Source organism: Somniosus microcephalus, chromosome 30 (assembly GCF_052327205.1).
Source record: "Somniosus microcephalus isolate GS21.2 chromosome 30, FLI_Smic_1.0, whole genome shotgun sequence".
NCBI classification, from domain to species: Eukaryota; Metazoa; Chordata; class Chondrichthyes; order Squaliformes; family Somniosidae; genus Somniosus; species Somniosus microcephalus.
In genome coordinates, this window is record NC_141016.1 from 4,753,351 (window position 1) to 4,860,787 (window position 107,437).

Below are 107,437 nucleotides of genomic sequence, written 5' to 3' on the forward strand. Positions count from 1 at the left end.
TAAGTGGGAGAGATTGGGACAGGAAGCGAAACTGAGCAAGAGAATAGCAGGAGGTGCGCTCGATGCTGTCATTAGCACAGCAACACTGATCGTGACTTCACTGCCTTCGAAACAAGCCCCACTCTGCTCTCCTCCCCCCGCACCGCTGGTAATTTCTCGATGGTTCTGATTTTTTGAATCGCCCTTTCAACGTTGTGCAGGTTGAGCCAAGGAAATAGAGGTCGACCCACATCTGTGTCTGCTGACCTGCACCGCCACCTTGTGGTTACAGATACAGCTACAGGAACGTGGTGGCCGAGAGGCTTCTGAGCAAGGTCTCTAAGCAAAGGGCTTAAAGTCTCTTAAACTCGGTCGGGTTCCTTCACGGGCGCGTTTGCTCTGACCCGCTTCGTTTTCTGGATAGTCACCTTTTTTTTTATTCGTTCATAGGATGTGGGCGTCGCTGGCAAGGCCAGCATTTATTGCCCATGCCCTAATTGCCGTTGAGAAGCTGGTGGTGAGCCGCCTTCTTGAACCGCTGCAGTCCGTGTGGTGAAGGTGCTCCCACAGTGCTGTTAGGGAGGGAGTTCCAGGATTTTGACCCAGCGACGATGAAGGATCGCCGATATAATCCCAAGTCAGGATGGTGTGAGACTCGGAGGGGAACTTGGAGGTGGTGGTGTTCCCATGCGCCTGCTGCCCTTGTCCTTCTAGGTGGTGGAGATCGCGGGTTTGGGAGGTGCTCCCTGGCAATCCAGTGGTGAGGGTTTGGGATTTCTCGCCCCCCCCCCCCCCCCGCATTTAAATACTTTGGGCCGGACTGATATACCTATCAATTCATCCAATGAAAAGCAACGAGTTAAGACAGTAACTATAGGTTTTTATTGGCTAAATAACAGAACCCACCCTCGTGGGTGATCGGATCCAACAAGGAGGAATACCAGCCAGTCGACCACCTTTATACCTGGGCAAGTAGGTGGAGCCATGGGCGGAGTCAGCAGTGGTCAGCCCAGGTATAACAGCGTGACAAGAGGCGACCTCGTGTAGTGATACAACAGTGTAAACAGTGATAACCATAGTGTAACGATATAACAGTGATAACCATAGTGTAACAATAGTGAACGATAAAAGTGGTTTACCACACGGACCTTGCTGAAATTATTATTGATGTGCCTATCGGCCAGCAATTTCAGGGGATGAAGAGATGCGCCGTGAGTTGCCAATCTCCAGAACTTCCTGGTCCATTTACACCGCTCCCACCATTTGCTTCACACAATTGGAATCTTGCCCTCCGCCTCCCCGTTATTTTGATGAACTTGCTGGATTTGCATATTAATCGTCCATTTAACTCGCCGCAGAAAGTTAAATCTGGTAATTAATAGCGCAAGTACCCTTTTAACGATGTGATAATCGTTGATGAAATGCCAATCAACCTTCTGCCCAGAATGGGAACAAATGTGGAGTCTCATTCCTTCAGGTAATGAATTATTCCCAGAGATTTTAAAAATGTCCAATTTTCATTTTAACAATTTATTCTTACTTTTACTTTCTGTCTCCTTTCTCTCTTTCTGAATCAAATCTTTCTTTCCCTCTCTTTATTTCTCTTTCTATACCTGACACCAGCCAAAAACACAGCGTCAGTTTCCACGTGTACGCTGACGACACCCAGCTCTACCTCACCACCTCTTCTCTCGACCCCTCCACGGTCTCTAAATTCTCAGACTGCTTGTCCGACATCCAGTTCTGGACGAGCAAACATTTTCTCCAATTAAATATTGGGAAGACCGAAGCCATTGTTTTCGGCCCCGCCACAAACTCCGTTCCCTAGCCACTGACTCCATCCCCCTCCCTAACATCTGTCTGAGGCTGAACCACACTGTTCGCAACCTTGGGGTCGTATTTGACCCTGAAATGAGCTTCCGATCACATATCCGCAGCATAACTAAGACCGCCTACTTCCACCTCCGTAACATCGCCCGTCTCCGCCCTTGCCTCAGCTCATCCGCTGCTGAAACCCTCATCCATGCCTTTGTTACCTCTAGACTTGACTATTCCAACGCACTCCTGGCCGGCCTCCCTCATTCTACCCTACATGAACTTGAGGTCATCCAAAACTCAGCTGCCCGTGTCCTAACTCGCACCAAGTGCCGTTCGCCCATCTCCCCCGTGCTCGCTGACCTACATTGGCACCCAGTTAAGCAGCGCCTCGATTTCAAAATTCTCATCCTTGTTTTCAAATCCCTCCATGGCCTCGCCCCTCCCTATCTCTGTAATCTCCTTCAGCCCCACAACCCCCCCCCCCCCCGCCCCCGAGATATCTGCGCTCCTCTAATTCTGCGCTCTTGAGCATCCCTGATTATAATCGCTCCACCATTGGCGGCTGTGCCTTCTGTTGCCTGGGCCCCAAGCTCTGGAATTCCCTCCCTAAACCTCTCCGCCTCTCTCTCCTCCTATAAGACGCTCCTTAAAACCTACCTCTTTGGCCAAGCTTTTGCCCTAATTTATCCTTATGTGGATCGGTGTCAAATTTTTTGTCTTAAAATAGTCGTGTGCAGCGCCTTGGGACGTTTTGCTACGTTAAAGGTGCTATATAAATACAAATTGTTGTTGTTGATTTGACTTGAATTCATCAGACTTTCTTCTCCCTTGTTCCTCTGTTTCTTCAATCTCACTGGTTACGGAGTTGGATTGTCCGTCGTGTCGTTCAGATACCCCTTTGCCCTCGCCATTACCAGCCCGCACTTCCAGCAAGATACGGCATTGAGCTGAAAGGGTGCGGGAAAATGTCTAACTGGGTACCCTGGGAGATGCCCTGCTATCTGCCCGTTTAGGGGATCGGCTCCAGTCTGTTTCCTATGAACAACACGGTCGAATCTGAATCGTAAACTTCAATTGCTTTATGTATTTAGGTCCAAACGATACAATTAAATCAAACTGGAACATGATTTTTAAAATGGCCATTTTATCTTCTTACACATGTGGAAAGTAAGTACATAAATTAAAAGAGAAAACATCTTGAATACACACAAAATCTGTTTTAATTTGCACAGCGACCGTTCAAATCCCCTCCCCGTGCTCGGTTTGACACGTCCAACAGTCCCCCAATAGACTTGGTTTACTCCTTATCTGTTTTTATGATTCATTATCTTCAGGACTTGACACCACGGCCTCGTGGATACAGTGGGCCAAGTAGGTGAGGTTCTGACTGTTCACCTCGCTGATGTTGATTTGCCCGCTGGACGAGAGGTAAATATGTTTCTTCTTCCTCAAGTAGTCAATCTGGGAATCTGTTGAAGTCGCACATGTTTCAGTTGAGTGCAGCGGTGGCCAGTTAGATATTTGAGAGTCAACAGGAAAAGAATGAACGACTTGCGCCTTCAGGACGTTTCAAAGTGCTTTACAATCAACGAAATACTTTTGAAGTGTAGTCACTGTTGTAATGTAGGAAATGCGGCAGCCAATTTGTGCACAGCAAGCTCCCACAAACAGCAATGTGATAATGACCAGATCATCTGTATTTAGTGATGTTGATTGAGGGATAAATATTGGCCAGGACACCGGGGAGAACTCCCCTGCTCTTCTTCGAAATAGTGCCGCGGGATCTTTTACGTCCACCTGAGAGAGCAGACGGGGCCTCGGTTTAACGTCTCATCCGAAAGACGGCACCTCCGACAGTGCGGCACTCCCTCAGCACTGCACTGGGAGTGTCAGCCTGGATTTTTGTGCTCAAGTCTCTGGAGTGGGGCTTGAACCCACGACCTTCTGACTTGGAGGCGAGGGCGGTAACACCAAGAGAATTATTTAGATATTGGAGGGTCGATGGGAGAATTGTTCCAAAATCCACCTTCTACCTCAGAGAGAAGAGGTAAAGATGTAATTTCTCTACGAGAGCGGGGGAGGCGTGAGTGTATGTAGCGCTCAAACAATCCCTTGAGCCTTTTAATCCCAGGAACGGAAGGGCTGAACTCGCCACATTCCAACTTCCTGTATCAATCCGAAACCATTACATGGAATGTCGGCGAAGTTCCGGGCAGACCCTCTGCCGGGCAGACCCTCCACTGGGCAGACTCTCCGCCAGACGGCGCTGGCGGTCTCTTGCATGCAGAGGTTTAAACTAAGGGATGATACTACTCTGGCACTCCCAACGGGGAATAGCCAGCCGGGAACCAGTGTGCGCCAACAGTTTTCCGGCAAGCACGCTCAACCGGGAGCACCGGATTGCGAAGTCAAGTTAACTTGCGGAATCCAGATTGCTGGAGCTCGTAATAAGCTACGGGAAACATGACTGGGTTGTAATGACCACCGTGACGGAGACATCTGTCCTTGTTACACTTGCCCCAGCTCCCGCTTGTTCCTTTGCACGCTGAAACGGGTTTGCTCACTTACCGGTGAATCCAGGGTAAATGTACATGCCGATCTGCTTGGTGAGGTGCTCCCAAGGTCCCGGCGTTCCCAGTATCCGCAGCTCTTCCTTTAGCTTCTCCTTGGTGAGCATCAGGCGCTCGGCCATTCCCTTCAGATTCTCTTGCCTACGGACCCAAGAGCAAGGAGGTCCTTGAGAAAATGTTCTTTCCTACGAAGCTGCCCCTGGAATGAGCCGGCCCGCTGCCCCTTTACATCGAGGCCTCCTGAGCTCGTGAGGTCAACTGCTTTACGCAGGGGGCGGTGACTGGACTGGACTGGTAATTGGGTTGGATTGGAATAGATTATAATTGAAAGGATGGAATGGAATGGATTGTGATTGGATTGGATTGTGATTGGAATGGGACAGATTATAATTGAAGGGATGGAATGGAATGGATTGGATTGGAATGGAATAGATTATAATTGCAAGGATTGGATTGGATTAGATTAGATTGGATTGGATGAGAATAGAATGGATTGGCAAAGGGAAAGATTGGAGCCTGAGTATATCAACAAATTCAAGGGAGAGTTGGGTAAGTACCTGGGGAATATTTGGTATAGTGTGAGCTGTGTTGAGGGCTGTGACTGGGATTAACCCAGGGACACCAAATGCTCTTTCCTGGTCCTGTACATTGCTATGATCCATAGCATTCATTGGCGCCATTTGCTGATTCCTAAGTTGGCTGTTAGATTTGACTTTGTTCCTGTTGACACATCACCTAATTTCCTGAAAGAGACGGTCTGGGAGTTCACTCTGCGATAAATACCATGTAACCCTGGTAATGTGTTTCTTTTAAGCCCTTGTAGAAATTGAGGACTTCGGTTTCACTTATACTAAAGTTGTTAATTTTACTTTGGTGAACTATGTTTGGAGAATGCATGTTATTCAGATCTTCCCTTGTGAATATACAATAATGTAATATACTGGCATGGATTGAAAATTGGTTAACAGAGAGTAGGAATAAATGGGTCTTTTTTGGGGTGGCAGGCGGTGACTAATGGGGTACCGCAGGGATCAGTGCTTGGGCCCCAGCTATTCACAATATATATCAATGATTTGGATGAGGGAACTAAATGTAATATTTCCAAGTTTGCTGACGACACAAAACTAGGTGGGATTGTGAGTTGTGAGGAGGGTGCAAAGAGGTTTCAAGGCGATTTGGACAACTTGAGTGAGTGGGCAAATACATGGCAGATGCAGTATAACGTGGATAAATGTGAAGTTATCCACTTCGGTAGGAAAAACAGAAAGGCAGAGTATTATTTAAATGGTGATAGATTGGGAAATGTTGATGTACAAAGGGACCTGGGTTTCCTTGTACACCAGTCACTGAAAGCAAACATGCAGGTGCAGCAAGCAGTTAGGAAGGCAAATGGTATGTTGGCCTTCATTGCAAGAGGATTTGAGTACAGGAGCAAGGATGTCTTACTACAGTTATCCAAGGCCTTGGTGAGACCACACCTGTGGGATCTTTCACATCCACCTCGGTTTAACGTCTCCTCCAAAAGACGGCACCTCTGACAGTGTAGCACACCCTCCGCACCGCACTGGGAGTGTCAGCCTAGATTTTTGCGCTCAAGTCTCTGGAGAGGGACTCGAATACACAACATTCTGACTCAGAGGTGAGAGTGCTGCCCGCTGAACCAAGTCAACACTTAAATGTTTAAGATTGAAGATTATTAATGGTTACAGAATTCCACAGCACAGAAGGAGGCCATTCGGCCCGTCGTGCCTGTACTGGCTCTTTGAACGAGCTCTCCAATCAGTCCCACTCCCCTGCTTTTTCCACATAACCCTACAAATTAATCCTCAAGTCATCTTTGGTATAATAAGGAAGCACACTGCTGGCCCACTGACTGCCAATTTTGCCCAATAGTGAAAGGCAACATCTGAAGCAGCAATGGGAGAGGTAGAGATGACGGTGTACCGAATCTTTTTGCTTCACAATTCTCGTACATCAGCCTAAAATAAAAATCACCAGCAACTTTATCACAATATACACTTGAATTCCTCATCTCTCGTAAATAGGATGGACCCTCACCACTCGGCGAAGAAGGATAGGTTATTAAGCACCGTTGCTACGACCCGGGCGCCATAACATGGAGGATTCGACCATGCGCATCGTGCTGCCATCTCCATCTGAGATCGGATTCTGATGAGGGTGTAATTATCCCTGGATACGATTGTCAGGCTCCCAACCCTTTCATCTAGGAAAGGGGGAAAATGACCAGATGAATATTGGCTGGCCCAATTTTATAAAGGATCACATCTTTCTATTGTGCCTCCTTCCTAAAGGTTCAATATGATCAGCACCAACGGATACTCTGCGCCATTGCTCTCTTGCTGACCTCGGTATCGCCTATCGCAAAAAGGGGAAGATTTTCTTCTTCATCGAGTGGGCGGGAATCTGGGGGAGCGGATCAGCCGCCTGTTCTAGAACTTGCCTGATCCCAACGCTCTCCTGGCCGGCCTCCCAAATTCCACCCTCCATAAACTTCAGCTCATCCAAAACCCAGCTGCGCCATGTCCTAACTCACACCAAGTCCTGTTCACCCATCACCCGCTGTGCTCGCTGACCTACACCGGCTCCCGCTCCGGCAACACCTTGATTTTTCTTTTTAAATGTCTTCCTCGTGTTCAAATCTGTCCATGGCCTCGCCCCTCCCTATCTCCTGTAACCTCATCGAGCCCTCCGCGATCTCTGCACTCCTCCAATTCTGGCCTCTTGCGCATCCCCCACGTCCTTCGCTCCACCATTGGCTGCCTTGCCTTCAGCCGTCTGGGCCCTAAGCTCTGGGATTCTCTCCCTAAACCTCTCCGCCCTTCTCTCCTCCTTTGGCGCTCCTTTAAACCTCCCTCTCCCCTGTCCTAATATCTCCTCCTTTGGCTCAGTGTCAATTTTTGTCTGATTACTCTCCTGTGAAGCGCCTTGGGATGTTTTACTACATTAAAGCCGCTATATAATTGCAACTAGTTTTGGATTTTCATTCCATCGAGGATAGTGAGGACTAAAGGCTACCCAAATTTAAACAACAGATGTTTAGGACATCTCCAGTTGTATTTTAATTAAGACCGAATATTTTGGCTCTGTGTCACGGGGGAATTAGGCATTGCATTTTCCAATATGAATCGAGTCGGTTGTAATGGGCTGTGTTTCTGCACTTGCTCCCTTCCTCGACATTCGCTCGCTCGCTCTCTCCTCTGCACCTCTCCATCTGTCTGTATCTCCGCCTCTTCCTCTAACGTTACCTCCAACTCTACCCCTAACTTTTTATCTCTGCCTTTATACCTCTTTCTCTATCTTCTACCGCTACACCTCTCGTGTACGAGGTTGATTCCGGAGATGAGGGGGTTGATTTATGAAGAAAGGTTGAGCAGGTTGGGCCTATACTCATTGGAGTTTAGAAGAATGAGAGGTGATCTTATTGAAACATATAAGATTCTGAGGGGGCTCGACAAGGTAGATGCAGAGAGGATGTTTCCCCTCGTGGGGAAATCTAGAAATAATTTCAGAATAAAGGGTCGCCCTTTTAGAACTGAGATGAGGAGGAATTTCTTCTCTCAGAGGGTTGTAAATCTGTGGAATTCTCTGCCCCAGAGAGCCGTGGAGGCTGGGTCATTAAATACATTTAAGGTGGAGGTGGACAGATTTTTGAACGATAAAGGGGTCGAGAGTTATGGGGAGCGGGCAGGGAAATGGAGCTAAGCCCAAGATCAGATCAGCCATGATCTTATTGAATGGCAGAGCAGGCTCGAGGGGCCAAATGGCCGACTCCTGCTCCTATTTCTTATGTTCTGATGTACCTGTATGGAAAGCGGCAAGCATTGTAATCCTGGCAGGCCAACAGCGCCCTGGAACTGGTGCTCTGGGTGACAGTTCAATCAATGTTGTCACAATGGGTGACACTCACTTCAATCTGGAAGCAATTCCCAAGGGGAAGAGACTGGCGCTGTTAAATCTTAGCTCTTGATATTAAATACTGAGGGCGACCTACTGTACAAGCCAAAGTTCTTGGAAAAAGACTGAGCACAAAACAGCTCAAAGCGCTCGGTGACAAAGTGTCGCACGGGCCAGGCATCCCTGTTCAAGTCTCCCGTGGCAAGACCCTGGGCGGTCACGTAGAAGAAAGGAAAATGCTTCTTTCTCTGAAAATGAAAAAGAGAAAATTAATCAGGTCCGAGGCAAATTTCGCTTCAAGTAGACAATCTGATTCAATAGCAAAGTCCTTTTACCCAACAACAGGACAAAAAATACCAGCAGAAGTCAAACTTTTCCGTGGCGCAAGGAGGATGATAGATAACGCCAAGATCTGTGTCTCTACTAGGAACAGAAGTTGCCAACTCTGTTCGGACCTATTGCTGGAGGTTTTAACTGCAGGATCTCGCGACTCCGACCGCTCCGCCCAGTCAAACAGCCTTTATCCCCACCTCCACTACTTTTATCGCCTTTTACTGGTCACTTTTAAATAGCGCTGTGCATTTTGTAAGGTAGGAAGAAGCTCCAACAACACTAAAGAAGCTCGACACCATCCAGGACAAAGCAGTCCGTTTGATTGGCACCCCATCCACCACCTTAAACATTCACTCCCTCCACCACCGGCGCACCGTGGCTGCAGTGTGTACCATCTACATGATGCACTGCAGCAACTCGCCAAGGCTTCTTTGGCAGCACCTCCCAAACCCGCAATCTCTTCCACCTAGAAGGACAAGGGCAGCAGGCGCATGGGAACTCCACCACCTCCAAGTTACCCTCCAAGTCACACACCATCCTGACTTAGAAGTATATCGGCCGATCCTTTATCGTCGCTGGGTCAAAATCTTGGAACTCCCTCCCTAACAGCACTGTGGGAGCACCTTCACCACACGGACTGCAGCGGTTCAAGAAGGCGGCTCACCACCACTTTCTCAAGGGCAACTAGGGATGGGCAATAAATGCTGGCTTTGCCAGCGACGCCCAGATCCCATAAGCGAATTTTTTTTTTTTTTTTTTTAAAACGTCAGATTTAAAAAAAAAAAAAAATCAAATCTGTGAATTGCTGGAAATCAGAAATAAATGGCCAGAAATACACAACAGCATCTGAAAAGAGAAAACTCAGTGTAACATTTTGGGTGGGATCTTCGACAGAACTGCTGCGTATTTCTATTCAGGAGGAACTGTTTGTTTTATAACTTAATTCTAGCTATGGAACAATAAACTAAGCTGATTTTAGTACCTGCTGATAGTGATATCAAGTCATGGATTCCACAGTCATAATTCTGTGGTTACATTTAAAAGTCGACATTCATTCCTCAGATGTCAGCAACACAGATTTTTCATGTGTTATGTGCAGTCTAAATATAACTGAAGGCAGTGTATGTGAGCCTGCGACAATTTTTTTACAATCTTTTCCCCCCAGTATTCTGCGGATGGGGTGAGATGAAGAGGGGTGGGAGGAGGCTCGTGTGGAGCAGAAACACCGACACGGACCAGTGGGGCCGAATGGCCTGTTTCTGTGCTGTACATTCTATGTAATCATAGACTGATACAGCACAGAAGGAGGCCATTCAGCCCATCGTGCCTGTGCCGGCTCTTTGAAACAGCTCTCCAATTAATCCTACTCCCCTGCTCTTTCCCCATAGCCCTGTAAATTTTATCCCTTCAAGTATTTATCCAATTCCCTTTTTGAAAGTTACGATTGAATCTGCTTCCACCGCCCTTTCAGGCAGCGCGTTCCAGATCACAACAACTCGCTGTGGGAAAAAAAAAAAAAAGTTCTCTCATGTCACCTCTGGTTCTTTTGCCAATTATCTTAAATCTGTGACCCTTCTGCCACTAGAATCAGTTTCTCCTTATTTACCCTATCAAAAACCCCTCATGATTTTGAACACCTCTATCAAATCACCTCTTAACCTTCTTTGCTCCAAGGAGAACAACCCCAGCTTCTCCAGTCTTTTCACAAAACTGAAGTCTTTCAGCCCGAGTACCGCTCTGGTAAATCTCCTCCGCACCCTCTCTAAGGTCTTGACATCCTTCATAAAGTGTGGTGCCCAGAATTGAACACAATATTCCAGCTGGGACCTAACCAATGATTTATAAGGGGTTTAGCAATTACTTCCTTGCTATTATACTCTAGCCCTCTATTAATAAAGCCAAGGATTTTGAATTTTTTTAACAGCCTTCTCAACCTGTCCTGCCACCTTCAAAGATTTGTGTTCAGATCTCTCTGTTCCTGCACTCCCTTTAAAATTGTACCACTTAGTTCAGATTGCCTCTCCTCATAACCTTTTATTACTAATAAACAAAAAAGCGTTCAAAAAAAATGAATGAAACACCCAAATTGTTTAAATGCCCCTGTGGGCTGCCTGCAACAATGCCCAGAAGATTGATTATTAATTCCTGGCGACTCCAGGAAAATCCTGGGGGGTTGGCAACTGTAATCGGGCAACATCCTGGTCTAAGAAGGTCACACTGATGGGGCGAGATGAAGGGGGTGGTGGGAGGAGGCTCTTGCGGAGCTTAAACAGCAGCATGGACTGAATGGCCTGTTTCTGTGATGTAAATACTGAGCAAGAGGTCCTCCTGTGGCCTGACCACCGCAGTGTCTCTCGCACACCTTCCCCAGGCAGGTATCTTGGTCAGCTCCCCGCTCACATACACACAGGTTATCGGCCCTAACACCCCCCCCCCCTCTATCAGCACACAAGGCTGTGTGGGGGGGGGGGGTCTGGCCTCAGTGGACGGACTAGAGGTGAAAGCGCCGTACGGAGAGTGGTCACTGTAGACGTTTCCAACCCTTCCAATGGTCATGTGAAGGGCGAATGTCACCACCTTGAAAGTCCAAGTACAAAGAATTCTGACAAATGTTCACGTTGTCCGGTGCCGGCTGTTTGGAATGTGGCCACACTGCGAGTGAAGGATTTGCTGAGAGTTACTGACCCCGAACTGTTTTGAATAAACTCCATTAGCACTCGTGATTGAAGCTGCTCCACCTCGGGTTCATTATTGAAACTCTGCTGATAATTCTGTTTCCTCACATTGTTCAACTCCGTTTGATGGCCTAATCGGCCCCCTCGTGTAAACACAATTATATATATATTTTTAAACATGGTCTGTACTCCGCACGGTGGGAGAGGCAGCTTGTGGTCTTATCCCAGCACCCACTGGCCTCTGTTCTCCAATCTGCCGAGTGGCAATGGCTGGGCGCGGCTCCAAACCACCGCACTGCTTTGAACCGGTTCCATTATTCGAACTGAAGGCTTTCCACTTGTTTTTGAATGGGTTTCGCGATCTCTATCACCCCTGCCACCCGCCATGGTGGCGACTCTGGTTCTCAGGAAGATGGTGAATGGTAGAGAGAAAGAGACAGAAAGGGAGAGAGCGAAACAGAGACAGACTGGAGGGAGAGAGGGAAAGAGACAGGCTGGAGGGAGAAACAGAGACAGACTGGAGGGAGAGAGGGAAAGAGACAGGCTGGAGGGAGAAACAGAGACAGACTGGAGGGAGAGAGGGAAAGAGACAGGCTGGAGGGAGAAACAGAGACAGACTGGAGGGAGAGAGGGAAAGAGACAGGCTGGAGGGAGAAACAGAGACAGACTGGAGGGAGAGGGAGAAAGAGAGACAGGCTGGAGGGAGAGGGAGAAAGAGAGACAGGCTGGAGGGAGAGGGAGAAAGAGAGACAGGCTGGAGGGAGAGGGAGAAAGAGAGACAGGCTGGAGGGAGAGAGGGAAAGAGACAGACAGAGAGGGAGAGAGAAAGAGACACAGACAGACAGAGAGAGAAAGAGACACAGACAGACAGAGAGAGAGAAAGAGACACAGACAGAGAGAGAGAGAGAAAGAGAAAGAGACGGGGAGAGATGGAGAGAGAGAAAGAGACACACAGAGACGGAGACTCGGGCCATATTACACATTTCCCAGTGGTTAGTTACAGAACAGGCCGTTCGATTGGCAATCTGTATGTAAACAGTTGCAGTCTCTGGCCAGTCGGTGTTGCAATGGACCGAGTTTCTGAAGCCTATCTTCCAGCGCTGTTGCCATCTTGTCGAATAGCAATTAGTTTTTATCAGCTGCCTGTGGACAAGGCCACGGGTAATTACTGGTAACCTGTTCAAAGTTTGACACATATAAACGCACATTTCCTGCAAGTGTCACACTTAGTTCCTGTAACACGATTCCCCCGAAATCACCGTGGGAAACTTTGTGGGAGATCTGCGAGTAGTTTAAAAAAAATCAAACCCGGCAACAAGGGGGGTGAGCCGGAGAAGTCAGTGAACAGCAAACTCCCTTCGTATTGGGGAGGAACTCGGTGAGATATACTCCACCCTTGAATAACTTGGGGCCGTCTCCTCACCTTCATGACCTCGGCAATCTGCCTCCACACCGCTGGGGTTGGATCTGTCGCGGTTGGGTGATGGGCTGCAATATGTAACAACACAATGGAGCATTCCGGGGCATTCTGGTGAAGGTAGAAACGGGACATTTAATCTCCAATTCATTCCTCTCCCAGTATAACCAAAAGTACTCCCCAAACGTTTTCATAACTGTCAAATTGACCTACATCTTACTCAAAATGCTGGGTCAGAATTTGCTAACAAAATAAGAGTTTAATACGCACGCTGTTATTAGTATCTTTTTTTAAAAAACCCCAGCAATTTGTGGCGAGGAAGCGAGTTGTGAATCGCCAGAGGTTGCTCGATGATTTGCCAGGGGCCGCTGGCCTCCCCGTGGGTTTCAAGAACTTGCTGGGTGGATTTGTGCATTCATTGCCCAAACTCGCTGCAGAAAGTTAGGGCTGGTACTCAACAGGGTAAGGACCTTTTAATAACGAGATCTGAGTTCCTGCAATACCATTCAACCTATCCAGCCCAGAAAGATCAATAGAAAAATAGGAGCAGGAGTGGGCCCTTCGAGCCTGCTCCACCATTCAATATGATCATGGCTGATCCTCTCTCTCAATACCATATTCCTGCTCTCTCCCCATACCCCTTGATGCCTTTTGTGTCTAGAAATCTATCTATCTCCTTCTTCAATATATTCAGTGACTTGGCCTCCACAGCCTTCTGTGGTAGAGAATTCCACAGGTTCACCACCCTCTGAGTGAAGAAATTTCTCCTCATCTCAGTCCTAAATGTCCTACCCCGTATCCTGAGACTGTGACCCATTGTTCTCGACCCCCCCCAGCCAGGGGAAACATCCTCCCTGCATCCAGTCTGTCTAGCCCTGTCAGAATTTTATACCTTTCAATGAGATCCCCTCTCATTCTTCTAAACTCTAGTGAATACAGGCCTAGTCGACCCAATCTCTCCTCATACGACAGTCCTGCCATCCCAGGAATCAGTCTGGTGAACCTTCACTGCACTCCCTCTATGGCAAATATATCCTTTCTTAGGTAAGGAGACCAAAACTGCACACAGTACTCCAGGTGTGGTCTCACCAAGGCCTTGTATAACTGCAGTAAGACATCCTTGCTCCTGTACTCAAATCCTCTTGCAATGAAGGCCAACATACCATTTGCCTTCCTAAATGCTTGCTGCACCTGCATGTTTGCTTTCAGTGACTGGTGTACAAGGACACCCAGGTCCCTTTGTACATCAACATTTCCCAATCTATCACCATTTAAATAATACTCTGCCTTTCTGTTTTCCCTACTGAAGTGGATAACTTCACATTTATCCATGTTCTACTACATCTGCCACTCACTCAACTTGTCTAAATCGCCTTGAGGCCTCTTTGCATCCTCCTCACAACTCACAATCCCACCTAGTTTCATGTCATCAGCAAACTTGGAAATATTACATTTGGTTCCCTCATCTAAATCATTGATATATATTGTGAATAGCTGGGGCCCAAGCACTGATCCCTGCGCTACCCCACTAGTCTCCGCCTGCCACCCCGAAAAAGACCCATTTATTCCTACTCTCTGTTTCCTGTCTGTTAACCAATTTTCAATCCATGCCAGTATATTACCCCCACTCCCATGTGCTTTAATTTTGCACACTAACCTCTTATGTGGGACTTTATCAAAGGCCTTCTGAAAATCCAAATACACCACATCCACTGGTTCTCCCTTATCTATTCTACCAGTTACATCCTCAAAAAACTCCAGTAGGTTTCTCAAACACGATTTCCCTTTCATAAATCCATGTTGACTTTGTCTAATCCCGTTGGTATTTTCGAAGTGTCCTGTTATCACATCCTTTATAACAGACTCTAGCATTTTCCCTACTACTGAAGTTAGGCTAACCGGCCTGTAGTTCCCTGTTTTCTCTCTCCCTCTTTTTTAAATGCAGGAAACTCTCTTTTAACCGGCACCTAAATAACCAGAAATCTCTGTTAACCGGCAAAATTCAGGAGTAGGTTCAGGTAAGTTTTACTTCATATTAGTGGCCGTTCCTGGATCTGTGGCTGTGTAACTGGGGTTTGTGCACTTGTTGCTAAGCAACAGGGACGCTTGGTCTGTGGCTGGAGTTCCTGCACCTGTTGCTAAGCAACAGGGAAGCCTGGATTTGTTGCTGTGTACGGAGCTCTCGTACCTTTTAACTATGCCTCTCTGTAATCCGGACTTTTTGATAAACCGGCACCACGCCGGTCCCGTTGGTGCCGGATAATAAAGAGTTTCCTGTAATGGGGTTACATTTGCCACCCTCCAATCTGCAGGAACTGTTCCATAATCTATAGAATTTTGGAAGATGACAACCAATGCATCCACTATTTCCATGGCTACCTCTTTTAGTACTCTGGGATGCAGATTATCAGGCCCTGGGGATTTATCGGCTTTCAGTCCCATTAATTTCTCCAGCACTTTTTTTACTAATACTAATTTCCTTTAATTCCTCCTTCTCACTAGACCCTTGGTTCCTTAGCATTTCTGGGAAGTTACTTGTGTCCTCTTCCGTGAAGACAGAACCAAAGTATTTGTTTAATTGCTCTGCCATTTCCTTGTTCCCCCCCATTATAAATTTTCCCTTTTCTGACTGTAAGGGACCTACATTTGTCTTTACTAATCTTTTTCTTTTTACATACTTGTGGAAGCTTTTACAATCCACTTTTATGTTCCTTGCAAGTTTACTCTCATACTCTATTTTTCCCCTCTTAATCTCTTGGTCCTTTTTTGCTGAACTCTAAACTGCTCCCAATCCTCAGGCTTGCTACTTTTTCTGGCAACTTTATATGACTCCTCTTTGGATCTAATACTATCCTTAATTTCTTTTGTTAGCCATGGTTGGGCCGCTTTTCCTTGTGTGTTTTTGTGCCAGAAAGGAATGTATAACTGTTGCAATTCATGCATTCGTTCCTTAAATGTTAGCCATTGCCTATCCACCGTCATGCCTTTTAATGAAGCTCCCCAATCAATCATAGCCAACTCAATGTGGAGTCTCATTCCTGCAGCTAGTAAATTGTTCCTAGGCAACTTCAAAATTTAAAATTTGTTTTCTTACTTTTCCTTTCAGTCTCTTTTTTCTCTCTCTTCAAATCCAATCTTTCCCTCTCTCTCTTTGTTTCTCTTTCTGCACCTAACTTGACTCTAATTCACCCAATTTCCTTCTCTGTCGTTCCCGTTTCTTTCTCAACTCTTAAATCTCATTGGTTAAGGAGATAGACTGTTGGTCCTGCCATTCACCGAGGTCCCAGATGCCCCCGTTGCCCTCGTTACCGTTATCAGCTCGCACGTCCGGAAATTAGCCCCGCAAATATATTTCGAACCGAATGGTGAGGGGGGAAAAGGTCTAACTAACGGGGTTTGTCGTGACGTGCCCTGCTCCAGCAAATTCTGGGCCCGTTGTATCTTGTCTACAAAACTTTATTTCCTGTTCTTGTGAAATGCCACATCCTCAGGCTCACTGTGAGCAATGCCACAGGAGGTCTGCTTGTAAAGAACCAAAATGGCCGACGCAGTGTCTTTCTTTCCATATACAGCCCGCCCTGTAACGCTGTTACCCGGTTTTATGTACCTCGAGGTCCTCCAGCCATTGCTGCATGGCCAAGCCCAGCTTAACGCTGTCCCAGTAACGATACCCAAAGATGTCCTTAAATCCAGCTTCAGCAAAGGCATTCGCGTGATTCTCTTTATAAAAAAAAAAAAAAAAGTCAAATAAAGCTTATTCCCAACTCGGAAATCTTTGAAGCAGTTCCAGAGGTTTCTCTGGCAATAGTTGGGCGGATTTAGCGAGGGCCCCATCGCCCACCCCACCCCTCACCCAACTGGATTGGCTTGGCCCAGAATCGGGAACCGAGGTCACTGCGACCAATTCAAGATGTTCCTCGTACAGGAAACACGGAATGTCAGCATGCAGGTACAGCAAGCAATGAGGAAGGCAAATGGCATGTTGGCCTTTAGTGCAAGGGGGTTGGAGTATAAGGGTAAGGAAGTCTTGCTACAATTGTACAGGGCTTTGGTGAGACCACACCTGGAGTACTGGGCACAGTTTTGGTCTCCTTATCTGTGCAAAGACATACTTGCCTTAGAGCGGGTGCAACGAAGGTTCACTGGATTGAACCCTGGGATGAGAGTGTTGTTCTATGAAGAGGGATTGAGTAAATTGGGCCGATACTCTCTGGAGTTCACAAGAATGAGAGGTGATCTCATTGAAACATACAAGATTCTGAGGGGGATTGACAGGGTAGATGCTGAGAGGTTGTTTCCCCTGGCTGGAGAGTCTAGAACCAGGGGGCATAGTCTCAGGATAAGGGGTCAGCCATTTAAGACTGAGGTGAGGAGGAATTTCTTCACTGAGGGTTGTGAATCTTTGGAATTCTCTACCCCAGAGGGCTGTGGATGCTGAATCATTGAGTATATTCAAGGCTGAGATCGATAGATTTTTGGACTTGAGGGAATCAAGGGATTTGGGGATCGGGCGGGAAAGTGGAGTTGAGGTCGAAGATCAGCCATTATCTTATTGAATGGGGGAGCAGGCTCAAGGGGCCGAATGGCCTACTGCTCCTCCTAATTCTTATGTTCCGTGTGTGTCTCAAATTGGCCTTGCTCCCATCCAATGACTGGCCGGCCGGAGCCTCGCATCCTTTACCCTTAACACAACTGCACATGAGCGTTACGCCTTTACATCTTTACATGAATTTAGAGAGACAAACCTTGAAGCAAACAGGCAGAAAAAACATTTTTCTAAACTTGCATTTATATAGCGCCTTTTTTGAAAACATTTTTACACAGCAAGTCGTTGTGATCAGGAATGCGCTGCCTGAAAGGGCGGTGGAAGCAGATTCAATAGTAACTTTCAAAAGGGAATTGGTTGAACACTTGAAGGGCTATGGAGAAAGGGCGGAGGAGTGGATTAGCTCTTTCAAAGAGCCGGCACAGGCACAATGGGCCGAATGGCCTCCTCCTGTGCTGTATCAGTCTATGATTCTTTCACCACCTCACTTACTTTTGAAGTGTAGTCATTCTTGTAATGTAGGAAACACAGCAATGTGCACAGCAGGATCCCACAAATAGCAATGTGATAATGACCAGATAATCTGTTTTAATGATCTTGGTTGAGGTTGGTAAATATTGGTCAGGACACTGGGGAGAATTGCCCAGCACCTCTTCCAATTAGCGTTGTGGGATCTTTTACGTCCACCCGAGGGTCCTTGGTTTAACGCCTTCTCTGAAAGACGGCAGCTCCGACAGTGCAGCACTCTCTCGGTACTGGGACTGTCGGCCTGCATCATGTGTTAAGTTCCTGGAGCGGGACTTGAACCCACGACCTTCTGACTCCGAGGCGAGGGTGCTACCACGCTGAGCCACAGGCGACACTTGCGATCACGTCACGAAGAGCAAGCTTTCCGAAGATCTTTCGCATTTCACAACTTCAAATGGTTCGAGAAGGGCAAAATAGAAACCATTTGAAAGTGTGACCCTTACAAATACAGATCAATAAAACATTTCGAATCGTGAAGAATTTAATCATTTATACTGTAAATGACCAAGGCACAACAAAAATGCAAAGTTCAGTACAAATTCCAATTCTCTAATGACAGAAAGACTCACCCCAGGAAGGGAGGGAGAGATAGACTGTTGCTGTCTCGGGATGAGTTATGGTGTACCACTTTCTGAGAAATTGTGCTCCTATGAACAAGGCACCGCCGCCTCCAGGTACCTGCAAACTGTCAGCCTGAGAGAGGGCGGTAGTTGATGAAGACATGGTTAGAATTCTCAGAATTGCCTTCTTGTCTAAACACTAGTTCGGCCACCGCCAGAGTACTGCGCGCAGTTCTGGTCACCACATTACAGGAAAGATGTGATCGCACTGGAGAGAGTGCAGAGGAGATCTTCGAGGATGTGGCCAGGACTGGAGAGTTTTAGTGATGAGGAAAGATTGGAAAGGCTGGGGTTGTTTTCTTTGGAACAGAGGAGGCTGAGGGGAGATTTAATCGAGGTGTATAAAATGATGAGGGGCCTAGATAGGGTGGATGGGAAGGACCCATTTCCCTTAGCAGAGGGGTCAATAACCAGGGGGCAGAGATTTAAAGTAATTGGTAGAAGGATTAGAGGGGAGTTGAGGAGAACCTTTCTCACCCAGAGGGTGGTGGGGGTCTGGAACTCACTGCCTGAAAGGGTGGGAGAGGCAGAGACCCTGATCACATTTAAAAAGTACTTGGATATGCACCTGAAGTGCTGTAATCTACAGGGCTACGGACCAAGAGCTGGAAAGTGGGATTAGGCTGGGTAGCTCTTTTTCGGCCAGCACAGACACGATGGGCCGCATGGCCTCCTTCTGTGCTGTAACTTTCTATGATTCTACTGTCTTTACCCTCTTCTAGGCAGCTCTTGCTATGCGTCAGTTACCAGCCAACAATATCATCAGGCGACCCAATCCCTAAGAATGGTGTGATGCGCCATCAATTACTCAAAAGACTGAGGTTAAGCGAGTAACAACCAGGCTTTTATTAACTAAAGAATGAAGGTCTTGTCTCGAGTGGTCGACCCGTCCAGAATACTAAGGGACTGGGAGGTAGTCACTTATATACCTGGAATAGTGGGAGGAGTCAGCCGAGGCATGTCCAGACCTGTACCTAGTGGAATACACATTACACATACAGACAGGTATAACAGTGGTTTACCACATTCAACCCTTGTTTAAAAATGAGTCCGGCGGGGTGAAGTGTATTTAAAAGTTCATGTATTGGAGTCTCTCCGGAGGTCTTGTCTGCCGCTGTGATCGATGTGGCGACGGCAGGGGTGGTGGAGCTTCCGGCGTCGCGTCCCGTGTAGGCTGGGGCACTGGAGTGTAGTCCTCGTGGGTGACGGTCCAAGGCGAGCCGGCTGCTGGGGTTGGATCGTGGGGGGGGTGGTAATGGGTAGTGGGTTACAGCGGTCCCCGAGGGTGTCGTGGGGGGGGGTGGTAATGGGTAGTGGGTTACAGCGGTCCCCGAGGGTGCGAGGTCTCGTATGGAGACTGTGTCCTCCCGCCCGTCCGGGTACGCAATGTAAGCGTACTGGGGGTTGGCGTGGAGGAGGTCGACCCTCTCGACCAGGGGGTCCGTTTTATTGGTCCTCACGTGTCTTCTCAGTAGTACCGGCCCTGGGGACGTCAGCCATGGCGGTAACGCTGTCCCCGATGTGGACTTCCTTGGGAAGACAAACATTTTCTCGTGAGGGGTGGCATTGGTGGCAGTGCAGAGCAGTGACCGAATCGAGTGGAGCGCATCGGGGAGCACCTCCTGCCAGCGGGAGGTCGGAAGGCCCCTAGACTTTAAGGCTAGTAGGGCGGCCTTCCAAACTGTTGCATTCTCTCTTTCCACCTGTCCGTTCCCCCGGGGGTTGTAACTGGTGGTCCTGCTTGTGGCTATACCCCTGGCGAGCAGGTACTGGCGGAGTTCGTCGCTCATAAACGATGAGCCCCGGTCGCTATGGATATAGCTGGGGAAACCGAACAGGGTGAAGAGGCTGTTCAGACATTTAATGACCGTGGCACTGGTCATGTCCGGGCAGGGGATAGTGAACGGGAAACGGGAGTACTCGTCAATGATGTTGAGGAAGTACACATTGCGGTCGGAGGAGGGGAGAGGCCCTTTAAAATCGACGCTCAGGCGTTCGAAAGGGCGAGTGGCTTTTATCAGGTGGGCTCTGTCTGGTCTATAAAAGTGCGGTTTGCACTCAGCGCAGACTTGGCAGTTCTTGGTCATGGTCCTGACCTCCTCAATGGAGTAAGGCAGGTTGCGGGCCTTGATGAAGTGGAAGAACCTGGTGACCCCCGGGTGGCAGAGGTCATTGTGGAGGGCCCTCAGCCTATCGATCTGCGCGCTGGCGCAGGTGCCACACGATAGGGCATCTGGGGGCTCATTGAGCTTCCCAGGCCGGTACAAGATCTCGTAATTGCAGGTGGAAAGTTCGATTCTCCACCTCAAGATCTTGTCATTTTTGATTTTGCCCCTCTGTTTGTTGTTGAACATAAAAGCAACTGAACGCTGGTCAGTGAGCAGGGTAAATCGTTTTCCGGCCAGGTAGTGCCTCCAATGACGCACAGCCTCCACAATAGCCTGGGCCTCCTTCTCGACCGCGGAGTGTCTGGTCTCCGGGCCCTGGAGGGTTCGTGAGAAGAATGCCACAGGTCTCCCCGCCTGATTAAGGGTGGCGGCCAGAGCGAAGTCGGACGCATCGCTTTCCACCTGGAAGGGGATGGACTCGTCCACTGCGTGCATGGTGGCTTTGGCAATGTCCTCCTTGATACGGTGGAAGGCCGAGCGGGCCTCTGCCATCAGGGGAAAAGAGGTGGATTTGATCAGCGGACGGGCTTTGTCTGCATAGTAGGGGACCCACTGGGCGTAGTAGGAAAAAAACCCTAGGCACCTCTTCAGGGCTTTTAGGCAGTGGGGCAGTGGGAGTTCCATAAGGGGACGCATCCGGTCCGGGTCGGGACCGATGACCCCGTGTTCCACAACACAGCCAAGGATGGCGAGGCGGTCTGTGCGGAATATGCACTTCTCCGTGTTATATGTCAGGTTCAGGAGTTGGGCGGTGCGGAGGAATTTCTCGAGGTTTGCGTCATGGTCCTGCAAGTCATGGCCGCAGATGGTCACATTGTCTAGGTAAGGGAAAGTGGCCTGCAGTGCGTTTTGATCGACCATCCGGTCCATCTCCCTTTGGAAGACGGAGACCCCGTTGGTAACGCCAAAGGGAACCCTAAGGAAGTGATAGAGGCGGCCGTTTGCCTCAAAAGCAGTATACTGGCGGTCTTCGGGGCGGATGGGGAGCTGGTGGTACGCTGATTTCAGGTCAATGGTCGAAAAGACGCGCTACTGCGCAATCTGGTTGACCATGTCAGCTATGCGGGGGAGTGGGTGGGCGTCCAGCAGGGTGTAGCGGTTTATTGTTTGGCTGTAGTTGATGACCAGGCGTTGTTTCTCGCCGGTCTTAACGACCACAACCTGGGCTCGCCAGGGGCTGGAGCTGCCCTCAATAATCCCCTCCTTCAGGAGCCGCTCCACTTCGGTTTTGATGAAAACCCTGTCCCCGGCACTGTATCGCCTGCTCTTTGTGGCGATGGGCTTACAGTCGGGGGTGAGGTTAGCAAACAGTGGGGGGGTGGGACTCTGAGTGTGGAGAGGTTGCATCTGGTGCGCGGCGGGCAATTTGGAGGCTGCTGGCTGCGGACTGTGAGTGGGGGGAGGGGGCCACCGTACGCCATCGTAACGCTTTTGAGGTGGCACTGGAAATCCAACCCCAGTAGAACGGCAGCGCAAAGTTGGGGCAGGACCAGGAGTTTAAAATTATTGAACACAGTCCCGTCTACTACTAGTGTCACCACGCAGTAGCCGCCAATGTCCGCTGACTGGGACTCGGCGGCCATAGAAATCCGCTGGTGCGCAGGCAGGACTGGGAGAGAGCAATGCCGCACCGTGTCGGGGTGGATGAAGCTCTCTGTGCTCCCGGAGTCAAAAAGGCAGTTTATTGCATGGCCGTTTACCTTAACGTCCATTTTGGACTGAGCTAGTTGGTGCAGTCTCGTTTGGTCCAGCGTAACAGAGGCCAGCGTAGGGGTCGGTGTGTCGCTGCGGGTATCAGATGGGGGGGGGGTTGGCGGCCTGCTGCGTCCCGGCTGGTGTCCAAGATGGCGGCGTCCATGATTCCCATGTGGCTGGAGTCGTCCAAGATGGCTGCTGCTGCGGTGGTTCGCACATGGCTGGGGAGGCCCAAGATGGCGGCCCGCATGGCCCACACGCGGCGCTGTTGGGGGCCCAAGATGGCGGCTCGCACGGCCCACATGCGGCGCTGCTGGCGTTCGGGGTGGCTTTGGCCTTGCAGACGCTAGCGTAGTGTCCCTTTTTCCCGCAGCCCGAGCAGGTCGCACTCTTCGCCGGGCAGCGCGCTCTGGGGTGTTTGGCCTGGCCACAGAAGTAGCATTTCTGGCCTTGGGATACTGCTGTCTGGCTTTGGGATACTGCTGTCTGGCTTTGGGACACTGCTGTGGTGGTTGGGCCGTTGTTGGGCTGTGGCTGGGGTGGCACGGTGCTATGGGGCTGTCCTACCGTGTCCCAGGTTGTCGTTCCCCGCGGCGTCCACGGTGCAGAGGAGTAGGCATCCATGCCCCGGTAGGCTGCGTCCAGCGTTAGTGCGATTTCGGAGGCTTTGTCGAGGGTGAGGTCACTCTGCTCCAGCAGTCGCTGTCGGGTGTAGTTGGACCTGTGGACCGCTACGAAGGCATCCCAGATCAGTTCCTCCGTGTACTTAGTGGGCGTTACCGCCTTACACCCACAGGCCCGGCCAAGCACGGACAGTGCTTGGAGGTATTCCTCAGTCGATTCCCCAGGTTGTTGCTTGCGACTCCCCAGGAGGTGCCTGGCGTAAACTTCGTTCACAGGGCGCATGTACTGGGTCTTGAGGAGCTGGAGGGCGGCTGTGTACGAGGTCGCGTCCCGGATGACTGAGTACACTCGGTGGTTCACCTTGGAGATCAGGACAGACAGTTTGTTCGCGTCCATTACGACCGCAGTGGAGGCAGTCAGGAATGCCTCGAAGCACATGAGCCAGTGAGCAAACTTGGTGGAAGCGTCCACTTCCCGACTGTCCAGGTCCAGGCATGCTGGTGTGAGGATCTTCTCCATTGTAAAAAATTTAGTTAATAAAATTGATGCGCCATCAATTACTCAAAAGACTGAGGTTAAGCGAGTAACAACCAGGCTTTTATTAACTAAAGAATGAAGGTCTAGTCTCGAGTGGTCGACCCGTCCAGAATACTAAGGGACTGGGAGGTAGTCACTTATATACCTGGAATAGTGGGAGGAGTCAGCCGAGGCATGTCCAGACCTGTACCTAGTGGAATACACATACACATACAGACAGGTATAACAGTGGTTTACCACATGGTGCTTTTCCACCCAGCAGTAGGAAGCACCATGTACAATGCACCCTCCTCCTTTCCCCTCCTTTCCTTTAGTTTGACCTTGCTCTTGGCTACCGCCCCGCGACAACATAGAGACAATCAGCGGTGCACAGCGAACTTGTGTCCTATGTTCAACCGCTTGCATGGCTATTGTGTCTTTAAACGTCCCAAGGCGCTTCACAGAGGCGTAATCAGGCAAAAAATGAACGCTAAGGCAAAGGAGACACTAGGAGGGGTGGCCAATAGCTTGGTCAAAGTGAGGCGTTTTAAGGAGGGTCTTCAAAGGAGGACCGGGAGGCGGAGAGGGTTAGGGTGGCCATTCCAGAACCTGGGGCCAAAATGGCTGAAGACACGGCCGCCAATGCAGAAACTCAACACTCGCCATTCTCAACTTGGGTGGCGATTTTCTTTAAAGGTTATCGGTAAAGAATTTCTATTCCTTACAGAGTGAAATGTGAAGATAAGTTGATCAGGCTGTTTAACAAAAAAAAACTTTTGGGTTTCTATAAATATAAAATATGGGTTGAATTTTCTTGAGTTCTCCCACTTGGTGTTACTCTGAGATTATTGAGGATCTTCCACCTTCCAATACAGTGGAACCTATATTACAAAATGGATACAGAGGCACTGGAGAGGGTGCAAACAAGATTTACAAGGATGATACCAGAACTAACAGGTTGTAACTATTTGGAAAGACTGAACAGGCTGGGGCTCTTATCGCTAGAACAGAGAAGATTGAGGGGCGACTTGATAGAGGTCTTTAAAGTTATGGATTATAAAGTAAGAAAGGAAAAAAAAGACTAACATTTCTGTAGCGCCTTTCACAACCTCAGGATGTCCCAAAGCGCTTTACAGCCAATGAAGTACTTTTTGAAGTGTAGTCACTGTTGTAATGTGGGAAACGCGGCAGCCAATTTGAGCACAGCAAGCTCCCACAAACAGCAATGTGATAATGACCAGATCATCTGCTTTTAGATGTTGATTGAGGGATAAATATTGGCCCAGGACACCGGGGAGAACTCCACTGCTCTTCTTCAAAATAGTGCCGTGGGATCTTTTATGTCCACCTGAGAGGGCAGACGGGGCCTCGGTTTAACATCTCATCCGAAAGACGGCACCTCCGACAGTGCAGCATTCCCTCAGCACTGAACTGGAGTGTCAGCCTAGATTTTGGTGCTCAAGTCTCTGGAATGGGACTTTAACCCACAACCTTCTGACTCCGAGGTGAGAGTGCTGCCCACTGAGCCACGGCTGACACTATTCTGTTCGATAGGGTAGACGTAGAGATGTTTCCTCTTGTGGGGAAGACAAAAACTAGGAGCCATAAATGTAAGACAGTCACTAATAAATTCAATAGGGAAATCAGGATGTAGGTTAGAATGTGGAACATAAGAAATAGGAGCAGGAGTCGGCCATTTGGCCCTTCGAGCCTGCTCCGCCATTCAATAAGATCATGGCTGATCTTCTACCTCATCTCCACTTTCCTGAACTATCCCCATATCCCTTGATTCCCTTAATATCCAAAAATCTATCGATCTCTGTCTTGAATATACTCAAAGACTGAGCCTCCACAGCCCTCTGGGGCAGAGAATTCCAAAGATTCACCACCCTCTGAGTGAAGAAATTCCTCCTCATCTCAGTCCTAAATGGCCGACCCCTTATTCTGAGACTGTGAGCCCTGGTTCTAGACTCCCCAGCCAGGGGGAAACATCCTCCCTGCATCTACCCTGTCAAGCCCTGTAAGAATTTTGTATGTTTCAATAAGATCACCTCTCATTCTTCTAAACTCTAGAGAATATAGGCCTAGTCTACTCAATCTCACCTCATAGGACAATCCCCCCAGCCCAGTAATCAGTCTGGTGAACCTTCGTTGCACTCCCTCTATGGCAAGTATATTCTTCCTTAGGTAAGGAGACCAAAACTGTACACAATACTCCAGGTGTGGTCTCACCAGGGCCCTATATAATTGCAGTAAGACGTCTTTACTCTTATACTCAAATCCTCTTGTAATAAAGGCCAACATACCATTTGCTTTCCTAATTGCTTGCTGTACCTGCATGTTAACTTTCAGTGATTCGTGTACAAGGACACCCAGGTCCCTCTGAACACCAACATTTCCCAATCTCTCACCCTTTAAAAAATACTCTGCTTTTCTATTTTTCGTACCAAAGTGGATAACTTCACATTTCTCCACATTATATTCTATTTGCCATGTTCTTGCCCACTCACTTAGCCTGTCTATATCCCCTTGAAGCCTCTTTGCATCCTCCTCACAACTTCCATTCCCACCCAAGTTCCCTTTAATATTTTTTGGCTGCGCGGCCCATTCACATTTCCGCACTGTGGTAAACCACTGTTTGTATTCCTGTTTGTCCTTTTTGTATTCCACTGTGTACATGCCTGGACATGCCTCGGCTGACTCCTCCCACAGGTCCTAGTATAAAGGTGACTGCTCCCCAGCCCTTGGTATCCTGGACCGGTCGACCACTCGAGGCAGACCTCCATTCTGTTGTTAATAAAAGCCTTTGGTTACTCTTCTAACTCTCAGTCTTTTATGAGTAATTGATAGCGCATCACGCACATACGTGTTTTTTTCGATTTCAAAAGCCGGTGAGCCGGCTGAGCGGGACTGGCAGATCGCTGCGGGGTACCATCCTTACAAATCTTCTCCAGTGCCTCTATATCCTTTTCAGTAACATGGAGACCATTGAACAAGTTCTGACAGGACAGCAGCTAATGAAAATAAAGTGTGAGGTGACAGATGAGAAAGAAGTGATTGTGCTGACACTCAAACCAGGAACGCTTCCCCTGGGTAAGTAGCATAACAGCAGCAGGTTTAATGACAATTACATGTTGAAACTGAAATTCCCAAAGAATTACTTACCCTCTTTTCGACTATAGCGATGCTGTTTTTGCCTAATATTAAGGCGGTTGTTGCCCTGTTGAACTCCGGGAGTCCCAGTACAGGTAGATACTCGTGGCTCAATGTCGGATCGCTAACTATTTGCTGCTGAACCTTCCTCACGACTGGGAGAGCCCAGGACCGTCCGTCGTCCATACAGTACTCTGCAAACACCAACCACTCCATTTAGTAAACAGTCCCTGGTGTGTCCAATCCGCCCTTCACTCCACCATTGGCGGTCATGCCTTCAGACATTGAGGTCCCATTTCCTGCAATTTCCCACCCAAACTATTCTGTCTCCCTCTGCTTCTTGAAATGGCTTCTTCTTTTCAACCGCTGTAGCAGAGTTATTGAAACATTAGTATCCACAACTCTGTCCTCGAATTACAGTATGCAGACGACGCTTGCGTCTGCGCTCACTCGGAGGTCGAACTCCAAACCATCGTCAACACCTTCACCGAAGTGTATGAGAGCTTGAGCCTTACACTAAACATCCATAAGACAAAGGTCCTCTACCAACCTGCCCCCGCCACACAGTACTGCCCCCTGATTATCAAAATCCATGACCAGTCAGGCCTTGGACAACGTGGACCACTTTCCATACCTCGGGAGCCTACTGTCAACAAGGGCAGACGTCGACGAAGTCCAACACCGCCTTCAGTGTGTCAGTGCAGCCTTCGGTCGCCTGAGGAAGAGAGTGTTTGAAGACCAGGACCTCAAACCCAGCACTAAGCTCATGTTCTACAGAGCAGCAGTGATACCCGCCCTGCTGTATGCCTCAGACATGGACCATGTACAGCAGGCACCTCAAAGCACTGGAGAGGTACCACCAACGCTGCCTCCGCAAGATCCTGCAAATCCATTGGCAGGATAGGCGCACCAATGTCAGTGTTCTTGCTCAGGCCAACATCCCCAGCATCGAAGCTTTGACCACGCTCGATCAGCTCCGATGGCTGGGTCACATTGTCCACATGCCCGATACGAGACTCCCAAAACAAGCGCTCTACTCGGAACTCCGACACAGCAAGAGAGACCCAGGCGGGCAGAGGAAACACTTCAAGGACACCCTCAAAGCCTCCTTGAAAAAGTGTAACATCCCCACCAACACCTGGGAATCCCTGGCCCAAGATCGCACAAAGTGGAGGAGAAGCATCCGGGAAGGCGCCGAACACTTCGATCTCTTCGCTGGGAGCAAGAGGAAGCCAAGCGCAGGCAGCGCAAGGAGCGCATGTCAACCCAAGCACCCCACCCACCCGCCCCTTCAACCACCGTCTGCCCCACCTGTGACCGAGATTGTAGGTCCCGCGTTGGACTCATCAGTCGCCTGAGAACTCATTTTTAATGTGGAAGCAAATCATCCTCGGTTCCGAGGGACTGCCTAAGAGAAGAGCATCCACAACTCTGCAGTGCCTATCCTATCCCGCACCAAGTCCCACTCGCCCATCCTTGTTGACTTGCGTTGGCTCTCGGACCTCCAAAGCCTCAAATTTAAAAGCCTTCCCCTTGTGCTTGAATCCCTCTGTGGCCTCACTCCCTCCCTATCTCTGCAGCCTCCACCAGCCCTACAACCCAATGCCCCCCTCCTCCAAACTATCCATTCCTCTCACTCTGGCCCCTTGTGCATCCTCCCCCTTCCTTCACCCCACCATTTGACGGCCATGCCTTCCGCCACCTAGATCCAACTTTGTGGACATCCTTTCCATCTTTAAGCTGCTCCTTTAAAACCCAAGTTTTGACCAAGTTTTTTGGTCATTTACCCCCCGCCCCGCCACCCCTCCCCTTGGCTCACCGTCCATTTTCTTTTCACACAACTGTGTAAGGCACTACATAAATGCAAGTTGTTAAAAAGTTGGCCTTTGTTTTTAGTTGTTAGTTCCTCTGTGAAGAAGCTCAAATGTTGACTATGGGAAGAGATCTCCTCACTGGCCTGTTCTCTCATTGTCCAGATATCCTAATGTATTGCAACACACACAGACCACCCGAAAATCTGATCCCTCCCTCGTAAAAAAAAATCTAATTTGCCAATAGGCCGCGCACACAACACTCTTTTTATTCCTTGTTTTAAAACTATACGGTCTGTGTGCTTGACAATACAGTAGTCTAAACTGAGAGATTATCGACAGGTTCTCTTCTACAATGGGGAGCAATCGCTTTGCTGAGCACCTCCCTTCAGTCCACTAGCGTGACCCCGAGCTTCGTAGGAACATAAGAAATAGGAGCAGGAGTAGGCCATTCAGCCCCTCGAGCCTGCTCCGCCATTCAATAAGATCATGGCTGATCTGATCTTGGCCTCAACTCCACTTTCCCACCCGCTCCCCATAACCCTGGACTACCCTGTAGCTCAAATATATGTCTATCTTCGTCTGGAATATATTCAATGACTCTGCCTCCACAGCTCTCTGGGGTAGAGAATTACAAAGATTCACCACCCTTTGAGAGAAGAAATTCCTCCTCATCTCAGTCCTAAATGGCCGACCCCTTATTCTGAGACTGTGACCCCTGGTTCTAGACTCTCCAGCCAGGGGAAACATCCTCCCTGCATCTCCGGTCGCCTGTCACTTTAATTCTCCGCCCCACTCCCACTCTGACCTCTCTGTCCTCGGTCTCCCACACTGTTCCAATGAAGCTCAACGTAAGCTTGAGGAACAGCACCTCATCTTTCGATCAGGCACTTTATCAGCCTTCCGGACTCCACATTGAATGCAACAATTTCAGATCATAACCTCTGCCCCCATTTTTTCGGATGGCAGCTGTTGCTGATGATTCTGATATTCCCAGTTACACTTCATCTAGAGCCATCTTTTGTTTCTTTACTTGTCCCATTACCATCTCCTTTCGCCTCGCACCATCATCCCTTTTGTCATTTAATCTCTCCTGCCTCCCACCCTTTCACAGACCTTCCCTTTTGTTCTTTCCTCCCCTCCCCACTTTCCCTGCCCCTACACTTGCTTAAAACCTGTTACATCTCTAACTTTTCCCAGTTCTGACGAAGGGTCATCGACCTGAAACGTTAACTCCGACTCTCTCTCTCCACAGACACTGCCTGAGCGGCTGAGTGTTTCCAGCGTTTTCCGTTTTTTATTTCAGATTTCCACCATCCGCCGTATTATGCTTTTGTCCTCAAATTCTATTCCTCATGATGATCAAGATGGGGAAAAAATAAATCTGTTGGTCATGTTATAGCATTTCGAATACTCGATTAACCAATTTAACATTTCCGTGTGTTGTGTTTGGTTCTCCGATATCTTCAAGGCCTCAGCCTGACTCTCAAACCTTGTCTTCGACTGGAAACTTTTACTTCAGAAAAGTCGCACAAAGCTTCCAATCAAACCTGAGCAATCTGAGCATTTGGCAGAATTTCCCAGCTTGCAACCTGTGCGTTGCCAAGAGTTGAAGGGTTGTAGGGTGTGACCCCCTCTTCCTGTGAGGATTCGAGAATGTCCCCCCTGTCTTCCTACTTCCCCCTCGTCTCCCTCCTTGGCCCCCGCTCCCTCCTTTCCCTCCCCCGCCTTCTCTCCCCAACCAAAGACCCCAAACCCTCTGTCCATTCAGGATCTTCTTTACCAGTATTCCCCGCCTCCCTCCCTTGATCCTTGCTCATGGATCCTGAGTGCATTCCCAGTAATCCCTGAACACCTCCTCACCCCACCTATAATATTCCCAGAACCATAGCCCACCAACACCCAGTGCTCCCAGATCCTGAGGACCTCTTCAAAGTACTGCTGGACCCTGAGACCCAATCCCATAATAAAAATCGGGTGGGGGCAAGGCTTGCATACCCTCTTGGTGGAAACACATTCAATAGTAACTTTCAAAAAGGAATTGGATAAATACTTGAAAAGGAAAAATTTGCAGGGCTATTGGGAAAGAGCAGGGGGAGTGGGTCTAAATCCCATAAGGAATTCAAGAGAAACTTCTTTACCCAGAGAGTGGTGAGAATGTGGAACTCGCTACCACAGGGAGTGGTTGAGGCGAATATTGTAGGTGCATTTAAGGGGAAGCTAGTTAAGTAAGTGAGGGAGAAAGGAATAGAAGGATATGCTGATAGGGTGAGATGAAGAGGGGTGGGAGGAGGCTCGTGTGGAACATAAACACTGGCATGGCCATATTGGTTCCAATGGCCTGTTTCTGTAAAGTCAATGTGATTCTATGTAATTGGACAGCTCTCTCAGAGCCAGCATAGGCAATGTGGGTCGAATGACCTCCCTCTGTGCTGTACAATTCTATGAAGTTTTATACTTTAAGTAACCCGTGTGGGTGCACTGAGTCTTGGGTGCCCTGCTGCCCACGTTTTAAGGGGTGCTTGGGTCAAAATCCCTCTTCCATAGAAAAATAGGAGCAGGAGTCGGCCATTCGGCCCTTCGAGCCTGCTCCACCATTCAATATGATCATGGCTGATCCTCTATCTCAATACCATATTCCCGCTCTCTCCCCATACCCCTTGAAGCCTTTTGTGTCTAGAAATCTATCTATCTCCTTCTTAAATATATTCAGTGACTTGGCCTCCACCACCTTCTGTGGTAAGAGAATTCCACAGGTTCACCACCCTCTGAGTGAAGAAATTTCTCCTCATCTCAGTCCTAAATGTCCCACCCCATATCCTGAGACTGTGACCCCTCGTTCTAGACCCCCCAGCCAGGGGAAACATCCTCCCTGCATCCAGTCTGTCTAGCCCTACCAGAATTTTATACGTTTCAATGGGATCCCCTCTCATTCTTCTAAACTCTAGTGAATATAGGCCTAGTTGACCCAATTTCTCCTCATACGACAGTCCTGCCATCCCAGGAATCAGTCTGGTGAACCTTCGCTGCACTCCCTCTATGGCAAGTATATCCTTTCTTAGGTAAGGAGACCAAAACTGCACACAGTACTCCAGGTGTGGTCTCACCAAGGCCCTGTACAACTGTCGTAAGACATCCTTGCTCCTGTACTCCAATCCTCTTCCACCCTAGTCTTGCTCTTCGAGGGTCCAGGCCACAGCTGAGGAGGCCCCCCTCCCAACTTCCACCTTCGGACAGGTGACTCGGGCTGGGACACATTCAACTTGTCCTTCTTTGCTTCTGCAGTCCATGGGCGAAATTTTCAGATCAATGGTTTGTGAAAGGCCACCAGTTAAAATTAACAACAAGTGGGAATTCTAGGCTTGTGACTGCAGACTGTGAATGTCGATCCTCTTTTTTTTTTAATGGCCTTATCTTCTTGTGCCGATGATATTTGGAGCGACAGCCCATTTAAGATCTTAGTCCGTCAGTAGCACTCCCGCCTCTCAGTCAGAGGGTCACGGGTTCAAGTCTCACTCGAGAGTCGTGAGCACATAATCCAGGCTGACACGTTGGTGCAATACTGAGGGAGCGCCGCACTGTTGGAGGTGCGGTCTTTCAGATGAGACGTTAAACCGAGGCCCGTCTGCTCTCAGGTGGATGTAAAAGATCCGCCGGCACTATTTCAGAGACGAGCAGGGGAGTTCTCCTTGGTGTCCTGGGCCAACATCACCAAAAACCAGATGATCTGGTCATTATCACATTGCTGTTTGTGGGAGCTTGCTGTGCGCAAATTGGCTGCCGCGTTTCCTACATTACAAGAGTGACGACACTTCAAAAAGTACTTCGTTGGCTGTAAAGTGCTTTGTGAAGTCCTGAGAACATAAGAATTAAGCACAGGAGTCGGCCATTTGGCCCCTCGAGCCTTCTCCGCCATTCAATAAGATCATGGCTGATCTGATCTGATCTTGGCCTCAACTCCACTTTCCTGCCCGTTCCCCATAACCCTGGACTCCGCTGTAGTTCAAAAATCTGTCTATCTCCGCCTTAAATATATTCAGTGACCCAGCCTCCACAGCTCGCTCTCTGGGGTAGAGAATTCCAAAGATTCACGACCCTCTGAGAGAAGAAATTCCTCATCTCCATTTTAAATGGGCGGCATGACAGGCACTATAGAAATGCAAGTCTTTCCATTTCTTTAATTTCCATTCCTATTCTTAATTCCCCACTTGTTTTACGATATTTTTTCTCTTTTCACATTACTCGGACCAGCAGCAACCCACACTCGCCTCCCCCTGCCCTGTCCCCTCTCTCCCTCTCCCCCCCTCCCCACACACCTTCGCTGCCCAGGTAGAGTTTCTCGGGGTCCTTGTCCCCGGTGAAGGCGGCCCTCAGGGCCGGGGACCGAGTCCGCGGGAGGAGCGGAGTCTCGTGGAAGCGGGAGAGCGCGGCCATGGCGGGGAGAGCAGCGTCTCCATGGCAACTGTGAGCAACAGGCCCGGGCCGGGCCGGAGAGAGCCGCCAAACCTAGTATAAACGCCATAAACCCCCTCTAAACCCAGTCTAACCCCCTAAACTCCTAAACCCAGTCTAAATCCCTAAACCCCAGTCTAACCCCCAAACCCCAGTCTAACCCTCTAAACCCCAGTCTAACCCCCCAAACCCCAGTCTAACCCCCAAACCCCAGTCTAACCCTCTAAACCCCAGTCTAACCCCCAAACCCCAGTCTAACCCCCCAAACCCCAGTCTAACCCCCCAAACCCCAGTCTAACCCCCCAAACCCCAGTCTAACCCCCAAACCCCAGTCTAACCCTCTAAACCCCAGTCTAACCCCCCAAACCCCAGTCTAACCCCCAAACCCCAGTCTAACCCTCTAAACCCCAGTCTAACCCCCAAACCCCAGTCTAACCCCCCAAACCCCAGTCTAACCCCCCAAACCCCAGTCTAACCCCCCAAACCCCAGTCTAACCCCCCAAACCCCAGTCTAACCCCCCAAACCCCAGTCTAACCCTCTAAACCCCAGTCTAACCCCCAAACCCCAGTCTAACCCCCCAAACCCCAGTCTAACCCTCTAAACCCCAGTCTAACCCCCAAACCCCAGTCTAACCCTCTAAACCCCAGTCTAACCCCCAAACCCCAGTCTAACCCCCCAAACCCCAGTCTAACCCCCCAAACCCCAGTCTAACCCCCCAAACCCCAGTCTAACCCCCCAAACCCCAGTCTAACCCTCTAAACCCCAGTCTAACCCCCAAACCCCAGTCTAACCCCCCAAACCCCAGTCTAACCCCCCAAACCCCAGTCTAACCCCCCAAACCCCAGTCTAACCCCCAAACCCCAGTCTAACCCTCTAAACCCCAGTCTAACCCCCCAAACCCCAGTCTAACCCCCAAACCCCAGTCTAACCCTCTAAACCCCAGTCTAACCCCCAAACCCCAGTCTAACCCCCCAAACCCCAGTCTAACCCCCCAAACCCCAGTCTAACCCCCCAAACCCCAGTCTAACCCCCCAAACCCCAGTCTAACCCCCCAAACCCCAGTCTAACCCTCTAAACCCCAGTCTAACCCCCAAACCCCAGTCTAACCCCCCAAACCCCAGTCTAACCCTCTAAACCCCAGTCTAACCCCCAAACCCCAGTCTAACCCCCCAAACCCCAGTCTAACCCCCCAAACCCCAGTCTAACCCCCCAAACCCCAGTCTAACCCCCAAACCCCAGTCTAACCCCCAAACCCCAGTCTAACCCCCAAACCCCAGTCTAACCCTCTAAACCCCAGTCTAACCCCCAAACCCCAGTCTAACCCCCCAAACCCCAGTCTAACCCCCCAAACCCCAGTCTAACCCCCCAAACCCCAGTCTAACCCCCCAAACCCCAGTCTAACCCTCTAAACCCCAGTCTAACCCCCAAACCCCAGTCTAACCCCCCAAACCCCAGTCTAACCCTCTAAACCCCAGTCTAACCCCCAAACCCCAGTCTAACCCCCCAAACCCCAGTCTAACCCCCCAAACCCCAGTCTAACCCCCCAAACCCCAGTCTAACCCTCTAAACCCCAGTCTAACCCCCCAAACCCCAGTCTAACCCCCCAAACCCCAGTCTAACCCTCTAAACCCCAGTCTAACCCCCCAAACCCCAGTCTAACCCCCCAAACCCCAGTCTAACCCCCCAAACCCCAGTCTAACCCCCTAAACCCCAGTCTAACCCTCTAAACCCCAGTCTAACCCCCTAAACCCTCTCTAAACCCCTCAACCCTCTCTAAATCCAGTCTAAATCTCCTCTCCACTCCCTCTACTCCACATCAACTGTAAACAACAGGGCCCGGGACTGGGGAGAACTGCTCCACCTCTACTCCCAGTCTACTCCACATCTAAACCCAGGAGAACCTCATCTAAACCCTAAACTCCCTTTTAAACCCAGTCTAAACTTCATCTAAATCCCCTCTATTGTAAACAACAGGGGGGGCCAGAGCTCCAGGACAGGCAGTGAAATCTACTCCTAGTCTACACTCACTGCACTCCCTCTCTGTACCCGGACCTCTCCACATCTCCCATACAAACTGGGGTTGATTGGGAGCGATTTAACTCTTGGTGCACCGGTTCACAAGAGCAGAAGTGGGTTTGCAATCCCAAGCACTGTGTTGCTAACCCTTGGCTGCAGTTGCTCCCCCTTCAAGAACGTCAGTTTCCTGCGTGTTCTTTAAACTCTCTGAAAGTTGGTTGCTATTTGAGGGGAGAAATAACTTTTTTATTTATGATTTTTAATTTGCAACTTATCTCCAGCGAATGGCAAACTCAGCACTTTGCCAGCCTACTAAACCAGCCTGCTGTGTGTGTTTACTTAGCATTTTAATATATTCAGATGTTTCCTGCTTATTTTGGATCGATGTGTTTTTTTTAAGTTTTCTCCTTGAAAGTCTGTACTTCTGTTTATTAAATGGTTGACTCAGAGGCTGTTTTTTTTTATATATTGCGAGTTTACAAGCCTCTGGCAGATGCACTTTCTGCCCAGTAGTCTACTTCCTTCACACACTGAGCTTGGCTGCATGCTCCAGCCCCATGTGTCCTTCCCCCGGATAATAATTGAGTTTATTGGACAGAGGCAATACTGGAGAGGAGCCGATTCGAGTTTAGGAACTCTCCCACGTTCAGAGCTGAGAATTCTGCCTTTCTCCCTTCTCTCTCCTCCCTTCTCCTCAGCCTAATTTAGGGTCCAATCTGACTGGGCAGAGCAGCAGGAAACCCCGCCCTGGAGCGGGTAATATCACCCCACTTCCATTTGGAGGGTCGATCCAGCGTGGTGTCAAAGATCTGGAGGAGGACTGCAACAGTTTAAAGCAACCTGACCTCAATCATAAGAATATAAGACGTAGGAGCAGGAGTAGGTCATTTGGCCCCTCGAGCCTGCTCCGTCATTCAATAAGATCATGGCTGATCTGATCGTGGCCTCAACTCCACTTCCCTGCCCGCTCCCCATAACCCTTCACTCCCTTATCGTTCAAAAATCTGTCTATCTCCACCTTAAATATATTCAATGACCCAGTCTCCACAGCTCTCTGGGGAAGAGAATTCCAAAGATTCACGACCCTCTTGAGAGAAGAAATAAGAAGAAATTTTAAAAAATAGAATCGGCTCTATCAAAGAGCCAGCATAGGCACGATGGGCCAAATGGCGGCCTTCTGAGCTGTATGATTACATTGGGTCTTTGTGAGGTTTGTAACCGTCAATGTGTGAATAGCACAACTGGTAACATAGTTCCACCAATCTGAAAGATTTATTGAATTTCATTCATGGTTGAAACCTGCTGATTAAACCATCACATCACCACCTAACACTGATGCACCTTGGTGCTTGATGTCATGGGAACCTTCCTGATGGACACAGGCACTAAACAATGGAGCCTGAAAAAAAACTCCAAACCCCCAAAGTTCAGCCAGCAATTCTGTTAACTGTTAAAGGAAAGACTTGCCTTTCTACCGCGCCTTTCACGACCACAGGATGTCCCAAAGCGCTTTGCAGCCAATGAAGTACTTTTGGAAGTGTGGTCATTGTTGTAATGTGGGAAACGCGGCCGCCAATTTGCGCACAGCAAGCTCCCACAAACAGCAATGTGATAATGACCAGATAACCTGTTTTAGTGATTTTGATTGAGGGATAAATATTGGCCCCAGGATACCAAAAGAACGAAATAACAACAGAAAATGCTGGAAAAACTCAGCAAGTCAGGCAACATCCGTGGAGAGAAATTTGAGTTGACGTTTCGGGTTTGACCCTTCTTCAAAACTGGAGAGAAAAGGAACTGGATCGAAGGCAGGGCTGCGATCGGACAAAAGAATAAAAGAACCAAAAGAAGTAAAAGAGATTAGAAGCTAGACGAGATGGTAATAGGCTGTGATTGGGTGTAAAGTGTACTGGCAGGGTAAAAGATAGCTGCCAGGTGTGAGAGAGAAACAAAAGGAAAGGAGGGGGGGAAGGAAAGGAGTGGAAAAATATAAGTGAAAATGAAATAGGGGCCAAGGTTATGATCTGAAATTGTTGAACTCAATATTGAGACCGGAAGGCTGCAGAGTGCCTAATCGGAAGATGAGGTGCTGTTCCTCGAGTTTACGTTGAGCTTCCGTGGAACAGTACAAGAGGCCAAGGACGGTGAGGTCCGAGTGGGAATGGAGCGGTGAATTGAAATGACAGGCGACCGGAAGCTCGGGGTCACCCTTACGGACTGAACGGAGGTGTTCCGCAAAGCGGTCACCCAATCTGCGTTTGGTCTCCCCAATGTAGAGGAGACCGCATCGTGAGCAGCGAATACAGTATACTAGATTGCGAGAAGTACAAGTAAATCGCTGTTTCACCTGGAAGGGGTGTTTGGGGCCCTGGACAGTGGGGAGGGGGGAGGTATAGGGGCAGGTGTTACATCTCCTCCGCTTGCACGGGAAGGTGCCAGGCGAAGGGGAAGGGCTGTTTGGGGTGATAGAGGAGTGGACTAGGGTGTCTCGGAGAGAGCGGTCCCTGCGGAATGCTGAAAGGGGAGGGGAGGGGAAGATACGTTTGGTGGTGGGATCACTTTGGAGGTAGCGGAAATGCCGGAGGATGATCCGTTGAATGTGGAGGCTGGTGGGGTGAAAGGTGAGGACAAGGGGAACCCTATCGTGGTTCCGGGAGGGAGGGGCAGGGGTGAGGGCTAGCTTCGTCTAGCTTCTAATCTCTTTTACTTCTTTTGGTTCTTTTATTCTTTTGTCCGATCGCAGCCCTGCCTTCGATCCAGTTCCTTTTCTCTCCAGTTTTGAAGAAGGGTCAAACCCGAAACGTCAACTCAAATTTCTCTCCACGGATGTTGCCTGACTTGCTGAGTTTTTCCAGCATTTTCTGTTGTTATTTCGGATTTCCAACATCTGCAGTATTTTGCTATCGTACCAAAAGAACGACCCTGCTTTTTTTTTACGTCCACCTGAGAGAGTAAACAAGGCCTTGGTTTAACGTCTCATCTGAGAGTGCGGCACTCCCTCAGCACTGCCCCTCCGACAGTGCGGCGCTCCCTCAGCACTGCCCCTCCGACAGTGCGGCACTCCCTCAGTGCTGCCCCTCCGACAGTGCGGCGCTCCCTCAGCACTGCCCCTCCGACAGTGCGGCGCTCCCTCAGTACTGCCCCTCCGACAATGCGGCGCTCCCTCAGTACTGCCCCTCTGACAGTGCGGCGCTCCCTCAGCGCTGCCCCTCCGACAGTGCGGCGCTCCCTCAGTACTGCCCCTCCGACAATGCGGCGCTCCCTCAGTACTGCCCCTCTGACAGTGCGGCACTCCCTCAGCACTGCCCCTCCGACTGTGCGGCGCTGCCTTAGTACTGCATTGGGAGGGTCAGCCTGGATTTTGTGCTCAAGTCTTTGGAGTGGGACTTGAACCCACAACCTTCTGACTGAGGTGAGAGTGCTACTCACTGAGCCACAGCTAACTCTATGTAAATAGCATCTGGTAGGAACAGACCATTGGGTTGTCGCAGTTATTGGTTATACAAGTATCTGGCTAATTCCTGGTGAGTTTCGACAGACTCCTGACTTCATCTGTATGTGACCTGCAGATCAAAGCGAACAATGAGACTTGCCCCCAGGAAGGATCATGGCAGCAGGAGTGCAGCTGGGTGAACGTGTTGGAAATTCTGCAAGAGTAGGGTAAGCAGTTTTAGTAATAAATGCATTCTGTTCTGAGAGTATTCTGTTTCCTTTGGTTTTCATGTGCCTCAAGCCCTACAATCCTCCGAGATCTCTGCGCTCCCCCAACTCTGGCCTCATGCGCATCCCCCACTTCCTTCTCCCCACCATTGGCGGCCATGCCTTCAGCTGCCTGGGCCATAAGCTATGGAATTCCCTCCCTAAACCTCTCCGCCTCTCTCTGCTCCTTTAAGACGCTCCTTAAAACCGACCTCTTTGACCAAGCTCTGCTCACATGCCCTAATATCTCCTTATGTGGCTCGGTGTCAAATTTTGTTTGATAATCGCTCCTGTGAAGCACCTTGGGATGTTCTACTACACTAAAGGCACTATATAAATACAAGTTGTTGTTGTTGTTGTAATTGTTTCTAAATTCTAGCAAGCAGTAAGCGAAGATTGAATATAAAATGATTGTGGTTTTTCATGGAAAATAAGTTTGAATCTCAATTTTACACTTGCACTTTTTTTGCCCAGAATTCAAAATCCCTGTTGGCTTTTGGAGAGTGCGGGTGGGATAGTCCTGACACGTGAGGCTGTTAACTTGCGGGTGTGTGTATCTACCTTGATGCAGTGAACGCCGGGGTTAGAAATTTCTATCGGAGGGAATTTTAAGCAAGGCACGAAGTTGAGAATGAGATGTTGGTAGAAAGCGTTGTGGTTTGGAGAGCGGGAGAAGGGATGGCAAGATTCTGGGGGGGAGAAATTGGGTGAGTAGCGCCACTTGTTAGCGCCTCCCGCGATATTCAGCAGGGGCGCTAATGGTGGCGTTAGCCTTTTGCGCTGCGCCGCCACCGATGACGTCATCGGTGTGCGCAGCGCCCCATTTGCACCCTGATCGCGATATTTGGTAGCGAACGCCGCTGTAGCGCTGTTCGCTACCCGCGCCCGGTTCACGGGGCCTTGCTGCGCCGGCAGAGGCGCAAGTTAAGGTGGAGGTGCGGGGCGGCCGCTCTTTTGGTGGCCGCCTGCCAGCACCTCCATCCCCGACCTCCTGGTCACCCCCCCACGGCATTGCCGGCTGTTTCCCGAGAGCCCGGCACTTCTCCTTGGTGCCGGGCTCTTTTGCCGGCACTCGCGATCGGGGCTCGCGCTGCTGCAGGCCCCTCCCCTTAACAGTGGGAGGAAGGCCTGCAGCGTGCCGTGCCGCAGCGTGTGGCGCTGCGGCACGTAGCGCTGCAAAATTCACTTTTAGCGCCCTAAGAGGGACGCGGAGTGCCTCGAGCCGCGCCCCGTCTCCCTCTAGGGGCACTTCAACTGAATTTGCGGCGATCGCGGCGCAAATTCCAGCGCCCAGGCGAACTTTGCGCCGCTTGGGCGCCTCAGGCCAATTTCTAGGCCTGGGAGTAAGTATGCGGGCCGCACCAGTCCGTGGGCTGAAGTGACCAAACATTTAATTGGGAGAAGGGGAAGTGCAACGAGACCTGGGTGTCCTTGTGCACCAGTCGCTGAAGGTAAGCATGCAGGTGCAGTAGGCGGTTAAGAAGGCAAATGGTATGTTGGCCTTCGTAGCGAGAGGGTTTGAGTACAGGAACAAGGATGTCTTGCTGCAGTTGTACAGGGCCTTGGTGAGACCGCGCCTTGAGTATTGTGTGCAGTTTTGGTCACCTTATCTGAGGAAGGATGTTCTTGCCATGGAGGGAGTGCAGCGAAGATTCACCAGACTGATACCTGGGATGGCAGGAATGACGTATGAGGAGAGATTGGGTCGATTGGGCTTATACTTGCTGGAGTTTAGAAGAATGAGAGGGGATCTCATTGAAACTTATAAAATTCTAACAGGACTAGACAGACAAGATGCAGGAAGGATGTTCCCGATGGCGGGTGAGTCCAGAACCAGGGGTCACAGTCTAAGGGCAAGAGGTAAGCCATTTAGGACAGAGATGAGGAGGAATTACTTCACCCAGAGAGTGGTGAACCTGTGGAATTCTCTGCCACAGAAGGCAGTGGAGGCCAATTCATTAAATATATTCAAGAAGGAGTTGGATATATTTCTTAAGGCTAAAGGGATCAAGGGATATGGGAGAAAGCAGGGACAGGGTACTGAATTTGGATGATCAGCCATGATCTCATTAAATGGCGGAGCAGGCTCGAGGGGCCGAATGGCCTACTCCTGCTCCTATCTTCTATGTTTCTATGTTAATTACACGGTTTCTTGTATCCCGAGAGTGCATTGACTGTCGACAGCTGGTATGTTTTATTTTGAAAGTGTAAATGAATCGCAGGAAACTTATTTATTCTTTGCTTTCACCCTTCCTTCCTTCCCATTTTTGGCTTTTGTGATGATTCTTTGCATTTCTGATCCTGGTGCCTGTACTGCACCTAAATCTTTGCCTACGGGGAGGCCCAGACGACCGGACCCCTTGACCCCCTTGCTGTGGCTTTGTAACTTGCCACTTGATACAGGAAGAGGCCATTCAGCCCCTCGAGCCTGTTCCGCCATTCAATCAGATCATGGCTGTGCTGTACCTCAACCCCATTTACCCGCCTTGGCTCCCGATCCCCGGATACTCTTACCCAACAAATATCTATCGATCTCAGTCTTGGAATATTTCAATTGCCCTCCAGTCTCCACAGGGGTACAGTAGCATGGCGGTGATGTTGCTGGGCTAGTAATCCAGAGAGCCTGGACGGATGATCTGGAGGCCATGAGTTCAAATCCCACCCCGGCAGCTGGGGAATTTAAATTCAGTTAATTAAATAAATTTGGAATAAAAAGCTAGTTTCAGTACAGGAAACGTCTTTCTATCCGGGACCGATGTGGTGCCGGTTCATCAAAAATTCCGGATAACCGAAAGCTAAAGTAAAAGATACGGAGAGATGAGAGCTCCGTATAAAGCAACAAACCCTGTTGCTTAGCAACAGGTTCAGAACAATAGCCACAAGTTCCAAGCGTCTCTGTAGCTTAGCAACAGCTGCAGCCACACCCTTGCACAGCAACAGATTGAGGAAGGCAAGTACAATATGAAGTAAAACTTACCTGAACCTACTCCTGAATTTTGCCGGTTAACCGAGATTTCCGGTTATTTAGGTGCCGGTAAATCGAAAGTTTCCTGTAATTGTGACCCTGTAACTGCTGGATTGTTGTTAAAAATCCATCTGGTTCACTAATGTCCTTTAGGGAAGGAAATCTGCTGCCCTTACCCGGTCTGGCCGATATGTGACTCCAGACCCACAGCAATGTGGTTGACTCTCAACTGCTCTCTGAAATGGTGACTCACCACCACCTTCTCCAGGGCAATTAGGAATGGGCAATAAATGCTGGTCTTGGCAGCGATGCAATGAATTTTTAAAAATAGCGTTTTGGGGGAGAGAGTTCCAGATTTCCACTACCCTTTGTGTGAAGAAGTGTTTTCTGATGTCACCCCTGAACTGCCTGGCTCTAATTTTAAGGTCATGCCCCCTTGTTCTGGTCTCCCCCCCCCACCAGAGGAAATAGTTTCTCTCTCTCTACCCTATCAAACCCTTTAATCATCTTGAACACCTCAATTAGATCACCCCTTAATCTTCTATACTCAAGGGAAGACAAACATGCAACCTGTCCTTATACAGGAAACTCTTTATTATCCGGCACCGACGGGACCGGCGTGGTGCTGGTTTATCCAAAAAGTCCGGATTACAGAGAGATATAGTTAAAAGGTACGAGAGCTCCGTACACAGCAACAAATCCAGGCTTCCCTGTTGCTCAGCAACATGTGCAGGAACTCCAGCCACAGACCAAGCGTCCCTGTTGCTTAGCAACAAGTGCACAAACCCCAGTTACACAACCACAGATCCAGGAACTGCCGCTAATATGAAGTAAAACTTACCTGAACCTACTCCTGAATTTTGCCGGTTAACAGAGTTTTTCGGTTATTTAGGTTAAAAGAGAGTTTAACCCTCATTAAACATCGCTTGATGCCCTGACCCAACAAAGATCTATCGAAACAACAACAGAAAATGCTGGAAGCACTCCGCAGGTCAGGCAACATCAAGGAGAGAGAAAGAGAGTCAACGCTTCGGGTCGACCCCTTGATCTATTGATCTCAACCGTGAACATTTCAATTGACCCCACCCCCCACACCCCGCCAGCCTTTTGGGGGAAAGAATTCCAGAGTTCCCGTGCCCTTAGTGTGAAAAAGTGCTTCCTGATTTCCCTGCGGAATGGCCCGTCTCTCATTCTAAGAATGTGACCCCTTGTTCTGAGGAAATGGTAAGCCAAGTAGCGCAGCTGTGGAGTCCCGCTCGCCGATAGAGGAGATTGTGGCCTCGCCACGAGGGAGATCAAGAATCCTTCCTCTCAGTTGCGAGGAGTGTTGAATCATCAGCCAGCTTTTCTTACTCCCACCCCCTCCCCCCCCCCCCCACCCCGCATCGTGTCCTGAAGAGAATCTGTTGCAAAAATGGTTTCTGCTGTTAATCCGTTGCAGTATGTGAAGTGAATATCTTTAGCAAACTACTGCAGATGCTGGAGATCCGAAATAACAACAGAAAATGCTGGAAAAACTCAGCAGGCAGGGCAACATCTGTGGAGAGAGAAATAGAGTCAACGTTTCAGGTCGAAACCCTTCTGTTGACTCTATTTCTCTCTCCACAGATGTTGCCCGGCCTGTTGAGTTTTTCCAGCATTTTCTGTTATATAAGTGAATATCTTTGCTCAGAGAGTGGCGGGAATGTGGAACTCACTACCACGGGGAGTAGTTGAGGTGAATAGTATAGATGCGTTTAAGGGGAAGTTTGACAAGTATGTGAGGGAGAAAGGAATATGCTGATAGGGTGAGATGAACCAGATGTGGAGCATAAATGCTGGCACAGACCAGTTGGGCCAAATGGCCTGTTTCTGTGCTGTAAATACTACGTATAATACTATATGAATTCCATGTCTGCAGCAGCGTCTTCATGGCTATAGAAACACAAGATAGGAGCAGGAGTAGGCCATTCGGCCCCTTGAGCCTGCTCCGCCATGCAATGCGATCATGGCTGATCATCCAAATTCAGTACCCTGTCCCTGCTTTCTCCCCATATCCCTTGATCCCTTTAGCCTTAAGAAATATATCCAACTCCTTCTTGAATATATTTAATGAATTGGCCTCAACCGCCTTCTGTGGTAGAGAATTCCACAGGTTCACCACTCTCTGGGTGAAGAAATTCCTCCTCATCTCTGTCCTAAATGGCTTACCCCTTATCCTTAGACTGTGACCCCTGGTTCTGGACTCCCCGGCCATCGGGAACATCCTTCCTGCATCTAGTCTGTCTAGTCCTGTTAGAATTTTATAAGTTTCAATGAGATCCCCTCTCATTCTTCTAAACTCTAGCAAATATAAAGTGTCTGTTTTTTGTCTTGTAACACTCCTGTGAAGTGCCATGGGACGTTTTACTGTGTTAAAGGCACTATATAAACACAGGTTGTTGTTGTTGTTGAATTGTCTGCCTGTGGCTGGTGGCCAGGTGTTGTATGAAAGAACCTCGTCTCAGTACTTTGGCTTGCTGAAGTTTGTACCCCTGGTGTCCACTAGGGGTTGCCCTATGCCAGCCTGAAAGACGGACTTGAATTTCTCCAGCGTCTTTCACGACCACCGGACGTCCCAACGCGCTTCACAGCCAATGAAGTGCTTTTTCAAGTGAAGTCACAGGAAACGCAGGCAGCCAATCTGCGCACAGCAAGCTCCCACAAACAACAAAGTGATAATGACCAGATCATCTGTTTTCAGTGATGTGGTTTGAGGGATATATATTGGCCCCAGGACAGCGGGGAGAACTCCCCTCCACCGCACCCCCCGCCCCCCCCCCCCCCCCCGCTCTTCTTTGAAATAGTGGCCGTGGGACCTTTTGCGTCCACCTGAGAGAGCAGACGGGGCCTCGGTTTACCGTCTCATCCGAAAGACGGCACCTCCGACGGTGCAGCGCTCCCTAAGTCGTCGTCTTCTTAGGCAGTCCCTTGGGACCGAGGATCACTTGCTTCCACGTTAAAAATGAGTTCTCAGGTGACTGATGAGTCCAATGCGGGACCTACAGTCTCTGTCACAGGTGGGGCAGACGGTGGTTGAAGGGGCGGGTGGGTGGGGTGCTTGGGTTGACGTGCGCTCCTTGCGCTGCCTGCGCTTGGCTTCCGCTTGTTCCCGGCGAAGAGACTCGAGGTGTTCAGCGCCTTCCTGGATGCTTCTTCTCCACTTTGTGCGGTCTTGGGCCAGGGATTCCCAGGTGTCGGTGGGGATGTTGCACTTTTTCAAGGAGGCTTTGAGGGTGTCCTTGAAGCGTTTCCTCTGCCCACCTGGGGCTCTCTTGCCGTGTCGGAGCTCCGAGCAGAGCGCTTGTTTTGGGAGTCTCGTATCGGGCATGCGGACGATGTGACCCGTCCATCGGAGCTGATCGAGCGTGGTCAAAGCTTTGATGCTGGGGATGTTGGCCTGAGCGAGAATGCTGATGTTGGTGTGCCTATCCTGCCAATGGATTTGCAGGATCTTACAGAGGCAGCGTTGGTGGTACCTCTCCCGTGCGTTGAGGTGCCTGCTGTACCTGGTCCATGTCTCTGAAGCATACAGGAGGGTGGGTATCACTACTGCTCTGTAGACCATGAGCTTGGTGCTGGGTTTGAGGTCCTGGTTTTCGAACACTCTCTTCCTCAGGCGACCGAAGGCTGCACTGGCACACTGAAGGCGGTGTTGGACTTCATCATTAACATCTGCCCTTGTTGACAGTAGGCTCCCGAGGTATGGAAAGTGGTCCACGTTGTCCAAGGCCTTGTCGTGGATTTTGATAATTGTGGGGGCAGGTTGGTAGAGGACCTTTGTCTTACGGATGTTTAGTGTAAGGCCCGTGCTCTCGTACGCTTCGGTGAAGGTGTTGACGATGGTTTGGAGTTCGACCTTCGAGTGTGCGCAGACACAAGCGTCGTATGCATACTGTAATTCGACGATAGAGGATGGGACGACCTTGGATCTGGACTGGAGGCGACGGAGGTTGAACAGTTTCCCGTTTGTTCTGTAAATTAGCTCCACTCCAGTGGGGAGCTTACTGAGGGTGAGCTGGAGCATTGCAGCAAGGAAGATCGAGAAGAGCGTTGGTGCGATGACACAGCCTTGTTTGACCCCGGTCAGTACATGAATTGGGTCTGTGGTGGAACCGTTGGTCAGGATCACGGCTTGCATGTCGTCCTGAAGCAGGCGGAGGGTGGCGACAAACTTCTGAGGGCAGCCGAATTTGAGGAGGACACTCCATAATCCCTCACGGTTGACGGTGTCGAAGGCCTTTGTGAGGTCAAAGAAGAAACATAGAAACACAGAAGATAGGAGCAGGAGTAGGCCATTCGGCCCCTCAAGCCTGCTCCGCCATTCAATGCGATCATGGCTGATCATCCAAATTCAGTACCCTATCCCTGCCTTCTCTCCATATCCCTTGATCCCTTTAGCCTTAAGAAATATATCTCACTCCTTCTTGAATATATTTAATGAATTGGCCTCTACTGCCTTCTGTGGTAGAGAATTCCACAGGTTCACCACTCTCTGGGTGGAAAAAATTCCTCCTCATCTCTGTCCTAAATGGTTTACCCCTTATCCTTAGACTGTGACCCCTGGTTCTGGACTCCCCGGCCATCGGGAACATCCTTCCTGCCATGTACTCCCTCAGTACTGCCCCTCTGACAGTGCAGCGCTCTCTCAGTACTGCCCCTCCGACGGTGCAGCGCTCTCTCAGTACTGCCCCTCCGACGGTGCAGCGCTCTCTCAGTACTTGCTCTCCGACGGTGCAGCGCTCTCTCAGTACTGCCCCTCTGACAGTGCAGCTCTCCCTCTGTACTGCACTGGAGTGTCAGCCTAGATTTGTGTAAGCGAGCCCCATGAAATAGGAACAGGAGGAGGCTATTCAGCCCCTCGAGCCTGTTCTGTATTCAATCAGATCATGGCTGATCTGTGTCTTAGCTCCATCTACTCGCCTTGGTTCCGTAACCCTCAATATCCTTACCCAACCAAAAGCTATCAATCTCAGTGTTGAAATTTTCAATTGACCCCCCAGCCTCAACAGCTTTTTTGCGGGGAGAGAGTTCCAGATTTCCACTGCCCTTTCTGTGAAGAATTGCTTCCTGACATCACCCCTGAAAGGCCTGGCTCTAATTATAAGGCAATGCCCCCTGTTGTAGACTGGGCCTGGATCTTCATTTCTTGGCAAACCATAAACCGGACGGGGGGAGGACAGCGAGAACCACTGGGGAATTCATCTAAAAGAGGATTCAATTCTGTGAAAAATTAATCAGCAAAAGAATGTTTAGAACTCTTTTAAGGTTCCACAAGCTTAGGCGACTGCAAAAAAAAAAAAAAAACCCCACTCCAGTCCAGAGACATGAGCACAAAATCTCGACTGACACTCCCAGTGCAGTACTGAGGGAGCGCCGCACTGTCAGAGGGGCAGTACTGAGGGAGTGCTGCACTGTCGGAGGAACAGTACTGAGGGAGCGCCGCACTGTCGGAGGGGCAGTACTGAGGGAGTGCTGCACTGTCGGAGGGACAGTACTGAGGGAGCGCTGCACTGTCGGAGGGGCAGTACTGAGGGAGCGCAGTACTGAGGGAGTGCTGCACTGTTGGAGGGGCAGTACTGAGGGAGTGCTGCACTGTCGGAGGGGCAGTACTGAGGGAGTGCTGCACTGTCGGAGGGGCAGTACTGAGGGAGTGCTGCACTGTCGGAGGGGCAGTACTGAGGGAGTGCTGCACTGTCGGAGGGGCAGTACTGAGGGCGTGCTGCACTGTCGGAGGGGCAGTACTGAGGGCGTGCTGCACTGTCGGAGGGGCAGTACTGAGGGAGTGCTGCACTGTCGGAGGGGCAGTACTGAGGGAGTGCTGCACTGTCGGAGGGGCAGTACTGAGGGAGTGCTGCACTGTCGGAGGGGCAGTACTGAGGGAGCACCACACTGTCGGAGGGGCAGTACTGAGGGCGCGCCGCAGTGTCGGAGGGGCAGTACTGAGGGAGCACCACACTGTCGGAGGGGCAGTACTGAGGGAGTGCTGCACTGTCGGAGGGACAGTACTGAGGGAGCACCACACTGTCGGAGGGGCAGTACTGAGGGAGCGCCGCAGTGTCGGAGGGGCAGTACTGAGGGAGCACCACACTGTCGGAGGGGCAGTACTGAGGGAGTGCTGCACTGTCGGAGGGGCAGTACTGAGGGAGCGCCGCACGGTCGGAGGTGCCGTCTTTCGGATGAGACGTTAAACCAAGGCCCCCTCGGGTGGATGTATTTCGAAGAAGAGCAGGAGAATTCTATCCTGTGTCGTTAATTATCCCTTAACCAACATCTAAGGGCAGGTGAGCTGGTCATTGTCGCGTTGCTGTTTGTGGGAGCTTGCTGTGCGTAGATCGGCTGCAGCGTACCCTATGTTACAACAGTGACTACACTTCAAAAAAAGTACTTCATTGGCTGTAAAGCGCTTTAGGATGTCATGAAAGGCACTATAGAAATGCAAGTCTTTCAGAATATAAATGTAGTCAGTACTTTCAGTGCAATGATTGCCAAGAACACTGAGCATTGTGTGTACAGTGTGCTAGAGCTGTGACTTCGTATTTAACACAACTTTATGATCGGACTTATTTTCATACAACATTCCTGCCTCTACGATGTGCTGGAACGAAAAATATCTTAAAAAAACACTCTCTGAATCAAATTAAACATAGTTGTTGTGATCTGGAATGCGCTGCCTGAAAGGGCGGTGGAAGCGGATTCAATAGTAACTTTCAAAAGGGAATTGGATAAATGCTTGAAGGTAAAAATGTTGCAGAGCTATGGGGAAAGAGCGGGGGAGTGGGACTAATTGGAGAGCTCGGCCAAAGAGCTGGCACAGGCACGATGGGCCGAATGGCCGCCTTCTGTGCTGTGCTATGATTCTATGTTACGGTAACGTAGTGGATATGGTATATAAAAACAGAACATGCTGGAGATACTCAGCCGGTCAGGCAGCATCTGTGAAGAGAGAAACAGAGTTAACGTTTCAGGTCGATGACCTTTCGTCAGGACTGGAAAAAAGCAGGAAATGGAACAGATTTTTAAGCAAGTTTAGGGGCTGGTAAATGGGAGAGGGGATGAAAGAACAAAAGGGAAGGTCTGTGATAGGATGGAAGGCAGGAGAGGTAAAGAGACATTAAGAGATATTCAAGGCAAGAGGAGATGGTAATGGGACAGGTTAAGAAACAAAAGATGGCTCTAGATGAAGTGTAAATTGCGCTGGCAGACTGAAAGACAGCTGCCATGTGGAAGAGTATGTGGTGGACCCTTAAAGCCCTCCAAAACAGCCAAACAAGCCACCCCACTGTGTGAAGATCAACCACTTTCTCAGGGCCACCAGGGACGGGCAATAAATGCCGGCCTTGCCAGCGACGCCCACATCCCGAGGATGAACAAAAATAACAACATGACTCGCTCGCTGTTATCAGGATCTTGAATTGTTTTTATAAGACTTGTGTATGTACTGTTTTTTTTTTAAGGCCAGGGTGAAGTAAATCCACAACACCCCGGGCATAAAACCGACATTGCAGATCGGCCGCCCGTTATAGGAACCGCCCGCTTTTCATATCCGTCGTTTGAGCCACAGTCGCTACCATTGTGTTCAATGCAACATGAAAAGCGGGCACTTTTATCATCATAGGTACAGGAGGAGGCCATTCAGCCCCTCGAACCTTGTTCCGCCATTCAGTTAGACCATGGCTGATCTGTGACCTAACACCTTTGCCCCATATCCCTTAATACCTCTGGTTAATAAAATTCTATCAATCTCAGATTTAAAATGAACAATTGATCCCCGGCATCAACTGCCATTTGCGGAAGAGAGTTCCAAACTTCTACAGGAAACTCTTGATTTACCCGCACCTAAATAACCGGAAATCTCTGTTAACCGGCAAAATTCAGGAGTAGGTTCAGGTAAGTTTTACTTCATATTAGTGGCCGTTCCTGGATCTGTGGCTGTGTAACCGGGGTTCGCTCACTTGTTGCGCTCACTTGTTGCTAAGCAACAGGGAAGCCTGGATATGTTGCTGTGTATGGAGCTCTCGTACCTTTTAACTATACCTCTCTGTAATCCGAACTTTTTGGATAAACCAGCACCACGCCGGTCCCGTCGGTGCCGGATAAAAAAGAGTTTCCTGTACCACCCTTTGTGTGGAGAAGTGTTTCCTAACTTCACTCCTGAAAGGCCTGGCTCTAATTTAAAGGTTACGCCCCCTAGCTCTGGACTCCCCCACCAGCAGAAATAGTTTCTCTTCATCAGTTCCCCTTAATATCTTGAAAACGTCACCAAATCACCCAATTAATCTTCTAAGTTCCAGGGAATACAACTCTACTGTGTGTAAATGTCTTTTAAAATCTGTTTTTTGTAGATTGATTATGAGCCAGGTCTTTGTTTTATGTTCGTTGTCCAGTGAGACTGCGCTATATTTCACTTAAAGGTTCACCAGAGTGAGAGAAAGAGTGAGCGAGGACGCTTATGACAGACCTAAAGCCCCGGCCAAACACGCCAACACAAAAGGAGCCTTTTTCTAAGAAATCTCTTTGGCTGGTCGAGAGCAGCAATTCCAGTAACGTCCCACCCAGGTCCCAGGACTCGGCCCCAGTTCAGTGCGATACTGGATAGTTGACTAACGCTTCAGTGCTTGTAATGAGTTTCAATAAGCAGTTGCACCGATGCCAAACTGAGCTGGAAGATATATCTCTCTCGCTGAACCGCACTGGAAGTGTGTGCCGATATCGCATGGAACACCAATCTATCAGACGCAGAGACAGACAACATGCGCTAGGGTCAAAGGTTGCTATTTCTCATTGAACTGGAAGAGGAAATGTGAGCAGAAACTGTTTCTCTCTTGGACTAGTTCACAATTTTCTCCGGAGAGATGGGGGAATAAAACAGTCTTCTAAATTGCCCTCTGCTTCTGCAAAGCAAACATCGCCTCCTATTATCAATTGCGCTCTTACCTTGCACTCATTAAACAGTAACTTTTTTGCAAGCCTGCTGTTCAACATTAGAAAGTTTAATATTAAAGATCTAAACAATGTTGGGCATAAAATAACCCAAAGAATACCGACTCGACGCAAGAGTATCTGAAGGTAAAACAAAAATACTCAACTCATTAACAGGAAATCTTGCGAGCCTTTCGCTTAACCTTTCACACTGGCCTTGGCTACAGATTTCTGAGTCAGCACTGGGAATTGGAGATCTAGTGCCTGATTAAGAAATGAATGTGGACGATGTGGCCCGTCCATCGGAGCTGATCGAGCTTGGTCAGAGCTTCGATGCTGGGGATGTTGGCCTGAGCGAGAACACTGACGTTGGTGCACCTACCCTGCCAATGGATTTGCAGGATCTTGCGGAGGCAGCATTGGTGGTACTTCTCCAGTGCCTGAGGTGCCTGCTGCACATGCTCGATATGAGACTCCCAAAACAAGCGCTCTACTCGGAACTCTGACATGGCAAGAGAGCCCCAGGTGGGCAGAGGAAACGCTTCAAGGACACGCTCAAAGCCGCCTTGAAAAAGTGTAACATTCCCACTGACATCTGGGGAACCCTGGCCCAAGACCGCAAAAAGTAGAGGAGAAGCATCTGGCAAGGCGCCAAACACCTCGAGTCTCTTCGCCGGGAGCAAGCGGAAGCCAAGCGGAAGAAGCGCACGTCAACCCAAGTACCCCACCCCACCCGCCCCTTCAACCACCGTCTGCCCCACCTGTGACAGAGACTGTAGGTCCCGCATTGGACTCATCAGTCACCTGAGAACTCATTTTTAGTGTGGAAGCAAATCATCCTGGGTTCCGAGGGACTGCCTAAGAAGAAGAAGAAATGGAGCCCTGTCACGCTGATGTAGCACAGTCCTGTCTAACCGGAGACACTCACTTCTCGAGACCATCCCAGACACACACAGGCAAAATTGAGCAGTGACTGTGTCCACTTTATTCCTGTGTCGAACATCAACCTAGTCAAACAAAATTAGCATCTCCTAATGTGAAATTCGGGACAACGTTTAAAATCCCAAATGGCTCACCATCTTTTGAAAACAAAATTACGGGTTGGAACAGGCCTGTTCAAGATAGAATCAGATGGAACATATTTTCATCTATTCGCAACCATTTTCCACTGGAATTCGCAATGTGTATCATTTCATCTGTATTTTGACTCCTCCTTTCAAAACATCTACATCTGATTATATTAGCATTGAACATTCAGCAGAACATGGACTTAACTCTTTCCAGTCCTATAGTCATTTGCCAATACTACTACTTTTGTATGACGGGAAAAGCTTACGATGGGATGTCTAGTTTGACTGTCCATTCGACGGCCTCCTGAGAGGCCGAGTGGAGAAATGAGGTGCCTCCCGCCACAGATCTCAGTGGGCAGGTTGATGTGATGTGTTCCACGGTCCGGGACTCATGGCCACAGTCGCACTTCGGGTTGTCCCTCCTCTTCCACTGGTGGAGCAGGTGGCCGCATCGTCCGTGCCCCGTGCGGATTGGGTCGAGCCCCGTCCACCGTCTTCGAGGGAGGTCGAAGCCAGCGACCTCTGCTGCTTGGGTCAGTGATGAGGCGTTGGCTCTTTACGTTGCGTGCGCCCCACGATTCCCTCCATCCGGATAGTGGGTCGACACCAGCCGCGTGAATATTGGCTGCTGTTTCCCAGAATGGCCGGCGTGATTTTAAGCGCTTTCGTGGTGGATTTGTCAAGTCTTCGTGAACAGGAAGGTCGATTTTGCTCGTGATTTTTCCCATCTCGCGGAGCACGGTGGTGTCACGGCGAATGGCGGGTGGGACAGCAGCGGGAGTCACTCAGTTGGGGTGGACTTGAGCCTCCCTGACACCGTCCTGATGGCGGCCAATAACACTAGCACAGAGTGCAAAGACCAGGGAGATGAAATTATACAATGGGATGTTATTGTAAAAATGCTTAGTGTTAAGTCTGGTATTTTAGTGGAAGCATTACTTCATTTATTTCTCCTCCGAGTGCTGACCATCCCTAGTTGCCCTGAGAAGGTGGTGGTTGTTAAGTATGTGTATTGTATTGAACAATTAACACAAAGACTTAAACGTATAACTCAAACAGGTCTTTACTGGTTGGAGGTAGGGACTATACATAGGTCTTTACTTCATGCCCACAGGCGGGAACTGAGGGGAGATCAGTACCCACAGTACTATTTATACCCCTATGGCCAGGAGTGGTACTGCGTATCACTACGCCCAACAAGTAGTGCAGTCCTGTCCATAGGTTCAAAGTAGCACACATATTACATACACAACATTCCTCCCTTCCTAGCTTTACAGTCATCTCCCCATTTAACATAACGTAATAACATATATACATATATAACTTCAGGTTTACATAACAGAATAACATAGATACATAGATAACTTCATGTCAAAACAGATCACAGATTCAGTCTCTGCGGAAAACAGTTCACAGATTCAATCTCTGTGGTGTAGTCGGTTCACGTTGCTGGAGTGACTCATTCAATAGTCCTTCCATGGATTTAACAGTTTGAACTTCCGAACTGAATTGGCTCCGTTCGGAGGGACCACGTGTGTGATCTGGTAGAGGTAATAATGGTTCAGATGGGTCATCTTCTGTTTCGACTTTTCCTTTTCTGCTTCTTGGAGACTCTCTGGGCTCCGTCAGCTGCCAGCTGCATGCGCAGTTCCTCCTTCTCTTCCTCCTTTTTCCGTAGTAGAGCCACCTTCTCCCGATGTTCTGTAGACTTTCGGTGCTCCTCCATGATTTCTGTATGGTGGGAGTCGAAGTTACAAGTTGGGCAGGACAGGACATAGTAATATTCGGTGTCGTCCTGATCTAGGCCAGCGAGAGGGTCTTCTATTTCCTCCATACCCAGCTGGGCGTTAGCCAGCTTTTGTTCCAAGTCCAGACATCTTTCCTGAAGAGACTTCTTCATGCGTACCTCTTCATCCAGCTTTTTCTGGGCTTTCAGCAAGTCGTTTACTAATGACCTCATTTGAGATTTTACTACTTCAACTTCTTTTGGAGATTGATTGATCGGACTATGCAATCCCTCTACCGGAGCAGCTGTTTCAGCGGTCTGTTGTTCTACGTTGACGTGAGTCAGCGTACTTTTGGCATCCAAGGGCTGCTCTGTTGCAGCCATCTCAGTCTGTGTTGCCACCTCAGCTCTTCCAATAACCTTTGAGAGCTCCGAACCCCTTTCGTTTGAATATTGAAGTTCGTGTTCAAGTTTTTCCCATTTCAGAGTCCCGTCCTTCAGCATATGCAGGAGTTGGCTGACCGTTAACTCCTCTGACATCAGACGTTTTGTGTGCTCCTGTTCCATTTTCTCCATCAGCTGCTTCTGTTGTCTTTCCAGATTCTCCAACTCTATATCAAAGAACTCTTTCGTTGCATTCAACTCTTGCTCACAACGGCGAAGCATTTGTTCTAATTGCTGTTGTAGTTTGAAATGGAGTTGAGTTCGAGCCCGGTGTCCCTCAGAAATGGGCACATCAGTAGACTTGCCAGACTCAGAATCCACAGTTAAACTATGTTGTTGTTGCTCAGTGGAATTCTGTGCTGAAACTTTGTCTTTTGCACCTGAGTTGGGCTTACCATCATCCGTTCCAGAGTCTGGGCCGACTATCTTCACCGAGTTCTCACTCGTTATTGTTTGTAGGAAATGCCAGTCCATATTCATTTTCCTAATCCACTCCCGTCCTAGTAGTGGAGGACCTCCTTCAGATATCACATATAAGTCCATTATTTGACTGTCTTCGCCCTTGTGGGCCACTGCAACCTCTATTTTCCCGATGGGGTACACTCTTTGCCCCGTGTATGTTTCCAATATAATCCCCGTATCCTGTAGGGGAATATGTTGGAATAACTTTCCGTAATCTTTCTTATTTATGACCGTCAATGCCGATCCAGTGTCCAATTCCAGTTTTACTTGGACTCCTTCTATCTGAAGAGTGACCCAAATTGTCTGGAGGTCTGCACCCTTACCAGCGTTGAGTACTCTTAAGCTAGCCAGTTCATTACTGCTAGCGTCTGAATCGGACTCCTGTTCGGTCACCTTGTGTACCTTTGCGTATTTTCCTTGCGGTGACTTCTTGTTGCTGGTCTTCTTCCCTGACCTGCATACTCTAGCTATATGTCCAAGCCTACCACAAGTTCTACATTCTTGGTTTTTAAACCAACACTGGTTCTGATCATGCGTTGTCTTTCCACAACGATAGCATTTGCCAGAACTCACACCCAATTTGTGTGCACTGAGCTCCGGTGACCGTAGCTGCATTACTGCCGTGCCTCTCGCTGCGGCTTCGTGTGCTGCTGCCATAGTGACCGCCTTCTCAAGCGTCAGCTCATTCTCCTCGAGCAGTCGCTTTTGTGTATCCTGTTTAAATAAACCACACACAAATTTGTCTCGAAGTGCCTCTGTCAGTCCCGTTCCAAACTGGCAATATTTCGCTAATTTACGCAATTCCAGCAAATATTCAGCATTGCTTTCATGCTGTAGCTGCCTTCTGTCGTAAAATTTAAATCGTTCCGCTAGCATCAGCGGCGTGGGGTTTAGATGATCTTTCAGGACAGTAACAATCTCATCGAACGTTTTATCCGCCGGTTCATCTGGTGATAACAGGTGTTTCAATTGCCCGTATGTCTTCGCACCCATTAAATTTAATAATGTTAGAGCTTTATCTTGGTCATGAATTTTATTGGCCTTACAATAATTTTTTACTCTTTCAACATATATGGCCCAATCTTCGAGGTCACTATCAAAGGTGCTAATATTCCCGTGTTTAGGCATTGTAGATTTGCAATTTCTCAGATTTTATTTTGTTTACTTGTTATCAAAGATGGCGGCTTCCCGCTCTTGCCGTCGTCCTCCGCCCACAAAATGGCGGTTTTCCCGCGCTTGGCGGTCTTCACCCGTCCCCCGACGCCGTCTCCCTTCAGCCCCCGAGTGCGGCCCTTATCTTTGGTTCCGATCGCTGGCCCGCGCTGCGCCTCGCACTTGAAGCGGCTCCCGGCCTCTGGCTTACCCGCTCGCGCGGCTCTTGCTCGCTCCCTCCCGGGCTCTGGCTTACCCGCTCGCGCGTTTCACCGCGGCTCTTATCAGGGATTGCGATCGCCCTTATCTTCTCCAACTTCCCCAGCCCTGTCTTTGCAGCCAACACTGCACGGCTTACCCCACCACCTAGGTTGAACAAGGAAACTGCAGAAAGACTTCTGTCAGTCGCTGGAAGCTGTCAGGATGTTTGTTGCACTCCAGTGCTCAGTCGCTGATGGAGGCTTCAGAGTCCTAAAGCCTGTCGCTTCTAGTGGGGTGGTGATGTTTGAAACCTCTCTTCAATTGCCGCAGGGTAAGAACCTGACTCGTCGCCAGTGTTAAGTATGTGTATTGTATTGAACAATTAACACAAAGACTTAAACGTATAACTCAAACAGGTCTTTACTGGTTGGAGGTAGGGACTATACATAGGTCTTTACTTCATGCCCACAGGCGGGAACTGAGGGGAGATCAGTACCCACAGTACTATTTATACCCCTATGGCCAGGAGTGGTACTGCGTATCACTACGCCCAACAAGTAGTGCAGTCCTGTCCATAGGTTCAAAGTAGCACACATATTACATACACAACAGTGGTGGGCCGCCTTCTTGAACCACAGCAGTCCGTGTGGTGCCGGTGCTCCTCAAACGGTGTTGGGTGAGGAATTCACCGCTATTGTCCCAGTGACAATGCAGGAATGGTGCGTGAGGTAGAGGGGAACTTGGAGGTGGTGTTCCCATGACATCACTGCTCTCATCCTTCGCGCTGGTAGAGGTGCTGTTGGAGTAAGCCCATTTATTTTAAACAAATGGGCCTAGAAATTGAGTTTGCCTCCGCCAGGGCTGTAGCGCCCGAAATTTAGCGCCAGCGTTAATTGCCGCTGCGCCCGCCAAAAATTCAGCTGCACCGCGCCCAGACGGCTGCGGGCGCTAATGGAGGGTGTCAGCGCCTCGCAATGGGCGCTGAATGCAGGATTGCGGCGCTAATCCCCCGCTGCGGCACCCGATGCGGTGCGGCAGGCTGGGGTACTGCAGGCCTCCTCCTTCTGTTAAGGAGGAGCTGCCTGCAGCCGACCGCTGGCCGGTGGAATCGCACGAAAAATGAGCCCGGCACCTCGGAGAAGTGCCGGGCTCGAGGCCCACACACATCTGTGCCGCGGGGGGGTGGTGGAGGAGTCCGGGGACGGAGGTGCGGGCAGGCGGCCGCCGGGAAAGCGGCCGGCCGCCGTGCCACCTTAATGCGCCGGCGCTAAGTCCAGCAAGAAACTTTTGAAAAATCGTTGGTTGCGGCTGCCACGGGCGAGGCGGCCGCAACTGAATTTCGGCGTCCGGCCGCGTTACCACGGCAACTGGGACGCTGCGCACACCGATGACGTCATCGGTGCCGGCGCAGCGCTACCGGCTAACGCTGATGGTAGGGCCCAAATCAGTTTCCGAAGCGGCTATAATTCCGGCGCAAGGCCCTCTAGCGCCTCTAATTGGGCGCTAACCCCACTCAATTTCTAGGCCATGATCTCCTGTACCAGAATAACGGAGAGAAATTTCCGGCAAACACGTTAAGCAATCGGATGATAGTATCCCACGGTGTAATATCTGGACGCTGCTGTTTTGGGAATGGTTATTCCATAGGTAGGTTCTACTGCAGTCTCTGCATTGATGCAAAATGGTTTTCTTATGAATCAATACAGGCAAAAATAAAAACAACAGAATAGCCCTGTTCCTGGGACCATCAGGGAAGACCAGGTGCAGAAGGTCACGGAAGGAGCCCCGAGGAGGGGCGGTTGGTGAGAAGGTCATGGAAGGAGGAGCGGCTGGTGAGCAGGCCCGGGCGTTGGGCTGAAGATTGTCGGACAGGAGGAATGGTGGAAATGGAATGGCGGCGCGCACCGATGCAGTGGCTTTGCTTTTCCCAGTCATGGGAGCTTGCAAGATCACATTTCGTTGTTCATGTACTTGTGCAATGACAATAAAGTTGAATTATTATTATTATTATAATTATCAAGGGTCAGCGGTGGCTCAGTGGGTAGCACTCTCGCCTCTGAGTCAGAAGGTTGTGGGTTCAAGTCCCACTTCAGGTACTTGAGCACAAAAATCTAGGCTGACACTCCCAGTGCAGTACTGAGGGAGTGCTGCACTGTCAGAGGTGCCATCTTTCGGATGAGACGTTAAACTGGATGAGACGTCTGCTCTCTCGGGTGGATGTAAAAGATCCCACGGCCACTATTTTGACGAAGAGCAGGGGAGTTATCCCTGGTGTCCTGGCCAATATTTATCCCTCAATCAACATAATTAAAAAACAGCTTATCTGGTCATTATCACATTGCTGTTTGTGGGAGCTTGCTGTGCACACATTAAGGCTGCCGCGTTTCCCACATTACAACAGTGACTACACTCCAAAAGTAATTCATTGGCTGTAAAGTGCTTTGAGACGTCCGGTGGTCGTGAAAGACGCTATATAAATTCTTTCGAATATAGACTGGAGTAAAAAAAACAATATAATGGGTAAGGAGGGATAGGAATTCCTGAAATGTGTACAGGAAAGCTTTCTTGATCAGTGTGTTTCCAGCCCAGTGAGGAAGGAAGCAGTGCTGGCTGTAGTTCTGGGGAATGAAGTGGGGCAAGTTGAGTATGTTTCAGTGGGAGAGCATTTGGGAATCTGTGATCACGATATCATTAGGTTTAGAGTAATTATGGAAAAGGACAAGGAACAATCAAAGGTGAAGATACGCAACAGGAGGAGGGCTAACCTAAGTGAGTTGGAAAGGGATCTGGCCCAGGTGGATTGGAAACGGAGATTAGCAGGTAAAACAGTCAATGACCAAGGGTAAGTCTTCAAGGAGGGGACAGTTTGGGTACAGACTAAACACATTCCGATGAGAGGGAGAGGAAGGGCATCCAAAGATTGAGCTCCCTGGATAACGAAAGATGTTGAGATTAAAATGAAACAGAAAAGGGAAGTTTATGATAAATCTCAGATAGTTTCAAAGTTTGCAAATGACACGAAACTCAGAAATGTAGTAAACAATGAGAGGATAGTAACAGACTTCAGGAGGACATCGACAGACTGGTGAAATGGACAGACACAACGGCCGATGAAATTTAATACTGAGAAATGTGAAGTGATGCATTTTGGAAGGCAGAATGAGGAGAGGTAATATGAACTAAATGGTACAATTTAAATGGGGTTCATGAACAGAGAGACCTGGGGTTTACATACACAAATCTTTGAAGGTGGCAGGACAAGTTGATAAGGCTGTTTAAAAAAAAGCATACGGGATCCTGACTTTTATTAATAGAGGCATAGAGTATAAAAGCAAGAAAGTTATGCTAAACCTTTATAAATCATTGGTTTGGCCCGAGCTGGAGTATTGTGTCCAATTCTGGGCACCACACTTTAGGAAGGATGTCAAGGCCTTGGAGAGGGTGCAGAGGAGATTTACCAGAATGGTCCCAGGGATGAGGGACTTCACTTACAGGGAGAGACTGGAGAAGCTGGGATTGTTCACCTTGGAGCAGAGAAGGTTAAGAGGAGATTTGATAGAGGTGTTCAAAATCATGAATGGTTTTGATAGAGTAAATAAGGAGAAACTGTTTCCAGTGGCAGAAGGGTCGGTAACCAGAGGACACAGATTTAAGGTGATTGGCAAAAGAGCCAGAGGGGAGATGAGGAGAAATGTTTTTACGCAGCGAGTTGTTGTGATCTGGAACGCGCTGCCTGAAAGGGCGGTGGAAGCAGATTCAATCGCAACTTTCAAAAGGGGAATTGGACAAATGCTTCAAGTGGAAACATTTGCAGGACTGTGGGGGAAAATGCGGGGCAGTGGGATTAATTGGAGAGCTCTAGCAAAGAGGCGGCACTAGCACGCTGGGCCAAATGGCCCCTTTCAGTGCTGTCTGATACAATATAAACTGTTGGCATGAGGGAGTTTGTGATGAACGTGTACGCTTCTGAAACAGAGGAAGATTGTCAGAATAAAGTGGAGTCGAGGCAGTTTTGAGAGTTCGAGTTACTTCTGGAAGCAGGGCTGCACATGTGTTACATTGTCCCAAGGAGGCATCTTGGCTCAGAACATGCATTCGATCACTATTGTTAATAGAAAGTGTTTTCGAAGTTTATGCAGTTGGCAGAATGAACCCCTGTAGGCTGTGCACATTGAGCTCATCGTCAACACCCGCCCCCTTTTGTAGTCTGAGAGATGCAAACAAAACATGTGTCTGTTTTTAAAATTGAGAAATCTAAATGAAAGGCAGGACATTGAAAGGATGGGGGACAAGATAAGATCAAGAAGAAGGCAGCTCACCACCACCTTCCCCATGGCGACTGGGGACGGGCAATAAATGCCGGCCTTGCCAGCGAGGGCCACATCCCGAGAACGAATTTAAAAATAAAATAATTCCAAAGGCTGTGGTTAGCTAACAAAAGATGTGGCATCTAAGAGCTTCTAATTTGCAATATTAACTGCAAGTAAAACTCTAGACTGTGAATAACAACAGCTCCAAACTATTTGTCCGCAAATACACGCTTATGGTTTACCTTTTCGGATACGGTATTGTCATTTCTAGCGTTGCAGATTGGCTGCCCAATTCCGAAAGCGGCAATTTTAGTTTCCGTTGAATTTCAGCTCTTGAATCCAATGGTTTCTGTATCGAGTGGCCAATCCATAAGGCCATTTTTATGCCTGTACAGTATGTTGAAAATCTACCATCTTGTAAATAAAGTGGACTTCAATTATCTACCAAAATAATGTTAGCCGTGGCTCAATCCCTCAATCAACATCGCTAAAACAGATTGACACCTACATTTCCTACAATACAACAGAGACTACATTTCAAAAAGTGCTTCATTGGCTATAAAGCGCTTTGGGACATCCTGAGGTTGTGAAAGGCGCTCTATAAATGCACAGTCTTTCTTTTCACTCTCATACTTGCAGTGTAAATTATTTAATTCTTCACTAATGAAATGTTTTATTGATCTATATTTAAAAGGATTGCACTTTCAAATCATAGAATGGTTACAGCACGGAAGGAGGCCATTCGGCCCGTCGAGCCCGTGCCAGCTCTCTGCAAGAGCACGTCAGCTAGTCCCACTCCCCCGCCCTTTCCCCGTAGCCCTGCAAATTTTTTCCTTCAGGTACTTATCCAATTCCCTTTTGAAAGCAGTGATTGAATCTGCCTCCACCACCCTTTCAGGCAGTGAATTCCAGATCCCAACCAGTCGCTGCGTAAAAAAGGTTTTTCCTCATGTCGCCTTTGGTTCTTCTGCCAATCACCTTTAAATCTGTGTCCTCTGGTTCTCGACCCTTCCGCCAACAGGAACAGTTTCTCTCTATCTGCTCTGTCTGGATCCCCTCATGATTTTGAAAATGACTTTTATTTTGCCCCCTTGAAACATTTGAAGTCACGAAATATTAAAAATCTCCGGAAAACTTGCTCTTTCGTGACATAATTGCAAGTGTCAGCTGTGGATCAGTGGGTAGCACTCTCGCCTCCGAGTCAGAATGTCGTGGGTTCAAAGCCCCACTTCAGAAACCTGAGCACGAAAATCCAGGCCGTCACTCCGACAGACATCAATCAATTAGGTATTGCTGTAGAATTCCATAATCTGATCATAACTCAAATACTGTTTCCATAACGGAATTTGAAACCATTTACAGGTGTTACTGTTTTATAAATAGCTTTTTAACTTAGAATTACAGCTAACTGCTGCAGTCGACGCAGGCAGACACTGAGGGGGGTGGGGTGATTTTAACTGTAATCGTCAGGCGGGAAACCCCCCCCCCCCCCCCGGGCTCAGGTGGAACACCGGCTTTACTTCCCGCACAATATTGCTCTCCGTGGACTTTAGTCGAGAGTAAAATCGTGGCAGGGTGTAAAACCAGGGTCTCAGCCGATCCCATCAGTTTCCCGACGAGTGGCTTATGTTAAATTGTTCCCACCCCGACAATCTCCATGGGGTGATGCAGCCAACATTAAGCGAAATCCAGGTCCAGCGATAGAGGCTGATGAGGATGAGAATCTGGTGCAGCTCCGCCAGAGCCATTTGCCTGCATTTACAACAGTGACAAACGTAATGCACCGGTTGTGAAGCACATTGGGACTCCTGAGATAAGGCGCTCGCTAAGGGCAAGTGCGATCGTTCTCCGCGAGGCCGCTAGTTATAGGCCGGAGACCCATGGATTGGCTTCAAATGGCCAAGCACAATAATCAAAGGGTAAGTATTGCAAGGACCCGTGCTGGTGACCAACCCCCTTGTACAAAGCCTGCGCAAAACTTCAGAAGGGACTTCTTTGCCCAGAGAGTGGTGAGAATGTGGAGCTCGCTACCACAGGGAGTGGCTGAGGCGAATAGCAGAGAAGCATTTAAGCGGAGGCTGGATGGTTACATGAGGGAGAAAGGAATAGAGGGTTACTCTGATAGGGTGAAATGAAGTGAGGTGGGAGGAGAAATAACAGCAGAAAATGCTGGGAGCACTCAGCAGGCCAGGCAGCATCCGCGGAGAGAGAAACCGAGTCAACGTTTCAGGTCTGGGACCCTTCGTCAGAACTGGAAAAAGTTGGAGATGTAACAGGTTTTAAGCAGGTGCCGAGGCAGGGAAAGTGGGGTGGGGAGGAAGGAATAAAAGGGACGCTCTGTGCTAGGATGGATTTTCGATTAGGCACTTTACAGCCTTCTGGACTCAACATTGAGTGCAACAATTTCAGACCATAACCCCTGCCCCCGTTTCATCCGGCAGCAGCTGTTGATGATTCTGCCATCCCCATTGCAACATTTAATCTCTCCTGCCTTCCATCCTAGCACAGACCGTCCCTTTTCTTCCTTCCTCCCTTCCTCCCCTCTTTCCCCCTCCCCCCTTTCCCTGAAACGTTAACTCTGTTTCTCTCTCTGCGGATGCTGCCTGGCCTGCTGAGTATTTCCAGCATTTTCTGTTGTTATTTCAGATTTCCAGCATCCGCAGTATTTTGCTATTGTAGGGGTGGGAGGAGGCTCGTGTGGAGCATAAACACCAACATGGACCAGTTGGGCCGAATGGCCTGTATCTGAGCTGTAAATTCTATGTATCGTTGGTATAAAATTTACCCTATACATTCGGGTCTATTATTTGAATAATACATAAATTTATATTTAACAATAAATTTCCAGATTACCAGAAGGTAACTCGCTTCTCAAATGGAGCCGCCATCTTCCTGCTGTTTCCGAGTTTTTGGCTTGTAACCATGGCAATCCATCATTGAGCCTCAGCGCACAGCACCCTGAGACTGAGCACTGCTTCCCGTGGATGTAAGTAGAGGAAATAGTTCCCTGGAATAAAACCTCAGGCCAGTCTTAAAGGGCCTTTTGTTACAGCTTTTTATTCCATGATTTTTAAAAAATTCTTTTATGGGATGTGGGCATCGCTGGCAAGGCCAGCATTTATTTCCCATCCCCTAATTGCCCTCGAGAAGGTGGGGGTGAGCCGCCGCCTTGAACCGCTGCAGTCCGTGTGGTGAAGGTGCTCCCACAGTGCTGTTAGGGAGGGAGTTCCAGGATTTTGACTCAGCGACGATGAAGGAACGGCCGATATATTTCCAAGTCAGGATGGTGTGTGACTTGGAGGGGAACTTGGAGGTGGTGGTGTTCCCATGCGCCTGCTGCCCTTGTCCTTCTAGATGGAATAGGTCACGGGTTTGGGAGGTGCTGCCAAAGAAGCCTTGGCGAGTTGCTACAGTGCATCTTGTAGATGGTACACACTGCAGCCACGGTACGCCGATGGTGGAGGGAGTGAATGTTTAAGGTGGTGGATGGGGTGCCAATCAAGCGGGCTGCTTTGTCCTGGATGGTGTTGAGCTTCTTGAGTGTTGTTGGAGCTGCACTCATCCAGGCAAGTGGAGAGTATTCCATCACACTCCTTACGTGTGCCTTGTAGATGGTGGAAAGGCTTTGGGGAGTCAGGAGGTGAGACAATGAATGATGGAAACAATGATTGTAATCTTAATTAGAATGCTCTGAGCAATTATCCAGCTAATTAGTCACATATTTATCACTTAACAAAATATTTGTTCAAATGGTTGCTTCAGTGTTTTTCCAAGGATTCAGTGCCCAAATGCGTCACGTGGTAAAATACTGAGTCGTATAGACTGGGCAGATTACGATCCACATTCCCAGTATTTCCCAAACTTCTTTTTGTTGAGGCTTCTGTGCAGTACTGAGGGAGCGCTGCAGTATCTTTCAGATGAGACGTTAACATCAAAACATAGAAGATAGGAGCAGGAGTAGGCCATTCGGCCCCTTGAGCCTGCTCTGCCATTCAATGAGATCATGGCTGATCATCCGAATTCAGTACCCTGCCCCTGCCTTCTCCCCATATCCCTTGATCCCTTTAGCCTTAAGAAATATATCTAACTCCTTCTTGAATATATTTAATGAATTGGCCTCAACTGCCTTGTGTGGTAGAGAATTCCACAGGTTCACCACTCTCTGGGTGAAGAAATTCCTCCTCATCTCTGTCCTAAATGGCTTACCCCTTATCCTTAGACTGTGACCCCTGGTTCTGGACTCCCCGCCATCGGGAACAGCCTTCCTGCATCTAGTCTGTCTAGTCCTGTTAGAATTTTATAAATCTCAATGAGATCCCCTCTCATTCTTTTAAACTCTAGCGAATATAAGCCCAATCGACTCAACCTCTCCTCATATGTCATTCCTGCCATCCCAGGTATCAGTCTGGTGAATCTTCGCTGCACTCTCTCCATGGCAAGAACATCCTTCCTCAGATAAGGTGACCAAGACTCAAAAGATGATAAACCGAGATCCCGGGTGCCCTCTCTGGATCCCACGGCACTATTCGAAGAAAAGCAGGGGAGTTCCCCCCCCCCCCCCCCGCCCAGTGTCCCGGCCAATATTCATCTCTCAGCCAACATCGCTAAAAACAGATTATCTGGTCGTTATCACATTGCTGTTTGTGGGATCTTGCTGTGCGCAAATTGGCTGCCGCGTTTCCTACATTACAACAGTGACTACACTTCAGAAAAGTACCTTATTTGCTGTAAAGGGCTTTGGGACGTCCTGAGGTTGTGAAAGGCGCTATAGAAATGCAAGTTCTTTCTTTCTAAATTTAGCATGATTGGAAAAGTGGGATCTTTTTACGTTTACCCGAGAGGGCAGCTGGGGCCTCGGTTTAACGTCTCATCCAAAAGACGGCACTTCAGAACTCCTCAGCATTGTACTGGGAGTGTCAGAAATGCTGTGAACAAAAACAAATTTGGGAACTAATTTATCGGGATTTTTGATTGTAATCTTTCTGGTCTACATAACTCGATGCTTGACCACAAGGTATAGATCCTGTCCTGTCGAGCCTTGATTCTGAGGTCGTTAGTTTAGGTATCAGTTATAAAGCAGACAAGGACTGAAATGAATATTGCAAAATATTTATATTGTGTGATACCTACAGAATCTCAATTCTATGAGGTGCACAGAAAACACAGGAACAGGAGGCCACTCAGCCCTTCGAGCCTGTTCCACCGTTCAACGACTGATTTGTATCTTAGTTCCATCTCCCTGCCTTGGTTCCGTAACCCTTACCGAACAAAAATCTATCAATCTCAGTTTTGACATTTTCAATTGACCCCCAGGAACACTGCCACCTCCAAGTTCCCCTCCAAGTCACACACCATCCTGACTTGGAAATATGTCGGCCGATCTTTCATCGTCGCTGGGTCAAAATCTTGGAACTCCCTCCCTAACAGCACTGTGGGAGCACCTTCACCACACGGACTGCAGCGGTTCAAGAAGACGGCTCACCACCACCTTCTCGAGGGCAATTAGGGATGGGCAATAAATGCCGGCCTTGCCAGCGACACCCACATCCCATAAACAAATTTTTTTTTTTTAAAAAGGCTCTACAGCTTTTTGGGGGTGAGTGTTCCAGATTTCCACCACCCTTTGTGTGAAGAAGTGCTTCCTGACATCACCCCTGAACGGCCTGGCTCTAATTTTAAGGTCATGCCCTCTTGTTCTGGACTCCCCCACTCCCCCCAGGTCGGTGGAAATAGATTGTCTACCATCAAATCCTTACACACCTCGATTAGATCACCCCTTAATCTTCTAAACTCGAGGAAATACAAGCCTCGTCTGTGCAACCTGTCCTCGTAATTTAACCCTTTTAGCCCCGGTATCATTCTGGTGAATCTGCGCTGCTTCCCCTCCGAGCCAGTATATCCTTCCTGAGGTGCGAGGCCCAGAACTGAACGTAGTTCTTGGAAGGATGTTCCTGCCTCACGCACTGGCACCACCAACTGAGATACTGCACCCTCTCGGCCCACGGGTGTCCGTCCTCTAGCTTCAATGGGCCCAACATCTCGGGCAGGCGGACGCAGTTTCCTCAACTTGTGCCACCACTGTGTGCCAGGAGTGGGCCCAGCGCAAATGCAGGCGTCGGGCAGCCAGCGTTACCCAGGGTTCTGTGGTGGTCACGCGTTGACTCGAGAGGGAAAGAACCCGCAGCTGAACAAAGGAAATAGTTGGAGATCCGATAACGGTTCTTTTAATGAAATGCATGAAACAGAGCAGGACAATGAAACAATTAGCACTTGTTATCCAAATTCTGTAAGTTTAAAATATCAAGAGATTGGAATCTTGCTTGGCAATTTGTAACTTAAATAACCAGAGGGGAGATATCCTATTCCGGCATTCCACATACTTGCCAGGAATACATGTCGGAATGACTCACCCACCACTTGATCTTTCCCTATTTCTATAGAGTTCTGTCCACTTGGGAAGGAGATTCAAGGCTATCTCCAAACTTTCAGCAAGTTCTGGCACCACAAGCTGTAAGCACAAAACACAAGCATCTTATAAACGTCATGCAAACCGTGACAATTGGGTCACAGCCGTTAACTCAGTCCCTTGTGTGTGTGAGTGTGTGTTTTATATAACACGACATTAATATTTTTTACACATTAGAACTTTAAATCTTAACACCCGCCGGCTTGTCCTCTCCCTCCCGGCACGCGGAGCGATGTTGTGGAACAGAGAAACTCCTTCACCCGGAGAGCGGTGAGAATGTGGAACTCGCTACCACAGGGAGCGGTTGAGGTGAAGAGCAGAGATGCATTTAAGGGGAAGCTCGATAAGCACATGAGGGAGAAAGGAATAGAAGGACATGCTGATGGGGTGAGGTGACGTAGGGTGGGAGGAGGGTCGTGTGGTGCAGAAACACCGGCGCGGACCAGTTGGGCCGAATGGCCTGTTTCTGGGCTGTAAATTCAAGGTAGGTTTACTTGTCCACATTTACATTACCATAAGATGACCAAATCAGTTGTAGTAGTCAATGGGGGAAAGTCCAAGCAGAGTATTGTGTATAGTAAGGATGTATTTTGGACTGAGAGATTTAAAGGTGGTCATGTAGTTAAAGAGCTCAGGTAATTTATATAAACCACAAGCTTCAGTCTACCACATCTGTGGGCCTTTGTCATTTTGGATTGGACCAAGCCTGGTTTTGCGTGATGACTCTGGAAATTTCTGAATGAAAACCGACACCAAAAAACATGATCAACAAAAAACGGATTATCTGGTCATTTATAACATTGATGTATTAAAGTTAATGACGTTTACGGTGAGTCTCCCCTCATCAAAAGATCAGACCCCAGAACCCAAGTTGTGATCTCAGGTCCTGAGGTAATCACGGAGACACAAACCAGAATGTTCTGGAAATGGGAATTGCGCAAAAGGATTGTCCATTGGCCAAAGTTACTCCCCTGTTAAAGGGCCGGCACAGGATATGCCAGGAAATTCTACGCCAAGTCTCATTAGCTTGGCAGTGGGTGAAATTTAAAGGACAGATTTTTCTTGGCTGAGAGACTCGGCCTTTGGGAAATTGTGCCAGTAATTTTTTTTGGATTGAAAATCATGGGCGAAGCAGTTGAGAGCGTGCGGTCTTCAGGAAATCGCTCCTTTGATGGTGAATGGGGGACAGTCACTACAACTAGGCCATGTTTGACTACTTTACTCAATTGCTTTTGAGAAAATCGCAGAACGTGCAGCTAAAGGGACTTACAATGGACGTTGTACATTAGCCGTGGCTCAATGATAGCACTCTCACCTCTGAGCCTGGAGGTCGTGGGTTCAATCCCATTCCCTGAGACTGGAGCACAGAATTTAGTGGGTACTGAGGGAATACAGCACTGTCGGAGGTGCCATCTTTCGGAGGAGACGGGAAACCGAGGCCCCGTCTGCTCTCTCAGGTGGATGTAAAAGATCCCGCGGCACTATTTTGAAGAGCAGGGACATTTTCCCCAGTGTAGTGGTCAATATTTATCCCTCAACCAACGTCACTGTAGATGCTGGAAAGCTAACACGAAAACAGAAAATGCTGGAAACACTCAGCAAGTCAGGCACAGTATCTGGAGGGTGAAGTGCAGCTAACGTATCGGGCATCTCTCTGCTTCAGAACCCGAGAAGGAAGGGGATTCCTGAACCAGTAACTTCACTTCTCTCCACAGATGCTGTGCTGAGGATGTTGAACTTGAAGCAGAAATTGTTTATGACAGCTGGAATATTGTGTCGCGTTCTGGGCACCCCATTGTTGGAAGGAGTCATGGAAAGTCAATGAAGAAAGTTCACTAGAATGATATCTGGTGCACTGGGTTAGAGTTGAGGGAAAAGCTTGAAAAATGTCTGGGGCTTTTTTGCTGCAGGTTATGATTGGATCTAATGGAGGGTTTTATAATAATGAAAAGTGTGGAGAGGATAAATAGCGAAAGGTTGTTTCCATGGCTTGGCAAGTCAGTGACGAGGAGAAACAGAATCCCTTGAAGAATGAAGGGGGGGAACGTTAGAAGAAATGTTTTGACACAGAAGTTTATTAGAATATGGAATGTTTCTCCACGAGTGATTATTGAGGCAGAAGACTATGACATTGTTTAAAAGGGAAAAGTGTTTTGAAATGGGGGAATACAAAAGGGTACAGGCAGGGAATGGGTGTAGGATAGACAGCTCCACCTGATGAGCTGGATGTGGGGCAGGGACACTCGTTCCACTGCACTCTTTCTCATGCAGTAAGTCCTCTGATCCGATGATCCCTGTCCTGCCTTGCCCTTTATCCTAACTCTCCAAATCCCCCTCTTCCAGGCTGGGCTTTGAGCTTGGGGTACCAGGCGAAATCTATCTGGGGCACTGCTGGTGTACCTGCTTTACAATTCCCTCTCCCTCCCACCCCCCTACCCCTGCAGTGAAGTAAATAAAATAAATTCCCACCCTCTATCCTTTTTTAATTAAATTCTGGATGTGGCGCAGAAAAGCTGCCGAAGTTCAGCAACATTCTTCACACCCCCACCGCCCAAAACTACAGCAGAGAGAGAGAGAGGCAAATGTATTCTAAGAACTCCCAGAGGCAAACGGTAGAAGTATAACACAAGGCATATTGTAAAAATAACTTTAATAAAATTGTGAATTGCAAGTGTAACATTATTGTAAAAAAAATAACTTATAATTACATGAACATCATAGCATTTTGTAAAAATTTATTTTTCACATATATATCTATGTAGAAAATTGTATTATTCTATAATTTGTCTCCAATCCAATACTTAAATTCACTAATTATGACAATCCTCATGAAACTGGGACATAACACAGGCATCACTGAGTTTCTGGCACTGACCATCGTTACTTTCGTTTTATTCCTATTTATTCATTTTTTGCAGATCCCCCCCCCCCCCCCACCCTCACCTCCTAAAAGTCTGAAACACCCCTTTAACGTCCCCACCGAATGGGCGTTATTTTAAAATCATGTCTGTTTCTAAACACGGCCGAGCTCATTCAGTAGATGGACTCTCTCTCAGGGCGGGGGGAGGTAGCAAGATTTGTCAGTCGCGGAGAAGAACAAACGTTTATTTACTCGTGTGCTCTTTTTTTCTCTCTCTTGTCGACTATTATTTGTGCCAAAAAGGAAAAAGAAAATTGCTCCCGCAGACTGGAGGAGAAGTGGGACTGTGAAAGAATTGAGTGTTAGTCAGGAAGAAAAAACATCCCAGCTCGACCCCAATCCTGTCACAATCTGAGGCTTTTATATATTACAATATTATAGAGACATATCCTGGGACACCAACTGGGCTTCTGTCAGCAACACTTTGCTCAATTTAATATCCTGCAAAACCCCCCCCCCCAGAACATGTTCCACTCTTAACTCAAACTATCTGAGAATTCTATTTCATTTTAGCATTTTATCTCCCCCCTCCCACTTTGCTGCGCTGTTATATTAATTAATTCATATTATTGCATAATTCCAAATTTTAAACCCCCACAAAACAGCCCTAGGATTAGCAGGAGTCGGTTCTGATACAAAGACAGGGGAACGAATATTTAACAAAAGAAAAAAATCTGACCTTGTAGTTTCTATTTTGGAGAGACAGAGGGGGGAGAGGGGGGCTTTCTCAACAAGTGCAATGTTCAGGGGGGGGGTGGAAACCAGACGTTTCCCTCTGATCTCGGGCTCCTGCCTTGGTCATATCACCGACTCCAAGCCGTGCTGCACGTTCCCATTGAGTTGCGGGCAGGTTTCGCTGCCCTTCTCGCTCCCGGTGCTGTGGTTGGAGCTGTCGGCCGGCTCTTGGGCTGTGGGATTCTGGCAGGAGGTGTCCGGAGACCCGAAGCCCCCCGGACCACAGGGGCAACAACAGCCGGTGTGGGAGGCGCCGCCTTGCAACCTGGGCTCCTGGGCAGGACCGCGGAAGCAGAGCAGCTCCTTGAAGGCTTTCCTGAAGTCGGAGCTCCGGCAGTAGATGAAGGGGTTAAAGCCGGAGTTGGCATAGCCCAGCCAGTTGCAGGATAGAAACAGCACCCGCGGAATCCGGTTCCTGAACACGGCGTGCACGATATTGGCCAGGAAGAAGGGCAACCAGCAGAGGGTGAAGGTCCCCATGATGATCCCCAGTGTCTTCAGAGCCTTGTGGTCTTTCAAAGCCAGGAGTTTAGAGGGTCTCCGTCTGTTGGGCTTGCTGGCGCCTTGCTGGTTGTCGCAGAACCTCGACTTGTTCTTCTCCATCTTCTTGACCTGCTTCTTGGCCTCACTGAAGACCTTGGAGTACAAGAGGATCATGATGACCAGCGGGATGTAGAAGGAGATGGTGGAGGAGATGATGGCGTAGGGCCAGTTGGTCACGAAGTCGCAGCAAGTGGGCTCCTTGTAGCACTGGCGGGCGATGGGGTCCGAGTCCTCCCACCAGTGGTTCATGATGGGCAGGAAGGAGATGAGGGCTGAGATGGCCCAGACCAGGCACACAATGGCCCTGGCCCGGGCTTTGGTCAGCAAGGCCTGGTACCTCAGAGGCGAGGTGATGGCGATGTACCTGTCTATGGCAATGACACACAGAGTCTCAATGCTCGCCGTCACACACAAGACATCCACCGAGGTCCAGAACTCGCAGAAGGGCGAGCCCAAGAGCCACTTGTCGGTCACCACGATGGTCGCCCCCAGTGGGACCACGAAGACCCCCATGATCAAATCTGCACAAGCCAGCGAGGTGATGAAAACATTGGTGAGGGTCTGCAGCCGCAGGTTCCTGGCTATGGCCAAGATCACCAGGAGGTTCCCAATCACGATGATGAGGATGATCACAGTGAAGACAGCAGCCAGAACCCATTGCTCCGACAGCCCCAACTCTGCACTCCTGTCGGTGAAGGCAGTGCTGTTCCCACCTTGCAGTCCCTCCATCCTGATGCCAAAGGCTGGTGTCGGATGCCCCCACATCCAGTGGGCAGCCACCAGCCTCTCATCTTCCTCCGGCTCCCTCTCTCTGTGCAGGTTTAAACCCAGAGCTTTTTAATGAATATTCCGACGTCAGCACACTGGCAGCAAATCACAGTGGCCCTCTGCTCCTGGGTGGCCTCCTCCTGTGTCTTTTAACACTTTCAGAGCCCGCCCCATTCGCAGCATCGCCAGCTCAGGCCGCCAGCTCTGAGGGCTGAGCTGTTGTCTCCTGTACAGCGAGATCAGCGATAAGAGAGTTCGCAAACTGGAACAGAGGAAGCCAGGTCACTGGGGCAGATTAAATCTGTGTGTGTATAGAGTCTCGGTGTGTCAGTGTGTGTCTGTCAATCTGTGTGCTGGGCGTCTTCATGTGCATCTGTGTTTTCTGTATCTGTCTGTGTGTCCTGTATCTGTCTGTGTGTCCTGTATCTGTCTGTGTGTCAGTGTCTGTGTTTGTCTCTGTATATCTGTGTTTGTCTCTGTATATCTGTGACTCTGTATATCTGTGTTTGTCTCTGTATATCTGTGTGTGTGTGTCAGTTTCTCTGGGTGTGTATTTGTGTGTGGCAATTTCTGTGTGTTCCTGAGTCTGTCTGTGAGCCCCCGCCTGCTCTTTCAGGTGAGTGTAAAAGATCCCACGGCCACTATTTTGAAGAAGAGCCGGGGAGTTCTCCCCGGTGTCCTGGGGCCAATATTTATCCCTCAAATCAACATCAGTAAAACAGACGATTTGGTCAGGATCACGGTGCTGTTTGTGGGATCTTGCTGTGCGCAAATTGGCTGCCGCGTTTCCCTACATTACAACAGTGACTACATTTCAGAAAGTACTTTATTGGCTGTGAAGTGCTTTGGGACGTCCTGAGGTGGTGCAAGGAGCTGGAGAAATGCGAGTCTTTTCTGCCTGTGTGTGTCTGTGTGTGTCTCTGTGTGTCTGTGTGTGTCTGTGTGTGTGTGTGTGTTGCGGTGTGGTCACCGTCAGTACTAATTGAATTTACAGTGTTTTATAGAAAACAATGTTAAATCACATAGGAACAGGAGGAGGTCATTCTGCCCGTCCAGCCCGTTCCCCAGACATGTCGCGGTGCTCTCTGCTGTCAAAGATTGGAACATAAACACAGCTAAACAGGAACGGCAGTAAAGCAGGCCAGGGAGTCACTGTTTGGATTACAGTGCTGGAACCGCGCACTGCAATGTAACAGGGGGTGGGGTCTGAATTGCGACATTATAAAACAAAACAGAGAAACTATTTTTAAAGGCAAAGTCGTCTGCAATATTGTTGGGACAGATTACAAGTTAACCCCTGTCGGGCACAGTTGCTCTGTGTAATCCGGGCTGTTCAGATGGAACTAGAAATGGCTAAACTGGGAATAATACCAAAAAATTGCCAGCTGATTTATCTGCAAATTGTTCAAAGCGCCCTGCCCGATTGGAGCACGATGCCGGGTTAGTTTTAATTGTATGCACCATTGGAAATATCAAAGGTTTAACCTCGTACCTTGTTAATGTCGGCTTCGAGACTGGGTCTTTCTCACCGGTTCAGAGGGAGAAAACGGATCGTTTAAAGGGATCTTAAACTGCTCCCGGCTCCCGCGGGGACTTGGATACCGCTTTTCCAAGACGAATTCATGAACCGGGAACCTTGTTCATTGTCGGTGTAAAGGCAGTGAGCAATGTCCTGCGGTGTGCGCCCTCTCCGCCGAATTCTGCTTTACCTGATTCCAAAGTACAGCAATACCGGTGAGTCACGGCAGGCAAGTTATTGTCTGACCTGTAACATCAAACAGAATTGAAAAGACAATAATCGCAATAAGATAGAAAGACTTGCATCTCTCCAGCACCTTGCACCACCTCAGGACCTCCCAAAGCGCTTTACAACCAATGAAGTACTTTTTGAAGTGTTGTCACTGTTGTAATGTAGGAAACGCGGCAGCTAATTTGCGCACAGCAAGATCCCACAAACAGCAATATGATAATTCCAGATAATCTGTTTTTTAGTGATGTTGATTGAGGGATAAATATTGGCACAGGACATCTGGGATAACTCATTTTTTGAAATAGTGCCATGGGATCTTTTACATCCACCTGAGAGAGCAGACGGGCCTCAGTTTAACATCTCATCCGAAAGACGGCAGCTCTGACAGTGCAGCACTCCCTCAATACTGCCCCTCAGACAGCGCAGCACTGCCTCAGTACTGCCCCTCTGACAGTGCGGCACTCCCTCAATACTGCCCCTCAGACAGCGCAGCACTCCCTCAGTACTGCTCCTCCGACAGTGCAGCACTCCCTCAGTACTGCCCCTCTGACAGTGCGGCGCTCCCTCAGTACTGCCCCTCTGACAGTGCTGCACTCCCTCAGTACTGCTCCTCCGACAGTGCGGCGCTCCCTCAGTACTGCCCCTCCAACAGTGCGGCGCTCTCTCAGTACTGCCCCTCCGACAGTGCGGCGCTCTCTCAGTACTGCCCCTCCGACAGTGCGGTGCTCTCTCAGTACTGCCCCTCCGACAGTGCGGCGCTCTCTCAGTACTGCTCCTCCGACAGTGCAGCGCTCTCTCAGTACTGCCCCTCCGACAGTGCAGCGCTCCGTCAGTACTGCCCCTCCGACAGTGCGGCGCTCTCTCAGTACTGCCCCTCCGACAGTGCGGTGCTCCCTCAGTACTGCCCCTCTGACAGTGCGGCGCTCTCTCAGTACTGCCCCTCCGACAGTGCGGCGCTCTCTCAGTACTGCCCCTCTGACAGTGCGGCGCTCTCTCAGTACTGCCCCTCCGACAGTGCGGCGCTCCCTCAGTACTGCCCCTCCGACAGTGCGGCACTCCCTCAGTACTGCCCCTCCGACAGTGCGGCACTCCCTCAGTACTGCACTGGAGTGTCAGCCTAGATATTTGTGCTCAAGTCCCTGGAGTGGGACTTTGAACCCACGACATTGTGACCCAGAGGCGAGGGTGCTGCCCACTGTGGCACAGCCGACACTGAAAAGAAATAAACGACCAGATCATGTTTGGTGATAAACCCGGAGATTCTTCTTCTAAATACAAGCACGGAAAAGATGACTGGTTCCGAAAGTGAGCAGATTTCAGTAACTTTCGTTTCTCCTTCAACCACCTTGTGGCAGAATGAAGGGCGAGTTCTCCCTTTGCTCAGCGTGGAGACTGTCTTGGCTGAGTCCGCCCTTGCAGTCTGGGTCCCTTGTTTCACACCTTCGATGGAAGCGGAAGCCGTGCATTTCACTAAAACCGCGGGTTGTGGGCACACGGAGGGTTATTTTCTGGTTTGTACTTTGAGGGTTGAATAGCTGTTGGCAGGGAATGTGCTGAAACATTTATCGCCTGTTGCAATGGTCGCGGTTCCCCTTCAGTTGTGCCCAGCCGGGCCACATTGCCTGCCACAGTGGAATTTACAGCACGGCCTCTTGAGTATTGTGTGCAGTTTTGGTCGCCTTATCTGAGGAAGGATGTTCTTGCCATGGAGGGAGTGCAGCGAAGATTCACCAGGCTGATACCTGGGATGGCAGGAATGACGTATGAGGAGAGATTGGGTCGATTGGGCTTATACTCGCTGGAGTTTAGAAGAATGAGAGGGGATCTCATTGAAACTTATAAAATTCTAACAGGACTAGACAGACTAGATGCAGGAAGGATGTTCCCGATGGCGGGGGAGTCCAGAACCAGGGGTCACAGTCTAAGGATAAGGGGTAGGCCATTTAGGACTGAGATGAGGAGGAATTTCTTCACCCAGAGAGTGGTGAACCTGTGGAATTCTCTACCACAGAAGGCAGTAGAGGCCAATTCATTAAATATATTCAAGAAGGAGTTAGATATATTTCTTAAGGCTAAAGGGATCAAGGGATATGGAGAGAAGGCAGGGACAGGGTACTGAATTTGGATGATCAGCCATGATCTCATTGAATGGCGGAGCAGGCTCGAGGGGCCGAATGGCCCACTCCTGCTCCTATCTTCTATGTTTCTATGTTTCATCCTAAATAGTTTTGTGTCCATTTCTGTTGGAGGAACCGAAACTGCCAATCAATGACCCGCTGTGCTGTGGAATGGTCAGCGTGGGCCTCCCTGAGCAAGGAACGTCCCAGCCAGGGAGGAACGTGCAATGTGGCTGCATCAATATTGCTGTGCTGTGGTGACCCTCCCAACCCAACCTGTGCATAAATTCGCAAATTAAGCATCGGCCCAGGTTCGGCGGCTCTCCCCGCACCCACCCCCACCACCCAGCCTCCCCACCGTCTTTTTTAAGTTGAGACCATTCATTTTTCCACTTCTAGATCAGATGCACCAGTTGTTGCAAGCGTCGAGCCACTGTTCATTTTAACGCGGCAAGTGAGACCGTTTAGTTTTGCAATGACAAAAGACCCAGTGTGGTCATTCTGTGGGTTGGTCCCCTGCATCGATCCCATCTGACACGCTGTAGAGTCTGAACACTGGATGAATCTGCAGAAACACACAGGGAGGGTATCAGGAATCCTGGAACATCCCTCATTATCACGTCGCTGTTTGTGGGAGCTTGCTGTGCGCAAATTGGCTGCCGCGTTTCCTGCATTACAACAGTGACTACACTTCAAAAAAAGTACTTCATTGGCTGTGAAGCGCTTTGGGACGTCCGGTGGTCGTGAAAGGCGCTATAGAAATGCAAGTCTTTCTTTCTTCCTGCAGTCAGAGACCCGGCCAATAAAATCCCTCAGAAACAGTGTATCTGCTCATTTATTACATTGCTGTTTGTGGGAGCTTGCTGTGCGCAAATTGGCTGACGTGTTTCCTGCATTACAACAGTGACTACACTTCAAAAAGTACTTCATGGGCTGTGAAGCGCGTTGGGACATCCTGAGGTTGTGAATTTATTTATTTCTCTTTTTTTCTCATACCAGGTTCCTTGGTCCTGCCTTGCTAATAACATCCCCTAAAACAAGAAGCATGTTATCTCATCTCATCCTTGTTTTCAAATCCCTCCACTGCCTCGTCTCTCCCTATCTCCATAACCTCCTCCAGCCCCCTGAGATCTCTGCGCTCCTCCAATTCTGGCCTCTTGAGCATCCCCGATTTCCATCGCTGCACCATTGGCGGCCGTGCCTTCAGCCGCCTGGGCCCCGAGCTCTGGAATTACCTCCCTAAACCTCTCCGCCTCTCTCTCCTCCTTTAAGACACTGCTTAAAACCGACCTCTTTGACCAAGCTCTGGTCACCTGCCCTACTATCTCCTTATATGGCTCGGTGTCAAATTATATTCGATAATCGCTTCTGTGAAGCGCCTTGGGATGTTTTACTATTTTAAAGGCGCTGTATAAATGCAAGTTGTTGCTGTTAATCACTGTATTTCTTGGCATGCATCTCAGGAGTTGTCCTGGGCTCCGTGAATTGAAAGGCTGGCGCTCTGGTAAAGTAATCGCCGGCTATGGCGCCTCTCCCCAGTTATTTCCAATGTAATCTCGCAGTTTCAATGGGTGCTCGCATGTCGCTTTAGTTTTTGGTAATAAATCAGATCTAATTTGGTTTTATTTGGTCACCGAACACCAAAAGTGTTCTGTTGGAAGTGGTTGTCTTCCAACAGGACCAACATATTAACCGGTGTCCTTAATATCCATGGTGAGGTACACCATTGACTGACCATCCTTCAACATGTGTGTCGGGGAAAAGGTGCAATTTGGTTTAAACAGATAACCCCATCAATCCCGTTACATGGGACCCTTCCCCTTGTGAATACAACGCTGGAAGCGTCAGTCCCGTTTGTGCAACTGTTTCGTGTGCCTGTTGTTAATCGCCCAAATCCGCCAATATGAGGGAGAATACAGCGAATGTGGAGTCTGCAGAGTAAATACAGAAAACCATCAAAACCGTCACACTGGCACACACACACTGACACACTGACACACACACACTGACACACACACACTGACACACACACACTGACACACACTGACACACACACACTGACACACACACACACTGACACACTGACACTGACACACTGACCCACACACTGACACACACACACTGACACACACACTGACACACACACTGACACACACACACTGACACACTGACACTGACACACACTGACACACACACTGACACACACACACACTGACACACACACACACTGACACACTGACACTGACACACACTGACACACACACTGACACACACACACTGACTCACACACACACTGACTCACACACACACTGACACACACACACTGACACACACACACTGACACACACACACTGACACACTGACACACACACACACTGACACACACACTGACACACACACTGACACACACACACACACACACACTGACACACACTGACACACACACACTGACACACACACACTGACACACTGACACACACACTGACACACACACTGACACACACACACACACACACACACTGACACACACTGACACACACACACACACACACACACTGACACACACTGACACACACACACTGACACACACACACACTGACACACTGACACTGACACACTGACCCACACACTGACACACACACACACTGACACACACACTGACACACACACTGACACACACACACACTGACACACACACACACTGACACACTGACACTGACACACACTGACACACACACTGACACACACACACTGACTCACACACACACTGACTCACACACACACTGACACACACACACTGACACACACACACTGACACACACACACTGACACACACACACAGACACACACACACTGACTCACACACACACTGACACACACACTGACACACACACACTGACACACTGACACACACACACTGACACACACAGACACTGACACACACACACTGACACACACACACTAACTCACACACACTGACACACACACACAGACACACACACACTGACACACACACACTGACACACACACTGACACACACACACTGACACACACACACTGACACACACACACACTGACACACACACTGACACACACACACTGACACACACACACTGACACACTGACACACACACACTGACACACACACACTGACTCACACACACAGACACACTGACACACACACACTGACACACACACACACACACACACTGACACACACACACAGACACACACACACTGACTCACACACACTGACACACACACTGACACACACTGACACACAGACACACACACACTGACTCACACACACACTGACACACTGACACACACACACTGACACACACAGACACACTGACACACACACACTGACACACACACACTAACTCACACACACTGACACACACACACAGACACACACACACTGACACACACACTGACACACACACACTGACACACACACACTGACACACACACACACTGACACACACACTGACACACACACACTGACACACTGACACACACACACTGGCACACACACACTGACTCACACACACAGACACACTGACACACACACACTGACACACACACACACACACACATTGACACACACACACAGACACACACACACTGACTCACACACACTGACACACACACACTGACACACACACGGACACACACACACAGACACACACACACTGACTCACACACACACTGACACACACACTGACACACACACACTGACTCACACACACACTGACTCACACACTGACACACACACACTGACACACTGACACACACACACTGGCACACACACACTGACTCACACACACAGACACACTGACACACACACACTGACACACACACACACACACACATTGACACACACACACAGACACACACACACTGACTCACACACACTGACACACACACACTGACACACACACGGACACACACACACAGACACACACACACTGACTCACACACACACTGACACACACACTGACACACACACACTGACTCACACACACACTGACTCACACACACACTGACACACACACACTGACACACACACACTGACTCACACACACACTGACACACACACACTGACACACACACACACTGACACACACACACTGACACACACAGACACACTGACACACACACACTGACACACACACACTAACTCACACACACTGACACACACACACTGACACACACACACTGACACACACACTGACACACACACACTGACACACACACACTGACACACACACACTGACACACACACTGACACACACACACTGACACACACACACTGACACATACACACTGACACACACACACTGACTCACACACACAGACACACTGACACACACACACTGACACACACACACACACACTGACACACACACACAGACACACACACACTGACTCACACACACTGACACACACACTGACACACACTGTCACACACACACAGACACACACACACTGACTCACACACACACTGACACACTGACACACACACTGACACACACACACTGACACACACACACACTGACACACACACACAGACACACACGCACTGACTCACACACACACTGACACACACACACTGACTCACACACACACTGACTCACACACACACTGACACACACACACACTGACACACACACACTGACTCACACACACACTGACACACTGACACACACACACTGACACACACACACACTGACACACACACACTGACACACTGACACACACACACTGACACACACACACTGACTCACACACACACTGACACACACACACTGACTCACACACTGACACACACACACACTGACACACACACACTGACACACTGACACACACACACTGACACACACACACTGACTCACACACACACTGACACACACACACTGACACACACACACTGACTCACACACACACTGACACACACACTGACACACACACACACTGACACACACACACTGACACACTGACACACACACACTGACACACACACACTGACTCACACACACTGACACACACACACTGACTCACACACACACTGACTCACACACACACTGACTCACACACACACTGACACACACACACTGACTCACACACACACTGACACACACACACACTGACACACACACTGACACACACACACTGACACACACACACTGACACACTGACACACACACTGACACACACACTGACTCACACACACTGACACACACACACTGACACACACACACTGACACACACACACTGACACACTGACACACACACACACACTGACACACACACACTGACACACACACACTGACACACACACACTGACACACACACACACACTGACACACACACACTGACACACACACACTGACACACACACACTGACTCACACACACACTGACATTGACACGCACATCTATAAATCTAACCGAATATTATACTGAATAAGTTCGAACCTTTCTGTTAAATTTTATGTGAATAAGAACTTTAAAACAGAAACGGACCTCCAGCTTTCGCTGTGATTCTGCGGTCGATGAAATGCCAATTCTCAAAGGTGGACAGACAGAAGTTCCTAAACTCGGAAGGAATGCTCCACCGCTGCCCTTCTCTCCTTTGGTTGCCAGCTTCTTAAGCGAATTACTTCTGACTCTCTTGGCTCTTCGAGTTAACAGGAGCTCCTCATCTTTAACTTAAAATTGAATAACAAAGATGATCTCAGTTTAGTCAACGTTCTCAGTCCTCCTGGTTTTCCTGCCGGGAGTGGTTGAGCGTGATGGAGCCTTGTCCAGTATTTACTTTTTAACAAGAGCGGGGTTATATACAGAATGCAGAATAAATACACACACACCTTGCAAAGCACAGAGCCCTTATTCATTAAGCAGCTTACCATACGAACGAGAAACATCTGCCCTTTGGAAAGTTTCTGTATTTATTTTACGCTGGAAACATTTACATAAGTCACATCGCCAGCGACAGCACTCTGGGACTGGCAATAGTGACATCTTTGGAACACGGGAGCAGGAGATGGTCATTCAGCCCCTCAAGCCTGTTCCGTAACTGTAACATAATTCAATTTGGCATAAACTGGGATGAACTAATATCACAGATTAAAACTGAGGTGTACTTTAAAGGGACCAAGCTCGAGGAATGGTAGAAGGCTTGAGAACATAAGAAATAGGAGCAGGAGTCGGCCATTCAGCCCCTCGAGCCTGCTCCACCATTCAATAAGATCATGGCTGATCTTCGACCTCATCTCCACTTTCCTGCACTATCCCCATACCCCTTGATTCCCCGAGTGCCCAAAAATCTATCGATCTCTGTCTTGAATATACTCAACCACTGAGCCTCCACAGCCCACTGGGGTAGAGAATTGCAAAGATTCACCACCCTCCGAGTGAAGACATTTCTCCTCATCTCAGTCCGATCCTGATTCTGTGACCCCCTGAGTTCTAGATTCTCCAGCCAGGGGAAACAGCCTCTCGACATCTACCCTGTCAAGCCTGCTAAGAATTTTACACGTTTCAAGGAGAGAGAAGTCAACTGGAGGGTAATAAGAAAACGTAAATTGAGGACAAATAGAATACCTTCATTGGCACACTGAGCGTGCAGGGCACGCAGACTAGACAAACGTGGCCTTAAAGAAAGAAACACAGGTGAGCGTGCACAGCAGTCACACCTGCTTTTCCAAGACAGGATGAGCCTAAACATCAGACCTTCTTCAAATAAGAAAGAACTTGCATTTCTATTGCCCATTTCACAACCTCAGGACGTCCCAAAGCGCTTCATGGCCAATGAAGTACTTCTGAAGTGTAGGCCTGGAAGCAGTGCAGAGAAAGGAGAGCGAGGGCGATCCCCAGTGTCCAGTGGCAGAGGCTTGAGGAAAGGTTAGCAAAACGTAGACTTTTCAGCCTTGAAAATGAGAGGAACTATTAGTATGTAAGGTACGTAAGGTACAAGGTGAAATAATAAAGGTGAATCCCTAGCACTATCTCAGATTAAACCATGATTGCAGGACATAGGAAATTTCAGGACTGATGTCAGGAAGCACTTCACACAAAGAGTGAGAAGTAGCTGGGTAGGGTAATGGAGCCAAACACTCTGGAATCATTCAAGCCATAGTTAGATGCTGCAATGAGGGCATTGTAGGTTTCTATGGGAAGATGAGCAAATGGGCCAAAAGCCCCTCTCTCATCGGTAATAACCTCGTTGACCTGGGTGACGAGTCAAACCATGAACCCTTGGCCTGTTCAGGTGGATGTTAAAGATCCCATGGTGCGATTTTGAGAAGAGTCAGGACTTCTTCCAGTGTCCTGGCCAACATTCCTCCATTGCAGAAGAAGATTACAGAAGAACATGAGAAATAGGAGCAGGAGTCGGCCATTCGGCCCCTCGAGCCTGCTCCGCTATTCAATAAGATCATGGCTGATCATCGACCTCAACTCCACTTTCCCACCCGCTCCCCATACCCCTCAACTCCCTTGTAGTTCGAATGTCTGTCAATCTCCGCCTTGAATATATTCACTGACTCCGCCTCCACAGCTCTCTGGGGAAGAGAATTCCAAAGATTCACGATCCTCTGAGAGAAGAAATTCCTCCTCATCTCCGTCTTAAATGGGCGACCCTTTATTCTGAAACTATGCCCCCTAGTTCTAGATTCCCCGAGGGGAAACATCCTCTCTGCATCTACCCTGTCAAGTCCCTTCAGAATCTTATATGTTTCAATAAGATCACCTCTCATTCTTCTAAACTCCAATGAGTATAGGCCCAACCTGCTCAACCTTTCCTCATAAGACAACCTCTTCATCTCAGGAATCAACCTCGTGAACCTTCTCTGAACTGCCTCCAAGGCAAGTATATCCCTCCTTAAATAAGGAGACTGGTTCAAATTAATTCACCAATTCAAAAGGATTTCATGAAGTGAAAGTGCTTTGAGGTGTTTCAATGTGACAAAGGCTATATAAATGCAAGTACCATTACCTTGTGATTTAGGCACTAGAAACTGCATTGACATTGCCCAGATGCTTCACTTAGGATCATTATAACCAGCAGAAAGAGAAGACTTTAGTCCCATCAAATATGGGTTGGAATCCAACTCAAACCCCAGAAGTGAAAGGACAGTGAGATAACCCATTGGACTACTCACTCACTCACTACCCACAGAATTCCTTTCACTAAAGAGAGCTCGATACTCTTACACAAAAGAAATGGGAAAGCCAAATCATGGGCAAGTCATTCACTTGGCCTTCCCAGTGCTGCTGATGAAGTTCTACTGCTACTAAATTGCCGCCCGTCTACTCCGCAGCGATGGGAGGGAATTAATAACCTCCACCATTGTCGGTTCTGAACTAGCCTGGCTGGCCGCTTCAGTCATCTGTATCCCTTTATGTGGCAAGTCCCTCTTGACATGGTCTATCCCGTGCTTCCTTGGTCTTCCTCTTACTCCATGTCTCTCTGTGTGCAGCGTCATGAAAGGTATTCCAGGTGTTTCCATTCTTGAAACGTGCCCAAACCATCGCAGTCATCTTCCTTGGACCTTCTGTACAAGCGTTGTTCCCTGTCCAAGCCACGTACTTATTCTATCGTTCTTGATTCTTTGCATCCTGGATACTCCCAGTATTCCTCTCAACCCCAACTCACCTCTGCTATTAGTATCTTTTGCTTGTCAACTTTTCTCTTGTTCCAACACTCAGATCCGTATAATAATGTGGGAATAACCATCGATTTTACCAAAATGTCTTCAGCCTTCAATATCCTGCTTAATCGGCCAAAACAGGAAGTAAGTCCAATCCTTCTTGTTGATGTCTTCTGCACAACTCCCATTCTTTGACACTAACCCACCGAGATACACAAACTTTTCTACCTGTTCAATTACATTGGGTATATCTTCCTGATGCTTCCCAGATGACATGACCTTTATCTTCTTTATGTTAATGTGTAATCCAAATTTTCACCTCTCCGCCTCCGCTTTCTCAATTAGTCTCTGCAAATCTGTTTCAGATGTTGCTGTATGGTCAATGTCACAGCAAATCTGAGATTGTTTCAGAATCTTACCACGTGAGGAGGCTCCTCCAATATCATTTTTTAAAAGTCGCAGTATCCATTACTGCTTCCAGGACTGGGTTAAATAAATCAGGCGACAGCAACGTTCCCTCTAAGTGCGCGGTCCCTTTACATTTGCTGCACGGCCGCGCGTGCATGGTATCTTCCAGCGGCAGCGGTGAGCGGCCTGCGCGGGACCTCCCGATTGGTGCAAGGCCGCACACCTTAGGTGACGGTATGCATCTCTGCCTCACGCCAACTGTTGATCTAAACCAGGGGATCTCAACCTTTTTACCTTTTTGCCTCTGAGGACACCCCCCCACCCCCGCCTTATTATAAAAATTTCACCAGCCCCACCGTAACACAACACAAGTATTTTTTCCTGTATAAAAATTAGTTATGCAATGAAACATATTATTTTTGTTTTACTTACTTAGAGTCATAACGGCACAGAAGGAGGCCATTCGGCCCATCGAGTCCGTGCCGGCTCCCTGTAGAGCAATCCAGTCAGTCCCACTCCCCCGCTCTATCCCCGTAACCCTGCAAGTTTATTTCCCTCAAGTGCCTATCCAGTCTCCCCTTGAAAACATTGAGTGTCTCCGCTTCCACCACTTCCGTCGGCAGCAAGTTCCAGGTCCTCACCACTCGCTGTGTAAAAAAGTTTTCCCTCACATCCCCCCCTGTATCTCTTGCCCAAAACCTTAAATCTGTGTCCCCTAGTCCTTGTACCATCAACGAGTGGGAACAGCCTTTCCCCGTCTAGCCTATCCAAACCCGTCATAATCTTGTACACCTCGATCAAATCACCCCTCAACCTCCTTTGCTCTAATGAAAACAAATCCAGCTTCTCCAACCTGGCCTTGTAGCTAAGAGCCCCTTGTGAAACTTGGATGGTTGAATTAAGATGGGCCGAATGGCCGACCTCCTCTAATTATGATCGTGTGGAAAGGCCCTCGGACCACATTTTGTTGGACTTGTAAGTGGTGGTCCCATGGTATTGAATGGACAGGCTGCTGAGCAATTCTGGCTCACTATGACTGGGAAATTTCTGAGCTTGCGGCAGTGGGGGTGGAAGGTGGGGTGAAATGTCTCGAGGAATTCGCCCCAGCTTTCATCATAAAATTATAAATAGAGTGTCCCTCAAAGAGCTGCATGTTTCTGAAGCTACGCCGAGCTCAACATAAGTGGAGATGGCCATAAAAATATTAATCATCACTTTTTAAAAGTTAGGAAAAAGTATCAAAATTCTCCAAAGGGGATTGATCATTTTTAATGGCTGGAATGTTTGCGACCAACAGTCGAAGGGGATCGTGCGGGAGGCCCAGACGCGGTGTCAGTGTCAGCCGTGGCTCAGTGGGCAGCATTCTCGCCTCGAAGTCAGAAAGTTGCGAGTTCAAGTCCCACTCCAGGGACTTGAGCACAAAAATCCAGGCTGACACTTCCAGTGCGGTACTGAGGGAGTGCTGCACTGTCGGAGGTGTCATTTTTTGGATGAGACGTTAAACCGAGGCCCCGTCTGCTCTCTCAGGTGGATGTAAAAGATCACACGGCCACTATTTCGAAGAAGAGATGGGGATTTATCCCCGGTGTCCTAGCCAATATTTATCCCTAATCAACATCACGAAAAAAAAATGATCTGGTCATTATCACATTGCTGTTTGTGGGAGCTTGCTGTGCGCAAATTGGCTGCCGCGTCTCCTACATTACAACAGTGACTACACTTCAAAAAGTACTTAATTGGCTGTAAAGCTCTTTGGGACGTCCGGTGGTCGTGAAAGGCGCTGGAGAAATGCGTCTCTTTTTTTTGCTGGGCGGAGGGCAGCGTCAGCTAGAACCTTATTTCTGACGGACCCCCTTTGAAGCCTTCTCGCGGACCCCTGACCCTCGGTCGAGAACCCCTGATCTCAACAGTTGCATCAGTTTCCCATCCACTCTAACAGACCCGATGTGCGTGTGTTCCAGCAGTCTCTCAGGAATGCCATCCATCCTCAAGACATGACCTATCGCTTCTGGCCAGTCGCCGTCAACGGCCTGCTTAAACTCGACGGAGGTGCTGTAGCAATGGCTGAGATAAAGCATCAGTTCTGTCAACACCAGCACATCTTCAATCGAGGGCAGAGTGTGAGGTGCCAAGCAAGGCAGTGGGGAATGTACCCAGTGCACTAACTGAAATCAGACGTTCCCTTCTACTGTGTTTGTTTATTTTAAAAAATTACTCTCTACTAGACAGCCACTTGCAAGTATATTTGTTAAACTGTAGCGTGAAATTGGAAATCTGAATCCAATTATTTATGAAACATCCGAGGATATTTATCTCATTACATTACATTATGGGACATATTACTGTTGATTCCTAAGAGATACAAACCCGTTTGCCAATGGCAATCAGGACTATAACCGCAGATGAAAATATCAAGTTTCCAAATATTTGGTACGTTGCCATTCAGCATAATTTTTTGGAACATCAATGGAATTCTCAGGAGTGATTACAGTGCAGCAATTTCACTGTCATGGGTTTGTGATGATTGTTGTGGAAAATTATGAATATCCGTGAGTGAGTAACAGGGTGGAATCCAATCCAAGATGGTTTCGGAGCACGGATACCCAGAATTTCATTCCCAATCAGTAGTCTCCTTGTGATTGTAGATGGTCAACTGGGTCACAACCTTCACCTGAACCTCACGCGAGGTTATAAATCCCTGCCACATCTCTAAAGCTTTTCCTAATACATATATTATGGTAAGGGACTTCATCCAACACTGGCTGGTGTTTCACACTGAATTGCCAGTTCCCCTTCAGCAGACTGTGAGTCTCTTGGGTACTAATTACCTTGTCGATTAACCAGGTTTAACAATTAGTCCCAAATGGTAGCAAACTGCTTTCCAGGGATTACGTCAGTGAGGACGTACATCATACTCAAGCGTAGCAGAAGGATCTTAACAAAAAAAAAGGTATTTTTCTTTATTCATTCCTGGGATGTGGACGTCGCTGGCAAGGCCAGCATTTATTGCCTGTTCCTAACAAAACATTATTCGACTCGTAAGACATTCTGTTGTGTGGCGTTGAGATTTAAAAGCATCTGCTGCCCACTGACGATCTGAGGAATGTTTACCTGCCTGGATCTGGAACCCCGTGCCTTTCCAGTGCTTTACTCTGTTGGATGTCCACACTTCGATCAGAACTCTGCTTGGATCATACAGGAGTTTATCTGGAATCAGCTGTAACAAGCCTGTCGAATGTTGATCGGGAGTCACGTCTTGTGATGCCTAACATCATAAGCAACCCCCTTAAGAGATTGTATAAATAATGTAGAAAATGGCTGGGCTGATCCAAGATGTAATGATGTCAGTAGCAAAGTGCTTAACGCAGCTTTGTCCAAAATTTGACATCTGTTCCAATCCTTTGGAAAACATAAGGGAGCCGAGGGCTGTAAGAAAGTTGTTTTCAATTTTGAGTTCTGAGGCAACCATTTAAAGTTTGATCAAATGGCATCAGTGTTATTATGTAGGTGTGGGCCATGGCTCAGTGGGACACAGTCTCCCGCCTCTGAAGGTCGTGGGTACAAGTCCTGCTCCAGAGACTTGAGCACATAATCCAGCCTGACAGTGCAGTGCTGAGGGAGTGCTGCACCGTCTTTCAGTTAAAAGAAAGAGAGACTTGCATTTATACAGCGCCTTTCACGAACACCGGACGTCTCAAAGCGCTTTACAGCCAATGAAGTACATTTTGAAGCGTAGTCACTGTTGTAATGTAGGAAACGCGGCAGCCAATTGCGCACGGCAAGCTCCCACAAACAGCAGTGTGATAATGACCAGATCATCTGTTTTAGTGACGTTGATTGAGGGATAAATATTGGCCCCAGGACACCGGGGATAACCCCCCTGCTCTTCTTCAAAATGAGACGTTAAACCGAGGTCCCGTCTGCTCTCTCAGGTGGACGTAAAAGATCCCACGGCCACTACTTTGAAGAAGAGCAGGGGAGTTCTCCCCGGTGTCTTGGCCAATATTTATCCCTCAATCAACATCACTAAAACAGGTCATTAGCTCACCTTGTGGGATCTTGCTGTGCACAAATTGCCTGCCGCGTTTCCTACATTACAACAGTGACGACACTTCAAAAAGAATCTCATTGGCTGTAAAGCATTTTGGGGCATCATGAGGTCATGAAAGGCTGAAATAAATGCAAATCTTTCTTCTTTTCTTATTATACAAATTGGCTGCCACATTTCCTACATTACAACAGCGACTACACTTTAAGAAGTACTTCATTGGTACTCTCGCAGGTTATAAGGAAGAAAGATCTTCATCCACAGGATGTCCCCATGAGCTCCACAATCAATGAAGTCACTGTTGCTATGCGCTACTCAAATGCAACAGCCAATTTGGCCCAAACAGCGCTGATATGAATAGCCAATTACTCTGTTGGTTGGTTGAGGAATGTTGACCAAACTCTTCCAATAGAGCCATGGATTTTTTTTTTTTTACATTGAATCCATGGGAGTGATAGACAGCCGATCGCATCAGCTCATATTCCGAGGAAGTTTACAAATCAGCCAGAGCCTCTATTTAACACCTCATCTGAAAGGCAGCTCGCCTTCAGTAATGCACTGGAGTGTCAGGTCAGATTATGGGCTCAAGTCTCTGGAGCCCATGACCCCCTGACTCAGAGGTGGCAGTGCTACCGACTGAGCCACGGCTGACACTTATATCATTATTAACATTATGTAAGGCTTTATATATAGCCACTAACCCTCTCCCACTGCATATGTCTTAGATACATCAATGGAGTGATTTCAGTACAGTAATTCGGTTGTGGTGGGTTGAGAGGGTTGTGGAGAATAATGAATATCTGTGAGTGAGTTACAGGGTGGAATCCAGTGGTTTGAAGCACAGAATATCAGATATCCAGAATATCGTTATCAGCCAGTGATCTCCTTGTGAGGTCCAGCTACAATTGCAGATGGCCAACTGGGTTACAACATGAACCTGAACCTCTTGTGAGATCAGGGGCCTGTAAACCACTGCCACATCTCTGATGTTCTTCCTAACACATATATTATGGTAAGAGCTTGCTTCCAACACTGGCTGGTGATCACATTGAATTGCCAGCTCCCCTACAGCAGACTGTGAGTCCCTTGTGGACCAATACTTTCGGGTGAGGCATTAAACCGTCTGCCCTCTCAGGTGGACGTAAGAGATCCCACGGCCACTATTTCGAAGAAGAGCAGGGGGAGCTACCCCCAGTGTCCTGACCAATATTTATCCCTCCATCAACATCACAAAAACTGATCGGCCCGTATTTTCTGATCGGAGGCTTCCTGTGAGCGGAGGCCTCCAATCTGAGAAAAAACCTACGCCCTTACCTGAGGGCGCCCGAGGTCCGGCCATTTCCACTCCTGGGCGCCTCCACGACGAAATGCGCAGGGCCCAGGTATCCCAGGGGCGCAGGCGGTTCGCAAGCGTCCCTGGGATCTCGTGGACCATGGGGAACCAATGGGAGATGGGAATCTCCCTTCATACTTTTGACAGCTTAGACCTGTCAAAAGTATGAATGGACATCACCCCAAAAACACATCAAAACATTCAATAATTTTTTTTTTTATCATGTTTTTAAAATTAGTTAAAATTACATTAAATTAAATATTTTAAACAAAAATATAATATTTTGAAAAAAAATTAAAGTTTTTTACGGGGCTAAAAATAAATGTACCTTTTTAAAATGTATTTTAAAATTATAAATGAGTGGAAATTAAAAAAAAAAACTTTTTAAAACTCTTATGCTGGTAAAAGCAGGCCTTACACCTTTTTACGCTGCTTTCACCAGGCATAAGATTTTTAAGGGATTTCAGCGGGCGGAGGTTCTGCGGAAAGCGGAACTCTCCACCCGCAGAGGCCCTTCTCCCGGGCAGGCGGAGGATTGACAGATCGGAAATGCCGGTTTTCAGCGCGTGTGCTTCGCGTGCCTGAAACCGGCACTTGCGAGGTCCCTACGGGTGCGTACACAGCCCGTACACTCCCGTAGGGATTGGAAAATACAGGCCGTAATCTAGTCATTATCACATTGCTGTTTGTGGGAGTTTGCTGTGTGCAAATTGGCTGCCGCGTTTCCCACATTCCAACAGTGACTCCACTGCTAAAAGTACTTCATTGGCTGTAAAGCGCTTTGAGACGTCCGGTGGTCGTGAAAGGCGCTGGATAAATGCAAGTCTTTCTTTCTCTCTACACTTGCTGGGTGATGCGTGGGTTTAACGGTTTAGCCCCTGAATGGAAGCAAACTTCTTGCCAGGGATGCCCATCGCAGCCTCCCATCAAGGGCACGAGGGCTGTGGTAACCCGTCCAATTGAAAGGGGCCGTCGAGCGGATCCGGTGAAAGCTCAGCATCAACGTCCAGTGAAATGTAAACACGCCGCAGCAAAACCCTGGCCGGGGGCGGCTGCAGGGCAAACACTACTCCTGCCTCCCATCACTCTCGAATGTGGAAATAATAGTTGTCACAGGCTGAAATTATTTAGTCACTCACACTGACAGGTAAAATAACGTAGAGAAAAAAGACTCTGCAGGGCACTGGAACAGCAGGGTACTTGAACCGCTTTTAGTTCTGTTGTTGCTTTTAAGAAATAAACATTTTCAGACATAATAGGAAGGATATGCAGATAAGGTTGGATGAAGTAGGTTGCGAGGAGGCTTGTGTGGAGCATAAACACCGGCATGGACCTGCTGGGCTGAACGGCCTGTTTCTGATGTTGTGAATTTGATGTCATTCTATGTAATAACCGAGTGTGTAGGGTTTATAAGCACTCTTACACGTAGAGCGCGCGGGTCGGAGAACCAGCACCACGAGAGTCTAACCTCCGCCCCTTGACATTCAACGGCATTACCATCACCCAATCCCCCACCATCAATATCCTGAGAATTACCATTGACCAGAAGCTTAACTGGACCAGCCACATAAATACTGTGGCAACAAGAGCAGGTCAGAGGCTGTGCATTCTGACTCCTCCTGACTCCCCAAAGCCTTTCCACCATCTACAAGGCACAAGTAAGGAGTGTGATGGAATATTCTCCACTTGCCTGGATGAGTGCAGCTCCAACAACACTCAAGAAGCGCGACACCATCCAGGACAAAGCAGCCCGCTTGATTGGCACCCCATTCACCACCTTAAACATTCACTCCCTCCACCACCGGCGTACCGTGGCTGCAGTGTGTACCATCTACAAGATACACTGCAGCAACTTGCCAAGGCTTCTTCGGCAGCACTTCCCAAACCCGCGACCTCTTCCACCTAGAAGGACAAAGGCAGCAGGCGCATGGGAACACCACCACCTCCAAGTCACACGCCATCCTGACTTGGAAATACATCACTGTTCCTTCATCATCGCTGGGTCAAAATCCTGGAACTCCCTCCCTAACAGCACTGTGGGAGCACCCTCACCACACGGGCTGCAGCGGTTCAAGAAGGCGGCTCACCACCACCTTCTCAGGGGCAATGAGGAATGGGCAATAAATGCTGGCCTTGGCAGCGATTCCCACATCCCATAAGCGAATTTAAAAAAAAACAATGTTGCAGCAATAACTCGAGCCCACAGTCACCGAGTGTCTCTGTGGAGAACACAAGATCACTGATATCACCCTGTTGCGATGTGTTGAAACAAATCTCTTTTGATCTGAGCTCAGGCCCCGGCTGCTGCTATTGGCAGTTCAGAGGCACCTGCATGCTTTGTCATTTTTTAATCTCTTACATTGAAAATAACTAAGAAGTTTATAAATATGTAATCCGGCCCAAGCCTGTAACACAACCCCCAGTGTAATGGGTACTGCTTAATTACGTATGCAAGCATTAGAGGGACGTTGAGGAGAACTTTTTTCACCCAGATGGTGGTGGGAGTCTGGAACTCACTGCCTGAAAGGGTGGTCGAGGCAGAAACCCTCATCACATTTAAAAAGTACTTGGATATGTACTTGAAGTGTCGTAACCTATAAGGCTACGGACCTAGAGCTGTAAAGTGGGATTAGGCTGGAAAGCACTTTTTCGGCCGAATGGCCTCCTTCTGTGCGGTAAAGTTCTATGATTCTATATGCTGCTGTTTCCGAATTCGGGTTTCCTGCGGTTATCTACTCCCGGTTCAGCGGTGGCAGTCACTCCCTTAAGCAATCTGGTTACTGGCTTCTTAGAGAAGTTGACTCCCACTGCCCCATATCTACTCGTGTGGTAGCAGGATCCAGGAGTGTAACAATGGAACTTCGCAGTGCTCTGGGTTGGAACTCCAAGTCCCACACCTGTGAGCTTCTTTCATCTCTCCATAGGTGGATCAAAAAATGCTTCATTCTCAGGCTGTGGGCGTCGCTGGCAAGGCTAATATTTATTGCCCATCCCTCATTGCCCTTGAGAAGGTGGTTGGTGTGTCTTCTTCCTGAACCGCTGCAGTCCTGTGTGTTGAAGGTGCTCCCACAGTGCTGTTAGGTCGAGAGTTCCAGGATCTTGACCCAGCGACGATGAAGGAACAAGTCGGGATGGTGTGTGTGTGACTTGGAGGGGAACTTGGAGGTGGTGGTGTTCCCATGCACCTGCTGCCCGTGTCCTTCTAGGCGGTGGAGGTCGCGGGTAACACCAGGCAAGGTGACATTGGGTTTGATTCATATTCTGCTTTATTGCACAGTCGGCAAAACATACAGAGCGCTGAACATGATGGGAGACACTTACGATCAGTATAACTCCTGTTCACACATGGGTGCTGTTAGATCCGTGATTCTGAGAGTATGATGTTTTTCAATAACCACACGGATGCTGTAACTTAACAATCAACAGGTATTTACTGGAGTAGGGTAGTCTCAAGACTGGGGGTACAGAGGCATGCGCAAGGCTTATATACAGGTGTGGTCACTGCTGGTACTACAGTATACAGGAGCTGTAAAAGTAGTTCTCTCTTAAAGGTGCATACACTACAATTCCTCCCCTTTTAGCTTAGTAGTACCCATAATATTCAAATAACAATTAACACTTTAACATGTACATTAAACAACAATAGTCCATTTATAGATTCAGTCTTTGGGGCGGCTTCCTGATCCTTTCGGGATAGCGCCTTCCCTGAGGTTCTTGTTCTTGGTGCGGAGGCGATTCTGGCCCCTTTTCATCGGTTAGTTCATCGGTTTCCACTGCTACTGGTTCTGAGGTAGATGCTACCGGTATGTCGGGTTCATTCCCAGGTACTCGAGACATGGGGTTGACTCGTTCCTGTGACGCTAAGATCTGATCGATGTGGCGTCTCGCAATGTTCTCCCCGACATCCACTGTGTACATTAATGGCCCCTGCCTTGTGCATATCGTTCCGGGTTGCCATTTCTCTGTTCGGTAGTCACGGGCCAAGACTGCTTGTCCTACATTGAAGCTCCTTGTCGGCTTCTCATTGATGTGCTGGAATTGTTTATCCTCAACATTTCTTCGCACATTTGGTCTGAGCAAGTCCAGACGAGATCTCAACCTTCGGTTAAAGAACATCATGGCCGGGGTCTGGTTGGTAACTGCATGTGTCGCGTTTCGGTAGGCTAATAAGAAATTGTCCACCTTATGCTGTAGTGGAATTTCATCGTCGCACATGGCCTTTATCGCCTTCTTAAAGGTTTGTACAAACCTCTCAGCCAATCCATTTGTGGCTGGATGATACGGGGCGGATGTGTAATGCCTTACCCCATTCCTTCTCATAAATTTTCGAAACTCTTCGGACACAAACTGTGGTCCATTATCAGAGCAAATCCGCTCTGGCAAGCCGTTTCTGGCAAAGATGGTCCGTAGGACTGCAATCGTTTTCTCTGTAGTGGTTGAGGACATTTTTATCACCTCAGGCCACTTCGAATGAGCATCCACTGCTATTAAGAACATTGAGTCCATGAATGGACCAGCGAAATCAATATGCACCCGTTGCCATGGAGAGGAGGGCCACTCCCATGGGTGTAGAGGGGCATGTGGTGGTGCATTTTGGACCTTCTGGCATCCTGAGCAGCTCTTGGTTAGGTCTTCGATTTGTTGATCGATTCCCGGCCACCACACATAAGCCCTAGCAAGGCTTTTCATTTTCACTCCCCCCAGATGACCTTCATGAAGCTCATTTAGCACTCTCTCCCTTAACTTGGGTGGAATCACCACTCTGGATCCACACATCACTGTCCCCTGGCATACTGACAGCTGTTCTCTTCTGGATGAGAATGCTGGCAACAATGAGTCGCCATGTGTTGGCCATCCCCTCACCGTCAAATCATATACCCAAGACAGCGTCGGATCATTGCGGGTCTCCTTCTCTATATCCGCGTTCGTTACTGGCAATCGTTCAATTATTGACGAATAAAATATCTCGATAGGGTCCACTGCTGGTGCTTCCTCCACAGTAGGCAGTGGCAGGCGCGATAGCCCATCAGCGTTTCCATGCTGTTTCGTGCCTTTATATTCTATTTCATATTGATTCGCCCCTAGAAACAGGGACCATCTTTGTAACCATTGTGCAGTCATCACTGGAACGCCCTTCTTAGGATTAAAGATGGAGACAAGTGGTTGGTGGTCAGTCAGCAAGGTGAACTTCTGCCCACGCAGATAGTGGTTGAATTTTTTTACTCCCCATACTAGGCTGTGGGCCTCCCTGTCAATCTGGGCATAGTTGCGCTCAGCTGAGGTTAGTGACCGAGACGCAAAGGCTACTGGCCTCTCCAACCCGTCTGGGAATTTGTGCGACAGCACCGCTCCAATACCATAGGGTGATGCATCACATGCCAAACGAATTGGTAGTGCTGGGTTGAAATGGGCCAACACCTCTTTTGATGTGATCAATTCTTTACACTTCTGGAAAGCTCGTCTACGTTCGTCATTCCACTTCCATGGTACCCCTGTTTGCAGTAGGGTGTTCAGTGGGTGTAATACCGTGGACAAATTTGGTAAGAACTTATGGTAGTAGTTTACCAGCCCGAGGAACGACCTCAGTTGTGACACATTTTCCGGTGCTGGAGCCTTGACTACTGCCTCAATCTTTTCAGGGGACTTATGTAACCCCTCTTCATTGATGACGTGGCCACAATACGAGATCTGCTTCTGGAAAAACTCGCACTTGTGGCGATTAGCTCGTAGCCCATACTCCTTTAATCTGGTGAGCACCTTCTCCAAGTTGGCGAGGTGATCACTGTCATTTTCGCCCGTGACCAGGATGTCGTCCAAATAACACTGGGTCCCTGGAATCCCTTGCAGGACTTGATCCATTGCCCTTTGCCAAATAGCCGGAGCCGATGCTACCCCGAACACCAGACGGTTGTATTGATAGAGACCTTTATGAGTGTTAATCGTAAGGTATTGTTTCGAGGCTTCTTCTACCTCCATTTGCAAGTACGCCTGGGCTAGATCAATTTTGGTGAAGCGTTTACCTCCAGATAGCGAGGCGAAAATATCCTCAATTCGTGGACCGAGTGGCGGAAACGGGATAGGCGCGACTCCTCGAAGGGAAATGCAGAGTTGCAGGTAGATTCGAATCAACACTCGTCGCCACTGTTAGATCCGTGATTCTGAGAGTATGATGTTTTTCAATAACCACACGCATGCTGTAACTTAACAATCAACAGGTATTTACTGGAGTAGGGTAGTCTCAAGACTGGGGGTACAGAGGCATGCGCAAGGCTTATATACAGGTGTGATCACTGCCGGTACTACAGTATACAGGAGCTGTAAAAGTAGTTCTCTCTTAAAGGTACATACACTACAGGTGCTAGCTTGGTGGGTTGTCCAACTCAACTTAAAAGCACAAACTCTCTGCTCCCCATCTTACCCACCTCAATCCAAATGAAAATTAGGCCATTTTATTATTATATAGGAACACAGGAACAGGAGGAGGCCATTTCGCCCCTCGAGCCTGTTCCACCATTCAATCAGATCATGGCTGATCTGTATCTTGACTCCGTTTACCCGCCTCCTTAATATCCGTGCTTAACCAAAATCTATCAATCTCCGTTTTGAAATTTTCAATTGACCCCCCAGCCTTAACAGCCTTTTGGGGGAGAGGGTTCCAGATTTCCACTGCCCTTTGTGTGAAGAAGTGCTTCTCGACATCACCCCTGAACGGCCTGGCTCTAATTTTAAGGTTCTGCCCCCTTGTTCTGGACTCCCCCCACCAGAGGAAATAGTTTCTCTCTCTCTCTACCCTATCGAATCCTTTAGTCATCTTAAACACCTCGATTAGATCACCCCTTAATCTTCTAAACTCCAGGGAATACAAGCCCAGCCTGTTCAACCTGTCCTCGTAATTTAACCCTTTTAGCCCCCGGGCATCTTTCTGAAAATACTTTTTTTTTGATGAAACGCTGGAGGTGGGCCGACATCTTGAACTAATAGTTTGTTTTTATACAACCGAGTGGCTTGTGCGGCCATTTCAAAGGGAAATTAAAAACCGACCTCTCCCACAAGTTGACGTATCCTGTCGCTGGTGTGAAAACCATGTTTAAAGAAGCAGCTGACAACACTCCCTCGGATCATTTATGTTACCCCAGGTCGTGATCTTTTTTTTTGGTGCCAAAAGAGCAAAAATGATTAGCATTTCGAGCTGGTGCTGGGCCTTCCGTCTGCGATGCGGTTCCCACACTTCAAGTGAGCCAATCAAGACAAGAAGCCCCAGAGGCCTGGATACTGCACATCAGCCAGCATTAGTGGGTTCAAGCTCATTAACCGTACGGCTACTAGCTTAGCCAGTGGTTTAACAGCTATCGCCTGACCCTCTCCTCGATTGAGCGATAGCTGTAAACAATCCAAGCTCACCAAAAGTGCCAAAACGCAAAAGAGCTTTCCATCACCTCACGCATTTTCTGGTGACATCACTAATGATTTTTCCACTCTGATTCTCTTTGTAGCCCGGCCAGAATTCTAGACATCTCTTCCACATAAAAATTATTAAACTTTCTATCCCCCTGTTAAGAGAAAAGTACAACTACACCAATTCTCTCCAGTTTTCTTTCAAGTGCTCCAAACTGTTTTTCCTAATATTCTGCCACTGCATATTTTTCTGCCTTTTGTTTGACTAACTCTGTGCTTGGGTTTACATTATAATTTTCTAGAGTGTTACCACATGTGAGAGTTTGGCACTAAAGTCGCAGAAAATAATCCCCAGTGGATTTTAGTTGAGGGCGATGTACGATTTTAATCATTAGGGAGCAGTTTATAAGATTAATAATGCAGCTCTTCAAGGAACGCATGGAGACACTATTAAGTAATTAACTGTTTCAGTGCTATCGGAGTGTAATTACCCCTTTTCAAACACTTCATGAAATTCTGATGTGTTCAGCTTTGCTGGATTGGTGTCAGCCCGTGGCTCAGTGGGCAGCACTCTCTCGCCTCTGAGTCAGAAGGTTGTGGGTTCGGGTCCCACACCGGAGACTTCAACACAAAAATTCTAGGCTGACGCTCCCAGGGCAGTGCTGAGGGAGTCCTTCACTGCCGGAGGTGCCATCTTTCGGAGGAGACGTTAAACCAAGGCCCCGTCTGCCCGCTCAGGTGGATGTGAAAGATCCCACGGCCACTATTTCGAAGACGAGCAGGGGAGTTCTCCCCGGTGTCCTGGCCAATATTTTACCCCTCACCCAACATCACTGAAACAGATTATCTGGTCATTTATCACATTGCTGTTTGTGGGAGCTTGCTGTGCGCATACTGGCTGCCGCGTTTCCTACATTACAACAGTGACCACACCTCAAAAAGAAGCACTTGATTGGCTGTGAAGCGCTTTGGGACGTCCTGAGGTCGTGAAAGGCGCTGGAGAAAGGCAAGTTCCTTAAATTAATGTAAAGAAAATGATTCTTTGAGTTACATTCTTTTCACCAACCTCCTTCTGTGCTGTAACCATTCTATGATTCTGTTAAAAGCTGGTTCACGATTTAGTTACAAGCAGCGCACAGCATGGATCTCCCCCCCCATTGTGCAACACTTCACTAAAGAACAGAAGGATTTGGATGCAGACAGCACCAGAAGGGGGTATTTTCCCAAGTGTGTTGTTTAGTTGGTTAGAGATGGAACATTTTAACCTGCTATTTTTGCATAATTAGGAGTTCAGTGTATTGCTGTCATTGCTCGTATTTGGGTTAATTTGACTGCTCGAATATTCCGTTATTTCTGTGTGTACATTAAGTGCATGTGTGAAGTACCTGTGTAGGCTGTGGGCCTATTTTGTAAATGCAGAAATTTATATCACTAGCATATCATAGAATCATAGAAAGTTACAGCACAGAAGGAGGCCATTCGGCCCATCATGTCTGTGCCGGCTGAAAAAGAGCTATCCTAATCCCTCTTTCCAGCTCTCGGTCCGTAGCCCTGTAGGTTACGGCACTTCAAGTGCATATCTGAGTACTTTTTAAATGTGATGAGGGTTTCTGCCTCTACCACCCTTTCAGGCAGTGAGTTCCAGACCCCCACCACCCTCTGGGTGAAGAAATTTCCCCTCAAATCCTCTCTAATCTTTCTACCAATTACTTTAAATCTATGCCCCCTGGTTATTGACCTCTCTGCCAAGGGAAACAGTTCCTTCCTATCCACTTGATCTGGGCCCCTCATAATTTTATACATCTCAACAAGGTCTCCCCTCAGCCTCCTCTGTTCCAAAGAAAACAACCCCAGCCTCTCCAATCTTTCCTCGTAGCTAAAATTCCCCAGCCCAGGCAACATCCTCGTAAATCTCCTCTGCACCCTCTCCAGTGCGATCACATCTTTCCTGTAATGTGGTGACCAGAACTGCACGCAGTAATCTAGCTGCGGCCTAACCAGTGTTTTATCCAGTTCAAGCATGTATTCTATGCCTCAGCTAATAAAGGCAAGTATTCCATATGCCTTCTTAACCACCTTATCTACCTGGCCTATACAATATATTTTTTAAATAGGTGTAGAAATTGTAGAACATTGGCGTTAACCAAACAAAGAGAACTGAAAATGCGAAAATTCTGATTGCAAACACTGGTATGGAGACAGAGAAAATTAAAATATTTGGTTCTTGTAGGCGAGTAGAATCTACAGCAGTGATTGAACTGGCTGGAAAGGAAAAAAAATGAAAGAAAAGTGGCTCCAATCCTGAAACATGGGGTTAATTGTTTTATCAATTTAATCATGTAAATATGTGGCAACCAATCAGACGTGTCGAAGTGCTGAGTGAGGATTAATGTTTCAATGAGGCAAACGGGAAATATCAGAAGTCACCGACTTAATGAAAGTAAAGGTTGGTGCAGTGCTGTCGTTCTACCCTTGGCATCACGGTCCCATGTAATGTGTTGCATTTTAAAAATTTGCTTATTGGATGTGGGCGTTGCTGGCAAGGCCAGCATTTATTGCCCGTCCCCTAATCACCCTCGAGAAGGTGGTGGTGAGCCGCCTTCTTGAACCGCTGCAGTCCGCGTGGTGAAGGTGCTCCCACAGTGCTGTTAGGGAGGGAGTTCCAGGATTTTGACCCAGCGACGCTGAAGGAACGGTGATGTATTTCCAAGTCAGGATGGTGTGTGACTTGGAGGGGAACTTGGAGGTGGTGGTGTTCCCATGCGCCTGCTGCCCTTGTCCTTCTAGGTGGAAGAGGTCGCGGGTTTGGGAGGTGCTGCCGAAGAAGCCTTGGCGAGTTGCTGCAGTGCATCTTGTAGATGGTCCACACTGCAGCCACGGTGCACCGGTGGTGGAGGGAGTGAATGTTTATGGTGGTGGATGGGGTGCCGATCAAGCGGGCTGCTCTGTCCTGGATGGTGTCGAGCTTCTTGAGTGTTGTTGGAGCTGCACTCATCCAGGCAAGTGGAGAGTATTACATCACACTCCTGACTTGTGCCTACCCTACTTGGAAAGGACACTAAGGATATTTGGGGGAGCGCATCACTACAGCATCAGTGACGGGCTCATGAACCTAGAATTGGATATTGGGGTCAGAATGGATAACTTGCTTCGGAATCATGGATGTAAATCTGATTGGGACAGACAGTAAAGTGCCACAAACGCCCAAGTGTGTTTAAAGTGATATTACAGTTCTTGACCTGTCTCGGATATTATTTGAATAGGAACCCCAGTCCTGTTACAGGAAAGTGCTTTATCTCCTCCTGGCTGTCAGCTGGTCTTTGACTCTGCACTGACTTCCTCTTTGCACAACTTTTTTCGTGTGAGTTATATAGTTCATAGGGTCAGAGGGTTATACAGCACAGAAAGAGGCCCTTCGGCCCGTCGTGTCCGCGCCGGCCATCAAGCCCTGTCTATTCTAATCCCATTTTCCAGCACTTGGTCCGTAGCCTTGTATGCTATGGTGTTTCAAGTGCTCATCTAAATGCTTCTTGAATGTTGTGAGGGTTCCTGCCTCTACCACCCTTTCAGGCAGTGAGTTCCAGATTCCAACCACCCTCTGGGTGAAAAAGTTTTTCCTCAAATCCCCTCTAAACCTCCTGCCCCTTACCTTGAAACTATGCCCCCTGGTTATTGACCCCTCTACTAAGGGGAAAAGTTCCTTTCTATCTACCCTATCCATGCCCCTCATAATTTTGTATACCTCAATCAGGTCCCCCCTCAGCCTTCTCTGCTCTAAGGAAAACAACCCCAGCCTGTCCAGTCTCTCTTCATAGCTGAAGCGCTCCAGCCCAGGTAACATCCTGGTGAATCTCCTCTGCACCCTCTCCAATGCAATCACATCCTTCCTATAGTGTGGTGACCAGAACTGCACACAGTATTCCAGCTGTGGCCTAACTAGCGTTTTGCCGTGGTAGCTTCATGCGAAGTCTCAAGCAGGCATATTTGCATCCAGACATGCATGGCCAAACACGCGCGCACCCACAAGGCTCAAACGCGTGACTCAAACACGCATACACAAACATGAGGCTCAAACACATGCTCCTAAGCATGCCCGCCCAAACACGCCCGGCCAACCAAACATGTGGCCTAAACACACCCAAAAAACAGGCACGCTGAAACATAGAAACATAGAAGATAGGAGCAGGAGTAGGCCATTCGGCCCCTCGAGCCTGTTCCGCCATTTAATGAGATCATGGCTGATCATCCAAATCCAGTACCCTGTCCCTGCTTTCTCCCCATATCCCTTGATCCCTTTAGCCTTAAGAAATATATCTAACTCCTTCTTGAATATATTTAATGAATTGGCCTCAACTGCCTTCTGTGGTAGAGAATTCCACAGGTTCACCACTCTCTGGGTGAAGAAATTCCTCTCATCTCAGTCCTAAATGGCTTACCCCTTATCCTTAGACTGTGACCCCTGGTTCTGGACTCTCCGGCCATCGGGAACATCCTTCCTGCATCTAGTCTGTCTAGTCCTGTTAGAATTTTATAAGTTTCAATGAGGTCCCCTCTCATTCTTCTAAACTCCAGCGAATATAAGCCTAATCGACCCAATCTCTCCTCATACGTCATTCCTGCCATCCCAGGTATCAGTCTGGTGAATCTTCGCTGCACTCCCTCCATGGCAAGAACATCCTTCCTCAGATAAGGCGACCAAAACTGCACACAATACTCAAGGTGCGGTCTCACCAAGGCCCTGTACAACTGCAGCAAGACATCCTTGCTCCTGTACTCGAATCCTCTCGCTACAAAGGCCAACATACCATTTGCCTTCTTAACCGCCTGCTGCACCTGCATGCTTACCTTCAGCGACTGGTGCACAAGGACACCCAGGTCTCGAGACCCAACCACACGCGCATCCAAATACCTACTTCCAAATACGCAGTCAAACACATGAGCGCACCTTCAGACAAATACACACATTCAAATACACAAACCAAACCACATCCAAAAACAGCCAATTGCACTCAGCCTAAAATAGCACAGCGTTGCTGCCATTTGAAAAAAAATCCTTCCGAAATGCCTCAACGTACTGTTTTATGGTTCTGAAATTTTATATAAAAATGTCTGTATTTGGATGTGTTTCGAGCTGTTACTGAAACTATTCCGCCAGCCCATAAACCAATTTCTAAATTTAGTGTGAAAATCAGATGGAAGAATTTAAGTGCAAAGTACCATTTGAGTGCCAACTGATACAGGTTCATTTTCATCAGTAGTTCATACTTTCTAAGTTTGCTTTATCAAATATCCAAGCAGGCCTGCTGTTTAAAAGTATGCGCTGATCCGTGAGATCCACACAAAGTAGGGATTTATAAATAGAGTGGGAACAGGGATAATTACCTCTTTGAAAGCTTTGAGGGAAATGATAAGACTTATAATTCAGTGTAAATGTAACCCGTCAACTCCTTAATAAGCGGTGATTGCTGCATAGATTGTTGCTCGGTTATTTGTAGTTGATTTAACAGAGATTCGTATTGAAGAGATTAAAGGGTTGTTGTTTGGGTCAACAGCATTTCTTGAGCATTGCCAGTAACTATATCACCAGTGAATGGGATGATTGGCAGCCAATGAGTGGTTTTCAGTGCGAGGTGAAGCAGGAGGGATTGGTGAACAGTTAACGTGCCAGTCTTTCAGTTTACTTGTCCTGTTACTTTTATTTCTTCTCGGGTTGGGCGTCATTAGTAGGACCGGCATTTATTGCCCATCCCTAATTGCCCCTTGAGAAGGTGGCGGTGAGCTGCCTTCTTGAACTGCTGCAGTCCGTGTGGTGATGGTACTCCCACAGCACTGTTAGGGAGGGAGTTCCAGGATTTTGACCCAGCAATGATGAAGGAACGGCCGATCTATTTCCAAGTCAGGATGGTGTGTGACTTGGAGGGGAACTTGGAGGTGGTGGTGTTCTCGTGCGCCATCTGCCCTTGTCTTTCTGGGTGGTAGAGGTCGCGGGTTTGGGAGGTGCTGCCGAAGAAGCCTTGGCGAGTTGCTGCAGTGCGTCCTGTAGATGGTACACACTGCAGCCACGGTATGCTGGAGGTAGAGGGAGTGGTTTTTGAAGGTGGTGGATGAGCTGTTGATCAAGCGGACTGCTTTGTCCTGGATGGTGTTGAGCTTTTTGAGTGATCTTGAAGGGTAATCAAAAGGTTGGTTAAAGAGGTGGCTTGAAGAAGGACCTTAAAGGCGGAGAGTAAGGTGGACAGGCGGAGGGGTTTATATATATGTGTGCTTTGTAACACATACATCCATGCATGCTGTACAGTTTAGGAAATACAGTTATTGATCAGATTTTGATCTCTAGTAAGACTTCTGGAATGTTGGCCTTTATCTCAAAGGGGACGGAATACAAAGTGGTGGAAGTTATATTAGAGACAGTAAACTCTGGTTAGACCCCACTGTGAGTGCTGAGTTCAAATCCGGGCCCCGCCCCTCAGGAAGGATATATCGGCCTTGGAAGGGGGGCAGCGCAGATTCACCAGAACGATACCGGGGCTAAAAGGGTTAAATGATGAGGACAGGTTGAAAAGTCTAGGCTCGTATTCCCTTGAGTATAGAAGTTTAACGGGTGATCTAATTGAGCTGTTTAAGATCATTAAAGGAGTTGATGGGATAGAGAAAGAAACTATTTCCTCTGGTGGGGGGAGTCCAGAACAAGGGGGCAGAACCTTAAAATTAGAGCCAGGCCGTTCAGGGGTGATGTCAGGAAGCACTTCTTCACACAAAGGGCAGTGGAAATCTGGAACTCTTCCCCCCCCCCCCCAAAAAAAGCTGTTGAGGCTGGGAGTTTTCAAATGAAAATGGCAAAACTGAGATTGTTAAATTTTTGTTGGACAAGGGTATTGAGGGATATGGAACCGAGGCGGGTACAGTAGATGGAGTTGAGATACAGATCAGCCAGGATCTCGTTGAATGGGGGACCAGGCTCGAGGGGCTGAATGGCCTCCTCCTGTTCCTATGGTCTCTAGATGGTCTTGCCAATGACGAGCCTGTTGCGTTTCTGAGCAAACTATCGCCGTGACTAGTTGTGATTAGACGTGCTGTGTTTGTACCTCGGTGGCTGTTTCCTGAAAAGCTTTAATCAATGCAGAAATTAAAGTGAGGGCATAAAAGTTAGTCATATAATTTATTTAGATGAGCATTTGAAACGCCATAGCATACAAGGCTACGGACCAAGTGCTGGAAAGTGGGATTAGAATAGACAGGGCTTGATGGCCGGCGCAGACACGATGGGCCGAAGGGCCTCTTTCTGTGCTGTATAACTCTATGACTCTAGCTTTATATTTGACTCGGCCCCATTGTTGTCACAACATTTCCCTTGTGGCTCAATGCCACGTGAACCTTTGCCGTCTATGAGGGTGGGATGGGCTCGTCTTCAGGCCACTCCAGGACCATGGAACCAGTTTCACGTTCATCTGCTGAAGTAGTACGAACTGACCAGATATTTCTTTTCCCTCCCTCCCTGGTACAAAATCATTTTTTAAAAATTCGTTTATGTGTTGGCCAGTGGCTCAGTGGGCAGCACTCTCGCCTCTGAGTCAGAAGGTCGTGGGTTCAAGTCCCACTCCAGGGACTTGAGCACATAAAGCTCAGCTGATGCTCCCAGTGCCAGTGCTGAGGGAGTGCCGCACTGTCGGAGGTGCCGTCTTTTGGATGAGACGTTAAACCGAGGCCCCGTCTGCTCTCTCAGGTGGACGTAAAAGATCCCATGGCTCTATTTGAAGAAGAGCGGGGGCGTTATCCCCGGTGTCCTGGGACCAATATTTATCCCTCAATCAACATCACTAAAACAGATTATCTGGTCATTATCGCATTGCTGTTAGTGGGGCCTTGCTGTGCGCAAATTGGCTGCCGCGTTTCCCACATTACAACAGTGACTCCACTTCAAAAGTACTTAATTGGCTGTAAGGCGCTTTGAGACGTCCGGTGGTCGTGAAAGGCGCTATATAAATGCAAGTCTTTCTTTTTATGGGATGTGGGCGTCGCTGGCAAGGCCAGCATTTATTGCCCATCCCTAATCGCCCTCGAGAAGGTGGTGGTGAGCCGCCTTCTTGAACCGCTGCAGTCTGTGTACTCCCACAGTGCTGTTAGGGAGTTCCAGAATTTTGACCCAGCGACGATGAAGGATCGGCCGATATATTTCCAAGTCGGGATGGTGTGTGACTTGGAGGGGAACTTGGAGGTGGTGCTGTTCCCATTGCGCCTGCTGCCCATGTCCTTCTAGGTGGAAGAGGTCACGGGTTTGGGAGGTGCTGCTGAAGATGCCTTGGTGAATTGCTGCAGTGCATCTTGTAGATGGTACACACTGCAGCTACGGTGCGCCGGTGGTGGTGGAGGGAGTGAATGTTTAAGGTGGTGGATGGGGTGCCAATCAAGCGGGCTGCTTTGTCCTGGATGGTGTCGAGCTTCTTGAGTGTTGTTGGAGCTGCACTCATCCAGGCACTCATCAGCCTATCAATCTGGCAGCTATGTTAAGTACAATCAAAACTCACCATCAACAATGGCAGGTAGATTTGAGTGACGGGCATTTTTGAAACTCGACCCCAAGACGAGAGTTTAAGGGAAACTAGAAGACCTCGACAACAAACTTTCTCTTTTTGCAAGGGCTGCACAAGTCCCAGCCAGAATGGAGATGATTGGGTAATTCCCCCGCCAATCACGCCTGGAGACCGCACTGCTGTACGTGACTGCGACTGATTTTACGCACATCATTTGTATTGTGTAACTACCCTCCACTAACTGCATTTTACTGGAGAAATAATCCTACTTTTATCAGGAGACTTTGCTGTAGTTTCGGCCACGAGTTTTGTCATTCGTAGAGACTCTAGTTAAATAGACTCTGTTTGCCGCAAGTCCTGCCCTGTCTCCAACTCATTGGCTGACACGGTGCTGTCAATACTCACTCTAATTGTCTAGACCAAGAGCAGCCTTCAGACATAGAAAGACTTGCATTTCTACAGCGTCTTTCATGACCTCAGGACGTCCCAAAGCGCTTTACAGCCAATGAAGTATTTTTGAAGTGTGGTCACTGTTGTAATGTAGGAAACGCGGCAGCCAATTTGCGCACAGCAAGCTCCCACAAACAGCAATGTGATAATGACCAGATAATCTGTTTTAGTGATGTTGGTTGAGGGATAAATATTGGCCCCAGGACACCAGGGAGAACTCCCCTGCTCTTCTTTAAATAAGGCCATGGGATCTTTTAAGCCCACCTGAGAGGGCAGACGGAAACTTTGGTTTATCGTCTCATCCAAAAGACAGTGCGGCGCTCCCTCAGTACTGCCCCTCCGACAGTGCGGCGCTCCCTCAGTACTGCCCCTCCGACAGTGCGGCGCTCCCTCAGCACTGCCCCTCCGACAGTGCGGCACTCCCTCAGCACTGCCCCTCCGACAGTGCGGCACTCCCTCAGTACTGCCCCTCCGACAGTGCGGCACTCCCTCAGCACTGCCCCTCCGACAGTGCGGCACTCCCTCAGTACTGCCCCTCCGACAGTGCGGCGCTCCCTCAGCACTGCCCCTCCGACAGTGCGGCGCTCCCTCAGTACTGCCCCTCCGACAGTGCGGCGCTCCCTCAGTACTGCCCCTCCGACAGTGCGGCGCTTCCTCAGTACTGACCCTCCGACAGTGCGGCGCTCCCTCAGTACTGCCCCTCCGACAGTGCAGAGCTCCCTCAGTACTGCCCCTCCGACAGTGCGGCACTCCCTCAGTACTGCCCCTCCGACAGTGCAGTGCTCCCTCAGTACTGCCCCTCCGACAGTGCGGCACTCCCTCAGTACTGTCCCTCTGACAATGCGGCACTCCCTCAGTACTGCCCTTCCGACAGTGCGGCGCTCCCTCAGTACTGTCCCTCTGACAGTGCGGCGCTCCCTCAGTACTGTCCCTCTGACAATGCGGCACTCCCTCAGTACTGCCCTTCCGACAGTGCGGCGCTCCCTCAGTACTGTCCCTCTGACAGTGCGGCGCTCCCTCAGTACTGCCCCTCCGACAGTGCGGCGCTTCCTCAGCACTGCACTGGAGAGTCAGCCTAGATTTTGTGCTCAAGTCTCTGGGGTGGGGACTTGAGACCCACGATCTTCTGATCCAGAGGAGGAAAGAGCACCACCCACTGAGCCGCAGCTGATCACTGATCACCAAGAAGACAAACGTGAGCAATTTTGGACATGGGGCCATTATTCGCTCCATTGCAGGGTGAATTAAGACCAGATGCAGGGTTCAAAGACTTTCCACTTTGCAAATGGAATCGCCACAAAGTATGTGGATGAGCAAAAGCATCGGATCAAAATAAAAAGCACACGCACTGGGAACTGAGAGCACCGCACAGGACAATACACGACCTGGAAAGAGCTAAAATGCGGAAGGATTCACATTCCAGTGAGGGCATCCTTCGGTTCAAAATACTGCAGCCTCGTCACCTTAGCACCAGCTGGGTTGTTTTTCTTCTAGTTTTCATCGCTGGATGT

The 107,437-nt window shown here is 48.7% G+C and overlaps 2 protein-coding genes across 4 annotated transcripts; both read right to left on the bottom strand.

Moving 5' to 3' along the window:
• Positions 1–2,921: 2,921 nt before the first annotated feature.
• Positions 2,922–32,819, bottom strand: LOC147097868 (aspartate aminotransferase, cytoplasmic-like). Its single transcript, XM_085970907.1, has 9 exons — positions 32,685–32,819; positions 26,570–26,751; positions 18,351–18,474; positions 16,315–16,427; positions 12,714–12,818; positions 8,380–8,530; positions 6,426–6,591; positions 4,366–4,508; positions 2,922–3,266 (listed from the first exon to the last, which is right to left on the bottom strand). Exons 1-9 carry the CDS (start codon positions 32,800–32,802, stop codon positions 3,112–3,114), a joined length of 1,257 nt encoding a protein of 418 aa, XP_085827033.1. The 5' UTR covers positions 32,803–32,819; the 3' UTR covers positions 2,922–3,111.
• A 5,572-nt stretch (positions 32,820–38,391) lies between these two features.
• Positions 38,392–72,999, bottom strand: LOC147097869 (beta-1 adrenergic receptor-like). Of its 3 annotated transcripts, XM_085970909.1 has the most exons (3): positions 69,872–71,473; positions 66,217–66,314; positions 38,392–38,484 (listed from the first exon to the last, which is right to left on the bottom strand). In XM_085970909.1, exon 1 carries the CDS (start codon positions 71,233–71,235, stop codon positions 69,991–69,993), a length of 1,245 nt encoding a protein of 414 aa, XP_085827035.1. In that variant the 5' UTR covers positions 71,236–71,473; the 3' UTR covers positions 38,392–38,484; positions 66,217–66,314; positions 69,872–69,990. The 3 variants fall into 3 exon arrangements, 2 of the variants coding, with proteins under 2 accessions (XP_085827035.1, XP_085827034.1); XR_015074238.1 differs by lacking the exons at positions 38,392–38,484; positions 69,872–71,473 and adding an exon at positions 72,731–72,999 and having other exon boundaries at positions 66,015–66,314; XM_085970908.1 differs by lacking the exon at positions 38,392–38,484 and having other exon boundaries at positions 66,015–66,314.
• Between the last annotated feature and the right edge of the window lie 34,438 nt (positions 73,000–107,437).

Coding starts and splice junctions, on each gene's coding strand:
- LOC147097868 (XM_085970907.1), bottom strand. CDS start 32,802: ATGGCCGCGCTCTCCCGCTTCCACGAGACTCCGCTCCTCCCGCGGACT. Junction 16,428..18,350: donor TCTCTCCCTCCCTTCCTGGG/GTGAGTCTTTCT, acceptor TTTTTTATAAAG/AGAATCACGCGAATGCCTTT. Junction 4,509..6,425: donor CTATCCTTCTTCGCCGAGTG/GTGAGGGTCCAT, acceptor TTGGGTCCGTAG/GCAAGAGAATCTGAAGGGAA.
- LOC147097869 (XM_085970909.1), bottom strand. CDS start 71,235: ATGTGGGGGCATCCGACACCAGCCTTTGGCATCAGGATGGAGGGACTG.